Source organism: Nicotiana tabacum, chromosome 11 (genome assembly GCF_000715075.1).
Source record: "Nicotiana tabacum cultivar K326 chromosome 11, ASM71507v2, whole genome shotgun sequence".
Classification (NCBI taxonomy): Eukaryota; Viridiplantae; Streptophyta; class Magnoliopsida; order Solanales; family Solanaceae; genus Nicotiana; species Nicotiana tabacum.
The window spans coordinates 10,584,055-10,728,233 of record NC_134090.1 but is presented as its reverse complement, the minus strand read 5'-3'; the positions used below and the strand labels follow the sequence as shown (position 1 = coordinate 10,728,233).

General features: G+C 37.7%; 1 protein-coding gene across 1 annotated transcript in view; it reads right to left on the bottom strand.

The window, feature by feature from the left end:
• LOC107787036 (uncharacterized) overlaps nt 1-1,388 on the bottom strand; it is a 6,945-nt gene extending 5,557 nt beyond the window's left edge. The window contains exons 1-3 of the mRNA XM_016608555.2: nt 1,265-1,388; nt 1,032-1,145; nt 1-107 (exon numbers count right to left, since the gene is read on the bottom strand). The exon at nt 1-107 is cut by the window's left edge and continues 13 nt beyond it. Of these exons, the coding sequence (XP_016464041.1) occupies nt 1-107; nt 1,032-1,049 (125 nt within the window). The 5' untranslated portion in view covers nt 1,050-1,145; nt 1,265-1,388. The remainder of the gene's footprint in view (nt 108-1,031; nt 1,146-1,264) is intronic.
• Between the last annotated feature and the right edge of the window lie 142,791 nt (nt 1,389-144,179).

Sequence of the window (144,179 nt, the reverse complement as noted above, 5' to 3'; positions counted from 1 at the left end):
GCTACAAAGTCGCTCCCTAACAAGAGAATCAGACACAATACGGAAACTGTAGGAAAAAGGGCACAGAAACATGACCTCTTGATTTTTGAATCTTTGAGTAGTGACACCTGAAAATACCCAAAAGAGAATCTCATCAGTATATTGAACTGTACTTTGCAAACAACAAGCTACTATGTTACCTATAACAAAGAACAAGAGTTTATAGGACTAAAATTCAAAGTGTTGATTCAGGGTGGCAGCCAATACCAACTGATTTTAGGATTGAGGTGTGGTTGATTGATCGGGATTCGGGAATGTGTGGCAATTCCAAGGTGTCTATAGTGAATTCCTTAAAAAAAACACTATAAAAAGGGCATTCCAGTGCATGAAACTTACCGGCCTACCCTGACACAAAGAGCAGCAGAACCCGTGACCTATAGGTCATACAGAGACAACTTTACTGATGCTACAGTGCTTCACTTCTTCAGAAGACACTATTAATGGTACTAAAATCAATCTAAGGAAAAAGACTCCGCCAAATGATAGTTTAATTGAAAAAACACAAGAACTAGACTCTCCACAACTAATTGCCCATATAAATGTCTTGTATTGCTATAAGATCAAATCTTTTTCCCTTGTAAAAATAAAAGAAAAAAAAATCATATTTTTTTGTATGACTCTAAATCTCTCCAAAATCCTAAAAATAATCCCCTCTTTATAATAAAATCCTACTTATAGAAAATCAGAACATCATATACAACAATTGACACAATACCTACACATATAGAAGCCAAAGAACATAAAATGTAGATATATACGTGAAAAATGCTAAATTTTTGACAAACATTAAATTCTGATCATTTATTTGAAATGTACAACTATTCAGCGGTAGGAACTTTGTTGAATCCGTTAAATTTAAATCCTGATTAAACAAACATCATTGCATGAACTTAACCAATAATGAATGCAAAACATGCAGTAATATATACGTAGAAAAATATGTTACATACATATAGAAGCCAAAGAGAACATATAAAAGGAAAAAAACTTACAAAACCTGAGGGCTTCATGTTCCTTCAAAATGCAAACGATACTAATAAAATAAGAATAACAAATAATCAACTGCTTCCCCTGACACTCTCTCTCCCTGAAATAAAGGACATTTTCTGTTTATTTGAGAAGAAACCAAGGATTAGATTTCCCAGTTTTTACTTTCTTGTTTTTGGATAATATATATTGTATATAAAAAATTGCTGAAGAAAGAAGAATTGATAATATTAATTACTTTTGATTGTAGATACGTAGTGGGTGCCAGATGACAAAAAGAGAAAAACAGAGAGACAAGAAAAAGATGGAGATTGTTGTACGAGGGAGGAACTGAGTCAATGTCAATGACGCGAAAACTACGGCGACAAAAGGAAAATATATGGAAATTGTGGAAAACATTTCGCGGTTTCCAACTACCTATACCATGTCAAATAGTAAGGCGTCGTTTGGTACGGTGGCTAAAGATAATAATTCTGGGACAGAATTTTGGGGTTATATTTATTTAATATTTGGTTAGTGATACATGTGGCAAATGGGCTGCGATAGATGTCCATCTCATTGAAGAATTATTAGGCATGTGCCTAATAAGAGTTTTCTTTGGTTTGGTAGCCAACCTTGTTGACTTGGTTTGGTTGGTAGCCAACCTTGTTGAATTAGTTTGGTTTGGTAGCCAACCTTGTTGAATTTCTTTGGTTTGGTAGCCAACTTTGTTGAATTGTGAAAAGTGTGTGTAAATTGTCAAATATTGTAGGCTTTAGAGGGTGAAGCTTTGGCTATAAAAGGAGAGCTTCAACTCTCATTTCTTCACACCAACAAAGAGAGAAAGAAAGAGTGAGGTTTCACAGACAAGGTATAAGAAAATAGTCTGTGAGGAAAATAGAGAGTGAGCGATATTGTAGTGAGGTGAGAATATCAAAAGAGGGTTATTTCTTTTGAGTGTTGTAGTGGTCTTTGGAGTATTTATCTCCGACCTACAAAGTGTAAAATTCCTTACTATAGTGATATCAGTTGCTCCTCTCGGGGTTGTGGTTTTTTTCCCTTATTCAGAAGGGTTTTCCACGTAAAAATCTTGGTGTCATTGTTACTCTTTTATTCTTGTTAATTACCGTATCTCGGTGCTACATTATTATTCCGCTTTATTACCGTGAATATTATTTTGGTAAGGGGTTTATTCCCAACAACTGGTATCAGAGCACATGTTCTGCTCGTTCACTGAAATACTATTCACTGTCGGTAGTACTATACTTGGTGAAAAATAAAAATGTCCGGAGTAAAGTACGAGGTAGCAAAATTCAACGGAGATAACGGTTTCTCAACATGGCAAAGAAGGATGAGAGATCTGCTCATCCAACAAGGATTACACAAGGTTCTAGATGTTGATTCCAAAAAGCCTGATACCATGAAAGCTGAGGATTGGGCTGACTTGGATGAAAGAGCTGCTAGTGCAATTAGGTTGCACTTATCAGATGATGTGGTAAATAACATCATTAATGAAGACACTGCACGTGGAATTTGGACAAGGTTGGAAAGCCTATACATGTCCAAAACGCTGACAAATAAATTGTACCTGAAGAAGCAGCTATACGCCCTACACATGAGTGAAGGTACGAATTTTTTGTCACATTTAAATGTGTTTAACGGACTAATCACACAGCTTGCCAACCTCGAAGTGAAAATCGAGGAAGAAGATAAAGCCATCTTGCTATTGAACTCGTTGCCATCTTCGTACGATAATTTGGCAACAACCATCCTGCACGGTAAGACTACTATTGAGTTGAAAGATGTCACATCGGCTCTTCTACTCAATGAGAAGATGAGAAAGAAGCCTGAAAATCAAGGACATGCTCTCATCACAGAAGGTAGAGGCAGGAGTTATCAAAGGAGTTCGAACAACTATGGTAGATCCGGAGCTCGTGAGAAGTCAAAGAACCGATCCAAATCAAGAGTCAGAAATTGCTACAACTGTAATCAACCAGGTCACTTCAAAAGAGATTGCCCAAATCCAAGGAAGGGCAAAGGTGAAACCAGTGGCCAGAAGAATGACGACAACACAGCCGCCATGGTGCAAAATAATGATAATGTTGTCCTCTTTATAAATGAGGAAGAGGAATGCATGCACCTGTCAGGTCCAGAGTCGGAATGGGTGGTTGACACAGCGACATCTCACCATGCCACACCGGTAAGAGATCTTTTTTGCAGATATGTAGCAGGTGATTTCGGCACAGTAAAAATGGGTAACACAAGTTATTCAAAGATTGCGGAGATTGGTGACATTTGTATCAAGACAAATGTCGGATGCACATTGGTTCTAAAGGATGTGCGGCATGTACCTGATTTGCGGATGAACTTGATCTCGGGAATTGCTTTAGACCGAGATGAATACGAGAGTTATTTTGCAAATCAAAAGTGGAGACTCACTAAGGGATCATTGGTGATTGCAAAGGGAGTTGCTCGTGGCACGTTGTACAGGACAAATGCAGAAATATGCCAAGGTGAATTGAACGCAGCACAAGATGAGATTTCTGTAGATTTATGGCACAAAAGAATGGGTCATATGAGCGAGAAGGGATTGCAGATTCTTGCCAAGAAATCACTCATTTCTTATGCCAAAGGTACAACTGTAAAACCTTGTGACTACTGTTTATTTGGTAAGCAGCATAGAGTCTCATTTCAGACATCGTCTGAAAGAAAATTGAATATACTTGATTTAGTATATTCTGATGTTTGCGGCCCAATGGAAATTGAATCAATGGGCGGTAACAAATATTTTGTTACTTTTATTGATGATGCTTCACGAAAATTATGGGTTTATATTTTGAAAACCAAAGATCAGGTGTTTCAAGTTTTCCAGAAATTTCATGCTCTAGTAGAAAGGGAGACGGGTCGAAAGCTAAAGCGCCTCCGAAGTGACAATGGAGGTGAGTACACTTCAAGGGAATTTGAAGAGTATTGTTCAAGTCATGGGATCAGACATGAAAAGACAGTTCCTGGAACCCCACAGCACAATGGCGTAGCCGAGAGGATGAACCGCACCATTGTGGAGAAGGTGAGAAGCATGCTCAGAATGGCTAAATTGCCTAAGTCATTCTGGGGTGAAGCAGTTCAGACAGCCTGTTACCTGATCAATATGAGTCCATCAGTTCCGTCGGCGTTTGAAATCCCAGAGAGATTTTGGACCAACAAGGAGGTGTCCTACTCGCATCTGAAGGTGTTCAGTTGCAGAGCTTTTGCACATGTACCAAAAGAGCAGAGAACAAAGCTGGATGATAAATATGTTCCCTGCATATTTATCGGATATGGAGATGAAGAGTTCGGGTACAGACTGTGGGATCCTGTAAAGAAGAAGGTCATCAGAAGCAGAGATGTAGTCTTCCGAGAAAGTGAAGTTGGAACTGCTGCTGATATGTTAGAAAAGGAGAAGAATGGTATAATACCTAACTTTGTTAATATTCCTTCTACTTCTAACAATCCCACAAGTGCAGAAAGTACAACCGACGAGGTTGCCGAGCAGGTGGAGCAACCTGGTGAGGTTATTGAGCAGGGGGAGCAACTTGATGAAGGTGTCGAGGAAGTGGAGCACCCCACTCAGGGAGAAGAACAACCTCAACCTCTGAGGAGATCAGAGAGGCCAAGGGTAGAGTCATGCAGGTACCCTTCCACAGAGTATGTCCTCATCAGTGATGAGGGGGAGCCAGAAAGTCTTAAGGAGGTGTTGTCCCATCCAGAAAAGAACCAGTGGATGAAAGCTATGCAAGAAGAGATGGAATCTCTACAGAAAAATGGCACATACAAGCTGGTTGAACTTCTAAAGGGTAAAAAACCACTCAAATGCAAATGGGTCTTTAAACTCAAGAAAGATGGAAATGGCAAGCTAGTCAGATACAAAGCTCGATTGGTGGTTAAAGGCTTCGAACAAAAGAAAGGTATTGATTTTGACGAAATTTTCTCACATGTTGTCAAAATGACTTCTATTCGAACAATTTTGAGCTTAGCAGCTAGCCTAGATCTTGAAGTGGAGCAGTTGGATGTGAAAACTGCATTTCTTCATGGAGATTTGGAAGAGGAGATTTTTATGGAGCAGCCAGAAGGATTTGAAGTAGCTGGAAAGAAACACATGGTGTGCAAATTGAATAAGAGTCTTTATGGATTGAAGCAGGCACCAAGGCAGTGGTACATGAAGTTTGACTCATTCATGAAAAGTCAAACATACCTAAAGACCTATTCTGATCCATGTGTATACTTCAAAAGATTTTATGAGAATAACTTTATTATATTGTTGTTGTATGTGGATGACATGTTAATTGTAGGAAAAGACAAGGGGTTGATAGCAAAGTTGAAAGGAGATCTGTCCAAGTCATTTGATATGAAGGACTTGGGCCCACCACAACAAATTCTAGGGATGAAGATAGTTCGAGAGAGAACAAGTAGAAAGTTGTGGCTATCTCAGGAGAAGTACATTGAACGTGTACTAGAACGCTTCAACATGAAGAATGCTAAGCCAGTCAGCACACCTCTTGCTGGTCATCTAAAGTTGAGTAAGAAGATGTGTCCTACAACAGTGGAGGAGAAAGGGAACATGGCTAAAGTTCCTTATTCTTCAGCAGTCGGAAGCTTGATGTATGCAATGGTATGTACTAGACCTGATATTGCTCACGCAGTTGGTGTTGTCAGCAGGTTTCTTGAAAATCCTGGAAAGGAACATTGGGAAGCAGTCAAGTGGATACTCAAGTACCTGAGAGGTACCACGGGAGATTGTTTGTGCTTTGGGGGATCTGATCCAATCTTGAAGGGCTATACAGATGCTGATATGGCGGGTGACATTGACAACAGAAAATCCACTACTGGATATTTGTTTACATTTTCAGGGGGAGCTATATCATGGCAGTCTAAGTTGCAGAAGTGCGTTGCACTTTCAACAACTGAAGCAGAGTACATTGCCGCTACAGAAACTGGCAAGGAGATGATATGGCTCAAGCGATTCCTTCAAGAGCTTGGATTGCATCAGAAGGAGTATGTCGTCTATTGTGACAGTCAAAGTGCAATAGACCTTAGCAAGAACTCTATGCACCATGCAAGGACCAAACACATTGATTTGAGATATCATTGGATTCGAGAAATGGTAGATGATGAATCTCTAAAAGTCTTGAAGATTTCTACAAATGAGAATCCCGCAGATATGTTGACCAAGGTGGTACCAAGGAACAAGTTCGAGCTATGCAAAGAACTTGTCGGCATGCACTCAAACTAGAAGACAGTGCTACCTCCTCTGGATGAATGAGACTGGAGGGGAGATTGATGATGTCCATCTCATTGAAGAAGTATTAGGCATGTGCCTAATAAGAGTTTTCTTTGGTTTGGTAGCCAACCTAGTTGACTTGGTTTGGTTGGTAGCCAACCTTGTTGAATTAGTTTGATTTGGTAGCCAACCTTGTTGAATTTCTTTGGTTTGGTAGCCAACTTTGTTGAATTGTGAAAAGTGTGTGTAAATTGTCAAATATTGTAGGCTTTAGAGGATGAAGCTTTGGCTATAAAAGGAGAGCTTCAACTCTCATTTCTTCACACCAACAAAGAGAGAAAGAAAGAGTGAGGTTTCACAGACAAGGTATAAGAAAATAGTCTGTGAGGAAAATAGAGAGTGAGCGATATTGTAGTGAGGTGGGAATATCAAAAGAGGGTTATTTCTTTTGAGTGTTGTAGTGGTCTTTGGAGTATTTATCTCCGACCTACAAAGTGTAAAATTCCTTACTATAGTGATATTAGTTGCTCCTCTCGGGGTCGTGGTTTTTTCCCTTATTCAGAAGGGTTTTCCACGTAAAAATCTTGGTGTCATTGTTACTCTTTTATTCTTGTTAATTACCGTATCTCGGTGCTACATTATTATTCCGCTTTATTACCGTGAATATTATTTTGGTAAGGGGTTTATTCCCAACAGGCTGATCATAAGTGGGTCAAAAATAGATAATGCAAAAACGGATCAAATATCCGACCCTTCTCATATATAATATCATAGAAAATAGGTTAACCGGCAGATGATATGAATATCCATATTATGCATGACTTTTTGAATATGATCACTTTTAGGAGAACTCTTAATCTCTCAAACTAGAGAAACCCCAATTTGAGTTTCTGCAAATATAAAAGAACTCATTGATTATCTATTTTTTAATTGGATAATATGAATCTTATTCATATTTGACCTGTTTTTAAAAAGTTTATTTATCTAATTTGTTTTTAATTGATAGTATGGATAGCTAAGTATTTTTTTTTAAGTTCTATTTTGCCACCACTGGTTATAGGTATTAGCTAATACGGTGATAAATTTTACACTAAAATAATGAGATTAGTTATCTCATATAAAAGATCGGATAACTAATTCCATAGGATATTCCACCCTGGTTTATCCGACTATTGTACCAAACGACCACTAAGGATTTAAATTATAGTGTCACATTATTGTTTTCTTGATGACTTATGCCCGGGCCAATATGCACACACATTACCTGCTATTTTCAGCATAACTCTGCCATCACTAATATCGTATTTTAACTTATTAAATTGGGTAATTTATCTTATTATTCAAGTTACTTAGCTCACTTTTTAAGAATATGACATATAGATATCCTTAGACTTTAAGATACAAATAATGGAAAAATTACTGCACAATCAAATTACTATAAAGTAATTGCAAGTAAATCTTTATAGTAAACATTGATTAGTCACATTTTAGGAACAATTAGTTGGAACTATATTAAGAGTATATAAGTTCTATACAGCGACAAGTAAAAAAAAAAGGACAGTACGATGCACTAAGCTCCCGCTATGCGCAGGGTCCGAAAAAGGGCCGCCGGACCACAATGGTCTATTGTATGCAATCTTACCCTGCATTTATGGAAGAAACTATTTTCACATCTTGAACCCGTAACCTCTTGGTCACATGACAGTATAAATAAATAGTGACAATTAGGTCAATCAAACTACATCCATCATATAAAAAATCTTGATACTATCTATGTATAGAACTATCATAAACTGATATCTGACAATCAGAAGATAAACTCCTAAAATAAGTAGTAACGTTGCTTCTTGAATAACCAAAACATAAACAAAGACAATGAGAGTGGATTCATTACTATAAATGAAATACTAAAATATTTTTCTCCAACAAGCACGAGGTTTTGCGTTCCTTAGAAAATTGAACAAACACGTTCTATTCTTCTTGGTACTCGTGTCTTTGTCACCTTTGGTCTGGTTTTCACTCCCATCAACAAACCACACCCTTTGGAAAAACAAAGAAAAAGAAAATAGAACAAACCATAACTAACTACTCAACAATTTCCTTGAAAAAACTCATATTATAGGGAAAATAAATGTTGCCAAACCAGAAACCCAGATATTTTGATGACGACAAAACATTTTTGGAGGATGAGTATATTCCTATAATTCACAGAAAAAGACTGGAAAATTTTAAAAACGATAAAGAGAAAAAAAAAATGAAAGATTGAACGCTTTTGATTTTTTTCAATTATCTATTACTCCATTAGACAACTTCGTTTATGTTAGTTTGCTTACGTATCGGTCTCAAACTCAAATAAAGAAATAGGATTGTGTTATTGTTACAACCACAAGACTAGTTGATGTATATGACGAGTTCTCGCATAGAAAATGCGTTGATACGCGCTTATCTAGGCACATTATATCAATACTCGATTATAATAAAAATTGAAATGTAAATATATAAATTTTATTTTAAAAATAAAGACAGAAGCTTAATTCTCAAAATTCGAACCGCATCACATAAATGACGGAGGAAGCATTTTTTTTTTCTTGCCCCCGTTGTTTGTTTGTGGTACTTTATCGAACTACCCAAAATTAGAAGTGCCTACCAACTGATAGATGGATTAGCCAATCCAATAAACTATCGATCCTAGCAATTTTAATAGCAATCAAAATAAATAGAAAATTTAGAGTTAGAGGAGAAATTCTCTCAAACAATAACTGTTTTATTAATTTGTTTTCTTGGCATTTTTCTTCATTATTGGAGTTATGGTCAGGTAGCTGCTGCATGTCAGACTTGGACGGAATGACTTTACATGAACTCAATAACTTTTATTTTGTCCCTATATATCTCCAAACTTTACCCTATTTTTGGTTTTCAAAATGGAGATTACCCCATTTTGGGAACAACTTACTCCAATCATTCCCCCATTTTTTTTCCCAAACTTTTTTATATTCTTCTCTCTCTTCTATATTATATTATTATCATTCATTTCAATTTCATTTTTTAATTTCCATTAAACAAATTTCAACTTTTATACCATTCATTTTTTGAGATAATTATATATTTTTTGTACAATTATAACTTATACTAAAATTAACTTACAATTTTACATAAAAATAATAAATGCACGAAAATTAATTTATCAAAACTATACATCAAAGTTAAGATGTAAAATTAATATTATAAAGACATTACATAAACATAATTAGGTATATATAAAGAGATATATTAAAAAATTAAATAATAAAATAATAATAATAATAAAAAAGTGATGAATAGTAATGGAGGAGATGAATAGTGTAACCCCATATTTGAGGGAACACTATTCATCCCCCATTTTGGGGACAAAAATGAGGAAGGGTTGAAGCTAAATTACCCCAAAAATTGCCCCCATTATGAGGAATGGAGGTAAAGTTGGAGATGACCTGTATTAAGAAATCCTCTAGAGATATAAGAATATTTAGCTCGAAATCTAGTTTATTGGTCCGACTTTTTTATATATATATTAACTTATGATTGTTATAAGTACTCATAAATTTCAAACCTTAAATTTACCAGTGATGACAATATGCATAATTCTTTTAACTTTATATGCAATCGAATATGCTGAAGCTTCCTAAGTGTAAACGAAACTTCCATTTGAATCGGCAAAACATGTGTACATATTCATGCATTTATTGTACATATATTATTCCTACATTTGCACTCATCTTTAGCTAGACCCATTGACCTATGATTCTCGTGACTCATATTTGCCTTACAGTCTTGCGTACAACCCTAAGATTTTTCCATTTTTGGTAGACTCGTGAAGCATTAATTTATACCACGAGTTATGACCTAATTAAGTTCGACGGATCCAAAATTTTAAGTTTATGAGTTCCTGCAACGATCTCAAGTTAATATACAATAATAATAATTGGATTAACAGACTGGGTTCTAAGCTAAATATTCTTATACATTTAATGAGCTTTTTAGTATAAAAATAGGATCTAGGCAAAAGTTACTGGATTCATGTATACACGCAGAGGCGGAGCCATGATTTGAAATTTATGGGTTCAGTATTCTAATTAGTTTAAGTTACTGGATTCTAAATTAATAATTGGTACATAATTCAATAATTTTTTAAGGCAAATATAAGGTTTAGACAAAAATTACTGTGAATTGACGTAACGCAACGTTTTGAAATGCAATGAAGTTGTGTTTATGAGACTAATTATAATGAACGGAGTATATTATGGGTGAATAATACAGTATAATGAAGGGAGTATTATTTATATATTTACTTTGATAACATTTTTATCTTTAAAGATTTTTATTCACATATTGCTAGCTAATACATGTATTCGGATTTTAATAATATACAAATTCTCGCGTAACTTAATACAAGTACTACTTAATATTGTCAACCAAGTGTTGCATTAGTTAGAGGGAAATTATTATTATTATTATTATTATTATTATTTGCAAATTTGAGTCATTTTAAGTGTATGTGATGACGGTATATCCATTGCCATGCAGAAGAATTTACGTGAATTTTCTTTGGCATTAATGATTTCATATTTAGTTTTAACTCGTGATCATTTTCAGCATATAACCAAGTTGTATCCAATGTCATCATGGATGGTGTCATGTAAACTTAATGAATATTTGACTCAAAAAAGTCATTGAACTTTATCAATGAAAAACATAGTTTTAACACAAATGAACTCAGTCTTATATTCCATTTAAAAATATTTGACTCTTTTCTTATTCAGTTAATTGAACTTCGACTAATGCTTTAAGATGTAGTCTTGCACAATTTTTTTGGTGAGCAAAATTACAATTTATAGCACTTGTTATGCAATATTCAAATTTCAGATAAAAAGAATTAACTTACTCCTATATTTTATGCAAAAAGAATAGGTTTGTTATGAGATTACTCATCACGAGAAGGTACGAATATTTCGACCAAAAAAAAAAAAGAGAAGGTACGAATATATTCTTATTCAAACTCAGTTACCTTTTTGGCAAGCCATGAAACTTTCCCTAAATGTCAAAAGGTTTGATTCGAGAGTCAATTCAACATTCTAAATTAAGTAGTATTTCAACTTGTAACAATTTAACTTCTCCACACCTATATGTATGTCCTGTCTCATAAATAAAATTCTTGCATAAACAACTCAAAAAAGCATATATATCTCTCTCCAAACCTAACGTGGTACTTTCCTAATATACGACTTTCTAACGTAGATTATATTGAGTCTTTTACCAAAGCGCTAATTCATTCAGAACTCGATCAACTAATTGTTTTTATAGAAAAAGGCGTAGCGTCTTTGGCTCAGCATTAATATAGCATCCTATTTTTGTCCTCGAATCTCATATTTAATTGGAGCAAAAAAAAATGTCGATTTCCTTTGAAGCATTGGCCATGGCTGGAGCTGACTATCTTAAAGATGGAATGAGCATTGAAGAATTTGAACAACATGAAGCAGAAGTGCCTCTTTATTTATTATTTGATGAAGAAGAAGATGATGAAGTTTTCTTCTTAAGGAAGAAAAATTTGCCTACTAAAAATTCATATGAATATTCTTTTTGTTCTCAAGAGTTTCATATATGTGAAAATAATGAAGGGGATCAGAAGAAGCCGTTAATTAGAAACAATAATTTCTGGGAATTCTTGAAAAAGAAGGATGTAGCAAGTTTTTTGAGACTAGTAGGAATAATCATTGTATAAATTAAATAATTAGTGCCATTGTAATAAGTTGTTAGGATTTTATCATGATTTTCTTTCCATATTAGGATTTTACCTTTTTTTTTGAAGGACGGAAAAGAGTTTTTTTATAATTGATTTTACTTTTTCTAAAAGAAAAATATAGATCTCTTGCTTATTTGATAGGTCCCCTTTATTGGAGAAAAAAAAAAGTTATCACCTCTATAAATTGAGGATCTCTCCTTCACAGAAAAAAAAATATGACATCGACGAGACCACGATTTAGTCCTTAAAAAGGTTTTGTTTGGGGTTGGGGTCGAGGATTTTTCTTTCATAAGTTTTCTCTCTTTTATATTAGTAAATCATATATAGGTCACTTGATCAAACCATGCCAAAGTATTATGCTTCTTTAAGTTTATTTTCCTTGTTATTTGATTTATACAACTTTCTTTTACATTATTAATAAATTTTAATACTCTCTCCGTTTCAATTTAGATATATAAGTTAGTTTGACTTGATACAAAATTTAAGAAAGAAAAAAGACTTTTGAGATATGTGGTACTAAAAGCTAAGGGGTAAAAGTTTTGTGGGATCATAATATTTGTGTGGCTATAAAAATTTCTGATTAAGGATAACGTAGGTAAAATAAAAAGTTCAAAATTACGTTAAATAGTTTCTAAATAGTGTCCTTCTTTTTTGAACGCATTAATAAGAAAAGTGTATCATTTAAATTAAAATGGAGGGAGTATGTGATAGGAAGTTAGTTACCATCTTTACCTGATTACAAAGTGATGCTTGTCAAGATTAACTTACCTGTAACTACCTAATAAGTGATATAATATGTAAATAAATTTCATATTGTCAGTACATGACAAGCATGCTCACGCAAATTGATTTAGCTAGTATGATGTTCAAACCAATTCGTGAAAAGATGTTATGAATTCTACATAAATTTTAAATTTTGAATCTGACTCTGTCAAGTTTGAAATATGAGAAATAGATTGTTCTTTTTGCTTAAAATAATAGTCTAACACAACGTGCTTGAAGAGAAATTGAAACATCGGATTTGGACAAAGAGAAGCTTGCTCCTTAAATTGTGCTTATTTATTATAGATAATTGCGGCGGAAACAAGATTTTCACCAAAGAGATTCAAAAAATTTAAAAAATAAATATACCAAAAAGCTAAGTGGATTCAATATCTAATTAATATATATAAACATTAAAAAAAATTGACATTTTATAAATACACAATGTAATTTTTGGCATTGAACCCCCTTCCGCCCTGATAGACTGATTTTTGTTAACTTTCATTGGTCATTACTCATGCAGTCGAAACTCGAATATGTCGAAGCTTCCAATGAATGCCGAGAGTTGCATTTGAATCTGCAAAAACATGTGTTTGTTTAATTCACATCATTCCTATATATAGATTCATGTTTTGCTAGACCAATTGACTCTATGATTCTCGTGACTGATCATATATTGTCATATTTTTGGTAGGCGCGCGTACTCGTGCAAATGTCAAACTTTTAAATCTCGACCATTTGAGTTGACCTAAAGCAAAAGCCTTCAGTTATATATGCAAACTTTCTAATATATACTTCTTGCAATTTTAATGTGAGTCGTTGAGTGTAAGAGATGACGTTATATCCATTACGTATATGCGTTCGCACGCAGTAGAACGTGAATGCTCTTTAGCATTAATGCATTCATATTTTCTTTCACTCCGATCTTTAGTTTCAGAATATTTATGTAGCAGGGAGCTAGAATTTTGATTTCTGGGTTCTGAATTCTACAAAATGTAGCTTATTGGATTTTGATAAATTTTTAATACATATATATTAGTTGAATTTTTAACATAAATACAAGATCCGAGTCAAAGCTACTGATTGGATTCATATTCTGTCATCGTGCATGTAGCCTGTAGTCATGCAAAGTTAATGAATACGTGAAGGTACTTGTACTTAGAATATACTAAGACACTTCTTTAATGTTTTTCCAGATTCAACTGCGAATTACTTTAACGGAAATTTTGCCGTTAAAGTAATTCGCAGTATAGTACTGCATTTTACTTAATTTTTTATTTTTTTGTAATTCGCAGTACTATACTGCGTTTTACTAAGATGCTGGGCCCAACTATATTTTATTAAAGCTGCTCGCAGTATTATACTGCTTTTTACTTAAAACGCAGTATAATACTCCGAATAGCTTCAATAAAATATAGCCCCTTCTTCTTCCTTGGACCACTGAACCGAAGGAAACCAACACCTTCGATTCTGCTGGTCCCCCACCCCCGCGTCAAACTTCAAAAAAAAATATTTTGGGCCCCACCCGTCACCTAAAGAGCAAGGAGTGTGGGTCCCACATACAAGACAAGCTTTGGATTCCTTCTTTCGGGTGCAAAAATTCGATTTCAATCAAATTTAAAAAACTTAAATCAAGGTATTTCAATTTTGTTTATGTCAAAACTCGTATAATACATGCATATTTGTATTGTTTAATGTGTTTCCATGTTAATTTGTGTTATGTTTGTGTTTAAATTTGTATCTTATTTATACCCGGATTGATTTATTAACTTTGGTACAAAAAATTGTTAAAATTTGATAAATTATTTGTATTGTTAAAAAATTAATATTATTTATTTTGTTTGTTGTTCATATTTGTATTTTATGTTAGTTGTTTTTATATGTAATAGTGACCTTTTAGCGTAGTAAAATAGATAGCTTTTTAGCGTAGTAAAATATAGAGCCTTTTAGTGTAGTAAAATATAGAGTCTGTTAGTGTTGTAAAATATAGAGCCTTTTAGCGTAGTAAAATGTAGAGCCTTTTAGCGTAGAGTCTATGTAGTTTAAGTATGTAGTAACTGCAAACTCTATTCAATTACACTTTACAAAATTAATTATTTAATTACAACAATAAACTTACAAAAGTAACAAATTCCTATATCTTGTAAAATTAACTCAAATATCGAGTCTGGAACCCATACATAATTATTCAGTCCAATTTTAAACATAATTAATTATTTAATTTATTAAGCTAGCACACACAATTCTAAAAATGTTAAAATTGACACGCATAATAATTAAGGATAACTCGGTGCTACCGGACCTAAAAAATTGAGCCTGGAACCCATACATAATTATTCAGTCCAATTGTAAACATAATTAATTATTTAATTTATTAAGCTAGCACACACAATTGTAAAAATATTAAAATTGACACGAATAATAATTAAGGATAACTCGGTGCTACCGGGCCTCAAAAAATGAGCCTGGAACCCATACATAATTATTCAGTCCAATTGTAAACATAATTAATTATTTAATTTATTAAGCTAGCACACACAATTCTAAAAATATTAAAATTGACACGAATAATAATTAAGGATAACTCGGTGCTACCGGGCCTCAAAAAATGAGCCTGGAACCCATACATAATTATTCAGTCCAATTTTAAACATAATTAATTATTTAATTTATTAAGCTAACACACACAATTCTAAAAATGTTGAAATTAACACGCATAATAATTAAGGATAACTCGGTGCTACCGGGCCTGAAATATCGAGCCTGGAACCCGTACATAATTATTCAGTCCAATTTTAAATATAATTAATTATTTAATTTATTAAGCTAACACACACAATTAATTTTGTTTAAATTATAGTAGACGACATGGACTTTCCTCCGCCTGCGCATCCCGAACCTGCCGAGGATCAGCTACTAGTGTTGCAGGGCGACCATAGGTCCTCATTTGTATGGGAGGGACAACTATCGATGCAGCCTCTCCACCCTAGGAGACCTGACGATTTATGGGAGTTCATCGGGGAGCATCCTTTCCATGCCCGCGTAGTCGCGCGCCTACAGGCTAAGGGCTTCTATACGATTTTTGAGATTGGACGGATGCAGCTTGATTGGTCTCTCATCACGGCATTGGTAGAGAGGTGGCGACCGGAGACACACACTTTTCACTTGCCCATTGGAGAGGCCACCATCATGTTGGAGGATGTTCAGGTTTTGTACGGGCTGCGCGTAGATGGACGGGCTGTAGCACTGCCCCAGTACATTAGATCCATGACGCATGCACAATATTTGGATATGATGATGCATTTTACTGGTTATAGACCTTAGGGTGACGCTGGGGGCAGTCACGTTGCTTTGTCAGCCATCAGAGATCATATGGCATTTTTGCACCCAGACATTACCGGCGAGACGGAGGATCTCCATATTGAGAGGTACACGTGGTTGGCGCTGCTCCTGCTTTTCGGGTGTGTCTTGTTCCCGAACACTTCGGGGAGTAAAGTGAGTATGCGCTTTCTACATCATCTTCAGGAGTTGGATGGTTTACCCCAGTACAGTTGGGGTGCTGCTGTTCTCGCATACCTGTATAGAAGCATGTGCCGGGCGAGCATGGGCCCAACGGTGGACATATGTGGTTTTCTGCCCCTCCTACAGGTGACAACATTTTCGAATACTCTGTTCATTTCTCTGAATTCTATATGGTCGAAATGACTCATAAATATTACATCAACCTTTTATCTTAGGTTTGGGCCTGGCAGCGGATCATGCCGTTGCAGTCACCTCTACCAGCACTTGCGCCTGGTAAGGCTTATCCGTTTCTCCCTCTAGCTTCTAGGTGGATTCTCCGGCGTGGGAACTACCGAGGGACCGATGCTCATCATAATCTCCCCCTTATCAGGGATGTGCTAGATATGCTGGTGGACGGACAGGTAGATATGTACCTACACTTACTTGTTTAAATTGAGTTGTGTTGCGCATACTCACTTTTATGTTATTATTTGGCAGTTCATCTGGACGCCATACAACGACGAGTTGGTAGCTCAGCTGCCCTTTTATTGCTCAGTCGATCGAATGCTTTGGAGCACCTCTGTCCCGATGAACCATGTTATCAGGAATGCTACAGAGAACAACTGCAGTTTCTTCATAATATGTGTTTATGCCAACGGGAAACACAAAGAGAAGGCGATAGAATTATTGTAGAAATGAGGGCGAAACTGAATGAGGTGGGAGAAGAAAAATGGAAAGCACAATGGAATTGTGAAGCACAAAAGGAACGAAAAGAAAAATATAAATGGGAACTTGCGGAGGTGAAGGCGAAACTGAAAGAGGTGGAAGAAGAAAAAGAAGGAATGGAAGAACGATTTAAGTGGTTGGAGCGGAGAATAAATGGCAACCGGGACTAAACATTTGCTTGTATGTGTTTAGTGTATTTTTCATATTTCATATTTTTTTATTATGTTGGCCTGTTATGTTTGTGTTTGTGCTGTAGTAATGCTTTATTTTAATTGAAGTGCAAGTTAAGTTTAAGTTCTTGTGTTGTTATATGAAACTATCAAACCACGCTTTACATATTACATTTCCTACAATTAAACAACTTTTTCTTCACTCATTTCAAATTGTGGAACATAATTTTATTTGATATATATTGCAACATACACAAGTAAAAACATGTATTACAAAAAACAATACCAAAATAAAAGACTAGGGGTATCCTTGATAGTTGGGTACATTCGACGAACTTGCACCAGGAGCCGTATTACCACCGCTACGCATACCACCTGAAGGAAATTTACAACGGTCGTGTCCTGTTTGCGAGCATATTCCACATTTACGCGCATAAACAGTGTCACCAACATCCATTTGGTTCCGTATACGCGTTCTCTTTTGTACTTGCAGCTTGCGCAAATAGTCCTTGTTACATACCATCTTAAAAGGTTCCGGCGGCCAATAATGCTCAGCACCTAATGGCAGCAACTTCCCAATATACGTGTCTATGTATGCAGCAACACTGTATTGCCTATCAATATAGTTTGTTGCCCCATATTCAACTTGTTGAAAGCACTTCAACGCATGTGCGCACGGCATATGGTAGATGGTCCATTTCCCACATGAACATTGTCACACCTCCTTTTTCCGCGCCTGGGGGGCGCAGGGGGAGTTTTTTCCAATTAAAGGACAATCGAAACGGGATTGGTTTAATTATTTTAGAGTCGCCACTTGGGAGATTTAGGGTGTCCCAAGTCACCAATTTTAATCCCGAATCGAGGAAATGAATGACTCTATATTACAGTCTGCGTACCAGAAATCCAGATAAGGAATTCTATTAACCCGGGAGAAGGTGTTAGGCATTCCCGAGTTCCGTGGTTCTAGCACGGTCGCTCAACTGTTATATTCGGCTTATTTATCTGATTTTAAATACAATTATGAACTTATGTGCGAATTTTTATCTTTTAACCGCTTTTATAATTATTATATTTTTTTTTATAAAAGAATGTGAACATCATTTAAAACACGTCTTTGGACTACGTCACATGAAATGCACCCATAATCCGGAACACATTTTATTTGATGTTTTGGGATCGGGATTTGGGTCGCATGAAATGCACGCCCATGTTTAAGAAAGTAAATTATTAAACACGCGCCTAAAGAGACTATTGCGTTATTATTTTGGGAAGGCCACGAAATTCACTAAGCGGCCCTCCTGAATTCTAAGTAATTTAAAACAAGTATTTATTGAGGGCCCCACGATTTGTGTTGTTATTCGGCGAGGCTCATCTCATGCTTATTTTTTTAAAAAGGAATTTGCAACGTCATGGAAATGCATCTCATACCACGTCACAGTCAATGTACCCGTGATTAGAGGCACATTTCAATTTCGTTGAGATTTGGATTTGGGTCACATAAATGTGCACCCGAGTTCAGGGAGATAACGTTATTAAAGGCGCGCCTAAAGCAACTAGCGCATTATTATTTTTGGGTAGGGCCGTGAAATTTGCTAAACGACCCATCCCGGAATCTAAGTATTTAGTATATACATTTAGAGGTCCCCGCAGCTTGTGCATTTTTTGAGGATCGTCTCATTTTATTTATTAAAGGCAAGCCTAAAAGCAATTATGATTTTTTACCCACGACGTCATCCGAGGTTAAACGAAAACAACGATTCTAATAAATAATAATATCCATGGTAAAAATGAAAAAAAAACAATTCAACTAAGATGACTCGCAAACCGTTCATACATTCTCACATTTACTTTAAGCATGCGGTAATTACATAGAATAAACGTTTTTAACACAACAACAAAAATTGCATTGTTGACATTCATCCATATCAAATAATACTCTTATTCACCTTGAACGATAATATGCGAAATGAAACGGAATGAAACAAAGGATGAAGAATACTAACCTTCGAACCTCGACAAACCTAGAACACAAACAAGACTTCGACGGGACTCAAGCTGGACTTCACTAAACGAGGAACAACAACGAAAACTCGGAACGACCTCGACGTTCCGGACCTCGACGAACAACGACGACCTCAATGGAGACTGAAACCTCGGCCAAGACTGCCAACGCACGAAATGTTGGTTGCTGCTGTATTTCTATTTTTTCGACGCAACAGACTGATACGCGAATATGAAGCAAAGGGGTCGTTTGGATGCTGGACTGGGGACTGCGAGCTGGGCAGCAGCAGTGGGTCGTCGGGGCGATGGGGAAGGTGAGGGAGTTGGTGTCGCCGGTGGTTTTGGACGATGCTGGGTAGCAGGTGGTCGCGGACTGCTGTTTGACGGACGTGTTGAAAACGAACAGCAGCAACAATGGCTGCTGCTCGATCGACGCAGCGATGGGGTCGACGGGCAGTTGAAGCAAAGGACGATAATATCTTCCTCTTCAGGTGGTGTTGGGCGATGGGGAAGGTGACGAACCTGTTTTTACAGTGGGGTTGAGGGGGAGTCCGACGTGAGGGAGTGGTAGTCGTTTGGTGGTTATGGCGGAGAGGGAGTTGGGGAAGGTGACGATGCAGCAACAAAAGCTGTTGCTTGATGGGTGGTTTCTGGATGGTGGAGGCAGCTGCGGTGGTGGTGTTCAGGTGGTGGTTTGGGCTGGTTGCGAGACGACGGGGGAGATGGTGTCGGGATGGTCGCCGGACGTGAGGAGGGTGACAGACTGTTTGGTCGTTTGGTGGTGGTGTTTGGAGGAATCCGTTCGGACAGTAGGGTGGTTGCCGTTGATGGAGGTGGGTTTTTCCAGTAGGTTTTTCTCTTCTTCTTCTTTGTGAAGAAGAAGATGAACAGTACTATTTTCTTCAAAATCCAAAAGTCCGTTTTTTTCCCTTTTTTTTTTTGACCAAAAATCCAAAATTCCCCCCTTTGTCAAATGTGTAGTCCGTGTATTTGACATGGTTTGCTCAGAAAAAATGAGCCCACGCGTGGTGGGGTTCAAGGCATATGTTCCCCACGCGTGGTGGGGTTCCCCACGTGTCCTGGACACGGTTTATTGTGGGCTAGGTCCGAAAATTAGGCCTAAAACCGGGTAGTTTGAACCCGAATATTATTCTTTTGCCCGGACCCGAGAAATAGGAACACGTTGCTTAACTAGTCCTATGTAAGCAAAATAACTACCGAAAATAAGACTAGTATTTAACAAAACTATATCTTTTTTTAAATATTTTTAAGGTTTTAAAATAGCTACAAAATATTAATAAAACTATTTTTGTAATTTTCGTAAATATTAAGATAAAATATGAAGTACTATTTTTGTATTTTTTCAAAGTTAAAACGACTATAAAATATTAATAAAACCATTTTTGTAATTTTCGTAAATATTAAGATAAAATATGAAGTAATATTTTTTGTATTTTTCAAAGTTAAAATAACTATAAAAATATTAATAAAACTATTTTTTGTAATTTTCGTAAATATTAAGATAAAATATGAAGTAATATTTTTTGTATTTTTCAAAGTTAAAATAACTATAAAATATTAATAAAACTATTTTTTGTAATTTTCGTTTTTAATAAAGACAAAAATATGAAATAATATTTTTTGTATTAAAATGACTTCAAAACATTAATAGAATTATATATATATTTTTTGTTAATTTTCGAATTTATATAAAGTACCAAAATAAAGTGCAATTTTTGATTTTTTCAAGTTTATGAGGGATACATAAACTAAAATTTATATATATATATATATACTTTTTTTTTTGTAATTTTTCTTTTTGCAACGAAATAAAGTAAAAATAGTTAAAATAGCTATACTAGACCCAATTTCACATATTCACACTAAAAATGTGAAAATTCTCGGGGAGGGTCAAAAATCACGTGCTTACAGCTGCCCCTCTTTGATTGGAAACACGAAGAGTTTTCCGACAAAGAACGACTAGCCGTGTTTTTGACCCGACCATTACTTGGACGGACTACACTTCAGGAAAGGGAGGGAATGTGACCGAGCCCTGGTATCCGATCTGCCTACATATCCTTGGTTATACAGGAATCAGGCCACGTGTAGTTCGGAAATGAGAGAGATAGTGAAGTGTACCGAGGTGAAGAGCCGATCGAGGTGCCGTTCCGTTGAGGTTCCGGTCTGCGGTCCTGTCGTTACAACAAAAATGAAAACTGAAAAAGACTAACTAAGCCTATCAGCTACTAGTTACAAGGATTCCTATCTCTTAAGTCTTCTGAAACTTGGTCTTGAGTCTTGAATGGTGCTTCATACAGACTTTGGATTTGAACCTTGATACTTGCTAATTGTAGGCGCTAGTTCTTGAGCAGATCACATCCGTTCTCCACTTCCGTACTTCGGATTCATTCTTTTTCTTTTCTTTTTTCTTCTTTTTTTTTTCTTTTGTGACTAGCTTTTGTTGACCCGCTCAGACTGTTGACTCGCATTCTTGGGGCGAGCTTCTTGTTGCTTCTATCTTGGATTGAGTGCTGGGGATTTTTGTTGTAGTCCTTCTGCTTTTACCACAAACTCCGTTCTACAGGCGGGTCCCTGACAATCAAAACAAACAAAACAAAACAAATTTCCTAACCCGGTTTGCCCTGGGGAGGTTTGTGAGTCGTTAGCAAAATCGTAGCCCACTGATACTACTGATGCAGTGCTGAGAGTGAACTAAACACTAGATTAGGATGTATTCCCTTGTTATATAGGTGGGCGCCTAACTTCAATGCTTGAAATGTAAGGACTGAAATGTATTCCTCTGTTATTATGGGCGGGCTCCCAATTTCAATACTTGAAAAGTAAAGGCTGAAATGTATGCCTCTGTTATCTGGGCGGGCTCCCAACTTCAACACTTGAAAGTAAAGACTGAAATGTATGCCTCTGTTATCTGGGCGGGCTCCCAACTTCAACACTTGAAAGTAAAAACTGAATGTATGCCTCTGTTCTATGGGCGGGCTCCCAATTTCAACACCTGAAAGTAAAGACTGAAATGTATTCCTCTCGTTATACAGGTGGGCGCCTGGTTTCAACAACAATTTAGAAAATAAAATCCTATTCGAGGGCGGATGAACCCAAAATATCCTATTCGAGGGCGGATGAACCCAAAATATCCTGTTCGAGGGCGGATGAACCCAAAAAATCCTGTTCGAGGGCGGATGAACCCAAAAAATCCTGTTCGAGGGCGGATGAACCCAAAAAATCCTGTTCGAGGGCGGATGAACCCAAAAAATCCTGTTCGAGGGCGGATGAACCCAAAAAATCCTGTTCGAGGGCGGATGAACCCAAAAAATCCTGTTCGAGGGCGGATGAACCCAAAAAATCCTGTTCGAGGGCGGATGAACCCAAAAAATCCTGTTCGAGGGCGGATGAACCCAAAAAATCCTGTTCGAGGGCGGATGAACCCAAAAAATCCTGTTCGAGGGCGGATGAACCCAAAAAATCCTGTTCGAGGGCGGATGAACCCAAAAAATCCTGTTCGAGGGCGGATGAACCCAAAAAATCCTGTTCGAGGGCGGATGAACCCAAAAAATCCTGTTCGAGGGCGGATGAACCCAAAAAATCCTGTTCGAGGGCGGATGAACCCAAAAAATCCTGTTCGAGGGCGGATGAACCCAAAAAATCCTGTTCGAGGGCGGATGAACCCAAAAAATCCTGTTCGAGGGCGGATGAACCCAAAAAATCCTGTTCGAGGGCGGATGAACCCAAAAAATCCTGTTCGAGGGCGGATGAACCCAAAAAATCCTGTTCGAGGGCGGATGAACCCAAAAAATCCTTTTCGAGGGCGGATGAACCCAAAATATCCTATTCGAGGGCGGATGAACCCAAAATATCCTATTCGAGGGCGGATGAACCCAAAATATCCTATTCGAGGGCGGATGAACCCAAAATATCCTATTCGAGGGCGGATGAACCCAAAATATCCTATTCGAGGGCGGATGAACCCAAAATATCCTATTCGAGGGCGGATGAACCCAAAATATCCTATTCGAGGGCGGATGAACCCAAAATATCCTATTCGAGGGCGGATGAACCCAAAATATCCTATTCGAGGGCGGATGAACCCAAAATATCCTATTCGAGGGCGGATGAACCCAAAATATCCTATTCGAGGGCGGATGAACCCAAAATATCCTATTCGAGGGCGGATGAACCCAAAATATCCTATTCGAGGGCGGATGAACCCAAAATATCCTATTCGAGGGCGGATGAACCCAAAATATCCTATTCGAGGGCGGATGAACCCAAAATATCCTATTCGAGGGCGGATGAACCCAAAATATCCTATTCGAGGGCGGATGAACCCAAAATATCCTATTCGAGGGCGGATGAACCCAAAATATCCTATTCGAGGGCGGATGAACCCAAAAATATCCTATTCGAGGGCGGATGAACCCAAAATATCCTATTCGAGGGCGGATGAACCCAAAATATCCTATTCGAGGGCGGATGAACCCAAAATATCCTATTCGAGGGCGGATGAACCCAAAATATCCTATTCGAGGGCGGATGAACCCAAAATATCCTATTCGAGGGCGGATGAACCCAAAATATCCTATTCGAGGGCGGATGAACCCAAAAATATCCTATTCGAGGGCGGATGAACCCAAAATATCCTATTCGAGGGCGGATGAACCCAAAATATCCTATTCGAGGGCGGATGAACCCAAAATATCCTATTCGAGGGCGGATGAACCCAAAATATCCTATTCGAGGGCGGATGAACCCAAAAATATCCTATTCGAGGGCGGATGAACCCAAAAAATCCTATTCGAGGGCGGATGAACCCAAAATATCCTATTCGAGGGCGGATGAACCCAAAATATCCTATTCGAGGGCGGATGAACCCAAAATATCCTATTCGAGGGCGGATGAACCCAAAATATCCTATTCGAGGGCGGATGAACCCAAAATATCCTATTCGAGGGCGGATGAACCCAAAAATATCCTATTCGAGGGCGGATGAACCCAAAATATCCTATTCGAGGGCGGATGAACCCAAAATATCCTATTCGAGGGCGGATGAACCCAAAATATCCTATTCGAGGGCGGATGAACCCAAAATATCCTATTCGAGGGCGGATGAACCCAAAAATCCTATTCGAGGGCGGATGAACCCAAAATATCCTATTCGAGGGCGGATGAACCCAAAATATCCTATTCGAGGGCGGATGAACCCAAAATATCCTATTCGAGGGCGGATGAACCCAAAATATCCTATTCGAGGGCGGATGAACCCAAAATATCCTATTCGAGGGCGGATGAACCCATCTTCAAAAGCTTGGAATTGTCTTACCTCCGACTGTCTTTCTTAGAATCGTGTTGTCTTGCTATCTCTTAAAACTTGAATTGATTTCCTCGTTCCTTCGAGAAAATTTTCGACAAATGGCAAGAAATTTTCTGCCCCAGTTTTGGTGCTTTTCCTTGTGGCATGTTTTTTGCCATTAACAAGATTTCCTTTTCCTGCTTCAAATCAAAGAAAATTTGTTAGTTTTAACACATTGTGAGTGGTCGTGCCACTCCTGCTGGGGATGGTTTCTCCCTTTCTCTCTCCCCCGCTTTGTGCTTCATTACACTATCAAACTTGCTGGGGGTTATTTTGCTGGGAATGAGTTTTCCTTTTATTTTCTCAACTGTTGTTTTCCTGTTTTCCTCCAGCTACCCTTGGAAATTTGGTCCTCTTGGGATCTAGACCCATTCAACATTTGGTCTTGCGACCAACTTTTTTTCGCTTTATCGTCTTATCTTTGGCATGTCCTATTCGCATTTTGCTTTGCATCATTTTGGCAACTGGTAGTAAGCTCTGAAAATCCTTTTCAAAAATAAACTGTTGGGGAGGTAAAATCTTTAAACCAAGAAATGAAAAAGTGAAGAATTTCAAAAATAGAAAAAGAAGAAGTCTTTCTGAACAAATGCTGGGGAAAAGGAAAGAAAAAAAAACTTATCTGAATGATATAACCGATCCCAACGAACATGTCATGCATTCCGGATTAATCAACCCAGTCGATTTGTATCAATCAACCCTTCGGACGGCCTCATGTTGCTGAGGATAAACAGGCACTCAACTCTTTGCCAAATGCGGATCCTTCCCGCCAATCTTGTCTTGTCGCCTCATAGTGCCCTTCGAGGGGTTTTCACTAATAAGACTCTCTCGTTTCTCTCAACTCTCGTCGCCTTATGGTGCCTGTGAAGGTTTTCACCGATAAGACTCTCTCATTTTATTTTATTTTTCAACTGGGATCGGAGTGATGCCGATATGACTTTCTGTTGGGGATTCTTTCGGCTATCAATTCATTTCCAGCTTGTGATCTTCTTCTTGGCTGGGGATCAGAGTGTTATCCCCGACATCCATTTGCATTGACTTAACACTTCTCAGTTACTGATTGGGAGGTCTTTTTTGGACGTCAATATGGGTTTTCGTGTATGGTTAAAAGAAAAGGGGTAACAAGAGGTTCAAAACGATTTTGATGGGTAAAACATTACAACTCTCGGAATCAACTTCTGCCCCAGTTTTTCTTGCTTGGGGATTTTTGTTTTTTTTGTTACACTATGACCGAGCCGTGAGGCGCCTACGTATCCTTCTTTGAGGAATCAGGTCAAACGTAGTTCCCATTTCTTTGTTTGTTTTTTTTTGTTTTTTTTTGACTTTTCTTTTGTTCTTATCATCATTACTTTCTTTTCTTCTCTTTTCTTTCATTTTCATTACTGATTCCAAAAGAGGGGTATGAAAAAAAATAAATAAGGCTCAAAAGGGGTAGCAAAGGTTAAAGTGTTTGGATAGAAGAAAGAATTGCCTCCGTCATTTCATTCTCTGATAAATGCTAAATACCAACAAACAACAATCACAATCATACATAATATCTCTTAACTGTGTCAGAATTGATAACCATGTCGACGTATTTCCCTTCGATATTTGTTGATCACAAAGCGTCATTGGGCTTGCTGTCGGTTTTGGACTTTCTTAATTTTGCTTGACGGGGGGAAACGTCGGGTCAGTGGGCAATTTTTTGAACCACTAAATTGGTGCTTCAACCCGGCATGTCGTCGTATGACCATGCAGAATGTTTTGAATTCAGTAAGTGCTTTGATTAGTTCTTCCCTGATGTCATCCGCATCCCTAGATTGACGGCTTCCGTGTCAGTTGGGCCCTCTTTTTTCAAATTGGCTCAACTCTCTGTTAACTTCTTTGAAGGCTTCATCCTTATCGTATTTCGACTTATCATCACAATCTTGTACTATAAGTTCGAAATCAAATTGATTTTTTTAGACTAGGTTGAAGATCCGTCGTGCATGCCATGTCATTAGAACCAGTATAAAGAGAACTGTTCAGAAAATAAGAAGAAAAATTAAAACAAAATAAGGAATGAGGAAAAAAAAACTTTCACTTTATTAAAATACGGGATAGCAAGGTTTCACACTTTGGCGAGCACAAGAAAAAAAATCTGGATTACAACTCTGGAATAATCCAGACAACAAAAAAAGAAAATCAGAGCCCACTACCAAGACTCCCTTCGTATAAGAAGAGGAGTAGCCATTCAATTGTTGATCTTTGCTTTCAAAATAAGGAATCTTTGCTTTCAGCCTCTGGTGTCTGAACCTCAATCTTGTTGGTGTCAATAAGATTCTGTACTGCATGTTTCAACTTCCAACACTTCTCGGTATCATGTCCGGGAGCCCCCGAACAATACTCACAGCTTACCGAGTGGTCCATATTTTTGGGAAGGGGATTTGGCAATCTGGGCTCAACAGGACTCAACAAACCTAACTGCCTTAATTTGTGGAACACGATAGTATAGGTTTCCCCCAACTCAGTGAATGTTCTTTGGATTCTTTCATTTCTGAAAGCCTGATTTCCCCGAAAACCTGCCCCTGGGGGGTTCTTGTAGGCTCTTGGCGGTGGATAGGTGTTTTGCGGTGGTGTATGTGTGTTCTGGGGAGCCGACACGCGCCATTGCGGGCGAACCGGAGGCCGAGTATATGTTTGGGCTTGGTGCACGGGGAAGTGTGGTTCTTGAGGTGAATAGTGGTGTTGAGGTGGGCTGTATGGGTAGTTTGGTTTGTGGGGTCTGGGTTGGTTGTAGCATGGTTTACCAGACTTGGACCAACTGCTTGCCTCAATCGTGGCAATTTCTTCTTTCTTCCTCCTTCCCAGGGCACCTCCCGTGTCGTTCTGAATAGCCTGGGTCGTTGCCTTGAGCGCTGAGTAATTCAGGATTTTGTCAGACCTCAAACCCTCCTCTATCATGACCCCTATCTTTACCACTTCATTGAAGGATTTCCCAACCGTCGTCACCAAGTGACCAAAGTAAGTTGGATCCAGTGTCTGCAAGAAGTAGTCCACCATTTCTCCCTCTTTCATGGGAGGATCAACTCTGGCTGCTTGCTCTCTCCAGCGGAACCCGAACTCGCGAAAACTTTCCCCGGACTTCTTCCCGGTCCTCAACAATGTGAGACGGTCAGGGACTATCTCGAGATTGTACTGGAAATGACCTGCGAAAGCCTGCGCCAGATCATCCCAAGTATACCACCTACTGGAATCTTGCCTGGTGTACCATTCTAGTGCCGAACCACTCAAGCTTTGGCCGAAATAAGCTATCAGCAGCTTATCTTTGCCACCTGCCCCTCTCATTTTGCTACAGAATCCCCGCAAATGCGCCATGGGATCACCTTGCCCTTCATATAAATCAAATTTAGGCATCTTGAACCCAGCCGGGAGTTGGACGTCCGGGAAAGGGCATAGATCTTTGTATGCTACGCTGACCTGTTTGCCCAAACCGTGCAGGTTCCTGAAGGACTGCTCTAGGCTTTTGAACTTTCTCAACACCTCATCCTGTTCAGGGGCTTTAACCGGTTTTTCGATCTCTGCCGGTACCTCCAAGTGTGGATTGTAAGCATGTGGTTCGGGGGCATGGAATGTAGGCTCAGGGGGATAGTATTGCGTATCGTGAGCCTGAAACAATGGCTCACTGGTCGTTCTGTGCAAGGGGGCTGGTGTGGGTCCCACAAAAGTGGGAATATCGGGTGTGGGGAGAGGTTGATGGGGTGGTGGAGCCTGGGAATATTGAGGGCTTCTTTCTTGATGGTAACGGGGATTTGGGAGGCTTGTTGAAGGGCCGGAGTGAGGGTATTCCGGCACGTGCCCTAGTGGCTCAGGGCTCTTTTGTGCTTTGGCTAGAGCTAGCTGCATTGCATTCATCTCTAGTCCCATCCTTTCTATCTTTTCCATCGCTTCCTTTAACAACTGGCTCATCGGCCTTTCTTCCTCGGTGCTATTCTCTGAAGTAGTCATGCTTGTTGTTATCGGTCCTTTGGATCTAGTTTGGTAAGGGTGTGTTGCCAGAATTCTTTAACAACTAACTGTTTGAGATTCGGAAAACAACAAACTTGTTAGCGTTTAGAGTTTAACAGATTTGATAACAACACATTGAGGATGCAATGCCCCTAGGCAGTTAACCGTTTCTAACATGCCTTGCTTCAAACAACATGCGTCATCCCTGCTTCAAACAACATGCGTCATCCCGGCTTGCTTATTTGCCCCTTTGAAGTACTTTGGGAACCCCTGTATTTTATTATATTTTGTATTTTCTTTTTCTTTAGATTTTTTTCATTTCATTTTCTTTCTTTTCTCTTTTTTTTTTTCAAAATTTTTCTTATTTTTTATTTTTTGTTGTGGTCGAATCTTATGGAGATTGCCTACGTATCATGCCCCCGCATGAATCAGACCTTGCGTAGTTCGGACCAATAAAAGATAAACAATAATGAACATTTTTTTTCTTTTCACTTTTCATATTAAAACAAACTAGGTTTCAAAGGTTTAAAGATGACCTACCAACTTGAAAATCAAACAACCCGCCTATTTTAATCAAAAGGTTTACAAACTTCAAAACAAATGGCCAACTTCCTCCTTCCATTTGCTAATTTTAACCAAATGGTTGTTTTTGCAAAACGTGGCCCTTTCCAACTCTCACATGAATTTTGAGGCCGAGGAGGATTATTTTATGACGTTTTACAAACTTGTCCATTCTTTTACGAAAATAACCTTTCGACAACTGAAAGATACTCTAAGGCTATTTCGGCAAGAACGGTTTAAGACGCGGCTGAAGCTGACTCGGCTTATTATGACAAAATTTGAACGGTATTCACCTGACCGTGGACTCTTTTTTTCAAATTATAATATAAACTTGGTGTTGCAAAACACGGCCCTTCAGCGCCTCGGGGACGAAGATTTATAAGGCTGTGTGGGTCAACTTAGACCAAAAATTCTAAACATGACCCGAAGGTGGCTATTTATGCAAAGTCAGCCTTCCGGCGTCCCTTTCGGGAACATTCGGCTATTTATGACAAAACAGCATCACCTGACTTATTTATGACTCTTTTGTCGTTTTTCAAATTAGAAAACTCAATATTGCGAACACGGCCTTTCAACGTCTCGGGGACGAAGGTTTTTAGGCTGTGGGGGTCAACTGGACCAAGTCTTAAAAATGACCCAAAAGTGGCTGTTTATGCAAAGTCAGCCTTTCGGCGTCCCTTTCGGGAACATTCGGCTATGTCTTGATAAAACAGCGTCACCCGACTTCTTTATGACAAAAGCTAAAATTTGACATGTATTTTTGTTATTATTATTATTATTTGTTTTTTGGCTTTTTAGCAAAAGGTGGGTTGGACCCGATGAGGGTTGCCTACGTATCTCACACCCGGTGAGAATCAAACCCGCGTAGTTCGGGCAAATAAGCTATTTTTGAGAAGAGCCTTTTCCATTTATGTTTTTTTTTTGTTTTTATTATTTTTCCCACAACAATCAAATAGACTATTATTTTTCATTCATAACGAACAAACAAATTAACGAAAAACATAAAACATTCCTTCTTCTTCTTTTTTTTTTTTTTTGAGAAGGTGGGGTTGGACCCGATGAGGGTTGCCTACGTATCTCACATCCGGTGAGAATCAAACCCGCGTAGTTCGGTCAATCAAGGATAAGTAGATGAACTAACTTTTTTTGAATTTGAAAGAACTACTTTAAAAGAAGAAAGGAAGTATATTTTTTTATTTTTGATTGATTTTCTTTTTAAAAGAAACACTTCTAAGATATATTTTTGAATTTCATTTGCTTTTTTTTTATTCTAAAGAAGAAGAAGAAAATATTTTTTGGAATTTTACCTTTAATAAAAGAAATGCTTCTAAAATGTTTTTTTTTTCTGAATTTTCTAAAGAAGAATCAAAATATTTTCGGATTTTTATTTATCTATTTTATCTTTTTGAATTTTGAACTTTCTTTTGAATTTTTTTTTGGATTATATATATACTTATTTTTGGAACAAATAATAAAATCACATTCAACGCCGGACTCTTTTTATTTTTATTTCTGGCATTTTCATAGACAAACAAAATAAAATAAAACATTTTTTTTTTAAAAAAAAAACAAACTCTTTTTCATTTTCATTTAATGGCAAAACAAACTATTTTCTTTAATATTTTTTTTTAAAAAATAAAACAGACAGAACAATGATGATTTTTTTTTACTTTTCCTTTGCTTTTAATATAACAAACTAACAAGACATTTTTTCATTTTCAAAATTTTGGCAGAGTTTCGACTCTACTCGGACTTCTATGCTGTTATTTTCTCCTTTTTCACGATTTTCTTATATGTGGAAAATGATGACAACATACAAAATCTTTTTGAATTTTCATGCTTTGTTTTTATTTGTATTTTATTTTTTATATTTGTTATTTCTTTCAAAAATGTGGCATGGGAAGACATAACGATTTCCAAGACTTCTTGGATTCCGCAAATGCTCCCCATGCGCTTTTCCCAACATATGAAGCGTGGGGGACATATGGGAATTCCAAGACTTCTTGGATTCCACAAATGTTCCCCATGTGCTTTCCCAAAAAGCAAGCGTGGGGGACATAGGGAATTCCAAGACTTCTTGGATTCTACAAATGTTCCCCATGCTTTGGTTAAAATAACATCATGCTGAAAATGACCAAATGACCCATACGCCCTTGACTAAATACAACATGTAACACATAGGATGCCGAAAGATTGTCTATTATTTTCAGGTTGCTTGTCCTAGACGGACCCAACCCCTATGTTGAGTCCCCTAAGTCAAATGCACATGATGCAAATAAACGTTCCTACTAGGGATCCGGCATGTGGCTTTGTTATACTAGGTTCAAAAACCTGGGTCGGTGTTCTAGACAGTGTACCCGAGCGGACAACTCGAGCTGAGGAAGGAGCTCCTTTCCGGGAACCAAAAAGGCCAGCCGGCTTAGAAACTTTCCGAGCCTCTTTTATTTAGGGTATGACACTAACAGAATAGGGAGTCTCAACCAGTAAGCACATCCCCGGAGGTAAGAAGAGAAGGGTTTCGGCACAGTTTATATACAATTCAGATAATATCAAAGCGGTAAAAGACAACATTTAGTATGTTATGTCAAAGCATGCAATATATATCGGATAATAAAGCCAAATATAACAATTATTCTAAGCTTGAATCCTTGAGCCCTGAACCAGTGGTTCTGGGTTTAATTTCCAGCAACGCTTTTGTCATACTGGGTTTATAACCTGGGTATACGTTCTAGACTGTTTACTCGAGCGGACAGCTCGAGCCGAGGGGGGGGCAGCGTACCGGGAATACAAAAGCTTCACCGGCTTAGCAACTTGTCCGAACCTCGTTCTAAATTGGGATTTGACACTATACAGAAAAGAAGTCGTACGAAGTACACCCTTCTTCATGATTCAGAAGACTCAGAAAGGATATGGGTTTCGGCACAGTTTATATACAGTTCAAATAATATCAAAGCGGTAAAAGCAGCATTTAACACATTAGGTTCAAACATGTAAAAATCAGATAATAGATAAAGCCAAATAATAACAATTATTTTAAGCTCAAATTCTTAACCCTGAACCAGCGGTTCTGGGTCCAAATCCCCAGCAGAGTCGCCAGAGCTGTCACACCTCCTTTTTCCGCGCCCGGGGGGCGCAGGGGGAGTTTTTTCCAATTAAAGGACAATCGAAACGGGATTGGTTTAATTATTTTAGAGTCGCCACTTGGGAGATTTAGGGTGTCCCAAGTCACCAATTTTAATCCCGAATCGAGGAAATGAATGACTCTATATTACAGTCTGCGTACCAGAAATCCAGATAAGGAATTCTGTTAACCCCGGAGAAGGTGTTAGGCATTCCCGAGTTCCGTGGTTCTAGCACGGTCGCTCAACTGTTATATTCGGCTTATTTATCTGATTTTAAATACAATTATGAACTTATGTGCGAATTTTTATCTTTTAACCGCTTTTATAATTATTATATTTTTTTTTATAAAAGAATGTGAACATCATTTAAAACACGTCTTTGGACTACGTCACATGAAATGCACCCATAATCCGGAACACATTTTATTTGATGTTTTGGGATCGGGATTTGGGTCGCATGAAATGCACGCCCATGTTTAAGAAAGTAAATTATTAAACACGCGCCTAAAGAGACTATTGCGTTATTATTTTGGGAAGGCCACGAAATTCACTAAGCGGCCCTCCTGAATTCTAAGTAATTTAAAACAAGTATTTATTGAGGGCCCCACGATTTGTGTTGTTATTCGGCGAGGCTCATCTCATGCTTATTTTTTTAAAAAGGAATTTGCAACGTCATGGAAATGCATCTCATACCACGTCACAGTCAATGTACCCGTGATTAGAGGCACATTTCGATTTCGTTGAGATTTGGATTTGGGTCACATAAATGTACACCCGAGTTCAGGGAGATAACGTTATTAAAGGCGCGCCTAAAGCAACTAGCACATTATTATTTTTGGGTAGGGCCGTGAAATTTGCTAAACGACCCATCCCGGAATCTAAGTATTTAGTATATACATTTAGAGGTCCCCGCAGCTTGTGCATTTTTCGAGGATCGTCTCATTTTATTTATTAAAGGCAAGCCTAAAAGCAATTATGATTTTTTACCCACGACGTCATCCAAGGTTAAACGAAAACAACGATTCTAATAAATAATAATATCCATGGTAAAAATGAAAAAAAACAATTCAACTAAGATGACTCGCAAACCGTTCATACATTCTCACATTTACTTTAAGCATGCGGTAATTACATAGAATAAACGTTTTTAACACAACAACAAAAATTGCATTGTTGACATTCATCCATATCAAATAATACTCTTATTCACCTTGAACGATAATATGCGAAATGAAACAGAATGAAACAAAGGATGAAGAATACTAACCTTCGAACCTCGACAAACCTAGAACACAAACAAGACTTCGACGGGACTCAAGCTGGACTTCACTAAACGAGGAACAACAACGAAAACTCGGAACGACCTCGACGTTCCGGACCTCGACGAACAACGACGACCTCAATGGAGACTGAAACCTCGGCCAAGACTGCCAACGCACGAAATGTTGGTTGCTGCTGTATTTCTATTTTTTCGACGCAACAGACTGATACGCGAATATGAAGCAAAGGGGTCGTTTGGATGCTGGACTGGGGACTGCGAGCTGGGCAGCAGCAGTGGGTCGTCGGGGCGATGGGGAAGGTGAGGGAGTTGGTGTCGCCGGTGGTTTTGGACGATGCTGGGTAGCAGGTGGTCGCGGGCTGCTGTTTGACGGACGTGTTGAAAACGAACAGCAGCAACAATGGCTGCTGCTCGATCGACGCAGCGATGGGGTCGACGGGCAGTTGAAGCAAAGGACGATAGTATCTTCCTCTTCAGGTGGTGTTGGGCGATGGGGAAGGTGACGAACCTGTTTTTACAGTGGGGTTGAGGGGGAGTCCGACGTGAGGGAGTGGTAGTCGTTTGGTGGTTATGGCAGAGAGGGAGTTGGGGAAGGTGACGATGCAGCAACAAAAGCTGTTGCTTGATGGGTGGTTTCTGGATGGTGGAGGCAGCTGCGGTGGTGGTGTTCGGGTGGTGGTTTGGGCTGGTTGCGAGACGACGGGGGAGATGGTGTCGGGATGGTCGCCGAACGTGAGGAGGGTGACTGACTGTTTGGTCGTTTGGTGGTGGTGTTTGGAGGAATCCGTTCGGACAGTAGGGTGGTTGCCGTTGATGGAGGTGGGTTTTTCCAGTAGGTTTTTCTCTTCTTCTTCTTTGTGAAGAAGAAGATGAACAATACTATTTTCTTCAAAATCCAAAAGTCCGTTTTTTCCCTTTTTTTTTTGACCAAAAATTCAAAATTCCCCCCTTTGTCAAATGTGTAGTCCGTGTATTTGACATGGTTTGCCCAGAAAAAATGAGCCCACGCGTGGTGGGGTTCAAGGCATATGTTCCCCACGCGTGGTGGGGTTCCCCACGTGTCCTGGACACGGTTTATTGTGGGCTAGGTCCGAAAATTAGGCCTAAAACCGGGTAGTTTGAACCCGAATATTATTCTTTTGCCCGGACCCGAGAAATAGGAACACGTTGCTTAACTAGTCCTATGTAAGCAAAATAACTACCGAAAATAAGACTAGTATTTAACAAAACTATATCTTTTTTTAAATATTTTTAAGGTTTTAAAATAGCTACAAAATATTAATAAAACTATTTTTGTAATTTTCGTAAATATTAAGATAAAATATGAAGTACTATTTTTGTATTTTTTCAAAGTTAAAACGACTATAAAATATTAATAAAACTATTTTTGTAATTTTCGTAAATATTAAGATAAAATATGAAGTAATATTTTTTGTATTTTTCAAAGTTAAAATAACTATAAAAATATTAATAAAACTATTTTTTGTAATTTTCGTAAATATTAAGATAAAATATGAAGTAATATTTTTTGTATTTTTCAAAGTTAAAATAACTATAAAATATTAATAAAACTATTTTTTGTAATTTTCGTTTTTAATAAAGACAAAAATATGAAATAATATTTTTTAATTAAAATGACTTCAAAACATTAATAGAATTATATATATATTTTTTGTTAATTTTCGAATTTATATAAAGTACCAAAATAAAGTGCAATTTTTGATTTTTTCAAGTTTATGAGGGATACATAAACTAAAATTTATATATATACTTTTTTTTTTGTAATTTTTCTTTTTGCAACGAAATAAAGTAAAAATAGTTAAAATAGCTATACTAGACCCAATTTCACATATTCACACTAAAAATGTGAAAATTCTCGGGGAGGGTCAAAAATCACGTGCTTACAATACCAAAGACCTTCAAAATGTCGTCCTACTTTAGATTATTCCTACGGTGTCCGCGGATACCGGTCTTAACTTCAAAAACACCCCGTTCATGATCGTACTGAAGAAATGAATGCCATTGTGCTCGCCTCCTGGACCTTTCAAATCTTCTCATGGGTATTGGCATAAATTGAACACCCCTGTCCATCAATGCTGATGCAGCTGCATGCCTTTCGACAAACCTCTCCGCACTCAGTTTGAATGTCATACGGACCATGGCAGTGACAGGCATTCCACGGGCAGACTTCAACAAGCCGTTGAATGACTCCGACACGTTTGTAGTGAGGGCTCCCCATCGTCTGCCACCATCAACATGCAATGTCCACATGTGAAGCTCATGCCCCATCAACCAAGTATAGGCTCGTGGTTCTAACTGCCGGATCGCTTCCATGCGCCTCGTGAATTTGCACTGCTGGTGCTCAGTTGCAGCCAACCACATTAAGTCATACAATGCCTTGTCAGGATATTTCTTCTGGAAATTGGCCTTCAGGTGACGCACACAGTAACGGTAGTATGCATATGGTTCCTGCCATTCAGGCAAGTGACGTACATAACTTAAAATACCACCATGTCGATCAGATATTAGACAAATACCTGAACGCTGTTTGACAACGTGCTGCTTCAAGTGGTTCAAAAAAAGCGTCCATGTCTCTTCACTTTCGTTGGCACATATGGCAAAAACTAGTGGAAATATTTGACCGTTGGCATCTACTGCAACTGCAATCAAAACTTAATATCATACTTTCCATAGACATGAGTACCGTCTATGGAAATAACAGGACGACAATGCACAAAACCATCAATTGCTGGTTTAAATGACCAGAACACATAGTTGAAAATATATTCGGGTATGTCCGGACTCCGCTCACGCCTCCATTCAACAACAGTCCCGGGGTTAAAGTGTTGCAGTGCGGCCATGTACCTGGGCAGATTTAAAAAAGACTTATCCCAGTCGCCATAAATAAGTTCAAAGGCACGTTTGCGACCGAGATATGCCTTTCTTTTGGTTATAGTACAACCATACTCCTGGTGGACGGCTGTAATACACTCTTTAATCTTGAACCTAATGGACACTTCCAAATATGGAATCAAGACAAGAGAAATCAAGTCCACATCCAAGTTGAAGTGATTCTCATTGTATGTGTCCATTTCACATCTGTGCTCGCTAATAAATTTACCCACTTTCCACAAACCTGATTTCTTCTTGGTGGCACGCAACATCCAGTGACAACCCATAAAGTCTCTACGGCATACAACCTTGTATTTCTCCGTAGTTGACTCACTTACCGTCATCTCACGGCACTCTCTTATACTGTAGATTTTTACAGCCCTAATTAGGCGAGCTTTATCGGGGAAATACATGCCCTTTGTCAGAACAGCTGGTCTAGACTCATCCCACATCGCTGACCGAAATTCATCATCATCCCTTGTGAGGGCATCCACGTTCGGCATGCTTGGCAAATTATCAAGGTAGGGAATATTCCGCTCATGAAATGGCACGTGGGACTCGTACACTCTTGGTCTAGCTAGAGGTGGAGGAACATGCTCCCTCGTCAACTCAGGTTCAACATTCACTTCCTCCTCCTCATCACCCTCATCATGGAAGGGTGTGTCATCCCCAGACTCATCTGCATTGTTGTCATAATCACTATCATCTTCCTGACTCTGCGCATCTGCCAAATCACGAGTAAATACGTCGTCTATGGGCAACTGTGTGAGGTCAGGAGCTTCAAGAAGCTCGTTTTCACTGCACATAAAGAACAAAATGATAAGTTACCCAACTAGATAAATACTTTAGATATAGCTATATCACTTTACTTACAAGTCGTACTGTCTTGACGTTTCATGATGGATATTTTCTTGTTGGTGATGACTCCCAGATGGACCACCATGGTCCAATACTCCAGAACTACGCATATTCCAACTAGGGGCAGGGTCATAACTTGTAAAATTCATATCCGGACGGTACCCCCTATGAAAAATATGAGTGTTAATACAAATCCAATTAAAACATAAATTAAACATCGCTAAAGCGTAGTAAAATTGAAGTTTACCAGTCGTCTTGTTGATTATCTAAAGTCGAAAAATTATTTTGTGGCTGCTCATTCGCCGGTGGTGACAAGTTTAAATCAAGGCAAGCTCTTTCATCACCAATCTGTCCGGCAAAAACTGCTCCAGAATAACCACCCGATGACTGGGGGTTATCCCTACTATGCACGCCCTCATTATTGGGAACGTCTTCCACCTTGACGTACATTTCCAATAATTTTATTACAATAAATTCCCTATATTCATCCGGAATCAGCAAAAAATCTCTAAGAGTTTCATAATCCTCGATGTTAAACTCAGAATAATAAGCAAACCCCTGCGAAGTCACTGAATACGGAAATCTACCGGTTATTTTAAGGTTAACCGAATGCCACCTCTTATTCATTTTTTTACGTAACAACGATACCAATTTATTGTACTCCATAGTAAGAGGCAATTTAACATGACATTGTGGAGGTGAGCTATACCTCACAGAGTTATTCTCCAACACAACCTCACCCGCCCCAATATAGTATAGTGAAACCCTTATTTTTTGCCACTTCAGACATTGTAAAAAAATAATTGATAAGAAGAAGAGACAAGTATGAACGTAAGTTTGAAATAAAGTATTGAATGAATTTTTATAAAATTGAAACGCCTTTAAATAAGGCAAGTCCGACGTTGGGGTGTAGAATTTTTCTATGTAAAACGCAGTACAATACTACATTTTATGTATTGAATTATTGTTATGTCAGTTCATTATTGGTGGGGGCAAAAATCAGAGTACAACGCAATTATTTAATGTAAAACGCATTATTATACTGCGTTTTACAAATGTATCTTAGTAAAACGCAGTATAGTACTGCGAATTACAAAAAAATAATTTTTTAAGTAAAACGCAGTACTATACTGCGAATTACTTTAACGGCAAAATTTCCGTTAAAGTAATTCGCAGTATAATACTGCGTTTTACTCATTTATATAACTTTTTTTTAAGTAGTACAAAAGTGTTTTTTGTCCAAAAAATGATTAAAAAGGTTTCGGACTCAACTATTCGCTTAGTAGTACTCCAGTGTCATCATGCATGTAGTCATGCAAAGTTAATGAATACGTGAAAGTACTTGTACTTAGAATATACTAAGACACTTCTTTAATGTTTTTTCCAGATTCAATTAATTGAGCTTTGACTAGTTAATGCGATAATGTATTCTTTCCCAATTCTTTGTTGAAGAAAATTAGTACTACAACTTATCATATTTTTAGTGCAATATACTATTTAAATATTAGACAAAAAATAATTTATTCCAATTTAAATTCGACTATTGGTGCAATTGATAACTAATAAGTGAAAGTATGTAACAATTTTGAATTTTTTTAAAAAACATTAGAAAGATATTTTAGATGCCATATTGCAACAAGGACACCTTCGTTACGAGATTGATCATCACGTGAAATTTGAATTCTTGTTCAAACGTTTTTCTTCTCTTCACCATTACCTTTCTTGGCTTTGAAACTTTTTCTAGCTAGATGTCAAAAGGTTAATTCAAGAGTCAATTCAACATCCTAATTAAGTAGTATTTCAACTTTACCTTCTTCATCACCTATAAATATGTCCTTTCTAAATGAAATTGTTGCATAAAACAACTCAACAAAGTTTCATCTCTCTCCAAAACCTAGCGTGCTCGTTTTTCATCACAATTTCGATCTATAGATTAAGTCATTACCAAGAAGTTAATTCATTCAGAATTCAATTAACTGCTTTTATAGAGAAGGCAGAGTGTCCTTGGCTCAGTGTTATAGTATCCATTTTTTCCGCCCTCAAGTGTCATATCTCTTAAGTTGCACAAAGAGCAACAAAAGAAATGTCGATTTCAATTGAAGCATTGGCCATGATTGGAGCTGATTATATTAAAGATGGGATAAGCATTGAAGAATTTGAACAACATGAAGCAGAGGTTCCTTCTTATATGTTAGCTGACGAAGAAGAAAATGACGATGAAATTTTCTTCTCAAGGAAGATAAATATGCCTAAAAAAAGTTCATATGAATATTCTTTTTGTTCTCAAGAGTTTGATAGATGTGAAAATGATGAAGCACAGCAAAAGAAGCCTTTAGATAGAAACAATATTTTCTTGGAATTCTTGAAAAACAAGGATGTAGCAAGTTTTGTGAGACTAGGAAGAGTCATTGTATAGGATTTAAGTTTTGTAATTTGATAGTGTAATTTTTTTTTTTACACTATTAGTGCAATTTAATTTATTATAGTAAGCTTTCACTTAATTTTAATTTTCAGGTTGTCATATTATAGTTGATATAAAGAATCCTATTATTGCAAATAATATTACCTGATGGTGTAAAAAATAAATTCATCATAATTTAAAATTGTATAATAGTATTCTTTTTGTAACTATTCCTTTTAGAAATAGGATCATAGCTATATACAGGTCGATGAGCCACGTTTTATGTCATGGACGTCGGACTAGTTGAACTATTTTTTTGGCTAATGAAAAGAATACTTTATATTAAAAGCATAATAAGTTTAATTATTACGTAACATAGGGTAGATCATATAGTGATTGCCTATGATCTGGTTTTATTGAAAGCATGTAAAGCAAAGTTTGGAGGGCCGATTTCCCAAAATATTGTATTGTCTCCCTCCGATCCGTTGTTGATGGTTGCTTGGAACGTCCATACTTTGCTAGAGTACCAGCCACATAGTTGCCTTCCCGATGCATCACTTGAATATCTCGATCGGTTGTGTTGTTCGATAAAATACAATATTAAAAATAAATAAATTGTGAACCTTTGAATATGAAGCTGTATATATCTAAAAAACTAAGGCCGGTTAATTTCATGTGTCGATATTAAAAGGTATTTGGTACTCCAAGGCACACCTCTATATATCATTTATCGCATTTATTTTTCAGGTAATATAGGAAAAATGGAATTGTGATTTACCCATATATGACGAACTATATGGGTAAATTAAATAAGTTCGCACGTAGAAGTACTTCTGAATAAACTTCTCGTAATCGTTTTCTTGCCCATGTTGTTTGGTTTGTGTGTTGGGAAAAATAAAGTTGTGGGGAACGGAACATTGGCGGCTTTGATAGAGTAATTTCTATTCTTGAGGAATTTAAAGTTTCACTAATATTTTTTACAAGCGTTTGTGGCAGAATTTCTACAGAATTTTATAAAGCCAAACGGAATTCAAGGTCAGTAATAATTTGAATTTCTCACCAGAACATTATATATATATACATATATATAATACTTGAGAAGAAACAGAGAAGTATAATGTCGATGTTTTAGGGCTTGTTTTGGACACAAACACAGGTATTATAACACCTAAAATATTCTGAAAAGGCACTTCAAAGTTTCTGACACTCGGTGGCGGAGGCAAGATTTCTACTAAGGGAGCTCAAAAAAGAAAAAAGTTAGAAAAATAGGAAAGATTGTGCTAGTGGGAATTGAACTAGAGTCCTTATAAAGATTTTGAACCCCTTGAACACTACGCTATGGCTTTGGGCTATGTGAAGGAGATTCAAAATATAGCATATAGATAAAAAAAACAGATTTTACCTTATACATATAGTGTAATTTTCAGGCGTGAACCCCCTTCCGCCCCTAAATCCGACCCTGTTAACAGTCACCTTTTAATTTAAACTTGCTTTCGCTTCTATTTTAATCATTAACTATATACCAACATGTGGCAGTTTCCTCAATTATTTTGTTTCTCACTTGTTTCCGGAACCTGCTTTGGGTTCTGATTAGTTCGGAATCTCGCTATGTAAAGCCCACTACAGAAAAAGCACCCCCTATATTTTAAAGTATGAAACATGCTTAATCAAACTCCTTCCTATCCCATACACTTATTTTGCGAAAAAAATTCTCTCTTTATTTGGTGTTTTTTTTTCCCTTTAGAACTTCTTTTTGTTTATACTTGGATTGAGACTTCAAATAGCTGAACGGGATGGAAATGCTAAAAAAGACAGGTCGGGTCGTTATAGGAATCGCGTCGTGTAAAGCCCACTAAAGAAAAAGCACCCCCTATGTACTGTACTATATTATTCTGCTTTCCTGGCATTTTTCTTCATTATTGGAGCTACGGGTTGCCGCTGCACGTCAAATTACTTGCAACTCAAAAGTTATATGTGCTTGTGTATATGATGACGATATATGCAGATTTCTTTAACTTTCAGTAATTCCTATTAATTAATTCATGTTTAAATAGACCCATTGATCTCGTGATTATAACTTGTCTTACAATCTTGAGTATATACAACTCTATGATATTTCCTTTTTTTGTAGGACTTGTTCAAATATTAACTTTCTCTGCCACAAGTTGTGGCAAAACCTTGACCGTTTGAATTGACCTTAGGCAAGACCTTTGATGATCTTCTGAAATGCAATGGACTGATTATATCAATGGTAAAAACTAACATTTACACCAAATCGTATTAATTTATCATAGGTAAGTGAATAATTAAGATCAATTTCTACCTTCAATTTCTACATTCAATGCCGAAACCTATCAAATCAATTCCGATTGACCTCAAATTTTGCACACAAGTCATAAATGACATAACGAAGCTGTTCAAATTTTCAGAATCGTATTTCGATCCCGATATCAAAAAGTACTCTCCGGTCAAACTTCCAAACTTAAATTTTCTATTTTCGCAATTTCAAGCCTAATTTAACTATAGACTTCCAAAAAGAATTCCGGACACGCTTCTAAGGCCAAAATCATCATACGGAGCTATTGAAATCATTAAAAATCTATTTTGGGGTAATTTACATATATTTTACCATCCGGTCCTTTTATTCAACTTAAGCTTCCAAAACATGGTTTGTTCTTTCAATTAAATTTTGAATCATCTGAAAACAAAACTTGACCACTCTCGCAAGTCATAATACACAAAACAATGTTACTTAAGACTTCAAATTGCTGAACGGGATGGAAATGCTAAAAAAACGACAGGTCGGGTCGTTACAGGAATCGCGCCGTGTAAAGTCCACTAAAGAAAAAGCACCCCTATGTACTGTACTATATTATTCTGCTTTCCTGGCATTTTTCTTCATTATTGGAGCTACGGGTTGCCGCTGCACGTCAAATTACTTGCAACTCAAAAGTTATATGTGCTTGTGTATATGATGACGATATATGCAGATTTCTTTAACTTTCAGTAATTCCTATTAATTAATTCATGTTTAAATAGACCCATTGATCTCGTGATTATAACTCAAATACTCCAACTCAAATGCCACATATCTCAATGTTCGTAGCAATGCTTTTTAATTACAGTAGTTTCTCAAATTAACCCGATGCCGACAGTAAACCTCATATCAAAGAAGACCTCGTTCTAAAACCTTCGTACATCGCCGAAAATGAAAGAAACATACAGGAACTCATAACCACTCACTAGATCAACATGTCATGGAGCTTTCTCTCGCTTAACAAGTACCATAGCCAATTGTTTATGCTGAATTCTAAATTATTTTTTCCAATACGCTGTAATCAAACATTATAGTACCCATTCTAGGTCCATTGATCTTATATCACCAAACACAACTATTCCAGCTATTTCGGTGTAATCCTGCCTTTCCGGCACAGAAATTTATTTAAAACCAACAAATCAATTTCCGTGAGAAGACTATATGTGTGTGCATGCACATAATTTTCTCAAATTGCCCCGATCAAAAAATATCATAGCATGTAGAGGAAAGAAGCAATTAATCTGATAGACAATTAAGGAGATGTGATTTCCACACCAATATAACTCAAGTCTCAACTGTGCAATCCGTGCACCCAAAAATGGAAAATGTCTCAAAGAAGAGAATTGTTTCGCAAATTCAATAAGCATCACCACAACCGAAATGTTATGAGCTCATCATTCATAGTATAACCAAGACCTATGAATCTAATAATAGTAACCAACTCTCTCTTATAGCTCATATTAACAACAATCATACGAGCAACTCAGTTGCCAATAATATAATCCACATGTCATGGTCATAGGCCTCCCATCCAAGCATATCATATAGGAGCAATCCAAAAGTACGCACGTATATGCTAAATGAAATAGGATTCTCATGCTCCTAGACTGGCATAAATAACACGCTATATTGTAGGCATGAGCAAATTGTGCTATCACAGCTCAAATCGGCAAGTTAACGCAGAATTAGCAACAACCAAGTTTATTCTATAAATTAGCCTCTTTTTAACCTCAAGTATAGCCAAGATAGTTCTCAACAAAGGTACGAATGCGAGAAACATTATAACTTTAAGCTTAAGAGTCAACTCTAGGCATATCATAGCCTAAGCTTCTTCCTGAGCATGAATAATTGCCCCGATGCTCGCACATGGGTTCAAATCTCACGTATATGCGCACTCACAACGAGTAGCTATAACAATCAATTAGTGCAACTAGTGCTTCCACTAGGTTTAAATAAAATACTCACATCAAGCATGCCGCAATTCTCGAAATAGTATACTTCTGGGGACTCCTAGTATCCAAATTCATAGAACACATGAATCACCGTAATTGATCCCAAATCCAGTACTCAAATGACTAAATCATCCCTCATGCACGATCATCCCACTAAAAATACTTCTAAAATTATTCCGTTCCGCATAGAAATAATTTGAATATCCGTAGTCTATTATCCAAGTGAGTACTACAATACCAATGAAATATCTGTAAGTCAAAATACAATGTCCCTTCTAAAATGCACACCCATTCTCAGGAAATATCAAGCAGTAATAACATCGATCTAAATATCTAAAATTGGCCATGCTGTCCAAAATTTGTGTCTTTTTCTTCAAAACTGAACTACCACCTTATACATGCAATTCTCAATCCCACATGACACACCACCCCTATTAGACCATCATACGAAAAGTACGAGCATTTCATATCAACTCTGAGTCACCAGTAGAATACATACCCGATTAGTTAAAAATCTTCCATCTGTTCCCTTCCAGGAGGAAATCACAATACACCACGCGTTCCTCACACCGGTAGAAAATATCTGAATCAAACACTTTGAAATCTATTTGCACATAATCAAGATATCAAAAATGAATTCCTCTAACTCGACCAAGCCACATAGGTTACCAAACCCAAGAATATTGCCACCAAAACATCTGTAAAGCATCACCACATCATTATTATAGAAAAGACCTGATCATATTCATTATCGTGTTGATCCAACTTACTACCAAGCTATTATATTTCTTTGATTACTTTCCGAATTACCCTCAAGTCGACACTCTTACTTGACGTACACCATGAACATTACCCAAAGCTCACTACTAGAGTTCTCAGCATAAAACAACACGACCCTTAGGCCCATAAGCCACCGTATTCTTCTTAAGCACCCCCATAAGTATCGCAACTGAAACGCCCACTCTGAAAGTACCTTATGTGAATTTAAAATCGTTCCCTTACCTCCCTTTCACTGGAATGTAGAACCTGGAGTCATACAGAATTACCGCAAGTTTCAATACCATCCAATGCAAATAATTGATTCTAGCGGTATACAAATCCAAAAAAATTTCAATTGCTACCTATACATTTCTGAATTCATAAGAATTCTTTCAAGATTCATCTACTATGCTCAAATCTAAATTGCACCGCCTAAACAAGCCAAATGACACATGTCCCATTAGCACAACAACACTCAAGGGAGTAACCCTACCTTAACACCGCTGGTCGCATTCACATTCCACGAGCATTACATTCTTCAAAATTAATAACTTAATCATACCATGATTTTAATATACTCATAAAGCGCAATATGACCCGTATTCAGGAATTTCATTATTCTAGTCTTCCCCGATCTCAACCTCTGTAGATCATAACTAACCCACGAGTATGTTTCAAACCAAAACCTAAATTTAACATATAACCATCAAAATTGAATTGTCAATAGCAAGCTCCCCCACTTGGATCAAAGCCATAGATCAAATATTAAATAATTTTCTATACCCATATTCATTTACTGTTATAACACCGTAGTGAGACTTAACTAAATTCTTCACAAGCTCATGCAACACAACCTATATGATTTCTCAAATCGTTCACAAAGCTCACCTTCATTCTCGTGATAGTCAGGTCAACTTTCTTGACTAATTCAAATTCCAATACCACTATCCTACCGGTAGTAGAGAAAAAAAAATTCCCCACACAATATTGTAAGGATCACACATCTGTAGTTTACCTCGCTTGTGATAACCCACCTGTTTAGCTTCAAACTGACATCTCTCTATGATCTTTCACAGCCACAACTATTAGGCCATTAATTAATCTTTCTGAGTGGACTCATCAACAAAAGATGAAAATTTTAATTTGTCCCACAATTTCACAACATAAAAGATCCTTCAACACATTCATAACTCGAGACTCTACGTCAAAAGCGAGAAAGGAGTCATATACTCAAAATTCCTTTTTCTTCACTTTCAAACCATCTGAACACATCCCGCATTCATCTCGTACTCATCATATCATCATTCAACCACTCATCGAACCACATATTTCAACTCATAAGGATACTAACAGACATATAAGTTCAATACACATGTTGTTACAACTGAAACTACCGAGCGTAAGCTGCAGTCTACACCTGGCCTCAAGTCCTCCAGACTGGCGCATTACCGAAACATAAATTACACATCTCGAATCTCGTTCATGAAATTACAAGCCTTCAATGCACAACTGGTACTGAGCGCTCACATGAACACACACATGCTTGTAAGGAATTCAAAGAGTTATATTTCAAGGCTGAATCAATTCCGCACGATAAGGAAAGAAAGATGGGAAGTTTATCTTAAATGCCATGTAGCCTCTCGAAGATAGGTATGGACGTCATCATACCGATCCACAAGACTCTACTAGAAACTTGCTCATGACTTGTAAAACCTATGAACCTAGAGCTCTAATACCAATCTATCATGACCCGAAATCTAACTAGATGTGATGGTACCTAACTCATCCCGCTAGGTAAGCCAACTCATCAAGTCCAATACAATATAACTTGCTGAGGAGAAATAAATGATCTCTTATACACCTCCCCAAGGCTGGTAGTACAAATTATGAGTTTCTAAGAATAGAGTTTACAAAGCTGATATGAAAAAAAAAAATACATCATCTGTTTGACAAATACATAAACAAACTTTAAAATTCTAAGGCTACCATGAACAAGAGGCAGCTACAACAGTGACGCCGGTACATTTTTCAAGTCAACTCCCATCGAACACAGTAACGTCGACATCCAAAATCTACACGCACTGTGCAGAAAGTGTAGTATGAGTACAACCGACCCCATGTACTCAATAAGTGACAAACCTAAGCTTAGCTTGAAAGTAGTGGCGAGCTTATACCAAGGTCAGAGTCCACACCAATATCCAGTAACATCTCATAACAATATAATTAAAGCATCACAAGGAATAACTCAATAATAAAATGCTCAGCTCGTTCACAGTTCCAAAAAAATATTTTCTTTTCGAGCATAATAGTTAAACTCAATTCTTTTCACTGAAATCACCAAAATATAAGTAAGTCTAAAAACTATGATCTTTCCAATAAAACTTTCTTTCAAAATAGGAGATTTCATTTTTCAAATGACATGAGGAAAGTACATCTCTATGCCTTATATTTCAATGTGCATGCCAATGCAATGCAAGATAGTGACAAAACCATATGCATACTCTCAGAGTATCAATTCACTCAGTCCTCCCTGTCACTCAATCCTCCCAGTCACTCAGTCCTCCCGGTCACTCAATTCTCACAGTCACTCATGCCTCACAGTCACTTAATCCTCCCAAGTCACTCGGCACTCGCACTCGGCACTCGCACTCAGTAGGTACCTGTACTCACTGGGGGTGTGCAGACTCCAGAGGGGCTCCTTCATCCCAAGAGCTATAACAAGCCATCTCATGGCATAAATCAATCAGGCCCTCGGCCTCACTCAGTCATAAATCATTAACAACATGCTGCGGCGTGTAGCCCGATCCCATAATCATCCTCACAATTAAGCCCTCGGCCTCACTCAATCATCAATCACTCCAGTCTCTCGGGCTCAAAATGTCATGAAAATCAGCCCAAAATGATAATATAATGTATCAATAATAACAACTGAGACTGAGATATTATATGAATAAATGAATATGACTGAGTATGAAATATCAATGAAATTAGTGAGATGACAGCAATATACGACCACTATGGGTCCCAACAATATCGGTATAAAGCCTAAACATGATATCTAACATGATATACATCTCAATTTACTTATCACATGATGAAAACACAGATATCAACAAGGTAGGACCACTACACAGTATCCTGGAAACAATAGAGTCACCATTCACAGGGTGCACGCCCACACACCCGTCACTTAGCATGTGTGTCACCTCAACATCAATCACATAACACATAATTCGGGGTTTCATACCCTTAGTACTAAGTTTAAAAGAGTTACTTATCTCAAACCGTGAAGTTCCGCTATGCCCTTGCCTCGTAAATCGGCCTCCGAACGCCTTGAATCTAGCCGCAATTAATATGATTCAGTCAGTACAATTTATATAAATTAATTCCATGTAAAAATATTAATTTTTCACAAAAATCCAAAATTTAACTAAAAGTCGCCTGTGGGGCCCACATATCGGAATCCGCAAAACTCACAAAATTCGACAACGCAATCAACCGCAAGTCCAACCACACCAAAATTACTAAATTCCGATAACAACTCGGCCTCCAAATCTTCAAATATTATTTTCAAATCCCTAGGTCCAAATCCTCAATTTACACTTCAAAAACATGTAATCTAGTCGGATTATTCGATAATAATTTAATATTATGGAGTAGAAATGATCACAAGTGACTTACCTCAAGATTTCCCATGATTTCTTGCTCAAAAATCGCCCTAGGCCGTGTTCTTTCGCCCAAAAATGTCAAAATGGGCTAAAAAAAAACCAGAACAACATTAAAAACACGATTCTGGTCGCAAAAGGCCCAACTGCCGTCGCTAAAAGTGTCCAATCTGGTCGCTAAAGGTGCGCACCAGATCCTACTGCACAAGCAGTCTTTAATTTCACTAAAAATGCTCTAACTCCATCATACGAACTCGGAATTCGACGATTCCTATTCCTCTAAGTCACAAATAATAATACGGACCTAGTCCTTCAATCGAAACTCAATTTGGAGCTCATTTGCTTAGTGTGATACCCATTTTGCTCGTTAAACAATTAACTCATGTTTCACGTCAAAAACCCAATCGCGACTTGACGAAATTAGACCAAACTTTCCAGATCGCTCCTATAATTCATTATAAAAATTTTGGAAGTCTCAAAATCAAATTTTAATCTCTAGAACTTAAAATGGACCTTTGGATCATTACATGTTTATGCTCAAAATACCAATTTCTTCCAAAAACTCTTCCAAAACTCATCCGAGCCACATAGGACCCCAACCAAATGTACCAACAAGCCACATAATATGACACAAACTTAGTTGATATCTCAAATTATATTGAGCAATACTAAAACATGAATCATACCCCAATTCAAGCCTATTCAAAACTAACAAATTCCAATTTCTACATTCGATGCCGAAACCTATCAAATCAATTCCAATTGACCTCAAATTTTGCACATAAGTCATAAATGACATAACAGAGCTGTTCAAATTTTCAGAATCGTATTTCAATCCCGATATCAAAAAGTCAACCCCCCGGTCAAACTTCCAAACTCAAATTTCCTATTTTCGCCATTTCAAGCCTAATTTAACTATAGACTTCCAAAAAGAATTCCGGACACGCTCCTAAGTCCAAAATCACCATTCGAAGCTATTGAAATCATTAAAAATCCATTCTGGGGTAATTTACACATATTTTACCATCCGGCCCATTTATTCAACTTAAGCTTCCAAAACATGGATTGTTCTTTCAATTAAATTTTGAGTCATCTGAAAACAAAATTTGACCACTCTCCAAGTCATAATACACAAAACGACGCTACTTAAGACTTCAAATAGCTGAACGGGATGGAAATACTAAAAAACGACAGGTCGGGTCGTTACAGGAATCGCGCCGTGTAAAGCCCACTAAAGAAAAAGCACCCCCTATGTACTGTACTATATTATTCTGCTTTCCTGGCATTTTTCTTCATTATTGGAGCTACGGGTTGCCGCTGCACGTCAAATTACTTGCAACTCAAAAGTTCGATGTGCTTGTGTATATGATGGCGATATATGCAGATTTCTTTAACTTTCAGTAATTCCTATTAATTAATTCATGTTTAAATAGACCCATTGATCTCGTGATTATAACTTGCCTTACAATCTTGAGTATATACAACTCTATGATATTTCCTTTTTTTGTAGGACTTGTTCAAATATTAACTTTCTCTACCACAAGTTGTGACAAAAACCTTGACCGTTTGAATTGACCTTAATTAGGCAAGACCCAGTATTATATCAATGGTAAAAACTTACCTGGACCCAGTATTTACACCAAATCATATTAATTTATCATAGTTAAGTGAATAATTAAGATCAAAATACATATTAATAATGAACTATGATTTAGTAATAATCATGTTAATTAAGATTGCATACATAACAAATTTTATATACTTTTTTCTATTTTGAGTAGTTTTTACTTTGTTTGTATATTGTACATATGACTCTTCAGTGATACAACTCGTGGGCAATGTTGCTAGGCATACCTTGTGCTATTTTAATGTGAGTAATTGAGTGTATGTAATGACGTTAAAAATCCATTACGTATGCAGTTGAACGTGAATTCTCTTTAGAATTAATGCATTCATATTTTGTTTGAGATATATCGTCACGAGAATTTCGAATTCTTATTCAAATACAGTCGTTCTTACCTTTTGGCATCGAAACCATTAATCCTTCTCTAAATTCAAAAGGTTGAAGGCGTCAATTCAACAATATTATTACAAGTGGTGAAAGAAAAAATTCCACATTCCAAGTAGTGTATATTTGAAAGGGAGCCTTGGAGTAACGATCAAGTTGTCTCCGCATGATCTATAGATCATGGGTTTGAATGGTAGACTGTCTACATAACAACCCTATGAGTGCAACCCTTCCTCGGACCCTGCGTGAACGCGAGATGCTTTGTACACCTAGCTCTCCTTTATTCTTAGTAGTGTATATTTCAACTTTTACTTTCTCCATCACCTATATATATGTCCTACCTCAATAAAATTATTGCATAAACAACTCAAACACATACTATTTTTGTCCTCTCAACTCAAACAAATTGTTGCATAAAGAGCAAAAGAACAAAAAATGTCGATTTCACTTGAAGCATTGGCCATGATTGGAGCTGATTATATTAAAGATGGAATAAGCATTGAAGAATTTGAACAACATGAAGCAGAAGTTCCTCCTTTTACTTGTTAGTCGATGAAGAAGAAGTTGATGAAGTTTTATTCTCAAGGAAGATAAATTTGCCTACAAAAAATTCATATGAATTTCCTTTTTGTTCTCAAGAGTTTGATAGATCACCAAAAATAGTTGGTGTTAGATAACAGTTACAGTACGCTGACAGTCAGCATAAAACTAGTCAAATCATATGTATATATATAAATCTTCACAACAAAGGGTAGATACTGAAATTCATGTACTTGATATAGCTAGCTTGAGATTTAATACAGTCAAATCAAATGTACATATCCAATCTTGATTTGGAGTTTTTTTTCCCCATAAAATCTTGATTTGGAGATTTTTTTTTTTTTTTTTTTTTTTGGAGTTCAAATGCAATTTTTCCCTTTTAATATACAAGTATAGTCTTCTTAACCCGTTATATCTTATAGGACATTTTAAAAGATAAGAAGTTTTTCTCTACAACAAATAATATTGACACGTAGGCAAACGTTTTTGAGCTTATGATGAAGTGTGACGGAGTACCCGAGGCGCCTGTTGCCACCCCAATACTTCAGGAGACCAGCACACGAAAATTTGGAGATCGCCTTGAATTCCTATTTTTTTGTCATAAAACGCCAAAAAATAAGGAATGGTCAATGCCGAAGCGATGACTGATATCCATAGGTCGTTTTTATTTTCCCATAAAATTTTAGAAAATTCGAACCCGGTCGCCTAGATTCATGTAGATGACATGGATTATATCACAAAAAATTTGAAAATCGTCCTGAATTCCTTTCTTTTTTTGGCGCTAAAAGATCAAAAATTGAGGAACGGTCATGCCGAAGCTATGACTATTGTTCATTAGATCATTTTTAGGGGGCCCTCAAAATTTTAGCTGATCCGGAGCCGGTCGCCCGGATTCATGCAGACGGCATGAATTATAACACATGAAAATTTGGAAATCGTCCGAAATTCCTGTTTTATAGTCCTAAAACACCAAAAAATAAGGAATGGTCATGCCGAAACAATCACTATTGTTTATTAGGTCATTTTTATGGATTGCAAGAATTTTAGGCGATTTGGAGCCAGTCACCGGATTCATGCAAATGGTGTAGACTATAACACACGAAAATTTGGAAATCGTGCTCAAATTCTTTTTTTTGGCCCTAAAACACGAAAAAGCGAGGAACGGTTATGTCGAAGCGATGACTATTGTTCATTAAACCATTTTTTATGGGCCCACACAATTTTAGGTGATTCGAAGCCGGTCGACCAGATTCATGCAGATGACATGGACTATAGCACACGAAAATGTAATTTGAAAATCGTCCTGAATTCCTGTTTTTTGATCCTAAAATACCCAAAACGGGAAAAGATCATGGCACATCGATGACAATAGTTCATCAGATTGTTTTTTATGGACCAACAAAATTTTAGGCGATTCGGAGCCGGTCGTCCGGATTCATGTAGATGGCGTGGACTATATCATACGAAAATTTAAAAATTGTCCTGCATTTCTATTTTATCGCCCTAAAGTGCCAAAAATGAGGAACGATCATGCCAAAGCGATGACTATTTTTCATTAGCTCATTTTTATGGGCCCACAAAATTATAGGCTATTTGGAGTCGGTCGCCTAGATTCATGCAGATAGCGTGGACTACAGCACACGGGAAATTTGAAAATCATCCTGTATTCCTATTTTTTGGTCTGAAAATGCCAAAAAAATGAGGAACGGCCGTGCCAAATCGATGGCTATTATTCATTAGGTCGTTATTTATGGGCCGCAAAATTTTAGATGATACGGAGTCAGTCACCCGGATTCATGCAAATGGCGTGAACGATGTGAATTATTTTTTTGGGTCCTAAAACGCCAAAAATATTAGGAATGGTCATGCCGAAACTATGACTGAATATTCATAAATATCATTTTTTATGAGCCCACAAAATTTTAGGCGATTTGGAGCTTGTCGCCTAGATTCATGCCGATGCATAGACATGAATTCTTATTTCTTCGCCCTAAAACTCCAAAAAAAAAGGAATGATCATCCCGAAGTGATGGCTATTGTTCATTAGGTCGTTATTTATAGGCCCGCAAAATTTTAGGCAATTCGGAGCCAGTCGCTCGGATGCAAACATATGGCGTGGACTATATCACACGTATATTTGAAAATCGTCCTTACATCTTGTTTTATGACTCTAAAATTCTAAATAATCATGCATGTTCATGCCGAAGCGATAACTACTGTTCATTAGGTTGTGTTTAATGGGCCCGTAAAGTTTAGGCAATTCGAAGCCGGGCGCTGGACTATAACATACGAAATTTTGAAAATCGTCCTGAATTCCTGATTTTTAGCCCTAAAACGCCAAAAACGAGGAACGGGCGCGCCGAAACTATGACTATTATTCATTAGGTCGTTATTTATGCGCCCGCAAAATTTTAGGCGATCGAAGTCGGTCGCTCGGATTCATGCATATGGCGTGGACTATAGCACACGCGTATTTAGAAATCGTCCTTACATCATATTTTCTGGCTCTAGAACTCCAAATTAAAATAATGAACGGTCATGCCGAAGTGATGCCTATTATTCATTAGTTCGTTTTGATGGGCCATAAAATTTTAAGCGATTCGGAGCCGATCGCCCAGATTCATACAGATGGCGTGAGTCATAGCACACGAAATTTGAAAATCGTCCTCAATTCCAATTTTATGGCCCTAAAACACCAAAAATAGACAACTATCATGGGAAAAAAATGATTATTGTTTATTAGGTAATTTTTTATGGCACAAAATTTTAGGCGATTCAGAGCTGGTCGACTGGATTGATGTGGATGGCATGAACTATAACATACAAAAATAGGGAACCATCCTAAATTCCTAATTTATGGCCATAGAAGGCCAAAAAATAAGGAACGGTCATTGCCGGAGGGATGATTATTATTCATTAGATTATTTTTATGGCTTGTAAAATTTTAGGCGATTCGGAGACGGTCAACCAAATTCATGCAGATTGCGTGGACTATAGCACACGGAAATTTAGAAATCGTCTTGAATTCCTTTTTCCCCCTCTAAACGCCAAAAAACTGGGAATGGTCATGACAAAATGATGATTATTGTTTCTTAGGTCGTTTGTGATGGACACGCAAATTTTTAAGAGATTCAGAGTCGGTCGCCCAAATTCATGCAGATTGCGTGGACTATAGCACACAAAAATTTAGAAATCGTCTTGAATTTTTTTTTGCCCTAAAACGAGGAATGGGCATGCAGAAATGATGATTATTGTTTCTTAGGTCATTTGTGATGGACCCGCAAAATTTTAGGAGATTCAGAGCCAGTCGCCCGAATTCATGTAGATGGCGTGGCTTATATAGCACACAAAAATTTGGAAATCCTCGTGAATTCTTGTTTTATGCCTCTAAAATGCCAAAACGCGAGGAACAGTCATGCCGAAGCAATGACTATTATTCATTAGGTATTTCTAATGGGGCCCGTAAAATTTTAGGCGATACTGAACTGGTCGCCCGAATTCATGCATATGGCGTGGACGCACACGAAATTTCAAAAATTGTCCTAAATTGTTTTTTATGGCTTTAAAATGCCGAAAAACGAGGAACAAACATGTTGAAGTGATGATTATTGTTCATTTAGTCATTTTTTGTACGCCGACAAAATTTTAGGCGATCCGGAGCCGGTCGCCCGGATTTATGCAGATTGCATTGGCTATAGCACATATTTAAAAATTGTCCCGAATTCTTGTTTACCCTAAACACCAAATAACGAGGAACGGTCATGCCGAAGCAATGACTATTCTTTATTAGGTCAGTTTTTATGGTCCTGCAAAATTTTAGGCGATTCGGAGACAATAGCCGGATTCATGTAGATTGCGTGGACTGTTAAAAAGGGGCGCTTTTCACTAGACTAGAGACGGCTAAGTTAGATATTCTCTGCATTCATCAAAGGGAGTTTTAGACTGTGGAAATAAAGGATTTCATCCGTCTTGTGAGAATTCCTAGCGACCGGGATCTCATCCGTCGTGGTTTCTACAGAGGATTCACTTCCGCAAGGAGAGCGAACGGACGGCAAGTGACTTTGATCTCATGCTGGCCTTTACTTTGGCTACTAATAAGGGGGTTGGGGTTTGACAAATCAAGACTGGGGCTTCGTTTAGCCACCTATGTAGTAAGAAAAACTCTGAGTTTGACGTTGAATAGCCATAGTGAGTTCATCACCAGTGGCATAAGCAGAGGAGGTATATGCGGTAGGGAGAAAGGCAATTAATTACTTCACTTCTTCCTAAAATTTAAATACTTCCGAACAATGCATTATTTTATGCGTGGTTTTATGATCTTTCTCTTCGATCAAACGACTCCTACGATTATATATCTAGCAATTTTTTTCTTCTCTTCTTTGAGCTTTTTTATTTAATCCACATTTTCTTATATTATAAACTGTAAAGGGGCATAATGTATAAATAACACCATTGCAAACGTGGCTCGTGAGAATTATTATTTATTGACATGAAGTGATATATATGCCTGACGCACTTGTAGAACTGTTCCTTGTCCTTTGCACAATACAGATTTAGGCAATGTTTCAATTTTTTTTATTATTTATTTGAAGTCCATTTTTTTTTTTAGTTTTTCTTAGATACAAAATTATTAATGATTTTCTTATAATCAATAACTCCTAATAAGTATTTCTCAACTAACAATATAGCTAATCCATTTAACCTTTCTTGTGACATTGTTGTTCTTAGGTAAGATTTTATTAATTTTAATTTTGAAAACTTTTTTATGCTGAAGCAACGGTAAAATGAGTTATTAACATTATTCCATAAGAAGTTTAGGCAATTAAAAAAGAATTAAATCTTTTTATTTGATTAAATGTATAGAGAATCCTACGGTAGATTCTCCATTGAAAACTTAAAAGAGAAAAGAAATTAAAAGATAAAAATTCTGATTTTTCATTCAACATGCCTCTATAATTCTCTTCTTAAAGAATATAAAGCAAGCCTATCGTGGGTAATACTGAAAATAGGTTATTAACTAAGGCTAAACTGTAAAAGTAAAACTAAGGAGGGTCAAACTACAATTAATGAAACTTAGTCTATAGAGATCCATCCATTACAAAATGTATCCATTAAACTGTTATCTTCTAATTGTACTATTTTTGTTAATACTTTTAATTCAGAAAATAAATTAAAACCATCAATATCGAATTGATTATTATGCTTTAAGGAACATCCAATATTAAGGCAATATTTTTTTAAATTTTCAACATCTAGTGATCTTAGTTTTTACTGCTAAATAGAATATCAAAAATATTTTCATATGCTTTGAATTGTTCAAATCTATTTTGAAGTGAAAAAATAGCCTTGTCTATTATGTATAAAAGTAACCAACTCTAAATGACTCTTCGAAAGATTTTGAGATTTAATTTTCAACATTCGCATCAAATCGTTACTTCATATATATCACACGTTTCTTATAAAACTCGGGTTCGATATTCATTTTAAGTGCAATTTCCTTGGTAGAAATCATAGCAGTTGCAAATCTTTCTTCTCTATATTTGTTAAAGAAGAAATCAAACTTTTTCGCTTTACGGAACTTTTTTTAAAAACGTATATATAGTCTATTAGATGTAACAAAAAATGGGGCCTCCAAACGGTTGCTTTCCTTACTTTATGGAAGGGCCACCCGGTATATATATGCCTGATGCACTTATAGTACTGTTCCTTGTCCTTTGCACATACAAATTTAGGCAATTTTTTGACATATACTTTTTTGCAATTTGGGTCATTATGTAATGACGCTTCTTTGACAATTGAAAGTGGAAGTTTAAGTTTTAAAGCACGTTTTTCAGTCTCTTTTTCAATTCTTTCAACCGTTAAAATCAAATTTATGTGATAGTAGCTAGAACGTGAATGCTCTTTGAGTTTCAGCATACCAATTTGGTTGTAGTCGAATATCATCATGGATATCGTCATGCAAATTAATGAATATTTGACTAAAAATATATTCATTGAACTAATTATAACTAGAAAAAAAGGGAAAACAAATTCAATCGCAATAAAAATACTTCTTGTACGTACTGAAATATACTAAGATACTTCTTTGGTGTTTTGAGATTCAATTGAGCTTCGACTAATGCTTTAAGATTGTGTTCTTGTTGAAAATGGCAAACTCCCACATCGGTGGGAGACTTAATTTGGGAAGAATTTCTCCCTATAAAAGAAGGCATAATGTTTAGGATTTAAACACACCTCTCATTTGCCTTCTTATCTTCTTAAGGCATTTCTATCTTCTCTTTTTAGCATTATTTCACTTGTATTTTTGGAGTGGAATAAAATATTGGTTGTGTCCGAGGAAGTAGGCAAAATTGGCCGAACCTTGTAAATTCTGGTGTTCCTTTTATTGTTGCTTTATTGTCTTATTTATTATTTGGTGGCTGTCATAATTTTTGGTATATTAGTTGTGACTCTTTCACCCTATATACATTTGGCTTTCTCAACAATTGGTATCAGAGCCAAAGTACTGTCTAAGTATGCTCTGTGGTTGCAACATAGTCTGATCTTCCACATCAGAAAAGATTTATCTTGGTAACTGAGTCAAGGTTCTGTCTAAGTATGCTCTGTGGTTGCAGCTTAGTCTGATCTTCCATACCAGAAAGGAAATAATCTTGATTTGTGTCGTCAGCTATTAAATAATATTTTTGTCAAAGATGGGAGACAATAAACAAGAAGAATCTACATCAAGTGTCAATAATACATCATCATTGACATCTTCGCTTATGACAAGAATTGTGTCAAATGCAAAATTTGCGGTAAATTTTTTGACGAGTCAGGATATTTTGGGATGTGGCAAGGCGAGGTTCTAGACGTCCTTTTTCAACAAAGGCTAGATCTTGCCATTGAAGAAAAAGACCAGATGTTATTGGAGAAGAAGATTGGAGAATTATCAACCGTGTTGCTTGCGGTACCATTCGATCCTACCTTGCTAGAGAGCAGAAATATCCATACACAAAGGAAACTTCTGCAAGTAAATTATGGAAAGCACTAGAGGATAAATTTTTGAAGAAAAACAGTCAAAATAAATTGTATATGAAGAAGAGAATGTTTCGCTTCACCTATGTTCCCGGTACCACGATGAATGAACATATCACCAGTTCCAATAAGTTGGTCACAGATTTGGAAAATATGGATGCAACGTTTGATGATGGTGACTTGAGCTTGATGTTATTGGGGTCACTTCCTAATGAGTACGAGCACCTTGAAACTACTCTACTCCATGGAAATAACGAAATTTCTCTCAGAAAAGTTTGTTCGGCTTTGTACAGCTATAAACAAAGAAAGGGAGAAAAACAGAAGGGCGAAGAAGGAGAAACACTGGTTGTGAGGGGTCGTCCTCAAAATCAAACGAGGACAAAGAAAGGAAGATCCAAGTCAAGATTTAGACCCAGCAAATATGAATGTGCCTTTTGTCGAGAAAAGGGGTACTGGAAGAAAGACTGTCCGAAGTTGAAGAATAAGGCCAAACATAATAATGGAAAGGACATTATGGATTCAAATGTAGCTGATGGTGATGATTCAGACTTCTCATTAGTTACAACAGAGCCATCAACATTATCAGATATATGGTTGATGGACTCGGCTTGTAGCTATCATATGTGTCCCAACAGGGACTGGTTCGTGGATTTTCAAGAAGGAGAATATGGAGTCATCCACACAGGGGATAACAACCCTCTTACCTCATATGACATTTGTTCAATATGATTAAGGAACCATGATGGAATGATCAGAACATTAATAGATGTTCGATATATACCGGGTTTGAAGAAAAATCTCATCTCTGTGGGAGCCCTAGAATCAAAAGGGTTCAAAATCATTGCAGAAAATGGAGTAATGAGAGTATGCTTCGGTGCACTAGTGGTAATGAAGGCCAATCGGAAGAACAATAACATGTACCGTTATCGCGGTAGTACAGTTATTGGGACAACGACAGTAACATCCAGTGACTAAAAAGAGGCAGAAGAAACCAAGCTATGGCACATGCGCTTGGGACATGCTGGAGGAAAATCCTTGAAAACTTTATCAGATCAAGGAATTTTAAAAGGAGTAAAGGCTTGCAACTTGGAGTTTTGGAAACATTGTGTCAAAGGGAAACAGACAAGGGTTAAATTTGGTACAGTGATCCATAATACTAAAGGCATTTTGGATTATGTACACTCTGATGTTTAGGGTCCTTCCAAAACACCTTCATTGGGTGGGAAGCACTATTTTGTAACCTTTGTTGATGATTTTGCCTGAAGAGTGTGGGTGTATACAATGAAGAGCAAAGATGAAGTGTTGGGAATTTTTCTCAAATGGAAGACGATGGTGGAGAATCAAACAAGTAGGAGGATCAAGTGTATTCGCACAGACAATGGAGGTGAATACAAAAATGATCATTTCAGTAAGGTCTGTGAAAATGATGGTATCGTCCGACACTTCGCTGTCAGACATACACCACAACAAAATGGAGTGGCAGAACGTATGAACCGGACCTTGCTGGAGAAGGTATGGTGTATGTTGTCCAATGCTGGCTTGGGCAAAGAATTTTGGGCTGAGGCAGTTACATATGCATGCCACTTCATTAATCGTCTACCATCTGCTGCTATTGATGGCAAGACACCATTTGAAAAATGGTATGGAAAGCCTGCTGTAGATTATGACTCTTTGCACGTATTTGGCTCAACTGCATATTATCATGTGACAGAGTCAAAATTGGATCAAAGGGCAAAGAAGGCTATTTTTATGGGGATTACTTCTGGAGTCAAAGGATATCGCTTATGGTGTCCTATGACAAAGAAAGTAATATTCAGTAGGGATGTTACCTTTGATGAATCTGCTATGGTAAATAAGGTAACAGAAGATACCAAACAAAATAAGGGTCCTTCTAAGCAGGTGGAGTTTGAGGGAAAATTTATTTTTCCTACACAAGAAGCAGAGGAGGAAACAAATAAAGATTATTCTCTGGAAGTAGAGCTAGTAGAGAGGGAGATTCCAACTCAGAAACCTCAACAACAACTTGAATCAATTGCAACTAGCAGGCCAAAAAGGAAAATAACTAAACGTGTTCGTCTTATAGAGACGGTTGCTTGTGCCGCCTCAATTGTAGCTGATGATGTTCCTACCACTTATAAAGACGCAGTCCAAAATTAGAAGAAGATAAGTGGAGGATTGCCATGAATGATGAAATACAATCCCTTCATCAGCATCATACATGGAGATTCGCCAATCTCCCGAACGGAAAAAAAGCAATTGGGTGCAAATGAGTATTTGCAAAGAAAGAAGGATTTCCTAACCAAGAAGATGTTCGCTACAAAGCAAGATTGGTGGCCAAAGGATATGCTCAAAAGGAGGGAATTTATTACAATGAAGTGTTTTCTCCAGTTGTAAAACATTCCTCCATTAGAATTATGTTGGCTTTGGTAGCATAGTTGGATTTGGAACTAGTTTAGATGGGTGTAAAAACTGCGTTTTTACATGGAAACTTGGAGGAGGAAATCTACATGACTCAGCTAGAAGGATTCAAAGTTGCTGGAAAAAAAAATATGGTGTGCAAACTTGAAAAATCATTGTACGGATTGAAACAATCTTCTAGACAATGGTACAAGCGATTTGATGAGTTTATGTTGCGGCAAGGGTACAAGAGAAGCAAATACGATTATTGTGTGTATTTGCACAAGCTTAAAGATGGATCCTGTGTATATCTTCTCCTATATATTGATGATATGTTGATAGCTTCCGAGAATTCGGAAGAAATTGATAAGTTGAAGATTCAACTGAAGAAGGAGTTCGAGATGAAGGATCTAGGTGAGGCAAAGAAAATTCTTGGCATGGAGATAATAAGAGATAGACGTTCAAAGAAACTCTGTTTATCTCAGAAAGAATATTTAAAGAGAGTACTACAGCGTTTTGGCATAGATGAGAAGACTAAGCCGGTTAGTACTCCACTTGCTCCCCATTTTAAGCTAAGTACTACTATGTCACCGAAAGATGAAGCTGAACATGAGTATATGTCAAGGGTACCATATGCAAATGTTGTTGGTAGCTTGATGTATGCAATGGTCTGAACGAGACCTGACATTTCACAAGCTGTTGGAGTTATTAGCAGATATATGCATAATCCAGGAAAGGAGCATTGGCAAGCTGTGAAGTGGATTCTACGGTATATTCACAATACTGTAGATGTTGGGTTAGTTTTTGAGCAGGAAGGCAATCAGTCTGTAGTTGGATATTGTGACTCAGATTTTGCGGGTGATCTGGACAAACGAAGATCAACTACTGGTTATGTGTTTACTTTTGCAAAGGCACCAGTTAGTTGGAAGTCTACTTTGCAGTCAACAGTTGCTTTGTCTACAACAGAGGCAGAGTACATGGCTATTACAGAGGCTGTGAAAGAGGCAATTTGGCTTCAGGAGTTGCTAAAAGAGCTTGGTGTTGAACAAAAAAGTATCACAATTTTTTGTGATAGTCAAAATGCTATTCAATTAGCGAAGAACCAAGTTTATCATGCAAGGACGAAGCACATTGATGTTCGATATCATTTCGTACGAGAAATCATAGAAGAAGGTGGAGTCACGGTGAAGAAAATTCATACTACAGAGAATCCTGCTGATATGCTGACAAAAGCGGTGATTGCGGTCAAGTTTCAACATTGTTTGGATTTGATCAATATTGTTGAACACTGAAGATTGAAGATGAAGACACAACCAAAATTTGTTACCGAGAGAAAATTGAAGATGTGGAAATTTGCCAAGGTGGAGATTTGTTGAAAATGACAAACTCCCACATCGGTGGGAGACTTAATTTGGGAAGAATTTCTCCCTATAAAAGAAGGCCTAATGTTTAGGATTTAAACACACCTCTCATTTGCCTTCTCATCTTCTTAAGACATTTGTATCTTCTCTCTTTAGTATTATTTCATTTGTATTTTTGGAGTGGAATAAAATATTAGTTGTGTCCGAGGAAGTAGGCAAAATTGGCCGAACCTCGTAAATTCTGGTGTTCCTTTTATTGTTGCTTTATTGTCTTATTTATTATTTGGTGGCTGTCATAATTTTTGGTATAGTAGTTATGACTCATTTACACTATATACATTTGGCTTCTGCAACAGTTCTTTCAATTTTTTTGAAGAAAATTACAACTAGTATTTTTGGTGAAATATATAAATATTAGATTAAAAAAATAATTTCGTCCTAATTAATTCAACAATTTTTTGTTGAAGAAAAACTGTATATGCCGTTGCAACAAGGATATCTTTGTTATAATAATATTGATCATCACGAGAAGTTCGAACTCTTATTCAAATTTAAACGTTTTTCTTCCCTTTACCATTACTTTTTGACGTTGAAACTTTCTCTAAAAGGTTAATTTCAAGAGTCAAGTCAATAATATTCTAAGTAGTACTATTCAAATTTTCACCTATTTATATGTCATGTAATATCAAAATCTTGCATAAACAACTCAATAAAGCCTCGTCTCTCTCCAAACCTAACGTGATAGTATTAGTTTTCCATTATATCGATCGATCTGAGATTAAGCCATTCTATATATCAAGGAGCTAATTCGTTCACAACTCCATTATACATCTTATTCTTGTCCTTGATCTTATATCCACTGCATAAATAGCCAAAAGAGAATGTCCATTTCACTTGAAGCATTGGCCATGGCAGGAGCTGACCGTCTTAAAGATGGAACGAGCATTGAAGAATTTGAAAAGCATGAAGCTGAAGTGCCTCCTTATTTACTAGTTGATGAAGATAATGATGACGAAAATCTTTTCTTAACAACTACGTCTCAATTTCAAACCGAATGGGGTCTCGTCGGAAGATAAATATACATCATGAGAGCTATGAATATCATTTTTTTCTCAAGAGTTTGAGAGATGTGAAAATGATGAAAGAGAAGGAGAAGAAAGCTTTAGATAGAAACCAGACTAAGGGGAGTAATCATTGTATAAATCATAGAAACTTCAGAAACAGACTTCACTGACTTTAGCATTGAAATTTTTGCAGAATCATTGAGCTGCTCTTCATCAATGGATTTTTCTATGGTTTTCTCATCTGGGTCAGCAAGAAGAGGCTTTTCAGAGCCCGTAACAATCTTTTCTCGCTGACCACCACTCACAAGTGTTCCATTATCACTAACGCCGTTACTATTATAACTATTATTATTGTTATTAATTTTGTATCAGTGTTTGCAACGTTATTTTGCATTTGGGAATCGAGATTAGGGTTTGTTCTTGAACAAAGACGACGGAGTTTCGGGTTGAGCAACTTGAATTTTCTGTTAATATATTTCAATGTATCACGCTGTATTTTTATGTATTTCATTGTATTCATTATCTTTTTTATTGTATTTCAATGTATCTCGTTGTATTTCATTGTATTCGCTGTCTTTTTCCCCTATTATATTTAAATGTATCCTGCTGTATTCTACGTATTTCATAGTATTCACTGTCTCGCTATATGCTATGAATGTATTCATATGTTTTTTTTAATTAATATAATTTATGTATTCAGATGTACTATATAATTTCTCTGAAGATTGCTATATTTTTGGGGTGTTTTTTCGATTGAGAATCTTTTTTATAACTGAAAATACAAAATTTGTGTGTTATAATTGAGTTTGTTGAGTTATATTAGAAGTCTATTATGTTAATTGATTCACTTTCCGTTTAAAAACAGTATAATCCCCTGTTTCATGCCGTGAATGCAGTCGAATACAATAATCTGTCCAGCTGTAATCCCATGTTCACGCCATGAATACACTCGAATACAAAAATCTGTCTAGCTATAATCCCATGTTTCATGCCTGGAAATGCTACTGTATTCATGAATACAATTTAAATGTATCGAATACACTCTAAAAAACCTGAAAACATAGCTATAGGAAGTAATATAGTAAATGGTAGCTACAACTAACTAATAACCACTAAAACATAGTGATTTTTGAAAGTTTCTCTTGAACTTAAACCAATTAGCAGGATTGACAACAAAATTGGGCCAAAATTATACATTTGTGAAAGGCCCAATTCCAAGTTTCATTCCCTCCCTTTACCCTTCTTTGGAAAAATGACACTGTATAGCTGCTGTAAAATTAATAGTCAAAAGTATATATAAATTTGTGTGTGTGTGTATATATATATATATATACATTTTGTATGTTATACACAAATATTATATAAATTTTATACACTTTTTGAACTACCAAATATAAATAATTTTTGGTATGGGCTAAGAGTGATAATACCCTACTTTTTTTTTGGCCAAATCCCTTATTTGTCTACAAAGCCCATCTAGCTAAACACATTCATCAAAATGTTCGCATTAACCTTTCCTTAACTAACCTATTTTTCTTGCCTAACAAATTCTTATTAAGTAATAAGTATTATCCCCTCCGTTTCAGTTTATGTGAACCTATTTTCTTTTTGAATAACCCCTTTCTAAATTTGGAAATAATTTAGCTTAAACTTACAATTCTATCCTTAATGAGAATCTTTTATAACCACACAAATACTCTGAGTCCTTTTTTGACTTGTTTAGGACCACAAATTCCAAAAGTTCATTTTTTCTTAAATTCCATGCACAGTAAAACAGGTTCACGTAAACTGGAACGGAGGGAGTAGGTTTTTAAGGAAGCTAGCTCTTCACTTCCAATCAAAAAAGCATGTCAGACTTCGAAGGGACATTCAAAGTAGGTTCAAACAACACTATAAACATTGCGTGTGCAGGAGATAATGACAACATAAATCATCGACCAGAGTTATTTCTACAACAATCCACTTCCATCACATGTATGTGAAGTAACACTATCTTCACTCCACCAATAGCAATCTGAGCTATTTTGAATTGTCAATTATGGTGACTTGTAGTACTTTTTACGAAGTTTTCAAATATGTAAATTGTATTTTAAAAAACTTAAAAATTTATGTCTGAATTGATCATGTCAAAATTAAGAAGTTTGGCTCTCTAAATCCGCAGACAACTACATAAATTGGGACAGATTCATAAGTATACAATACTCATAAGTGTTCTTTTGTAGATAAGCGGAAATCAGATAATGGAACCTAAATTGAAGAAGGAGCCTGTCAAGAGGCATAAAAACAAAAGAATAAGCAGAGTTACACTACTATATCTGATCATTACAGCACTAATTAAGACATCGGCCATATAAATATGATTTACATAATAAATCACTTAATTAGCGCGAGATTATCATTGATAAACATCAACAATTGAGTTTGTTTTCACAATGATAAAGAGTACAATAATAATATAAGATTTGATGTAAACAAGGAAAAGTGAAACTTTAGCTAGACATAACTCTTAAGCAAAGATATCAAAATAAAAGTTTCTATTCTCAACAATTCCTAGAAGATTTGCCTCCCCGTGGAACAGCAAATGCGCGGCCTGAACTGCAACCTCTTCGGTTGGGAGACACGTTTCACCAATCGTTAACTTCGGCGTATATATGTCATAGGCACAGAGAGATTTCTTGTCCTGCCTCATAAAGAACAATATAGACTTGTCAACACAAGTAAAAAATGTGAATAACTCCTTGTTATCTGGTTTCAAGAATGTCAGCTTGATGGTACGCTCAACCCATTTCAAGTTTCCGTAGGAAAAGTTAGAGACTCTTTATGCTCCAAAAACTGGGAACAACAAGTTATCTCTGCTAAAGCAAATGATGACCTTTAAATACAAGGAAGGCAGTCATATTATTGATTACATAAATAATTTTCAGGGCGTCCTTGATCAGCTGTTTGGAATGGGAGTTAATTTTAATGATGAGATACAAGGACTTTGGCTTATTAATACTCTTCCAGACTCTAAGGAAACTCTTCGTGTTTCTTTGAAAAATTCAGCTCCTGGAGATAAGGTGACCATGTAATATGCCAAGAGTGGTGTGTTGAACGAGGAAGTAAGGAGAAAATCTCAGGGTTCGCCCTCTCAAGCAGATATCTTGGTTCCAGAAGACCGGGAGAGAGATAGAACAAGAGTCTCAAGGAATAGAGGTAAAAGTAGAAGTAAGTCAAGATCCAAATACAATAATATTACATGCAACCACTGTGGCAAGAAAGGACACATCTAAAGATTTTGTCGCAAGTTGAATCAAGACACTAGAGAAGGAAAGAAAGCTGAAAATAACGAGAACAATGTTGTGCTATTGTTCGAGATGTCTTTCTTTTTGCTTATGATGAAAACATCATCAATTTGGTATCCCATGAGACTAGCTGGATAGTAGATTCTGAAGCTACCTCACATGTCATGCCAAGAAAAGATTTTTTCTCATCTTATACTCCTGTTGATTTTGGAGTATTAAAGATGGGCAATGCCAGTGAAATTAAGGTATTTTAGATGCCATATTGCAACAAGAACACCTTCGTTATGAGATTGATCATCACGTGAAATTTGAATTCTTGTTCAAACGTTTTTCTTCTCTTCACGATTACCTTTCTTGGCTTTGAAACTTTTTCTAGCTAGATGTCAAAAGGTTAATTCAAGAGTCAATTCAACATCCTAATTAAGTAGTATTTCAACTTTACCTTCTTCATCACCTATAAATATGTCCTTTCTAAATGAAATTGTTGCATAAAACAACTCAACAAAGTCTCATCTCTCTCCAAAACCTAGCGTGCCCGTCTTTCATCACAATTTCGATCTATAAATTAAGTCATTACCAAAAAGTTAATTCATTCAGAATACAGTTAACTGCTTTTATAGAAGGTGGAGTGTCCCTGGCTCAGTGTTATAGCATCCGTTTTTTTCGTCTTCAAGTCTCATATCACTTAAGTTGCACAAAGAGCAACAAAAGAATTGTCGATTTCAATTGAAGCATTGGCTATGATTGGAGCTGATTTTATTAAAGATGGAATAAGCATTGAAGAATTTGAACAACATAAAGCAGGGGTTCCTTCTTATATGTTAGCTGACGAAGAAGATAATGATGATGAAATTTTAATTTCTTCTCATGGAAGATTAATATGCCTAAGAAAAGTTCATATAAATATTCTTTTTGTTCTCAAGAGTTTGATATTGAATGACAGTATGGGATCGGGCTACATGCCGCAGCGAGATATTGAACATGTCTTCGTTGGCTTGTTATAGCGCTTGGGCTAAGAGAATTCCCTCCGGAGTTTTTACACCCCCAGTGAGCGCAGTCGATGATATTGATGAATGGATCTTCCCTGGACATGGATCTTGTCTGAAGTATTGATACCTGGAGATGGATCTTCTCCATAGGGCTGAAATGGCCTTCCTCGGTAATGGATGACTAGGGTCAGTGATGTGTGTATATTCCGGGATGGATTTTCCCTGGGCTGGATGGCCACATATAGTACCGAGTGGTTGAGCACTTGTGAGTGGAGGTATACGGAACATTGATCATGCTATCTGTGCATTGGTACATACAGATGTTTTGAGCTTTATACTCCGTACTGTTCAGACCGTATTATTTTCTATTGAGCTTTACTTGAACTGCAAGCATGTCTACTTTTCTGTAAAGTTTAACTATATTACATGCTGAGGTTTGGTTCGTCACTACCTGTCAGTCCATAGCTTGTAGTTGTTACTTACTGAGTTAGTGTACTCATGTTACCCCCTGCACCTTGTGTGCAGATCCAGGTATCTCGGGCCACAGTAGTGGCTGCTGATCATATCAGTTGTGGACTTTTCCTTGGAGATAGTTGAGGTAGCTGCTTGGCTATCGCAGTTCCGCCTTCTCCTTCCTTATCTTCCTCTTAGTATATTTGTTGGATATTCTCTGACTATGTTAGTCTTGTTATTTCGAACAATTGTAGTATTTTGCTCATAACTTAGTGACACCCGAGGTCGGGCTTGTATTTTTCCCTTTTGTTAAGCTCAATTTTATATCTTTATCGGATTTCTGTTGAAAAATGGTTTTCTTAAGTTTTAAATGAAAATGCAGTTGGTTTTGAACTGAGTTAGCAGGCCTAATCTCACGATAGATGACATCACGATCGGGTCGGTTTTGGGGCCGTGACATATTTTCAATTTTCACTTTTCAATTTTAGCAACCTCTAATATTTTATATTCGCACCTTTCAATTTTAGCAATATTTAATATTTTATATTTGCACCATTCATTTTTGAGATGATTATATATTTTTTGTACAATTATAACTTACAATTTTACATAAAAATAATAAATGCACGAAAATTAGTTTATCAAAATTATACGCCAAAGTTAAGATATAAAATTAATATTATAATGATATTACATAAACATAATTAAGTATATATAAAGAGATAAATTAAAAGAGTTAAATAATAATATAATAATAAAATATGCATGAATAGTAATGAGGAGATGAATAGTGTACCCCATATTTGGGGAAACACTATTCATCCCCCATTTTGGTGGCAAAAATGGGCGAGGGTTGGAGCTTCATTAAGGGCATTTCCAACCTTTACCCCATTTTTGGTCCCCAAAATGGAGATTTTTCTATTTTAGGGACAAGATACTCCAACCATTCCCCCATTTTTTTTCCCAAACTTTTTTATATTCTTTTCTCTCTTCTATATTATATTATTATCTTTCATTTCAATTTTATTTTTTAATTTCTATTAAACAAATTCCATGTTTTATTTTTAGTAATTTGTAATTTCCATTAAAATAATTGTGGGCTATAATGAAGGATTTTGAGAAGATAAGCGATGGTGATTTTGGAAGGAAAAAACCAAGAAAGCAAGACAATTTTAATATATCATCGGAGCCTAAGAATCCTACCCCTGATTCACCCTATCTATCATCTCCTAACTCATCATCATTCTTACTAAATTTAAATGAGGATGTTGCAGGTGATTCCACAGCATCACAACGGCCTAGTGGGGTGAAGAAAGCAAAAATAAAGAGAAAAATTGACGAAGATTATATGAAGACAAACCAATCAGAAAATAATCGGATGGTTGAGGCGATGAATAATGCAACCCAAGCAAAAAAAGAAGTTTTGAATGTTCGAAAGGAAAAAGTAAGAGTAAAAGAAATGAAAGAAGAAAATAAAATTTTAATGATGGATGTGGATTCTATTGTCGATCCGAATCATCGTGAATTTATGCGACAAGAACAACAACGAATAATGTATAAAAGAAGTCAAAAATATCCACAGTCACAACCACAACAATCCTCAGCCCCATTCAGTCAATACTATAATGATTTTGGTGTATCTAGAAATGACATAGCTCCCTACTAAGTTATTATGCTATTTACCGTAGTTTCAATTTTTATCTATTTTAATTTAATGTATTTCCAATTTTAATGTATTTTCAATCTTCACTTTTCAATTTTAGTAACATCTAATATTTTATATTCACACCTTTCCATTTTAGCAACATCTAATATTTTATATTTGCACCATTCATTTTTTGAGATAATTATATAATTTTTGTACAATTATAACTGTAATAAAATTAACTTACAATTTTACATAAAAATAATAAATGCACGAAAATTAATTTATCAAAATTATAGACCAAAGTTAATATGTAAAATTAATATTATAAAGACATTACATAAACATAATTAGGTATATATAAACAGGGGCGTACGCAGGAAATTTTGTAAGCAGTGTCGAAATTTATAAAAGAACTGGAGTATAACTTTAATTATCATACTTTTAGACAAAAAATAACCTTAGTCTATTGATTTTGTTGAGTCTTAAGTTAGAAAAGGTGTTCAATTCTACTTCATCACAATTTTTACTACAAAAGCCCTCTCAAATATTTGGAAAAGAAAAATGTCCTAGTTGAGGTTTGAACCTTTGGCCTCTTAGAGAAGAAGCAAGCACATTACCAATACAACAAGACACAATTTATGTCAAGTGGTGTCATTTTTCCTACTTATCCGTTTTTGTACAGTATTAATATATATATTTAGTAAAATTTTTGGACAAAGCGGTGTCGCGTGACACCGCTTCGGCAAGAATAAATCCGCCCCTGTATATAAAGAGATAAATTAAAAGATTAAATAATAATAAAAAAGTGATGAATAGTAATGGATGAGATGAATAGTGTTCCCCATATTTGAGAGAACACTATTCATCCCCCATTTTGGGAAAAAATAGGGGAGGATTGGAGCTAAATTATCCCAAAAATTGCCCGAGATATGGAGAATGGGGGTAAGGTTGGAAATGGCCTTATAGCGAAAGTTGCCCCATTATGGAAAAATGGGGGAGGGTAGAAGATAGGCTAAGAGTATACAACAAGAATCACGTCCGAAACTACAAAAATAGCACAATAATAAAGAGAACGTTCAAATCCATTACATGAACCAAGATCAATTTACATGTGTAGCGTTGTGTTGTTTTTAAGTTTTCATTGCCCCTTTACATAACTAAACTTGCAAAAGGATTGCCCCTTGGAAAAATGTAAAGCTTGATAAAGTAAAATTCGGTTACAAATTAAGAGTATTCCTACTCCATATTATATAGTAATACATGACAAACATGGTCACGCAAATTGATTTAGATATTATGATGTTCAAACCAATTCGTGAAAAGATATTATGAATCCTATGTAAATTTCAAATTCTGAATTTGCTTCTGCCAGGTTTGAAATATGAGAAATAGATTGATCTTTTTGCTTAAAATAATAGTCTAACACAACATGCTTGGAGAGAAAATGAAACATCGGATTTGGGCAAGGAGAAACTTGCACCTTAAAACTTTTATTTGTGCTTGTTTATAAGATGACTATAGACAATTGTGGCGGGAACAAGATTTTCACCAAGTAGATTTAAAATTTTTTAAAAATAAACATACCAAGAAGCTAAGTGGATTCAATATCTAATATATATATAAACATTAAAAAAATTGATATTTTATATATACACAATATAATTTTTGTCGCTGACCCACCTTCCGCCCATCTAGCTCCGTCCCCATAGACTGATTTTTGTTAACTCATTACTCATGCAATCGAATATGTCGAAGCTTCCAATGAATTACAGAGAGTTGCATTTGAATCTACAAAAGCATGTGTTTGTTTAATTCACACACACACACACACACATAGAATAGGTAGTACACACAGGAATGAAGTGCGCGGACTTGGTCAGCCGATCCATAATCACCCAAATAGCATCGAACTTTTTCAAAGTCTATGGTGATCCACTCCCACTTTCACTCTAGAATATCCATCCGCTGAAGTAAGCCCCCCGGCCTCTGATGCTCATATTTCACCTTCTAACAATTGAGACACCGAGCTACAAATCCCATAATATCCTTCTTCATTCTCCTCCACCAAAAATGGTGTCTCAAATCCTGATACATCTTCGTAGCACCCGGATGAATGGAATACCGCGAGCTATGGTCCTCCTCTAGAATCGACTCCCGAAGCCCATCCACATTGGGCACACATATCCGGCCCTGCATTCTCAATACTCCGTCATCACCAGTAGTCACATCTCTGGCATCATCGTGCTGAACTCTGTCCTTCAGGACAAGCAAATGAGGATCATCATTATGTCACTCTCTGATGCGATCAAATAAGGAAGACCGAGAAATCACACAAGCCAATACCCGACTGGGCTCCGAAATATCCAACCTCACGAACCGATTGGCCAAGGCCTGAACATCAACATCAAGAGGTCTCTACCCCAACTGTGATGACCTAAAATATAATTTTTAAATTAAATAATCATCTCGATATTTTAAGACCTTGAAAAGCGGTATCAATAATTTATCGACTTGTGTGCGCTATTTGTATAATTTTCTTGAAGATTTTTATGTGAAAAATGGATTAAATTGTGAAGTAGAGCTTTAAAACTCAACTAAGTTGACTTCGGTCAACATTTTGAGCAAACGAACAAGATACAAGTTTTGACCATTCTGGTAGTTCCATATCGTGATTTGGGACTTGGTCATATGCCTGAAATTGAATTCGGAGGTCCCTAGATCAAATTATCATCATTTAACAGAATCTAGAAATCTAAGGCTAAAGATATCTTAAGTTTGATCGGAGATTTGACTTTTGAGCAAATGACCCCGGAATAGTATTTTGATGATTCCAATAGCTCCGTATGGTGATTTCAGACTTAGGCGCATGTTCGAATTTGGATTTGGAAGTCTGTAGGATAATTCGGCGCATTTTGGCAAAAATTGAAAAATAGAAGATTTTTGGAAAGTTTGTCCGATGGTGGACTTTTTGATATCGGGGTCGGAATCCAGTTCTGAAAATTTTATAGCTTTGTTATGTCATTTATGACTTGTGTGAAAAATTTGAAGTCAATCGGACTTGATTTGATAGGTTTTTGCTTCGAATATAAAAGTTGGACGCTCTTAGTTTCATTAGGCTTGAATTTGGGTGTGATTCGCGGTTTTAGCATTATTTGATATGATTTGAGATTTCGACTAAGTTCATATGATGTTTTAGGACTTGTTGGTGTATTTTGTTGAGGTCCCGAGGGCCTCAGGTGGATTTCAGAAGGTTAACGGATCAATTCGGACTTGAATTTAGCTGCTGAAATTTTCTGGGCAGCTTCTACATTTTTCGCATGTGTGAATATTTACCGCACCTGCGTGTACAGTAGCGTGAATAGTAGCGTGAACAATAACACGCATGGACAGTAAACACGAAAATTCTGGACAGTTTTAAGTCCAGTAGTCCGGTTTTGGGCGATTTTGAGCGAGAAATGGGAATTCTTGAGGTAAATCCCTTGTGATCATTGTTCGTCAATATTATTGAATTATCATTGAATATCTCGGCTAGATTACATGTTTTTGAGGTGTAAATCGGGAATTTGGGCCTAAGGATTTGAAAATAAGTTTGATGATTTGGAGGCCGAATTTTTGTCGGATTTTGGTAAAATTTGTATGGTTGGACTCGTGGTTGGATGGGGGTTCATATTCCATAATTTTTGTCGGGTTCCGAGACGTGGGCCCCACGGGCGAATTTTTAGTGCAATTTCGGATTTTTAGTGGAAAATATAAAATTTCATATGGAATTAATTTTTATAAATGGTATTGACTGAATCGAGTTAATTGTGAATAGATTCTGGACATTTGGAGGCCGATTTGAGCAGAAAATGCATTGCGAAGTAAGATTTTGCTCGGATTGAGGTAAGTAACGGTTATAAATCTGGTACTGAGGGTATGAAACTCCAGACATTGTGTCGTATGACTATTCTGGAGGTGACGCACATGCTAGGTGATAGGCGTGTGGACGTGTACCATAGGGATTGTGACTTGGTCCGTCCCGCAAGACTGTGGAATTAATTGGCCTACTGTTTAATACATGTTCCCTCTATTTTCATAGAAATTGGCTGTACTTCATGTTAGAAATCATGTTTAGGCCTTATGTGGTCATTGTTGAGACCTGCGAGGTCGTGTACTTACTGTATTAGTTGTTAATTGTTGTCTTGTACTCAGTCATAACTTTTCTTGCTTATTATGCATTTGTCTCTTGCTGTTCATTGTTGATACATGACATTACCTCTGTTTGGGCTGTTTATATGATTTTTGAGAGCCCGAGAGACTGGAGAGATTGATGACTGAGTGAGGTCGAGGGCCTGATCTGTAAGGATATTTATGGGATCAGGCTGTACGCCGCAACATGTTGTTACTGATTTATGACTGAGTGAGGCCGAGGGCCTGATCTGTGAGGATATTTATGGGATCGGGCTGCACGCCGCATCATATTGTTAGTGATTTATGATTGAGTGAGGCTGAGGGCCTGAGTGATTTATGCCACGAGGTGGCTTGCTATAGCGCTTGAGCTGAAAGAGACCCTACGGAGTCTGTACATACCCCAGTGAGCGCATGTACCTACTGAGTGCGAGTGCCGAATGCCGAGTGCTGAGTGACTGGGAGGAATGAGTGATTGTGAGGTTGGAGTGAATGGGAGGACATAATGACTGTTATTATAAGAAAATACATTTACTCCATTACTGTTGCATTGCAGATGTCATATCACTGTTTTGAAAATTACTGGAAGATATTATTTATTGCTCAGTCAAATTTGATATCTAGTTTATTGAGTACGTACTGATGTGACTTAAACTGTTAAATTGAAAGTAAGACTACTCTTATTTGAAATTTATTGAGATAACTGTATTTGCATAGTTCGTCACTACTTCTCAGTTCCTTATTTATTTCTATTACTTACTGAGTTGGTGTACTCACGTTATCCCTTGTACCTGGTGTACAGATCTAGACACTTCTGGTTCGATGGTTGCTGATTGAGGAGTCAGACTCAGGAGACTATTGAGGTAGGTGCATGTCGTTCGCTGACCTTGACTCTCCTTTCCTTTCATATTGTATTGTTCTATATTTTCAGACAGTGTTTTATCAGTCAGATGTTGTTATCGTTTAGATGCTCATGCACTCAGTGACACCGAGTTTTGGGGATGGATTGTTTAGTACTTTTGAAGTTATATTCTATTCTAAAAGGTTTTATTTAATATTAACTCCTTCCGCCTTTATTTAAAAGTTCTAAGTTGAGATCTTGAGTTGAGGCTTGCCTTGTACCACGATAGGCGTCATCACAACGGGTGAGATTTTGGGTCGTGACACCAACTAGAATGTATGTCAAACTCCCCATACTCACCGCCTTCTTACTCAAGGCATTGGCTACCACATTGGCCTTTCCCAGGTGGTACAAAATAGTGATATCATAGTCCTTTAGCAGCTCCAACCATCTCCGCCGCCTCAAACTGAGATCCTTGTGTTTGAACAAGTGCTGGAGGCTACGATGATCAGTAAACACCTCACAAGACACACCATACAAATAATGCCTCCAAATCTTCAATGCATGAACAATGACAACCAACTCCAAATCATGAACATGGTAGTTCTTCTCGTGGGGCTTCAACTAGCGAGAAACATAATCAATAACTCTACCCTCCTGCATCAACGCACACCCAATACCAACTCTCGATGCATCACAATACACGGTATATGAACCTGAAGCTGATGGCAACACTAACATTGGAGATGTGGTCAAGACAGTCTTCAGCTTCTGAAAGCTCACCTCACACTCATCTGACCACCTGAATAAAGCACCCTTCTAAGTTAACTTGGTCTAGGGCGATGCGATAGATGAAAATCTCTAAACAACCCAGCCGTAATAACCTGCCAACCCAAGGAAGCTGCAAATCTCTATGGCTGAGGACGGTCTGGGCCAACTCTGAACCGCCTCTATCTTCTTCGGATCAACCTGAATACCCTCACTGGACACCACATCCCCCAAGAATGCCACTAAACTGAGCCAAAACTCACATTTGGAGAACTTTGCATAAAATTTCTCCTCCCTCAATCTCTACAACACAACTCTCAAATGCACTGCATGCTCCTCCTGACTACGCAAATACACCAGAATATCATCAATGAAAACTATGACAAATGAATCGATATACGGCTGGAACACGATATTCATCAAATGCATGAACGCTGCCGGGGCATTGTTCATCCAAAAAGACATAACAAGGAACTTATAATGATCATATCTGGTCCTGAAGGCTGTCTTAGGAATATCCGAGTCCCTAATCTTCAACTGGTGATAATGTGAACAAAGATCAATGTTGGAGAACACTCTCGCTCTCTGAAGCTGGTCAAACAAATAATCAATGGGAGGCAAAGGATACTTCTTCTTGATTGTTACTTTGTTCAACTGTCTGTAATCAATGCACATCCTCATCGTGCCATCCTTCTTCTTCACAAATAGAACAGGCGCACCCCAAGGCGGCACACTAGGCCGAATAAACCCCTTATCAAGGAGTTCCTGAAGCTGCTCCTTTAACTCCTTCAACTCCGCTAGTGCCATACGATACGACAGATAAAAATGGGCTGAGTGCCCGGCACCAGATCAATACTAAAATGAAAATCCCTATCCGGTGGCATGCCCGATAGGTCTGCAGGAAACACATCGGGAAAATCCCTCACAACAGGAACAAAATCAATACTAGGAGTCTCTCACCGACATCCCTCAAAAAGGCTAAATGTGAAAGAGAACCTTTCCCAACCATCCACTGGGCCTTCGAAAACGAAATCACCCTACTGGAGACAAAGTCAGTAGAACCTCGCCACTTAATCCGTGGTACACCCGGCATAGCCAACGTCATGGTCTTAGCGTGACCGTCCAATATAGCACGACATGAAGATAGTCAATCCATGCACAATATAACATTGAAATCCACCATACATAACAACAAAAGATCCACTCGAGTCTCCAGACCCCCAATAGTCACCACACACGACCGGTACACACGGTCTACAACAATAGTATCACCCGCCGAAGTAGAAACATGAACAGATGAAACAAGAGACTCACGGGGCGTATCCAAATAACGAGCAAAGTATGATAATATATAAGAAAAGGTGGAACCGGCATCAAATAACACAAAGGCATCTCTATAGTAGACTGAGACAATACCTGTAATCACAGCATCTGAAGCAACATCATCTGGTCTACCTTGGAAGGCATAGAAACGAGCCTGACCACCACCTGATCGACCTCCCCCTCTGGGGCGACCCCTAGTTGACTGACCCCTACCCCTAGCTACTTGAGTGGGTGGTGAAGTGATTGGAGCTGAAGTCGAGGGTTGACTTTTCTGCTGAGACGGACCCTCAAGAAGACAAGGTCACTGCTTCCTCATATGCCCAAACTCTCCACACTCATAACAACTCCCCGGTGTTGGAGATGGGGACTGAAGGGAACCCCTGGCACCAGAATGACTAGTGGAAAGACCTGGCATGGAAGAACCCTGAACTGATGGAGCACGGGATGAATTCTGGGCTGGAAGGGAACTGAGTGATGAATGGCCCAGATGAGAACTGTGAGAACCATGACCCGATAATCCCTGAGACCTCTTGACCTCCCTCTCCTCTTGCTTCTGGCGACGAACCGACTCAATCTCGCGGGCGATGTCAACAACCTCCTCAAAAGTAGTACCTGGCACCCTCTCCCTAGTCATGAGAATCCGAAGTTGATATGTGAGGCTATCAACGAACCTTCTGATCCTCTCTTGACCTGTGAGAACCAACCAGACCACATGACGAGCTAACTTAGAAAATTGCATCTCATACTGTGTCACAGTCATATCTCCCCGACGCAACAGCTTGAACTGCCAGTGCAACTCCTCTCGGCAAGACTGTGGCACATACTTCTCTAGAAAGAGAACAGAGAACTGCTGCCAGGTAAGGGGCGTTGCACCAATAGGCCTACGCCTCTCACAAGCCTCCCACCAAGTAAAGGCAGCTCCAGAAAACATAAAGGTAGTAAATGCTACACCAATGGTATCTAGAATACCAGTTGTACGAAGAATCCTCTGACGCTTGTCCTAGAAACCCTAGGCATCCTCGCCCTCAGTACCGCTGAAAGTCGGAGGCTGAAGTCTAACAAACCTCTCCAATCGACGCTACTCATCATCAGGCATAACTGGTACCACATACTCCTGAGCTGGTGCAATCGGATGGGCTGGAGGTGCCCCCGGTGTCTGAAGTCCCTGCACAACCTGCTTAGGTGTGTGAGCAATGGGAGTCTGGGTGCCTCCCCCATCCTAAGAAGTAGTTGCGGCCGTAGTAACTGAGACCATCTGAGCCAAACTGGTGCACACTGATAGAATCTGAACTAAAGCTTCCTGAAGGCCTGGAATTACAATAGGCACGACCGGTGCCTGATCTGGTCCTATTGGAGTGTCTGCAATTGGGACCTGATCCTGAACTAGGGCGGTAGGTAGATCTGCAGGTGCTGCCCTAGTTGCTGTGCATGCTGCACCCCTGCCCCTATCATGGCCTCGACCGCGTCCTCATCCTCTAGTGGCCCCAACTAGTGGTATTGGTGGTCGTCTGTCCTGACCGGTAGCACGTGTCCTCACCATCTTTGAGAGAATAGAATAATAGAAGTTTAGTACTAGGATCAACAGATTCACACGATAGGAATTCAAGAATGAGAAGTTTTCCTAAAGGTTCTGCAGCCTCCCGAGGATAAATACAGACGTCTCTGTACCGATCCACGAGACTCTACTAAATCGGCTCATGACTCACGAGACCTATGTAACCTAGGCTCTGACACCAACTTATCACGACCCCAAATACCCGGTCGTGATGGCGCCTACCACAATACTAGGCAAGCCAACCCAATCAAGTATCCACAGTAAATCTCTTTTAATGAAAACATTTTTCTAACATGAATTAAGTCTCAATTTTTCATAAAAAAATATTTAAATTACCAAGATGTGTGGAAAACAGTAAAACATCAACCAACACAGCCCAACAATCTGGTGTCACGAGTCTAATGCCTCTAAATACAACTAATCCGACTGTTTATTAATAATAAGTCTAAAAATACGGGGAAACAAGGATAGGAAGGAGGAAAGCAGGGATACGGACGCCATGCAGCTACCTTGTAGTCTCCGGCAAACTCCGATAATGCTGAGGACCCTCACTCTGCTGCTCGGGTACCTGGATCTGCACATAAGGTGCAGGGAGTAGCGTGAGTACGCCAACTCATTAAGTAACTAAAGTAAATAAGGTCTGAGTGCAGTGACGGGCAGTTAAAAATCATATATAAGAGTACACAACAGAGTATCAACTCAAACTCAATAGTTTAAAAGTCAGTTACTTCGTAAAAACTTCAGTTTCAATTGAAATACTTTGAAGTCATTTACTTAGCAGCTTTCAACAGAGGCTCATTATAAGAGAAGAGTGAAATGAACAAAGATATCATAAATGGGCCCCTCGGGCAAAGTATCACTCATAAATATAGCCTCTCGGGCAAGCCTCTCAGTCACTCGTGACTCAGCTCTAGTCACTCATTACTCACACTCAGCACTCAGGCTCAATAATATCTCATAATAGTAATAATCATAATAACCGCTACGACGTGCAGCCTGATCCATAGTTTATAGTCGACTACGCTCACTAGGGGTGTACAGACTCCGGAAGGGCTCCTACAACCCAAGTGTCATATCGCTATGGTGCACAACCCGATCCATATATGTATCGTTGCGGCGTGCAACCCGATCCATATATGTATCGCTGCGGCGTGCAACCCGATCCATATATGTATCGCTGCGGCGTGCAACCCGATCCATAATATCTATAATCCTCACCATTACATCCTCAACCTCTCTTAGTAATTAACCTCACCGCCACTCGGGCATAACAGTGGAAATCAGGAAAACTCAGCCCAAACAGGTTTCACATTTTAAGAAATAGAGTGATAAAAACTAGGTTTAAATAGTAAACAGGTAAAACATGGCCGAGGATATGCTTTCAGACAAATAGAGTGAGGAAAACAGTAAAAATGTCCCTAAGGGTCTCAACAGGTCGGCACAAGGCCCCAAACATGGCATACGACCCATAATATATTATCAATCTCTAAAATAGTGATATGGTAAGATTTAAAATCAAATACGCGGCTTAATAGTAGCTACGGGATGGACCAAGACACAATCTCTACCGGTGCACGCCCACACACTCGTCACCTAGCAAGTGCGTCACCTCATTTATCAAAAACAATACGAAATACCGGGGTTTGTACCCTCAGTTCCAGATTTACAATGGTTACTTACCTTAAAACAGATGAAATACTACTCTACAACGCCTTTGCCTCTCGACTCGTCCTCAACTCGCGTCGAATCTACCCAAAATCAGAATCATAACATTGGAATATGCTAAGGGAACGAAGCCCATGCGAAAATAATCAAATTATACCAAAAAATCCTGAAATTGGCCAAACCCGACCCCGGGCCCTCATCTCGAAATTCGATAAAATTTACATCAATGAAATCCTTATCACACCACGAGTTCATTCATATCAAAAGTACCAAAATCTGGCAACAAACGGCCCCTCAAACCCTCACTCAAAGGTCTCCAACACCAAGCCTTAATTCCCAATGTTTAACCCTTAATTTCCCTTAATTTCAAGCCAAATAAGAGAGATAACACCATAGGAGCGAGTTTAGGGTCCGAAAACTTTACCTCTATGAAATCCTTTTCAAATAGCTCCCTCAAGCTCAAAGCCGCATGCAAATGGTGAAGAATAGCTTAAAAATCGAGAAGGATGGAATATATACCTTCTGACTCAAGGATTCCGCACCTGCGGTCCTATTTCCGCTTCTACAGTACCGCTTTTGCGGTCCAACCAACCGCATCTGCGGTTTTCACTTAAAGCCCCAGCTCCACATCTACGATCAAGAAGTCGCACCTGCGCCACCGCAGGTGCGATCAAGCAGTCGTTTCTGCAGTCCCAACCCCACATGGCCAATTCTGCATCTGCGACCATCGGAGCGCTTCTGCGTGCCCGCACCTGCGGTCCCCTAGCCGCAGGTGCGGTTATGAAAGTAATGGAAAATCTTCAGCTGCCAAAACCAAGCTCAATTCTTCCGCCAACCATCCTAAATCGCCCCGAGGCTCCCGAGACCTCAACCAAAAGCACCAACAAGTCATATACCACTATCCAAACTTATACCAAACTTCAAAACACCTCAAACAACATCGAATCAACCAAATCACATCGAATTCAAGTCTAAGGTTCCAAAATCTTCCAAATTTTGCTTTTGATCAAAAAGTCTATCAAACTATGTCCGAATGACCTGAAATTTTGCACACACATCCCAAATGACCCAACAGAGCTACTGCAACTCTTGTAATTCCATTCCGACCCTTATATCAAAATCTCACCTATCAACCAGAAAACGCCAAATTCTATTTTCGCCAATTCAAGCCTAAATCTACTACGGACCTCCAAAACACGTCCCGATCACACTCCTAAGTCCCAAATCATCTCCTGAAGTTATCCGATCCGTATTCACATAAGTCAACATCCGGTTGACTTTTCCAATTTAAGCTCAATCAAAAGAGATTAAGTGTCTCAAACCTCACCAAAACCTTTCCGAATCCGAGCCAACTAACCCGATAACACATAATACCGATAAATACAATAATAAGAAGCAGAAATGGGGAAACCGAGCGGTAACTCATGAGATAGCATGTACAGATATAATTGGATTGACTTTTCTAACACTCTTTAAAACAGACTATAAATTTACTTTCTCTACAACCTGCTTTTAAGATAGTGAAATGAGCTATAAGCGCATATTTTGCAACTAAATCATACAAACCGACTAATAGCATCAAACACAAATCACGTCCGAGACTAGAAAAAATGCACAATAGTAAAGAAAACGTACAAATCCATTATAAGAACCTAGATGCAAAGAGCATCCATTTTTAAATTAAGGTTTAGGCTCAATCGGCTATCCTCTTCGATTGGAGAACGACACGATAACAATCCATTCAGTCAAGCCTTTATAGGTCATCTTGAAAAAGGATAGATAAACTTTATCGAAAGAGGTTAGGAAAGCAGGTGCTCTTATTGGATGTCATGGGAGAAATCCCGATGGCTGAGAGGGTCAATACCCTTCCAAGATGTGGAGGTCTCCAATCTCGCTCGGCTTGGGGCGATAATTGAACAGTGTCACAGTCCGTATTTTTCACCATCGGGAGTCATGATGACACCTACTCGTGGAAGCTAGGCAAGCCACGAAGTTTAGAAATCTTTAACTCTTTCATTTTAATCATTTTTAACAACTTGTATTAATAGGTGATAAACATTAAAATAATAGCGGAAGGTGAAAATTTAAGCGGAAAATGATTATAACACCAAAATAAATACGAAAATGCCAACATGCATCTCTACCCAGAAACCGGTGTCACAATATTCACGGACTATCTATGAATACTACATACAGATATCTGAAGAAAAGAAATATAGTCTGTCTCGGGCACAAATGAAAACAGAACATATAAGTAAATAGAAGAGACACCGGGCCTGCGATTGCCTGCAGGACTATCTCAGGATCTCTGTGTACTGAAGGCTGGCTCCCCACATGCTACTGTCCCAATGCTGCTCCGGTATCTGCATAGAGTGCAGAGTGTAGCATCAGCACAACCGACCCCATGTGTTGGTAAGTGTCTGGCCTAACCCCGGCGAGGTAGTGACGAGGCTAGGACCAGACTCCAGATAAACCTGTGCAATAATATAATATAGGGCGGGAAATAAACTGGAATAAGCAGTTTAAATGGGAGGGGGTACATGCTTCGGGGAACTTATCAAATCCAACAGAAACTTAATAGAAATGTGAAAGGACAATTCAATATCTACAACAATACAATAATAATATTGTTGCGGCACGTAACCCGATCCATCTATATAACTGTTGCGGCGTGCAACCCGATCCATCTATATAACTGTTGCAGCGTGCAACCCAATCCATATTTACAACAGTTACGACGTGCAACCCGATTCATCTATATAACCGTTGCGGCGTGTAACCCGATCCAATTTTAATAATGTTGCGGCGTGCAACCCGATCCATATGAAATAAAAAAAATTGTGGCGTTCAACCCGTTCCAAATGCACAATCAACAATAATCATAATAACAGTCCCGGCAAGGGATCAATAATAAACTGTACTATCCCAACAAGGGAATTCAATAGTGCAAGTATATACGTCCCGGCAAGGGAGAATCAGCTATAACCAATCTTACTCAACTCCCACTCATCTCAGTTATCACCATTACTCAATCATAAGTAAATTCCACAAAATATGCTAAGTCTTTGCTCAATATCAAGAATTCACCCACTAAAGTATCCGTAGTATCATTTAAGAATACAACAAGTATCAATTTAAGACTCACGATCATGCTCGACACCAACGTATAGATACTCGTCACCATGCCTATACGTCGTACTCAACAAGAAGCAATTTGCAAATAGGACACAACTCCTAATCCCTCAAGCTAAGGTTAGACCGAACACTTACCTCAATGCCTCAAATACAATTCACGATTCAATTATAGCTTTACCCCTTGATTCCACCACCAATTCGCTCGAATCTAGCCACAAATTATTTAATTACGTCAATAAACGTAAATGAATCAACCACAATGCATGAAAATGAGTTTGCTAAAGTTTTACCCAAAAAGTCAAAAATTGCCCCTGGGCCCACATGGTCAAAACCCGAGGTTCGAACCAAAACCGATTACCCATTCCCCCACGAACCCAAATATATAATTTATTTTGAAATCGGACCTCAAATCGAGGTCCAAATCCCCATTTTTTGAAAAACCTAGGTTCTACCCAAAACACCCAATTTCCCCCATGAAAATCATTGATTTTGAGTTGAAATCATGTTAAAAGATATTAATGAGTAAAGAAAATGAGTTAGAAATCACTTACCAATATTTTGGAGAAGAAAGGTTGTTTGAAAAATTGCCTCTTATTTTTTTGGGGTTTGAAAATGAAAAATAACTGAAAATCCTGTCTAAATATACCCCTCTCAGACCCCCTGTGTGGACCGCACAAAATCGATTGCGGCCACACAACCCTTCTTGTGGACTGCAGTGACATGCTTTAGTATTTTGGCCATAACGTTCTCTACAAATGTCCAAATTGTGATTTCCTTACCTTTCTGGAAACTAGACACGAAGAGCTACAACTTTTGTTTCTGAATCATCTCAACATTCCTTGTAGATCAAAAGATATAGGCTTCCGAAGTCGGACTAGTGAAATATTCTTTACCGCGGACCACACAGAATCTAGTGCGGCCGCACATGCCCCTCCGCGGAAGCACTCCATTGTGCGGACCGCACTGGTTTGTTCAGATGCCTTCAACTTGCATGAGCCTGCAACAGCTATGTTTTACGCCCAAGACATCCCGAAACCTACCTGAAACTCACCCGAACCCTCGAAACTCCAAACCAAGTATGCATACTAACTCAAAAATATCATATGGATATACTTGTGCGATCACATCATCAAAATAACATGTAAAAAATCATGAATTAAACCTCAAAACTCAACATTTTCATCAAGAACTCTCAAAGTTCATAACTCTTCAACCGGAAGTCCAACTCACATCAAATAAACTCCGATTTTCACCAAATTTCACAGTTATCTTTCAAATACTATAACAAGTTTGTACCGGGCTCCGGAACCAAAATACGGGCCCAATAACAATGGTTTCAAACATTAATACTTTTCTTTATTTCTTAGATAATTCAGTAAAACAATTTCTTTCAAAAATTGATTTCTAAGGCTTGTGACCTCGGAATTCATTTCCGGGCATACGCCCAAGTCCCATATTTTTCTGCGAACCTCCCAGGATCGTCAGAACACGGATTCGGATCCGTTTGCTAAAAATGCTGACCAAAGTCAACCATAATTAAATTTTTAACTCTAGAAATTTCTATTTCTCATATTTTTACATAGAAGGCTTTCCGGATATAGGTATGGACCACAGACGTAAATCAAGGTCGGGTAAAAATGAGGTTATTAGACCTCGAAACACTGAATTCACTTACGACACAAGTGATGACCTTTTGGGTCATCACAAACAGGGCGGGATTGATCGATTTACACTAAAAATTCTGGCTTCCCTTCCCATGAGCGTATCTACATAATAAAGAGAGCACACACCACACTTCTACTATACCAGGTCCTTTAAATTTCACTGAGAAGAAAAGATTACTTCCATTCATAACAACTAGAACGGGTTAGCCTTTGTTTGCCCCATTGGCGAAGTCATAAGTTGTGGTGAATCCGTGTCGCTAAGAATTATTTACATGTGTAGCATTGTGTTGTTTTTTAGTTTTCATTGCCCCTATACATAATTAAACTTGCAAAATAAATGTAAAGCTTGATAAAGTATAATTCGGTTACATGACAAGCATGGTCACGCATATTGATTTAGATAGTATGATGTTCAAACCAATTCGTGAAAAGATGTTATAAATCCTATATAAATTTCAAATTCTGAATTTGCCTCTGTCATGTTTGAAATATATGAAGAACAGATTGATCTTTTTGTTAAAAATAATAGTCTAACATAATGTGCTTGGAGAGAAAATGAAACATCGGATTTGGGCAAGGAGAAACTTGCACCTTAAAACTTTTATTTGTGCTTGTTTATAAGATGATTATAGACAATTGTGGCGGAAATAAGATTTTCACCAAGGATATTCAAAAAATTTTAAAAATAAACATACCAAGAAGCTAAGTGGATTCAATAGCTAATATATATATATATATATATATATATATATATATATATATAAATTAAATTTTTTGACATTTTATATATACACAATATAATTTTTGGCGCTGACCCCCTTTCCGCCCACCTAGCTCCGCCCTAATAGACTGATTTTTGTTAACTCATTACTCATGCAATCGAATATGTCTGTCACGACCCGGTTTTCCCACCCTCGGGAGTCGTGATGACGCCTACTAATGTGAGCTAGGCAAGTCAAACCTTTAATCTAATTACTTCATTAACCAATTATTTCTTTTTAACAAATATAAGGGGATAACGTGATAACAGCAGAAATTCAAATTTAAGCGGAAGAAAACAATAAAATATATAAATATTTCATCTGTTACAAATACTTAGGCCTTAACCACCCAAAACCTGGTGTCATAGTGTCACAGACTGTCTAAGATTGCTACATACAAAGTCTGAAGAAATGACAGTACACTATTTCTGAATAAAAGGAAAAATAAAACAGGAAATAGGGATAAAGGGAGACGCCAGGGCCTACGGACGGCTGCAGGTCTATCTTGGATCTCCGCGTGGACTGAAGGTAGCCTCCACACTACGGTCCAAAAGCTGCTCCGGGATCTGCACATAGTGCAGAGTGTAGTATCAGCACAACCGACCCCATGTGCTGGTAAGTGCTTAGCCTAACCTCGGCGAAGTAGTGACGAGGCTAGGACCAGACTACCAAATAAACCTGTAAAGTTCAAATATATATACAGCGGAAAAGAAATACAAAAATAACTAGTCAAGTATGGGAGAGGGAGCATACTGTGAGGGAGATAACAATTCCGAATAGAAAGACATCAAGTAAACGAAAGTAAAAACATCTCCGATATCAACAAAGAATCAGAAATCAATAAATGCACGGCATTATCCTTCGTGCTTTTACTCTCGTCCTCACCAATGCATCATATAATAAAAATGTGCACGGCATCACCCTTAGTGCTTTTACTCTCTTTTCTCACCATATAATCAATAGTATTAGCACGGAATGGTACATCGTGAGGCACGGCATCACACTTCGTGCTTTACACTCTTTCCTCACAATTATACACGGCATCATCCTTCGTGCTTTACACTCTTTCCTCACAAAACAAACAATGCACGACATCACCCTTCGTGAATAGAGTACCGGGAACTATGGGCCTCCTCTAAAATCAACTCTCGAATCCCGTCCACATTGGGCACACAGACTCGACCCTGCAATCTCAAAACTCCATCATCACCTAAGGGAACCTGCTTGGCACCTCTGTGCTGCACCGTGTCTCTAAGGACGCACAAATGAGGATCATCATACTGCCGGTCTCTGATACGCTCTAATAATGAAGAGCGAGCGACTGTGCAAGCTAACACATGGCTGGTCTCAGAAACATCCAACCTCACGAACTGATTGGCCAAAGCCTGAACATCCAAAGCAAGCGATTTCTTACCGACCGGAATATAAGCAAGACTGCTCATACTGGTTGACTTCCTACTCAAAGCATGGGCCACCACATTGGCCTTTCCTGGGTGATATAAGATAGCGATATCATAATATTTCAACAACTCCAACCACCTCCTCGACCTCAAATTCAACTCCTTTTGCTTGAACAAATACTGAAGACTCTTGTGATCCGTGAACACCTCACATGCCACGCCATACAGATAATGCCTCCAAATCTTCAATGCGTGAACAATGGCTGCCAACTCCAAATCATGAACCAGATAGTTCTTCTCATGAATCTTCAACTGCTGCGAAGCATAGGCAATGACCTTGTCATCCTGCATCAACACTACACCAAGTCCAATACGAGATGCATCACAATAGACTGTATAAGGCCCTGAATTTGTGGGCAATACCAACACCAGTGCCGTAGTGAAAGTTGTCTTGATCTTCTGAAAGCTCGCCTCACCCTCATCCGACCATCTGAACTGGGCACCCTTCTGGGTCAACCTGTCCATCGGGGCTACGATAGATGAAAACCCTTTCACGAACCGACGATAGTAGCCTGCCAATCCCAAGAAACACCGAATCTCTGTAGCTGATGCTAGTCTAGGCCATTTCTTGACTACCTCAATCTTCTTTGGATCAACCTGAATACCCTCTGCTAATACAACATGACCCAGAAATGCAACTGAACTCAACCAGAACTCACACTTCGAGAACTTAGCATATAACTGACTATCCCTCAAGGTCTGAAGAACCACTCTAAGATGATACTCGTGCTCCTCCCGACTGTAGGAATAAATCAAAATATCATCAATGAAGACTATCACGAATGAATCCAAATAAGGCCTTAACACTCGGTTCATCAAATCCATAAAAGCTGCTAGGGTATTTGTCAACCTGAATGACATCACCAAGAACTCATAATGCCCGTACTGAGTGCGGGAAGCTGTATTAGGAATATCGGATGCCTTAATACTCAACTGATGGTAGCCAGATCACAAATCAATCTTCGAAAATACCTTGGCACCCTGAAGCTGATCAAACAAATCATCAATCCTCGACAATGGATACTTATTCTTGATTGTAACCTTGTTCAATTGCCGGTAATCAATACGTATTCTCATCGATCCATCCTTCTTCTTAACAAACAACACAGGCGCACCCCAAGGCGAAACACTAGGTCTAATGAAACCCTTCTCAAGCAAGTCCTGCAACTGCTCCTTTAACTCTTTCAACTCAGGCAGGGCCATATGATACAGTGGAATAGAAATGGGCTGAGTGCCCGGAGCCAAATCAATGCAAAAGTCAATATCCCTGTCGGATGGCATACCCGACAGGTCTGAAGGGAATACTTCAGGAAACTCATGAAAAATGGGCACAAAATCAATAGAAGGAACCTCAACACTAGAATCACGAACATATGCCAAATAGGCCAAACACCCCTTCTCGACCATACGCCGATCCTTCACATAAGAGATAACTCTACAGGTTGATTGTCCAAGAGTCCCTCTCCACTCTAAATGAGGCAAACCCGGTAAAGCTAAGGTTATAGTCTTGGTATGACAGTCCAAGATAGCATGGTAAGGTGATAACCAGTCCATCCCTAATATAACGTTGAAATCGACCATGTCCAGAAGTAACAAACCTACTCGAGTCTCAAGACCCCAATCACAACTACACAAGAGCGATGGACTCGATCTACCACAATAGAATCACCCACCGGTGTAGACACATAAATAGTAACACTCAATGAATCACTAGGCATGACCAGATACGGTGTAAAATAAGATGATACATACGAGTATGCAGACCCTGGATCAAATAACACTGAAGCATCTCTATCACAAACCAGAACCGTACCTGTAATAACTGCATCTGAAGCCTCAGCCTTGGGCCTGGCTAGAAGAGCATAACATTGGGGCTGGGCCCCACCACCCTAAACCACATCTCTAGGACGGCCTACAGCTGGCTGGCCTCCGCCTCTAGCGTCCTGAGCTCCACCTCTAATACCTCTACCTCCACCTTTAGCACCTCTACCCCCGCCTCTAGCTGGCTAGGCAGGCGGGCTGTGGAACACCTGGTGCCTGAACTATAGCACGAGAACCTTGATATTGAGAGCTATTCGGTGCTCGAGGGCAAAATCTAGCAATGTGACCCATATCGCCACAAGTGTAACAAGCCCTCAGCTGCGGAGACTGCTGACCCTATCAACCTGAATGACCACCTCGGAAACTCTGAAGCGGCGGTGCACTGATAGGAGTTGATGGTGCACTGTAGGACTGCTGATTAGAATAATGCATCTGAGAACCACGGCCACCTGAAGCATCGTGAGAAACCTGAAATGCTGACTGAAAAGGCCTAGGAGGATGGCCTCTACCATATGAATCCCTACCTCCAGACGAGGTACCACTGAATCAGCCTGAATGACAGGGCCTCTTGTCTGACCCATGACCACCTCCCTATGATAGAACCATCTCTACTCTCCTGGCCACATTGGCCGCCTCCTGAAAAGTAATCTCACTCCCCGCCTCCCTAGCCATCTGAAGATGAATCAGCTGAATAAGACCGTCAATAAACCTCCTCACCCTCTCTCTCTCTCTCGTGATAGGAAGTATGACAAGAGCATGACGGGCCAAGTCGATAAATCATGTTTCACACTGGGTAATTGTCATGGAACCCTGCTGGAGACGCTCAAACTGCCTCTGATAGGCCTCTCTCTGAGTAATAGGGAGAAACTTCTCCAGAAATAACTGTGTAAACTGCTCCCAAGTCAAGGCTGGCGATCTAGATGGTCTAGCTAAGCAATAATCCCTCCACCAAGTCTTGGCGGATCCAGACAAGCGAAATATAGCAAAATCGACCCCATTGGACTCAACAATCCCCATGTTCCTGAGAACCTCATAGCAGCTGTCTAGATAATCCTGGGGATCCTCAGTAGATGCACCGCTGAAAGTGGTAGTGGAGAGCTTGGTGAACCTATCCAGCCTCCACAAAGCATCGGCAGACATAGCTGCTCCATCACCGGTCTGAGCGACTACACCCAGCTGAACTGCTCCAACTAGCTGAACCACAGGAGTTTGAATCTAGGGAGCTACCTGCTCCGGAGTGTGAGTAGCAGTAGTTTGGGCTCCTCCTCCAGCGTGAGAGACAGCTGGTGCTACAGGAAGCAAGCCTGCCCGGATGACACTCTCCATGAGGCCCACTAGTCGGACCAGAGCATCCTGAAGAACTGGGGTAACAATAAACCCCTCTGGGACCTGAGCTGGGCCCACCGGAACTGCTGGGGCCGGAACCTCCTCATCAATATCAACCTGAGGCTCCGCCACTAGTGCTGCTGCTCGGGGCTGGGCTATACCCCTACCTCGGCCTCTAGTACGGCCTCAACCTCACTCTCTGCCCCTCGTGGGAGCTACTGCTGAGGGCTCGGGCTACTGAGCGGTGGATGAGGAAGCACGTGTTTTCTCCATCTGCGAAAGAACAGAGTAGAAATTCAATTAGTACTGAGAAACCAAACCGCACGACAGGAGAAAATAATTGTGAAGTTGTTCCTAACACTATAGCCTCTGGGGGATAAATACAGACGTCTCCGTACTGATCCCTCAGACTCTACTAAGCTTGTCTGTAAACTGTGAGACCCATGTAACCTAGAGCTTTGATACCAACTTGTCATAACTCGGATTTCCCACCCTCGGGAGTCGTGATGGCGCCTACTAATGTGAGCTAGGCAAGCCAAACCTTTAATCTAATTACTTCATTAACCAATTATTTCTTTTTAACAAATATAAGGGGATAACGTGATAACAGCAGAAATTCAAATTTAAGCGGAAGAAAACAATAAAATATATAAATATTTCATCTGTTACAAATACTTAGGCCTTAACCACCCAAAACCTGGTGTCATAGTGTCACAGACTGTCTAAGATTGCTACATACAAAGTCTGAAGAAATGACAGTACACTATTTCTGAAGCAAAAAGATGAAATAAGAAATAAAAGATAGAGGAGACGCCAAGGCCTGTGGACGCCTGCAGGTCTACCTTGGATCTCCGTGTGGAATGAAGGTAGCCTCCAAACTATGGTCCAAGAGCTGCTCCGGGATCTGCACATAGTGCAGAGTGTAGTATCAGCACAACCGACCCCATGTGGTGGTAAGTGTCTAGTCTAACCTCGGCGAAGTAGTGACGAGGCTAGGACCAGACTACCAAATAAACCTGTGCAGTTCAAATATATATACAGCGGAAAAGAAATACAAAAATAACCAGTCAAGTATGGGAGGGGGAGCATACTATAGAGGAGATAACAATTCCGAATATAAAGACATCAAGTAAACAAAAGTAACAACATAACCCGGATATCAACAAAGAATCGGAAATCAATAAATGCACGGCATCACCCTTCGTGTTTTTACTTTCGTCCTCACCAATGCATCATATAATAAAAATATGCACGACATCACCCTTAGTGCTTTTACTCTCTTTCCTCACCATATAATCAATAGTATCGGCACAGAATGGTACATCGTGAGGCACAGCATCACACTTCGTGTTTTACACTCTTTCCTCACAATCATACACGACATCACCCTTCGTGCTTTACACTCTTTCCTCACAAAACAAACAATGCACGACATCACCCTTCGTGTTTTAACTCTATTCCTCACCCAAACAAAAATCACAAACAATTGGGAAAGGAAACAAATGAAATTACAATAAAAATCTCGGCATAGGAACAACAATTCAACAATTTAATCCCGATAAGGGAACAACATCAATAACATTAAAATTCCGTCAAGGGAGATAACAAATAAATCAACAATAGCCCGGCAAGGGTAACAACATAATGATCTCTTCTCTTTCTCACTTTTGCTTCACTATTCACTTTACAACTCGAGCCAATGCTCTAGAGGTTCAATTATCACTTATACTTTTACAATTCGTTATACAACTTGAGCCAACGCTCCTCAAGGTTCATAGATCGCAATTACTTCCACAAACTTTATACACCAAACAGAAACCATCACTAAGGCATGAAAGATACAACGAAGTCATGATAATCAAAATACAAAGACTCGCGGACATGCTAGACACCAACGTATAGATACTCGTCACCATGCCTATACGTCGTACTCAACAATTACGACATAGCAAATAAGACTCAACTCCTATTCCCTCAAGCTAAGGTTAGACCAAACACTTACCTCGAACTTCCACGGCCAACTCAAGCCTCAAACACCGCTTTTCCTTTTGAATTTGGCTCCAAATTAATTGTATCTAGACATAATCGACTTAATAACATCAATAAACGCTAAACAATCCAATTCCAATGCTTAATTATAGCTTTCTAATCATTCTTCTCAAAAAGTCAAAGATCGACCCCGAGCCCGCTTGGTCAAAACACGAGGTTCGGACCAAAACCCGATCACCCATTCCCCCACGAGCCCGAATATATAATTTGTTTTGAAATCCGACCCCAAAACGAGGTCAAATAGTCAAAAAGCCCTAGCTCTACCCAAATCCCTAATTTTCTACCCTTAATCTCATGTTTTAGGCTTAGAAATCTAGTGGGTGTTGATAAAAAATGAAAGAAAACGAGCTTAGGATTGCATACATATGAAGTTACGGAGAAGTTTCTCTTCAAAAATCGCCCAAGAAGTGTGGAGAAGATGAAGTTTATGAAAAATGGTGAAATTCTCGTAATGTATTCTGTTTCTGAACTTAAAAATAACTGGGCGAATTTGGTCTATGCGATCGCGAAGAAAGGAATGCGATCGTATAGGGTAAAGGAGATTGGGTGCGATCGCATAGAAGAAATTGATTACCTTCCCAGGCTGGGGCTAACACATTGCGATCGCGGAGGAAACAGTGCAATCGCATAGAACAAAAATGGACCTCTCATATTTTACTCTACGCGATTGCGGAAGGAACTATGCGATCGCATAGCACACAATAGAACCCCTGAAATTTACACTATGCGATCGTGAGCTTCCATATGCGATCGCATAGCACAACACTTGGACACCAGCAGACAGCAGATTCTGCAACTTTCCTAAGTCCAAAAACACTCTGACACCTATCCGAAACTCACCCGAGCCCTCGGGGCTCCAAACCAAATATACACACAACCTCAAAAATATTCTACGGACCTATTCGTGTGATTAAATCGCCAAAATAACATCATGAACATCGAATTAAACCTCAAAATCAAAGAATTTTCTCAAACTTCTTAAAACATTAATTTTAGCAATTTAGGTCTGAATCACGTCAAATGACATCCGCTTTTCACCAAATTCTACAGAAATGTATTAAATCATATATAAGACCTGTACCGGGCGCCGGAACCAAAATATGGGCCCGATACCATCATGGTCTAATCAAATTTCATTTCAAAATCCTTTAAACAATTTCAGAAAATAATTTTCTTTAAATATTAATTTCTCGGGCTTGGGACCTCGGGATCCGATTCCGGGCATACGCCCAAGTCCCATATTTTCCTACGGACCCTCCGGGACCGTCAAATCACGGGTCCGGATCCAAAATTCACCGAAGTCAAATTTATTCATTTTACAGTCAAAACTTATCATTTTTCACATTTAGGCTTTCCGACTATGTGCCTGAACTGCACACGCAAATCGAGGTGACGCTAAATGAGGTTTTCAAGACCTCAAAAACACAAAATTCAATTTAAAAGCAAGTGATGACCTTTTGGGTCATCACAATGTCGAAGCTTCCAATGAATTACCGAGAGTTGCATTTGAATCTGCAAAAACGTGTGTTTGTTTAATTCTCACACAAAGACACACATATATATATATATATATATATTCATGTTTTGCTAGACCAATTGATTCTATGATTCTCGTGACTGATCATATATTGTCATATTTACTGTACAATCTTGCGTAGAATCCTAAGATATTTTCTTTTTTTGGTAGGCGCGCGTACTCGTGCAAATGTCAAACTATTAAATCTCGACCATTTGAATTGAAAGCAAAAGCCTTCAGTTTTATAACCTTTATATACGCAAACTTTCTATATATTTTTCTTGCAATTTTAATCTGAGTCGTTGAGTGTAAGAGATGACGTTACATCCATTACGTATATGCGTTCGCATTCATATTTTGTTTCAGTTCGCATTCATAATCTGAACGTGAATGCTCTTTAGCATTAATGCATTCATATTTTGTTTCAGTTCGATTGTGAGTTTCATAACAATTATGTAGAAGGTGGAGCTAGAATTTTGATTATATGGGTTTTGAATTTTACAAAATATAGTTTATTGGATTTTGATAAATTTTTAATACATATATATTAATTGAATTTTTAACATAAATACAAGATTTGAGTCAAAGCTATTGATTCTGTCATCATGCATGTAGATTGTAGTCATGCAAAGTTAATGAATACGTGAAGGTACTTGTACTTAGAATATACTAAGACACTTCTTTAATGTTTTTCCAGATTCAATTAATTGAGCTTTGGCTAGTTAATGTTTGTTGAAGAAATTAGTACTACAACTAATATTTTTGGTGCAATATACTATATATTTAAATATTAGACAAAAAATAATTTATTCCAATTTAAATTCGACTATTGGTGCAATTGATAACTAATAAGTGAAAGTATGTAACAATTTTGAATTTTTTTAAAAAACATTAGAAAGATATTTTAGATGCCATATTGCAACAAGGACACCTTCGTTACGAGATTGATCATCACGTGAAATTTGAATTCTTGTTCAAACGTTTTTCTTCTCTTCACCATTACCTTTCTTGGCTTTGAAACTTTTTCTAGCTAGATGTCAAAAGGTTAATTCAAGAGTCAATTCAACATCCTAATTAAGTAGTATTTCAACTTTACCTTCTTCATCACCTATAAATATGTCCTTTCTAAATGAAATTGTTGCATAAAACAACTCAACAAAGTCTCATCTCTCTCTAAAACCTAGCGTGCCCGTTTTTCATCGCAATTTCGATCTATAGATTAAGTCATTACCAAGAAGTTAATTCATTCAGAATTCAATTAACTGCTTTTATAGAGAAGGCGGAGTGTCCTTGGCTTAGTGTTATAGCATCCATTTTTTTCGTCCTCAAGTGTCATATCACTTAAGTTGCACAAAGAGCAACAAAAGAAATGTCGATTTCAATTGAAGCATTGGCCATGATTGGAGCTGATTATATTAAAGATGGGATAAGCATGGAAGAATTTGAACAACATGAAGCAGAGGTTCCTTCTTATATGTTAGCTGACGAAGAAGAAAATGATGATGAAATTTTCTTCTCAAGGAAGATAAATATGCCTAAAAAAAGTTCATATGAATATTCTTTTTGTTCTCAAGAGTTTGATAGATGTGAAAAATGATGAAGCACAGCAAAAGAAGCCTTTAGATAGAAACAATATTTTCTTGGAATTCTTGAAAAACAAGGATGTAGCAAGTTTTTTGAGACTAGAAAGAGTCATTGTATAGGATTTAATTTTTGTAATTTGATAGTGTAATTTTTTACACTATTAGTGTAATTTAATTTATTATAGTAAGCTTTCATTTAATTTTCCAGGTTGTCATATCCTAGTTGATATGAAGAGTTACCTATTATTGCAAATAATATTTTTGTAACTATTCCTTTTAGAAATAGGATCATAGCTATATTCAAGTCGATGAGCCACGTTTTATATCATGGACGTCGGACTAATTGAACTATTTTTTGCTAAGAAGAGAATACTTTATATTAAAAGCATAATAAGTTTAGTTTTTACATAACATAGGTAGATCGCATAGTGATTGTCCCAATCTGTCTTTATTGAAAGCATATAAAGCAAAGTCCGGAGGGGTTTCCCAAAATATTGTATTGTGTCCCTCTGTTGTTGATGGTTGCTCGGAACGTCCACACTTTGCTAGAGTGTCAGCCAGTGGCAGAGAGCGGGAAAAATACACTGTATAGGTAGGTAAAAAATAAATTATAGTATGTGTATATACTATGTATTGACTCCCCTTAATTTCCTGATATGTTTATTTTTATATATTTTGATATCCCTTAACGAAAATTCTGACTCCGCCATTGGTGGCCGCCACATAGTTGCCTTCCCATGCGTCACTGGAATATCTCGGTTGTGTTGTTCCGTAAAATACAATATTAAAATAAATAAATTGTGAACCTTTGTATATGAAGCTGTATATATCTAAAATATTAAGGCCGGTTAATTTCATGTGTCGATATTAAAAGGTATTTGGTAGTCCAAGGCACTCCTCTATATATCATTTATCACATTTAGGGCTTGTTTTGAAGACAACCAGAGGTATTATAACACCTAAAATATTCTGAAAAGGCACTTTCAAGTTCCTAATCGTCAGTGGCGGAGGCATGATTTTTACTAAGCGGGTTCAGAAAACAAAAAAATTAGAAAAATAAGAAAGATTTTACATTCCCTTGACCACTAGGCTATGCTTTTGGGCTGTGTGAAGGAGAATCAAAATATAGCATATATAGGTAAAAAAAAAGAAAATTACCTTATATGCAGTGTAATTTAAACTTGCTTTCGCTTCTATTTTAATCATTAATTATATACCAACATGTGGCAGTTTCCTCAATTATTTTGTTTCTCACTCGATTTTCGGAACCTGCTTTGGGTTTTGATTAATCCGGAATTGTCACGACCCGAAATCTAACTAGTCATGATGGCACCTAATCCATCCCGCTAGGTAAGCCAACTCATTAAGTCCAATACAATATAACTTACTGAGGAAAAATAAATGATCTCTTATACACCTCCCCATGACTGGTAGTACAAATCATGAGCTTCTAAGAATAGAGTTTACAAAGCTGATATGAAAAAAAATACATCATATGTTTGACAAATACATAAACAGAGTTTAAAATTCTAAGGCTACCATGAATAAGAGGCAGCTACAACAGTGACGCCGGTACATTTTCTAAGTCAGCTCCCATCGAACACAGCAACGTCGACATCCGAAATCTGCACGCACTGTGCAGAAAGTGTAGTATGAGTACAACCGACCCCATGTACTCAATAGTAACAAACCTAAACTTAGGTTGAAAGTAGTGACGAGCTTGTACGAAGGTCAGAGTCCACACCAATATCCAGTAACATCTCATAACAATATAAATAAAGCATCACAAGGAATAACTCAATAATAAAATGTTCAGCTCATTAACAGTTCCAAAAAAATATTTTCTTTTCGAGTATAAAAGTAAAACTCAATTATTTTCACTAAAATTTTTCAAATGACATGAGGAAAATATATCTCTATGCCTATATTTCAATGTGCATGCCAATGCAATGCAAAATAGTGACAAAACCATATGCATACTCTCAGAGTATCAATTCACACAGTCCTCCCTGTCACTCAATCCTCTCAGTCACTCAGTCCTCCCAGTCACTCATGCCTCACAGTCACTCAATCCTCCTAAGTCACTCGACACTCGCACTCAGTAGGTACCTGCGCTCACTGTGGGTGTGCAAACTCCGGAGGAGCTCCTTCAGCCCAAGCGCTATAACAAGTCATCTCGTGGCATAAATCAATCAGGTCCTCGGCCTCACTCAGTCATAAATCATTAACAACATGTTGCGGCGTGCAACCTGATCCCATAATCATCCTCACAGTTAAGCTCGGCCTCACTCAGTCATCAATCTCTCCAGTCTCTCGGGCTTAAAATGTCATGAAAATCGGCCCAAAAATGATAATATAATGTATCAATAATAACAACTGAGACTGAGATATTATATGAATAAATGAATATGACTGAGTATGAAATATCAATGAAATCAGTGAGATGACAGCAATAAACGACCACTATGGGTCCCAACAATATCGGCATAAAGCCTAAACATGATATCTAACATGATATACTACTCAATTTACTTATCACATGATGAAAACACAGATATCAACAAGGTAGGACCACTACACAGTGTCCTGGAAACAACAGAGTTGCCATTCACAGGGTGCACGCCCACACGCCCGTTACCTAGCATGTGCGTCACCTCAATATCAATCACATAACACATAATTCGGGGTTTCATATCCTCAGCACTAAGTTTAAAAGAGTTACTTATCTCAAACCGTGAAGTTCTTTACTCCGCTATGCCCTTGCCTAGTAAATCGGCCGCCGAAAGCCTTGAATCTCGCCACAATTAATGTGATTCAGTCAATACAATTTATATAAATTAATTCCATGTAAAAATATTAATTTTTCACAAAAAACTGAAATTTAACTAAAAATCGCCAGTGGGGCCCACATTTCGGAATCCGGCGAAACTCACAACATCCGACAACCATTCAACCGCGAGTCCAACCATACCAAAATTACTAAATTCTGATAACAACTCGGCCTCCAAATCTTCAAGTCTTATTTTCAAATCCCAAGGTCCAAACCCTTAATTTACACCTCAAAAACATGTAATCTGGTCGGATTATTCGATGATAATTCAATATTATGGAGTAGAAATGATCACAAGTGACTTACCTCAAGATTTCCCATGATTTCTTGCTCAAAAATCGCCCTAGGCCGTGTTCTTTCGCCCAAAAATGTAAAAATAGGCTAAAAAAACCAGAACAACATTAAAAACACGATTCTGGTCGCAAAAGGCCCAACTACCGTCGCTAAAAGTGTCCAATCTGGTCGCTAAAGGTGCGCACCAGATCCTTTTGCACCAGCAGTCTTTAATTTCACTAAGAATGCTCTAACTCCATCATACAAACTCGGAATTCGACGATTCCTATTCCTATGAGTCACAAATAATAATACGGACCTAGTCCTTCAATCGAACTCAATTTGGAGCTCATTCGCTTAGTGCGATACTCATTTCGCTCATTAAACAATTAACTCATGTTTCACGTCAAAAACCCAATCGTGACTTGACGAAATTAGACCAAACTTTCCAGATCGCTCCTATAATTCATTATTAAAATTTTGGAAGTCTTGAAATCAAATTTTGATCTCTAGAACTAAAAATGGACCTTTGGATCATTACATGTTTATGTTCAAAATACCAATTTCTTCCAAAAACTCTTCCAAAACTCATCTGAACCACATAGGACCCCAACCAAATGTACTAAAAAGTCACATAATATGACTCAAACTTAGTCGATATCTCAAATTACATTGAACAATACTAGAACATGAATCACACCCCAATTCAAGCCTATTCAAAACTAACAAATTCCAATTTCTACATTCGATGCCGAAACCTATCAAATCATTCCGATTGACCTCAAATTTTGCACACAAGTCATAAATGACATAACGGAGTTGTTCAAGTTTTCAGAATCGCATTTCGATCCCGATATAAAAAAGTCAACTCCCCGGTCAAACTTCCAAACTCAAATTTCCTATTTTCGCCATTTCAAGCCTAATTTAACTATAGACTTCCAAAAAGAATTTCGGACATGCTCCTAAGTCTAAATCACCATACGGAGCTATTGGAATCATTAAAAATCCATTCTGGGGTAATTTACACATATTCTACCATCCGGACCATTTATTCAACTTAAGCTTCCAAAACATGGACTGTTCTTTCAATTAAATTTTGAATCATCTGAAAACAAAACTTGACCACTCTCGCAAGTCATAATACACAAAACGATGCTACTTGAGACTTCAAATAGCTGAACGGGATGGAAATGCCAAAAAAAAACAGATCGGGTCGTTATAGGAATCGCGCCGTGTAAAGCCCACTAAAGAAAAAGCACCCCCTATGTACTGTACTATATTATTCTGCTTTCCTGGCATTTTTCTTCATTATTGGAGCTACGGGTTGCCGCTGCACGTCAAATTACTTGCAACTCAAAAGTTATATGTGCTTGTGTATATGATGACGATATATGCAGATTTCTTTAACTTTCAGTAATTCCTATTAATTAATTCATGTTTAAATAGACCCATTGATCTCGTGATTATAACTTGCCTTACAATGTTGAGTATATACAACTCTATGATATTTCCTTTTTTTGTACGACTTGTTCAAATATTAACTTTCTCTACCACATGTTTAAATGGACTGATTATATCAATGGTAAAAACTTACCTGGACCCGGTATTTAATAATGAACTATGATTTAGTAATAATCATGTTAATTAAGATTGCATATATAACAAATTTTATATACTTTTTTCTATTTTGAGTAGCTTTTACTTAGTTTGTATATTGTACATATGACTCTTCAGTGATACAACTCGTGGGCAATGTTGCTAGGCATACCTTGTGCAATTTTAATGTGAGTAATTGAGTGTATGTAATGACGTTAAAAATCCATTACGTATGCAGTTGAACGTGAATTCTCTTTAGAATTAATGCATTCATATTTTGTTTGAGATATATCGTCACGAGAATTTCGAATTCTTATTCAAATACAGTTGTTCTTACCTTTTGGCATCGAAACCAACAATATTATTACAAGTGGTGAAAGAAAAAATTCCACATTCCAAGTAGTGTATATTTGAAAGGGAGCCTTGGAGTAACAGTCAAGTTGTCTCCATATGATATATAGATCATGGGTTTGAGTCGTAGAATCAGCTACTAATACTTGCATCAGGGTAGACTGCATACATAACAACCCTATGAGTGCAACCCTTCCTCGGACCCTGCGTGAACGCGAGATGCTTTGTACACCTAGCTCTCCTTTATTCTTAGTAGTGTATATTTCAACTTTTACTTTCTCCATCACCTATATATATGTCCTACCTCAATAAAATTATTGCATAAACAACTCAAACACATACTATTTTTGTCCTCTCAACTCAAACAAATTGTTGCATAAAGAGCAAAAGAACAAAAAATGTCGATTTCACTTGAAGCATTGGCCATGATTGGAGCTGATTATATTAAAGATGGAATAAGCATTGGAGAATTTGAACAACATGAAGCAGAAGTTCCTCCTTACTTGTTAGTTGATGAAGAAGAAGTTGATGAAGTTTTATTCTCAAGGAAGATAAATTTGCCTACAAAAAATTCATATGAATTTCCTTTTTGTTCTCAAGAGTTTGATAGATCACCAAAAATAGTTGGTGTTAGATAACAGTTGCAGTACGTTGACAGTCAGCATAAAACTAATCAAATTATATGTATATATATAAATCTTCACAACAAAGGGTACGAGTAGATACTGAAATTTCATGTACTTGATATAGCTAGCTTGAGATTTAATATAGTCAAATCAAATGCACATATCCAATCTTGATTTGGAGTTTTTTTCCTTCATAAAATCTTGATATGGAGATTATTTTTTTTTTTTTTTTTTTTTTTGGAGTTCAAATGCAATTTTTCCCTTTTAATATACAAGTATAGTCTGCTTAACCCGTTATATCTTATAGGACATTTTAAAAGATAAGAAGTTTTTCTCTACAACAAATTATATTGACACGCAGGCAAACGTTTTTGAGCTTATGATGAAGTGTAACGGAGTACACCAACCTAAGCCATGAATATATTGGTAACCCATTGACCTTGTCCTCGTAATGCAACGCCAAGGGGTCGTTTGGATCATGTATTAGTAATTAAGTTGCTTTTTATGTGCCCGCAAAATTTTAGGCGGTTCGGAACTGGTCGCCTGAATTCGTGCAGAAGGCGTGGACTGGTGCAGCCAGAGCTCCTGCCTGAGTTGCGACAGAGGAGCCACCAATAGCTCCAGTCAGGGGACAAGCACCTGAGGCGCCTGTTGCCACCCCAATACTTCAGGAGACCAGCACACGAAAATTTGGAGATCGCCTTGAATTCCTATTTTTTTGTCATAAAATGCGAAAAACAAGGAATGGTCAATGCCAAAGCGATGACTAATATCCATAGGTCGTTTTTTGTTTGCCCATAAAATTTTAGGAAATTCGAAGCCGGTCGCCTAGATTCATGCAGATGACATGGATTATAACACAGAAAATTTGAAAATCGTCCTGAATTCCTATTTTTTGGTGCTAAAAGATCAAAAATTGAGGAACGGTCATGCTGAAGCTATGACTATTATTTATTATATCATTTTTTATGGGGCCCGCAAAATTTTAGGCGATCCGGAGCAGGTCGCCCGGATTCATGCAGACGACATGAACTATAACACATGAAAATTTGGAAATCGTCCGGAATTCCTGTTTTTAGTCCTAAAACACCAAAAAATGAGGAACGATCATGCCGAAACAATCACTATTATTTATTAGGTCATTTTTATGGATTGCAAGAATTTTAGGCGATTTGGAGCCAGTCATCGGATTCATGCAGATGGTGTAGACGATAACACACGAAAATTTGGAAATCGTGCTCAAATTCCTTTTTTTGGCCCTAAAACACGAAAAAACGAGGAACGGTTATGTCGAAGCGATGACTATTGTTCATTAAATCATTATTTATGGGCCCACACAATTTTAGAACGATTCGAAGTCGGTCGACTAGATTCATGCAGATGACCTGGACTATAGCACACGAAAATTTAATTTGAAAATCGTCCTGAATTCCTGTTTTTTGATCTAAAATACCCAAAACGAGAAAAGATCATGGCACAGCGATGACAATAGTTCATCAGATCGTTTTTTATGGACCCGCAAAATTTTAGGCGATTCGGAGCCGGTCGTCCGGATTCATGTAGATGGCGTGAACTATATCATACGAAAATTTAAAACTGTCCCGCATTCCTGTTTTATCGCCCTAAAGTGCCAAAAATGAGGAACGATCATGCCAAATCGATGACTATTTTTATTAGCTCATTTTTATGGGCCCACAAAATTATAGGCGATTTGGAGTCGGTCGCCCGAATTCATGCAGATGGCGTGGACTACAGCACACGAGAAATTTGAAAATCATCCTGAATTCCTTTTTTTTTTTGTCTGAAAACGCCAAAAAATGAGGAATGGCCGTGCCAAATCGATGGCTATTATTCATTAGGTCGTTATTTATGGGCCGCAAAATTTTAGATGATACAGAGTCAGTCACCCGGATTCATGCAAATGGCGTGGACTATGAGAATTATTTTTTTTGGTCCTAAAACGCCAAAATTATTAGGAATGGTCATGCCGAAACTATGACTGAATATTCATAAATATCAATTTTGATGAGCCCACAAAATTTGAGGCAGTTTGGAGCTTGTCGCCCTGATTCATGTCGACGGCGTAGACCTGAATTCTTATTTCTTCGCCCTAAAACTCCAAAAAAATGAGGAATGATCGTCCCGAAGTGATGGCTATTGTTCATTAGGTCGTTATTTATAGGCCAGAAAAATTTTAGGCGATTCGGAGCCAGTCGCTCGGATGCAAGCATATGGTGTAGACTATATCACACGTATATTTGAAAATCGTCCTTACATCTTGTTTTATGACTCTAAAATTCTAAAAAATGATGCACGTTCATGCCAAAGAGATAACTACTGTTCATTAGGTTGTGTTTACTGGGCCCGTAAAGTTTAGGCAATTCGAAGCCGGTTGTTGGACTACAACACACGAAATTTTGAAAATCGTCCTGAATTCCTGATTTTTGGCCCTAAAACGCCAAAAACGAGGAACGGGCGCGCTGAAACTATGACTATTGTTCATTAGGTCGTTATCTATGCGCTCGCAAAATTTTAGGCGATCGAAGTTGGTCTCTCGGATTCATGCATATGGCGTGGACGATAGCACACGAGTATTTAGAAATTGTCCTTACATTATATTTTCTGGCCCTAGAACTCCAAATTAAAATAATGAACGGTCATGCCGAAATGATGCCTATTATTCATTAGTTCATTTTTATGGGACCATAAAATTTTAAGCGATTCGGAGCCGATCGCCCAGATTCATACAGATGTTGTGGGTTATAGCACACGAAATTTGAAAATCGTCCTGAATTCCGATTTTATGGCCCTAAAACACCAAAAAATAAACAACTATCATGGGAAAACAATGATTATTGTTTATTAGGTCATTTTTTATGGTACAAAATTTTAGGCGATTCGGAGCTGGTCGACTGGATTGATGTGGATGGCATGAACTATAACATACAAAAATAGGGAATCATCCTAAATTCCTAATTTATGGCCATAGAAGGCCAAAAAATAAGGAACGGTCATTGCCGGAGGGATGACTATTATTCATTAGATTATTTTTTATGGCTTGTAAAATTTTAGGTGATTCAGAGTCGGTCAACCAAATTCATGCAGATTGCATGGACTATAGCACACAGAAATTTAGAAATCGTCTTGAATTCCTTTTTTCCCCTCTAAACGCCAAAAAACTGGGAATGGTCATGCCAAAATGATGATTATTATTTCTTAGGTCGTTTGTGATGGACACACAAATTTTTAGGAGATTCAGAGTCGGTCGCCCAAATTCATGCAGATTGCGTGGACTATAACACACAAATTTTTTGAAATCGTCTTGATTTTTTTTGCCCTAAAACGGGGAATGGTCATTCTGAAATGATGATTATTTTTTCTTAGGTCGTTTGTGATGGACCAGCAAAATTTTAGGAGATTCTGAGCCGGTCGCCCGAATTCATGTAGATGGTGTGGCTTATACAGCACACAAAAATTTGGAAATCGTCGTGAATTCTTGTTTTATGGCTCTAAAATGCCAAAAAGCGAGGAACAATCATGCCGAAACAATGACTGTTATTCATTAGGTCTTTCTAATGGGGCCCGTAAAATTTTAGGCGATACTGAACTGGTCGCTCGGATTCATGCATATGGCGTGGACGCACACGAAATTTCAAAAATTGTCCTAAATTCCTTTTTATGGCTCTAAAATACCGAAAAACGAGGAACAAACATGTTGAAGTGATGATTATTGTTCATTTAGTCGTTTTTTCTACCGACAAAATTTTAGGCGATCCGGAGCTGGTCGCCCGGATTTATGCAGATTGCATTGGCTATAGCACATACTTAAAAATTGTCCTGAATTCTTGTTTACCCTAAACTCCAAATAACGAGGAACGGTCATGCCGAAGCAATGACTATTCTTTATTAGGTCAGTTTTTATGGTCCTACAAAATTTTAGGCGATTCGGAGACAGTAGCCGGATTCATGTAGATTGCGTGGATTGTTAAAAAGGGGCGCTTTTCGCTAGACTAGAGACGGCTAAGTTAGATATTCTCTGCATTCATCAAAGGGATTTTTAGACTGTGGAAATAAAAAATTTCATCCGTCTTGTGAGAATTCCTAGCGACCGAGATCTCATCCGTCGTGGTTTCTATAGACGATTCACTTCCGCAAGGAGAGCGAACGAACGGCAAGTGACTTTGATCTCATGCTGGCCTTTACTTCGGCTACTAATAAGGGGGTTGGGGTTTGACAAATCAAGCCTGGTGCTTCGTTTAGCCACCTATGTAGTAAGAAAAACTCTGAGTTTGACGTTGAATAGCCATAGTGAGTTCATCACCAGTGGCATAAGCAGAGGAGACATAAATGGTCAAACCCAACCAACTTTTAAGCTATAAAAAATAAGTTTCCCTAACTTATTGCTTTTACCTTGTTTGGGCTTAAAACCACTTGGCTTAAAGTTGTTTTTAATGTTACCAAACACTCTAACCAGCTACAAAGAGCTTTTAAGCTGGTTTGACCAGCTTTTAAGCCAATCCAAACACCCAGGGGCGGATCTAGCATGTCATCTATGGGTTCCCGTGAACCCAGTAGCTTTTGTTCAAACAGTGTAAATGTGTTCTAAAAATTCATTAAATATATACAAATATTTAAATGTGAACCCAGTTACTATTGAAAATTTACTCGAAGTCATTGCAGGAACCCATAAACATTAAATCCTGGATCCGCCTATGCAAACACCCTCATATACAGTAGGGAGAAAGGGAATTTACCTCACTGTCTTCCTAAATAGTATTTACAGAGTTAAATACTTCCGAACAATGTATTATTTTATGCGTGGTTTTATGATCTTTCCTTCCGATCAGACGACTCCTACGATTATATATCTAGCAATTTTTTTCTTCTCTTCTTTGAGCCTTTTTATTTAATCCACATTTTCTTAAATTATAAATTGTAAAGGGGCATAATGTATAAATAGCACCATTGCAAACATGGCTCGTGAGAATTATTATTTATTGACATGAAGTGATATATATGCAGGGGTGGCCCGATGAATTTCGTGGCCTAAAGCCAAACTTTATGAGAGACCTTAACTTTTTAATTTTTTTTATTATTTATTTGAAGTCTATTTTTTTTAGTTTTTCTTAGATACAAAGTTATTAATGATTTTCTTATAATCAATAACTCATAATAAGTATTTCTCAACTAACAATATAGCTAATCCATTTAACCTTTCTTGTGACATTGTTGTTCTTAGGTAAGATTTTATTAATTTTAATTTTGAAAACTTTTTTACGCTGAAGCAACGGTAACATGAGTTATTAACATTATTCCATAAGAAGTTTAGGTATTTAAAAAAGAATTAAATCTTTTTATTTAATTAAATGTATAGCGAATCCTACAGTAGATTCTCCATTGAAAACCTAAAAGAGAAAAGAAATTACAAGATAAAAATTCTGATTTTAAAGAATATAAAAATGAAAATAGGTTAAAGAATATAAAGCAAACCAATGCCTCTATAATTCTCTGCTTAAAGAATATAAAGCAAACCTATCGTGGGTAATAATGAAAATAGGTTATTAACTAAGGCTAAACTGTAAAAGTAAAACTAAGGAGGGTCAAACTACAATTAATGAAACTTAGTCTATAGAGATCCAGCCATTACAAAATGTATCCAATAAACTGTTATCTTCTAATTGTACTATTTTCATTAATACTTTTAATTCAAAAAATAAATTAAAACCATCAATATCGAATTGATTATTATGCTTTAAAGAACATCCAATATTAAGTCAATATTTTTTTAAATTTTCAACATCTAGTGATCTTAGTTTTTACTGCTATATAGAAAATCAAAAATATTTTCATATGCTTTGAATTGTTCAAATCTATTTTGAAGTGAAAAAATAGCTTTGTCTATTATGTATAAAAGTAACCAACTCTAAATGACTCTTCGAAAGATTTTGAGATTTAATTTTTAACATTCGCATCAAATTGTTACTTTATATATATCACACGTTTCTTATAAAATTCGGGTTCGATATTCATTTTAAGTGCAATTTCTTTGGTAGAAATCATAGCAGTTGCAAATCCTTCTTCTCTATATTTGTTAAAGAAAGAAATCAAACTTTTTCGCTTTACGGAACTTTTTTTAAAAACGTATACATAGTCTATTAGATGTAACAAAAAATGGGGCTTCCAAACGGTTGCTTTATGGAAGGGTCACCCGGTATATATGCCTGATGCACTTATAGTACTGTTCCTTGTCCTTTGCACATACAAATTTAGGCAATTTTTTGACATATACTTTTTTGCAATTTGGGTCATTAAGTATGTAATGACGCTTCTTTTGACAATTGAAAGTGGAAGTTTAAGTTTTAAAGCACGTTTTTCAGTATCTTTTTCAATTCTTTCAACCGTTAAAATCAAATTTATGTGATAGTAGCTAGAACGTGAATGCTCTTTAGCATTAATGCATTTTCATATTTAGTTTTACCTCGTGAGTTTCAGCATACCAATTTGGTTGTAGTCGAATATCATCATGGATATCGTCATGCAAATTAATGAATATTTGACTAAAAATATATTCATTGAACTAATTATAACTAGAAAAAAAGGGAAAATAAATTCAGTCGCAATAAAAATACTTCTTGTACGTACTGAAATATACTAAGATACTTCTTTGGTGTTTTGAGATTCAATTGAGCTTCGACTAATGCTTTAAGATTGTGTTCTTTCAATACAATTCTTTTGAAGAAAATTACAACTAGTATTTTTGGTGAAATATATAAATATTTAAATATTAGATTAAAAAAATAATTTAGTCCTAATTAATTCAACAATTTTTTGTTGAAGAAAAACTGTATATGCCGTTGCAACAAGGATATCTTTTTTATAATAATATTGATCATCACGAGAAGTTCGAACTCTTATTCAAATTTAAACGTTTTTCTTCCCTTTACCATTACTTTTTGACGTTGAAACTTTCTCTAAAAGGTTAATTTCAAGAGTCAAGTCAATAATATTCTAAGTAGTACTATTCAAATTTTCACCTATTTATATGTCATGTAATATCAAAATCTTGCATAAACAACTCAATAAAGCCTCGTCTCTCTCCAAACCTAACGTGATAGTATTAGTTTTCCATTATATCGATCGATCTGAGATTAAGCCATTCTATATATCAAGGAGCTAATTCGTTCACAACTCCATTATACATCTTATTCTTGTCCTTGATCTTATATCCACTGCATAAATAGCCAAAAGAGAATGTCCATTTCACTTGAAGCATTGGCCATGGCAGGAGCTGACCGTCTTAAAGATGGAACGAGCATTGAAGAATTTGAAAAGCATGAAGCTGAAGTGCCTCCTTATTTACTAGTTGATGAAGATAATGATGACGAAAATCTTTTCTTAACAACTACGTCTCGATTTCAAACCGAATGGGGTCTCGTCGGAAGATAAATATACATCATGAGAGCTATGAATATCATTTTTTTCTCAAGAGTTTGAGAGATGTGAAAATGATGAAAGAGAAGGAGAAGAAAGCTTTAGATAGAAACCAGATTTTCTTGGAATTCTTGAAAAACAAAGATGTAGCAAGTTTTTTGAGACTAAGGGGAGTAATCATTGTATAATATAATGTCAAGTTGGAGCCCCGGAATGGAAAAAATTCAGGTAGCATTTCACCCTTTACTGGGCCTGACATAGCATATACCCAAATTAATCGAGGCTCCAAAGCAGATACTAGATATTGACTAAATTTTTTTTTTATTAATGTACAATGTTGTTGTCACTATTCTTTTTTGGAAATAATAATCAAAGAGCACAATCACAACTCAAAGGATCCTAACTATATATATCTAGAGGTCGATGAGCTTTACTTTAAGGCCTAGGCACGGGACTAATTGAACTTCTGTTTGACGTGTCATACAAATAGTTGGGTTAATCTCTCGAATTCAAATCTCGAATTAAAATCTCGAACATGACTACATGAGAAACAGATTGACCTTTTTGCATAAGATAAAAGTCAAATACAACGTGCTTCGAAAGAAGCAAATATGCTTCATATTTTGTCGCTCGTACAAAAATATTTACAGCGCCTAACAAATATACATATATTATATACTAATTCTGCATATATTATATATTTGCGGACTACTTTATGCGGCTATTTAAGTTGATTTCTCTCTTATGGTGTTATGTGCAAAGCATTATTACACCATTAGTGCAATTTAAACTTAGGATTAGTTACCTCCTATAACAAAGGTTGATACTTTATTTATTTTAAATAAATACCATTTAAAAAATTATATTTCATAACTACTTTTTGAGTTTTATAACCAAATATCTATTTATAGTCACCTCGTACCTTTAAGCCACAAAATACACTGCTCTCTCTCATAAAATACGCTACCTCTCTTTCTACCATTCCCTTCTCAGAACCAAACAGAAAATCCGTGCTTCCGGCCAGCGACACAATAGAACCACCAACTCCGCCAGAATCCTCACTCAACGTAACCCCTTCACCCTTTTCTCCCCCCAAAACCCCAACTTTTTCGACACCATAAATCATAGAAACCTCAGAAACAGACTTCACTGACTTCAGCATTGAAATGTTTGCAAAATCATTGGGCTGCTCTTCATCAATGGATTTTTCTACGGTTTTCTCATCTGGGTCAGCAAGAAGAGGCTTTTCAGAGCCCGTAACAATCTTTTCTCGCTGACCACCACTCACAAGTGTTCCATTATCACTAACGCCATTACTATTATAACTATTATTATTGTTATTAATTTCGTATCAGTGTTTGCAACGTTATTTTGCATTTGGGAATCGAGATTAGGGTTTGTTCTTGAACAAAGACGACGGAGTTTAGGGCTGAGCAACTTGAATTTTCGTTTAATATATTTCAATGTATCATGCTGTATTTTCATGTATTTCATTGTATTCATTGTCTTTTTTGTCATTGTATTTCAATGTATTTCATGTATTTCATTGTATTTGGTGTCTTTTTTCCCATTATATTTCAATGTATCATGTTGTATTTTATGTATTTCATTGTATTCACTGTCTCGCTATATGCTATGAATGTATTCATATATATTTTTTAATTAATATAATTTATGTATTCAGATGTATTATATAATTTCTCTGAAGATTGCTATGTTTTTGGGGTATTTTTTCGATTGAGAATCTTTTTTATAACTAAAAATACAAAATTTGTGTGTTATAATTGAGTTTGTTGAGTTATATTAGAAGTCTATTATGTTAATTGATTCACTTTCCGTTTAAAACAGTGTTATCCGCTGTTTCATGCCGTGAATACAATCGAATACAATAATCTGTCCAGCTGTAATCCCATGTTTCACGCCATGAATACACTCGAATACAAAAATCTGTCTAGCTATAATCCCCTGTTTCACGCCTGGAAATGCTACTGTATTCATGAATACAATTTAAATACACCGAATACACTCTAAAAAAACAGAAAATATAGCTATAGGAAGTAATATAGTAAATGATAGCTACAACTAGCTAATAACTACTAAAACATAGTGGTTTCTGAAAGTTTCTCTTAAAACTTAAACCAATTAGCAGGATTGACAACAAAATTGGGCCAAAATTATACATTTGTGAAAGGCCCAATTCCAAGTTTCATTACCAAAGTTCGGTGGCGAAGACTTAGATTGACTATCTCCTCCTCAGGAGATGCGACAGAAGGTTGTGCGAGGACTGCAAGGTTATCCCAGGTGAGACCCTCTCAACGCAACATAGGTTTTTGGTGATGGACATTTGTATTAGGATAAGGAGGAAGAAGAGGTCAGTACAAGGACTCCCCAGGATTAGGTGGGGCGCCTTAACTAAGGATAAAGATAAGGAGTTGGAAGGAAGGTTATCGGCAATGGGAGCTTGGAGAAGTAGTGGGGACGCAAACACAATGTGGTCGACGACGGCGGACTGTATAAGAAAGGCGACGAGAGAGGTGTTAGGGATATCTACGGGCCACAATGGTGGCCACAAAGGAGATTGGTGGTGGAATATAGTTGTCCAAGGTAAAGTGGAAGCAAAGAAGGCGGCTTACCTGCGGTTAGTAGGGAGCACTGACGAGAAGGATAAGAGAGAGAACAGTCAAAGGTATAAGGTAGTTAGGAAGGAGGCGAAGATGGCAGTGACGGAGGCTAAGACGACAGCTTTTGCTCGTCTGTATGAGGAACTAAGGAACAAAGGTGGGGAGAAGAAGTTATTCCGACTCGCTAAGGCGAGAGAGAGGACAACTCGGGATCTGGACCAAGTGAGGTGCATAAAAGATGATGACGGCAAAGTTTTGATGGGAGATGACTAGATTAAGAGGAGGTGGCAGACCTATATTCATAAACTTCTAAGTGAAGAAGGGGATCAGGGTATTATACTTGGGGAATTGAGGAATGCCGACAGTCACCATGAATTAAGTAATTGTAGGGACATTGAGATCGATGAAGTCATGGAGGCAATGCGTAAGATGAGAAGGGGCAGAGCTACCGGGCCAGACGAAATTCCGGTTGAACTGTGGAGGTGTGTGGGTAGAGCAGGCTTGGAATGGCTTACTGCATTGTTTAGTGTTATATTCAAGACTAATAGGATGCCTGAAGAGTGGAGGTGGAGTACAATGGTCCCGTTGTATAAGAACAAAGGTGATGTCCAGAGCTATAACAACTATAGGGGAATCAAATTACTAAGTCATACCATGAAAGTTTGAGAGAGAGTGGTAGAAATGAGAGTGCGAAGGACGATGTCTATTTCAGACAACCAGTTCGGGTTCATGCCGGGGTGATCTACCACAGAAGCTATCCACCTTATTAGGAGGATGGTGGAACAGTACAGGGATAGGAAGAAGGATCTCCACATGGTGTTTATTGATCTGGAGAAAGCGTACGATAGGGTTCCTAGGGAGGTCTTATGGAGCTGCTTAGATGATAAAAGGGTCCCGATTGACTATATTATGGTGATTAAAGACATGTATGCTGGAGCTAAGGCTCAGGTTAGGACAGTAGGAGGCGACTCTGAACACTTTCTAGTTGTTATGGGGTTGCACCAAGGGTCTGCGCTCAGCCCATTCCTATTTGCCCTGGTGATGGATGCACTGACTCATCATATTAAAGGGGAGGTGACATGGTGCATGCTATTTGCTGATGACATTATTCTAATTGACGAGACACGAGGCGGCGTCAACGAGAGGCTAGAGATTTGGAGACATGCTCTTGAGTCTAAAGGTTTCAAATTGAGCAGGACGAAGACGGAATACCTCGAGTGCAAATTTGGAGTTGAGCCGACAGAAGCGGGAGTTGAAGTGAGGCTTGACTCTCAAGTCATTCCCAAGAGGGGTAGTTTCAAGTACCTTAGATCGGTTATTCAGGGGATCGGGGAGATTGACGAGGATGTCACACACCGTATAGAGGTGGGGTGGATGAAATGGAGGTTAGCGTCGGGAGTCTTGTGTGACAAAAAAGTGCCACCGTTACTAAAAGGTAAGTTTTATAGAGCAGTGGTTAGGCCTGCCATGTTATATGGAACTGAATGTTGGCTGGTAAAGAACTCACACATCCAGAAGATGAAAGTAGCAAAGATGAGGATGTTGAGGTGGATGTGCGGGCATACAAGGATGGATAAGATTAGGAATGAAGATATTCGAGAGAAGGTGGGCGTGGCCCCCATGGAGGACAAGATGCGGGAAGTAAGACTCAGATGGTTCGGGCACATTCAGAGGAGGAGCACTGATGCACCGGTGAGGAGGTGTGAGCGACTGGCTGTAGTGGGCACGCGGAGAGGTAGAGGGCGACCTAAGAAGTATTGGGGAGAGGTGATCAGATAGGACATGGCGCGACTTAGGATTACTGAGGACATAGCCCTTGACAGGGAATTATGGAGGTCGAGCATTAAGGTGGTAGGTTAGGGGAAACTTGTGAATATTTCTACACAATAGAGTGAGACTAGCCAGTTAGGAGTTAGACTAAGAATGTCATTGGTTGTCTATTGATGCAGGGCTTTACCTGTTAGTTTTACTATACCAGCCATCTATTTCGTATTTCGTATTCTGTATTTCATATCTCTTATATTGTTGTTATTTTATTATGCATTTTTATGGTACTAATATATCGGTTCCTGTTGCTTTTTTTGATCCGAGGGTCTCCTAGAAACAGCCTCTCTACCCTTCGGGGTAGGGGTAAGGTCTGCGTACATATTACCCTCCCCATACCCCACTCGTGGGATTATACTGGGTTGTTGTTGTTGTTGTTGTATTCCCTCCCTTTACCCTTCTTTAAAAAAATGACACTGTATAGGTGCTGTAAAATTAATAGCCAAAAGTATATATAAAATTTATATATATATATATATACATTCTGTATGTTATACACAAATATTATATAAATTTTGTACACTTTTTGGACTACCAGATATAAATAGTTTCTGGCACGGGCTAAGAGTGATAATACCCTACTTTTTTTTTTGGCCAAATCCCTTATTTGTCTACAAAGCCCATTTAGCTAAACACATTCATCAAAACGTTCGCATTAACCTTTCCTTAACTAACCTATTTTGCTTGCCTAACAAATTCTTATTAAGTAATAAGTATTACCCCCTCCGTTCCAGTTTATGTGAACTTATTTTCTTTTTTAATAATCCCTTTCTAAATTTGGAAACAATTTAGCTTAAACTTACAATTCTATCCTTAATGAGAATCTTTTATAACCACACAAATACTCTGAGCCCCTTTTTGACTTGTTTAGGACCACAAATTCCAAAAGTTCATTTTTTCTTAAATTCCATGCACAGCAAAACAGGTTCACATAAATTGGAACGGAGGGAGTAGGTTTTTAAGGAAGCTAGCTCTTCGCTTCCAATCAAAAGAGCATGTCAGACTTCGAAGGGACATTCAAAGTAGGTTCAAGCAACACTATAAACATTGCGTGTGCAGGAGATAACGACAACATAAATCATCGACCAGAGTTATTTCTACAACAATCCACTTCCATCACATGTATCTGAAGTAACACTGTCTTCACTCCACCAATAGCAATCTGAGCTATTTTGAATTGTCAATTATGGTGACTTGTAGTACTTTTTACAAAGTTTTCAAATATGTAAATTGTATTTCGAAAAACTTAAAAATTTATGTCTGAATTGATCATGTCAAAATTAAGAAGTTTGGATGTCTAAATCCGCAGACAACTACATAAATTGGGACAGATTCATAAGTATACAATACTCATAAGTGTTCTTTTGTAGATAAGCGGAAATCAGATAATGGAACCTAAATTGAAGGAGGAGCCTGTCAAGAGGCATTAAAACAAAAGAATAAGCAGAGTTACACCACTATACTTGATCATTACAGCACTAATTAAGACATCGGCCATATAAATATGATTTACATAATAAATCACTTAGTTAGCGCGAGATTATCATTGATAAACACCAACAATTGAGTTTGTTTTCACAATGATAAAGAGTACAATAATAATATAAGATTTGATGTAAACAAGGAAAAGTGAAACTTTAGCTAGACATAAATCTTAAGCAAAGATATCAAAATAAAAGTTTCCTAGACGATTTGCCTCCCCGTGGAACAGCAAATGCGCGGCCTGAACTGCAACCTCTTCGGTTGGGAGACACGTTTCACCAATCGTTAACTTCGGCGTATATATGTCATAGGCACAGAGCGATTTCTTGTCCTGCCTCATAAATAACAATATAGACTTGTCAACACAAGTAAAAAATGTGAATAACTCCTTGTTATCTGGTTTCAAGAATGTCAGCTTGATGATACGCTCAGCCCATTTCAAGTTTCTGTGGGAAAAGCTAGAGGTTTTTTATGCTTTAAAAACTGGGAACAACAAGTTATTTCTGTTAAAGCAATTGATGACCTTTAAATACAAGGAAGGCAACCATATCATTGATCACATAAATAATTTTCAGGGCGTCCTTGATCAGCTGTTTGGAATGGGAATTAATTTTGATGATGAGATACAAAGATTTTGGCTTCTTAATACACTTCCAGACTCTTGGGAAACTCTTCGTGTTTCTTTGAAAAATTCAGCTCCTGGAGGTAAGGTGACCATGTAATATGCCAAGAGTGGTGTGTTGAACGAGGAAGTAAGGAGAAAATCTCAAGGTTCGCCCTCTCAAGCAGATATCTTGGTTCCAGAAGACCGGAGGAGAGATAGAACAAGAGGCTCAAGTAATAGAGGTAAAAGTAGAAGTAAGTCAAGATCCAAATACAATAATATTACATGCAACCATTGTGGCAAGAAAGAACACATCAAAAGGTTTTGCCGCAAGTTGAATCAAGACACTAGAGAAGGAAAGAAAGTTGAAAATAACGAGAACAATGTTGCTGTTATTGTTCGAGATGCCTTTCTTTTTGCTTATGATGAAAACATCATCAATTTGGTATCCCATGAGACTAGCTGGATAGTAGATTCTGGAGCTACCTCACATGTCACACCAAGAAAAAAAAAATCTCATCTTATACTCCTGTTGATTCTGGAGTGTTAAAGATGGGCAATGCCAGTGAAATTAAGGTATTTTAGATGCCATATTGCAACAAGGACACCTTCGTTACGAGATTGATCATCACGTGAAATTTGAATTCTTGTTCAAACGTTTTTCTTCTCTTCACGATTACCTTTCTTGGATTTGAAACTTTTTCTAGCTAGATGTCAAAAGGTTAATTCAATAGTCAATTTAACATCCTAATTAAGTAGTATTTCAACTTTACCTTCTTCATCACCTATAAATATGTCCTTTCTAAATGAAATCGTTGCATAAAACAACTCAACAAAGTCTCATCTTTCTCCAAAACCTAGCGTGCCCGTTTTTCATCACAATTTCGATCTATAGATTAAATCATTACCAAGAAGTTAATTCATTCAGAATACAATTAATTGCTTTTATAGAAGGCGGAGTATTCTTGGCTCAGTGTTATAGCATCCATTTTTTCGTCTTCTAGTCTCATATCACTTAAGTTGCACAAAGAGCAACAAAAGAAATGTCGATTTCAATTGAAGCATTGGCTATGATTGGAGCTGATTATATTAAAGATGGAATAAGCATTGAAGAATTTGAACAACATGAAGCAGGGGTTCCTTCTTATATGTCAGCTGACGAAGAAGATAATGATGATGAAATTTATTTTCTTCTCAAGGAAGATTAATATGCCTAAGAAAAGTTCATATAAATATTCTTTTTGTTCTCAAGAGTTTGATATTGAATGACAGTATGGGATCGGGCTGCATGCCGTAGCGAGATATTGAACATGCCTTCGTTGGCTTGTTATAGCGCTTGGGCTAAGAGAATTCCCTCTTGAGTCTTTACACCCCCCAGTGAGTGCAGTTGATGATATTGATGGATGGATCTTCCCTGGACATGGATCTTGTCCGAAATATTGATACCTGGAGATAGATCTTCTCCATAGGGCTGGAATGACCTTCCTCGATACTGGATGACTAGGGTCAGTGATGTGTGTATATTCCGGGATGGATTTTCCCTGGGCCGGATGGCCATATATAGTACCGAGTGGTTGAGCACTTGTGAGTGGAGGTGTACGGAACATTGATCATGCTATCTGTGGATTGGTACATAGAGATGTTTTGAGCTTTATACTCCGTACTATTCAGACCGTATTATTTACTTACTTGAACTGCAAGTATGTCTACTTTTCTGTACAGTTTAACTGTATTACTTGCTGAGGTTTGGTTCGTCACTAGCGGGCCACAGTAGCGGCTGTTGATCATATCAGTTGTGGACTTTTCCTTGGAGATAGCGAGGTAGCTGCTTGGCGATCGCAGTTCCGCCTTCTCCTTCCTTATCTTCTTCTTAGTATATTTGTTGGATATTCTCTTACTGTGTTAGTCTTGTTATTTCGAACAATTGTAGTATTTTGCTATTGACTTAGTGACACCCGAGGTCGGGCTTGTATTTTTCCCCTTTGTTAAGCTCAATTTTATATCTTTATCGAATTTCTGTTGAAAAATGGTTTTCTTAAGTTTAAAATGAAAATGCGGTTGGTTTTGGAACTGAGTTGGCTGTCGAATCTCACGATAGGCGCCATCACGATCGGGTCGGTTTTGGGGTCGTGACATATTTTCAATTTTCACTTTTCAATTTTAGCAACATCTAATATTTTATATTCACACCTTTCAATTTTAGCAATATTTAATATTTTATATCTGCACCATTCATTTTTTGAGATGATTATATATTTTTTGTACAATTATAACTTACAATTTTACATAAAAGTAATAAATGCACGAAAATTAGTTTATCAAAATTATACGCCAAAGTTAAGATGTAAAATTAATATTATAAAGATATTACATAAACATAATTAAGTATATATAAAGAGATAAATTAAAAGAGTTAAATAAGAATATAATAATAAAATATGCATGAATAGTAATGGGGAGATGAATAGTGTACCCCATATTTGGGGAAACACTATTCATCCCCCATTTTGGTGGCAAAAATGGGGGAGGGATGGAGATTCATTAAGGGCATCTCCCATCTTTACCCCATTTTTTATCCCCAAAATGGGGATTTTTCTATTTTGGGGACAACTTACTCCAACCATTCCCCCATTTTTTTTCTCAAACTTTTTTATATTCTTCTCTCTCTTCTATATTATATTATTATCTTTCATTTCAATTTTATTTTTTGGATACAGTCTCTCTACCCTAGGGTAGGGGTAAGATCTGCGTACACACTACCCTCCCCAGACCCCACTAAGTGGGATTATACTGGGTTGTTGTTGTTGTTGTTCAGTTTTATTTTTTAATTTTTATTAAACAAATTCCATCTTTTATTTTTAGTAATTTGTAATTTCCATTAAAATAATTGTGGGCTATAATGAAGGATTTTGAGAAGTTTAGCGATGGTGATTTTGGAAGGAAAAAACAAAGAAAGCAAGACAATTTTAATATATCATCGGAGCCTAAGAATCCTACCCCTGATTCACCCTATCTATCATCTCCTAAGTTATCATCATTCTCACTAAATTTAAATGAGGATGTTGCGGGTGATTTCACAGCATCACAACGGCCTAGTGGGGTGAAGAAAGCAAAAATGAAGAGAAAAATTGACGAAGATTATATGAAGACAATCCAATCAGAAAATAATCGGATGGTTGAGGCGATGAATAATGCAACCCAGGCAAAAAAAAAGTTTTGACTGTTCGAAAGGAAAAAGTAGGAGTAAAAGAAATGAAAGAAAAAAAATAAAATTTTAATGATGGATGTGGATTCTATTGTCGATCCGACTCATCGTGAATTTATGCGACAAGAACAACAACGAATAACGTCTAAAAGAAGTCAAGAATATCCACAGTCACAACGACAATAATCCTCAGCCTCATTCAGTCAATACTATAATATTTTGGTGTATCTAGAAACGACATAGCTCCCTACTAAGTTATTATGCTATTTACGTAGTTTCAATTTTTATGTATTTTAATTTAATGTATTTTCAATTGTTATGTATTTCCAATTTTAATGTATTTTCAATCTTCACTTTTCAATTTTAGTAACATCTAATATTTTATATTCGCACCTTTCCATTTTAGCAACATCTAATATTTTATATTTGCACCATTCATTTTTTGAGATAATTATATATTTTTTGTACAATTATAACTATAATAAAATTAACTTACAATTTTACATAAAAATAATAAATGCACGAAAATTAATTTATCAAAATTATACACCAAAGTTAATATGTAAAATTAATATTATAAAGACATTACATAAACATAATTAGGTATATATAAAGAGATAAATTAAAAGATTAAATAATAAAATAATAAAACAAAATGATGAATAGTAATGAAGGAGATGAATAGTGTTCCCCATATTTGAGAGAACACTATTCATCCCCCATTTTGGCAAAAAAAATAGGGGAGGGTTGGAGCTAAATTACCCCAACAAGAATCACGTCCTAGCACAATAATAAAGAGAACGTACAAATCCATTACATGAACCAAGATCAATTTACATGTGTAGCGTTGTGTTGTTTTCAAGTTTTCATTGCCCCTTTACATAACTAAACTTGCAAAAGGATTGCCCCTTAGAAAAATGTAAAGCTTGATCAAGTAAAATTCGGTTACAAATTAAGAGTATTCTTACTCCATATTATATAGTAATACATGACAAACATGGTCACGCAAATTGATTTAGATAGTATGATGTTCAAACCAATTCGTGAAAAGATATTATGAATCCTACGTAAATTTCAAATTCTGAATTTGCCTCTGCCAGGTTTGAAATATGAGAAATAGATTGATCTTTTTGCTTAAAATAATAGTCTAACACAACGTGTTTGGAGAGAAAACGAAACATCGGATTTGGGCAAGGAGAAACTTGCACCTTAAAACTTTTATTTGTGCTTGTTTATAAGATGACTATAGACAATTGTGGCGGAAACAAGATTTTCACCAAGGAGATTCAAATTTTTTTAAAAATAAACATACCGAGAAGCTAAGTGGATTCAATATATATATATATATATATATATATATATATATATATATATATATATATATATATATATATATAAACATTAAAAAAATTGATAACTTATATATACACAATATAATTTTTGTCGCTGACCCCCCTTCCGCCCACCTAGCTCCGTCCTGATAGACTGATTTTTGTTAACTCATTACTCATGAAATCAAATATGTCGAAGCTTCCAATGAATTACAGAGAGTTGCATTTGAATCTACAAAAACATGTGTTTGTCTAATTCACACACACACAGAGAGAATAGGTAGTACACACAGGAATGAAGTGTGCGAACTTGGTCAGCCGATCCACAATCACCCAAATAGCATCGAACTTCTTCAAAGTCTGTGGTGATCCGCTCCCACTTTCACTCGGGAATATCCATCCGCTGAAGTAATCCCCCCAGCCTCTGATGCTCATATTTCACTTGCTAACAATTGAGACACCGAGCTACAAATCCCACAATATCCTTCTTCATTCTCCTCCACCAAAAATGGTGTCTCAGATCCTGATACATCTTCGCGGCACCCGGATGAATGGAATACTGCGAGCTATGGGCCTCCTCTATAATCGACTCCCGAAGCGCATCCACATTGGGCACACATATCCGGCCCTGCATTCTCAATACTCCGTCATCACCAGTAGTCACATCTCTGGCATCATCGTGCTGAACTCTGTCCTTCAGGACAAGCAAATGAGGATCATCATTCTGGCACTCTCTAATGTGAACAGTGACCGCACATGCGTGTACAGTAGAATGCACAGTAGCGTGAACAATAGCGTAAATAGTAGCATGAACAGTAACACGCGTGAACAGTAACACACAAAAATTCTGGACAGTTTTAAGTCCAGTAGTCCGGTTTTGGGCGATTTTGAGCGAGAAATGGGAATTCTTGAGGTAAGTCCCTTGTGATCTTTGTTAGTCAATATTATTGAATTATCATTGAATATCTCGGCTAGATTACATGTTTTTGAGGTGTAAATCGGGAATTTGGGCCTAAGGATTTGAAAATAAGTTTGATGATTTGGAGGCCGAATTTTTGTCGGATTTTGGTAAAATTTGTATGGTTGGACTCGTGGTTGGATGGGGGTTCATATTCCGTGATTTTTGTCGGGTTCCGAGACGTGGGCCCCACGGCGAATTTTTAGTGCAATTTCAGATTTTTAGTGGAAAATGTAGAATTTCATATGGAATTAATTTCTATAAATGGTATTGACTGAATCGAGTTAATTGTGACTAGATTCGGGACATTTGGAGGCTGATTTGATTGGAAAATGCATTGCGGAGTAAGATTTTGCTCGAATTGAGGTAAGTAACGGTTATAAATCTGGTCCTGAGGGTATGAAACCCCGGACATTGTGTCATATGACTATTTTGGAGGTGACGCACATGCTAGGTGATAGGCGTGTGGGCATTCACCGTAGGGATTGTAACTTGGTCTGTCCCGCAAGACTGTGAAATTAATTGGCCTACTGTTTAATACATGTTCCCTCTGTTTTCATAGAAATTGACTGTACTTTATGTTTGAAATCATGTTTAGGCCTTATGTGATTACTGTTGAGACCTGCGAGGTTGTGTACTTACCGAATTAGCTTATTGTTATTTTGTACTCAGTCATAGCTTTTCTTGCTTATTATGCCTTTGTCTCTTGTTGTTCATTGTTGATACATGACATTACCTCTATTTGGGATATTTATATGATTTTTGAGAGCCCGAGAGACTTGAGAGATTGATGACTGAGTAAGGCCGAGGGCCTGATCTGTGAGGATATTTATGGGATCATGCTGCACACTGTAACGACCCGAACCGTCGTTTCCTGTATTTTTCATCACGTATTCCCCGTTAAATGCTTATTCATGTTTCAATATGTGTACTTGGTGAATTTGAGTCAATTCGGATCGAGTTTGGTATGAAATGGGACAATTAGTCTCTTTAAGGAAGAATTAGTTTGGAAAAGTCAACCTGACGTTGACTTGTGAGTTAGAGGGCTCGGAATTGAATTCCGATGATTTTGTTAGTTTTGGGGGATGATTTAAGGCCTAGGAGCGCAATCAGAATTAATTTTGGAGGTCCGGTGAAGAAATTAGCTCATTTTGGCGAAGTTAGTATTTTGGCGATTTCCGGTTGATAAGTGAAATTTTGATCCGACGGTCGGAATGGAATTCCGAGAATTTCTGTAGCTTCGTTATGCCATTTTGGATATGTGTGCAAAATTTCAAGTCATTCGGACATATTTTGGTCGAGTTTTTGATCGAATGCTCGTTTTGGAAGTTTTAAAGGAACTTAGACTTGAATTCGATGTAATTCGATAATTTTGGTGTTAGTCGAGGTGTTTTGATAATTGGAACAAGTTTGAATAATATTATAAGATGTATTGGTATTTTTGGTTGAGGTCCCAAGGACCTCGGGATGATTTCGGATGGCTAACGGGAACTTTTGAAGTTGGAAATTTCATAATAGACGAAAGTTGTAAATGAGTGCGCACAAGGCCTCACTTTGAACGATAATATCTCTCGTTATATAAGGAGTTGTGTGAGCTATAACCTATCGAATTAAAGCCCTTTGAGTCTAGTTTCCAACTCAATAAACCGTTCGTCATTTGGAAGTGTATACAGGAAGTTATGACCATTGCACTGGTCAGGTGTCAGAGCGCGCGAAGTATCACGCGAAGTCGCGCATTTCGCGCGTCTGAGGCAGAATGCTCAGCAAAACGCGCGAACAACGCGACTGGAGGGTTTTTAAGTACTCTAAAGACCGGAGATGAGAGGAATTGAGTCATTCTCAAGCCCAGGGCTTCCCCAACACCCCCAATTCGACCAAGGCACCCAATTGCACTCCTAAGGTAAGATTTTTGGAGTATTTTGAGTTGATTACTACTCCTAAACACTTATATTAACATGGATTGATCTTAAAAATCCTTAGATTTTCAAGAAATTCCTTCAAGAACTCAAAGAAGGGTTTTGCAAGATTTCTTCCAAAAGGTAAATCCTACACCTTAGACTCACATATATGAATATATTATGGAAATATGAGTATGAATCAAGTATTACAACTTATTGTATGGTGGTTGGAAGCCATAAATTCCCAATTTAAATACATGAACATGGTAGGGATTTAAAGGTGTTTATTTGATGGAATTTTTGTTGGTTTGGGTGCGAATGGTTGATCACACATGGGATGTTAGGAGTATAAATTGTTAAAGAATAATAGTGGGATGAATTGTTAGTTAATGGTGATAGTTGGAGGAACCAATGCTATAGTTAAGAGGTGTAAATATTTATACAAGATGTTTGATAATATGCCTAAATGGCATAATTTATGGAATCTAGTACTAATATTGGCCATATTGAGTGTTGTATTGTAGATTGAAGTTATAACTGTATGGGATCATTATAGTATCATTAAGGGGCGAATTTCAGATATGTATGGTTAAAACCCCGTCTTTTAGAAATCGAACTTCATCGAGGTTTGTGTGATTTTTGGCAGATTCGTCACACGAGGAGGCCAATTAGAGAGGCAAGGGCATAGCGAGCTAGAGGTGAGTAATGATTTTAAATGATGCACTGAGGGTTTGAAACCCCGGATTGCACAACATACTGCTATGTTGAGATGAGACACGCATTGTATAACGAGCGCGGGGTCATTTACTATTGGGGATTGTAACTTGGTCCATCCCAGTTGATATTTTTACCGCATAATTGATAAAGATTTATTATTTTTCACTATGATTGGGGCTTATTGCCATATTTGGGCTTCGTGCCAATTATCTGAAATCTTTTGTGAATTTACATCACTATTTTCCTCACGAATTAAAATATTATTTGAACTCAGTCCAATGGAATTATATTATTTTGTGAACTCAGCTACATTTATACTCAACTCGAGATTTAATGATATTTATAATGTTGTTGAGCTGAGCACTATTGTTTTACTGATGCCCAAGAGGCTTATGATTATTTTCTGGACTGATTGAGGCCGAGGGCCATACGTGAGGATATGTTGAGTGATGTGAGGAGGCTTTCAGGCCTCGAGTGTTATATGAGGAGGCTTTCAGGCCTCGAGTGTTATATGAGGAGCCTTTCAGGTCTCGAGTGTTATATGAGGAGGCTTTCAGGCCTCGAGTGTTATATGAGGAGGCTTTCAGGCCTCGAGTGTTATATGAGGAGGCTTTCAGGCCTCGAGTGTTATATGAGGAGGCTTTCAGGCCTCGTGTGTGATGTGTGAAGGCTTTCAGGCCTATTGATATTGCACTCAGACTCAGCACTTAGACTCAATAATATCTCATAATAGTAATAATCATAATAACCACTGCGACATGCGGCCCGATTCATAGTTTATAGTCGACTACGCTCACTGGGGGTGTACAAACTCCGGCAGGCTCCTACAGCCCAAGTGTCATATCGATGCGGCGCGCAGTCCGATCCAATATATATTCCTGCGACGTGCAGCCCGATCCATATAAGTATCACTGCGGCGTGCAACCCAATCCATAATATTTATAATCCTCGCCATTACATCCTCAACCACTCTCAGTAATTAACCTCACCGCCACTCAGGCATAACAGTGGAAATCAGGGAAACTCAGCCCAAACAGGTTTCACATTTTAAGAAATAGAGTGATAAAAACCAAGTTTAAACAGTAAATAGGTAAAACATGACCGAGGATATGATTTCAGACAAATAGAGTGAGGAAAACAGTAAAAATGTCCCTAAGGGTCTCAACAGGTTGGCACAAGGCCCCAAACATGGCATACGGTCCATAATATAGTATCAATCTCTAAAATAGTGATATCGTAAAATTTAAAATCAAATACGCGGCTTAATAATCGCTACGGGATGGGCCAAGTCACAATCCCTACCGGTGCACGCCCACACGCTCGTCACCTAGTATGTGTGTCACCTCATTTATCAAAAACAATACGAAATACCGGGGTTTATACCCTCAGTTCCAGATTTACAATGGTTACTTACCTAAAACCGGATGAAATACTATGCTGCGACGCCTTTGCCTCTCGACTCGACCTCAACTCGCGTCGAATCTACCCAAAATCAGAATTATAACATTATAATATGCTAAAGGAACGAAGCCCATGCAAAAATAATCAAATTATACCAAAAAATCCCGAAATTGGCCAAACCCGACCCCGGGCCCATGTCTCGAAATTCGATAAAATTTACATAAATAAAATCCTAATCACACCACGAGTTCATTCATATCAAAAGTTCCAAAATTCGGCAACAAACGGCCCCTCAAACCCTCACTCAAAGGTCTCCAACACCAAGCCCTATCTCCCAATGTTTAACCCTTAATTTCCATTAATTTCAAGCCAAATTAGAGCGATAACACCATAGTAACGAGTTTAGGGTCCGAAAACCTTACCTCTATGAAATCCCTTTTCAAATAGCACCCTCAAGCTCAAACCCGCATGCAAATGGTGAAGAATAGCTCAAAAATCGAGAAGGATGGAATATATACCTTCTGACCCAAGGATTCCGCACATGCGGTCCTATTTCCGCTTCTGCGGTACCGCTTTTGCGGTCCAACCAACCGCATCTGCGGTTTTCATTTAAAGCCCCAGCTCCACATCTACGATCAAGAAGCTGCACCTGCGCCACCGCAGGTGCGATCAAGCAGCCGTTTCTGCAGTCCCAGCCCCACATGGCCAATTCCGCATCTGCAACCATCGGGGCGCTTCTGTGTGCCCGCACCTGCGGTCCCCTAGCCGCATGTGCGGTTATGGCAGCAATGGAAAATCTTCAACTGCCAAAACCAAGCTCAATTCTTCCGCCAACCATCCGAAATAGCCCCGAGGCTCCTGGGACCTCAACCAAAAACACCAACAAGTCATATACCACTATCCAAACTTATACCAAATTTCAAAACACCTCAAATAACATCGAATCAACCAAATCACATCGAATTCAAGTCTAAGGTTCCAAAATCTTTCGAATTTCGCTTTAGATCAAAAGTCTATCAAACTACGTCCGAATGACCTGAAATTTTGCACACACATCCCAAATGACCCAACAGAGCTACTGCAACTCCCGTAATTCCATTCCGACCCCTATATCAAAATCTCACCTATCAACCGGAAAACGCCAAAATTCTATTTTCGCCAATTCAAGCCTAAATCTACTACGAACCTCCAAAATACGTCCCGATCACACTACTAAGTCCCAAATCATCTCCCGAAGCTATCCGATCCCTATTCACATAAGTCAATATCCGGTTGACTTTTCCAACTTAAGCTCAATCAAAAGAGATTAAGTGTCTCAAACCTCACCAAACCCTTTTCGAATCTGAACCAACTAACCCGATAACACATAATACCGATAAATACAACAATAAGAAGCATAAATGGGGGAAACCAAGCGGTAACTCATGAGATGACCGACCGGGTCATCACATTTTTAGTAGTATTATGCATGATATAATTGTATAAATAATTTTTACATTGTCATACATTGAACTCAAACTCTTTTTTTTCTTTGATCGAAATAACTAGACCACTTTGTATCTTATTTGTTTATTTATTTATTCTTTTCTGTGATCCATGAAAGATATCATGTACAGATATAATAAAATTGACTTTTCTAACACTTTTTAAAACAGACTATAAATTTACTTTCTCTACAATCTGCTTTTTAAGATAGTGAAATGAGCTATAAGCGCATATTTTGCAACTAAATCATACAAACCGACTAAGAGCATCAAACACAAATCACGTCCGAGACTAGAAAATAGCACAATGGTAAAGAAAACGTACAAATCCATTATAAGAACCTAGGTGCAAAGAGCATCCATCTTTAAATTAAGGTTCAGGCTCAATCGGCTGTCCTCTTCGATTGGCGAACGACACGATAAAAATCCATTCAATCCATTCAGTCAAGCCTTTCCAGGTCATCTTGAAAAAGGATAGATAAACTTTATCGAAAGAGGTTAGGAAAGCAAATGCTCTTATTGGACGTCACGGGAGAAATCCCGATGGCTGAGAGGGTCAATACCCTTCCGAGATGTGGAGGTCTCCAATCTCGCTCGGCTTGGGGCGATCGTTAAACAGTGTCACGACCCGGATTTCCCACCCTCGGGAGTCGTGACGGCGCCTACTCGTAGAAGCTAGGCAAGCCACAAAGTTTAGAAATCTTTAACTCTTTCATTTTAATCATTTTTAACAACTTGTATTAATAGGTGATAAACATTAAAATAATAGCGAAAGGTGAAAATTTAAGCGGAAGACGATTATAATACCAAAATAAATACGAAAATGCCAACATGCGTCTCAACCAAAAGCTGGTGTCACAATATTCACGAACTGTCTATGAATACTACATACAGATGTCTGAAGAAAAGAAATACAGTCTGTCTCGGGCACAAATGAAAACAAAGCATATAAGTAGATAGAAGAGACGTCGGGCCTGCGAACGCCTGCAGGACTACCTCAGGATCTCTGTGTACTGAAGGCTGGCTCCCCACGTGCTACTGTCCCAATGCTGCTCCGGTATCTGTACAGAGTGTAGCATCAGCACAACCGACTCCATGTGATGGTAAATGTCTGGCCTAACCCCCACGAGGTAGTGACGAGGCTAGGACCAGACTCCAAATAAACCTGTGCAATAATATAATATAGGGCGGGAAATAAATAGGAATAATTAGTTTAAATGGGAGGGGGTACATGCTTCGAGGAACATATCAAATCCAATAGAAACTTAATAGAAATGTAAAAGGACAATTCAATATCTACAACAATACAATAATAATACTGTTGCGGCGTGCAACCCGATCTATCTATATAACTGTTGCGGCGTGCAACCCGATCCATCTATATAACTGTTGCAGCGTGCAACCCGATCCATCTATATAACCGTTGCGGCATGTAACCCGATCCATCTATATAACTGTTGCGGCGTGCAACTTGATCCAATTATAATAATGTTGCGGCGTGCAACCCGATCCATAATAAATAAAAAAATTTGCGGCGCGCAACCCGTTCCAAATGTACAATCAACAATAATCATAATAACAGTCCCGGCAAGGGATCAACAATAAACTGCACTATCCCGGCAAGGAAATTCAACAGTACAAGTATATACGTCCCGGCAAGGGAGAATCAACTAAAATCAATCTTACTCAACTCCCACTCATCTCAGTTATCACTATTACTCAATCATAAGTAAATTCCACGAAAATATGCTAAGTCTTTGCTCAATATCAAGAATTCACCCACTAAAGTATCCGTAGTATCATTTAAGAATACAACAAGTATCAATTTAAGACTCAAGATCATGCTCGACACCAACATATAGATACTCGTCACCATGCCTATACGTCGTACTCAACAAGAAGCAATTTGCAAAAAGGACACAACTCCTAATCCCTCAAGCTAAGGTTAGACCGAACACTTACTTCGATGCCTCGAACACAATTCACGATTCAATTATAGCTTTACCCCTTGATTCCACCACCAATTCGCTCGAATCTAGCCACAAATTATTTAATTACATCAATAAACGCTAAATGAATCAACCCCAATGCATGAAAAGGAGTTTGCTAAAGTTTTACCCAAAAAGTCAAAAATCGTCCCCAGGCACACATGGTCAAAACCCGAGGTTCAAACCAAATCCCGATTACCCATTCCCCCACGAACCCAAATATATAATTTGTTTTGAAATCGGACCTCAAATCGAGGTCCAAATCCCCATTTTTTGAAAAACCTAGGTTCTACCCAAAACACCCAATTTCCCCCATGAAAATCATTGATTTTGAGTTGAAATCCTGTTAAAAGATGTTAAGGAGTGAAGAAAATGAGTTAGAAATCACTTACCAATATTTTGGAGAAGAAAGGTTGTTTGAAAAATCGCCTCTTATGTTTTTGGGGTTTGGAAAGATGAAAAAGAACTGAATATCCCGTCTAAATATACCCCTCTTAGACCCCCTGTGTGGACCGCACAAAATCGACTGCGGCCGCACAGCTCTTCCTGTGAACTGCAGTGACATGCTTTAATATTGCGGCCATAACTATCTCTACAGATGTCTAAATTGTGATTTCTTTACCTTTCTGGAAACTAGACACGAAGGGATACAACTTTTGTTTTTGAATCATCTCAACATTCCTTGTAGATCAAAAGATATAGGCTTCCGAATCGGACCAGTGAAATGTTATTCACCGCGGACCGCATAGAATCTAGTGCGGCCGCACATGCCCCTCCGCCCGCGGAAGCACTCCATTTTGTGCGGACCGCACTGGTTTGTTCAGATGCCTTCCACTTCCATGAGCCTGCAACAGCTATGTTTTAGGCACAAGACATCCCGGAACCTACCCGAAACTCACCCGAACCCTCGGAACGCCAAACCAAGTGTGCATACTAACTTAAAAACATCATATGGATCTACTCGTGCGATCACATCATCAAAATAACATGTAAAAATCATGAATTAAACCTCAAAACTCAACATTTTCATCAAGAACTGTCAAAGTTTATAACTCTTCAACCGGAAGTCCAACTCACGTCAAACAAACTCCGTTTTTCACCAAATTTCATAGTTATCTTTCAAATACTATAACAAGTTTGTACCGGGCTCCGGAACCAAAATACGGGCCCGATAACAATGGTTTCAAACATTAATACTTTTCTTCATTTCTTAGATAATTCAGTAAAACAATTTCTTTCAAAAATTTATTTCTAAGGCTTGAGACCTCGGAATTCATTTCCGGGCATACGCCTAAGTCCCATATTTTTCTGCGGACCTCCCGGGATCGTCACAACATGTATCCGGGTTCGTTTGCTCAAAATGTTGACCAAAGTCAACCATAATTAAATTTTTAACTCTAGAAATTTCTATTTCTCATATTTTCACATAGAAGGCTTTCCGGATATAGGTCCGAACCACGCACGTAAATCAAGGTGGGGTAAAAAGGAGGTTATTAGACCTCGAAACAGTGAATTCACTTGCGACACAAGTGATGACCTTTTGGGTCATCACAAATAGGGCGGGATTGATCGATTTACACTAAAAATTCTAGCTTCCCTTCCCAGGAGCGCATCTACAGAATAAAAAGAGCACGCACGACACTCCTACTATACCAGGTCATTTAGATTTCACTGAAAAGAAGAGATTACTTCCATTCATAACAACTAGAACGGGTTAGCCTTCGTTTGCCCCTTTGGCGAAGTCATAAGTTGTGGTGAATCCGTGTCGCTAAGATCTATTTACATATGTAGCGTTGTGTTGTTTTTTAGTTTTCATTGCCCCTATACATAATAAATAAAAAATTTTGCGGCGCGCAACTCGTTCCAAATGTACAATCAACAATAATCGTAATAACAGTCCCGACAAGGGATCAACAATAAACTGCACTATCCCGACAAAGGAATTTAACAGTACAAGTATATACGTCTTGGCAAGGGAGAATCAGCTATAACCAATCTTACTCAACTCCCACTCATCTCAGTTATCACCATTACTCAATCATAAGTAAATTCCACGAAAATATGCTAAGTCTTTGCTTAATATCAAGAATTCACCCACTAAAGTATCTGTAGTATCATTTAAGAATACAACAAGTACCAATTTAAGACTCACGATCATGCTCGACACCAACGTATAGATACTCGTCACCATGCCTATACGTCGTACTCAACAAGAAGTAATTTGCAAAAAGGACACAACTCCTAATCCCTCAAGCTAAGGTTAGACCGAACACTTACCTCGATGCCTCGAACACAATTCACGATTCAATTATAGCTTTACCCCTTGATTCCCCCACCAATTCGCTCGAATGTAGCCACAAGTTATTTAATTACATCAATAAACACTAAATGAATCAACCTCAATGCATGAAAAGGAGTTTGCTAAAGTTTTACCCAAAAAGTCAAAAATTGCCCCCGAGCCCACATGGTCAAAACCTGAGGTTCGAACCAAAACCCGATTATCCATTCCCCCACGAACCCAAATATATAATTTGTTTTGAAATCGGACGCAAATAGAAGTCCAAATTCCCATTTTTTGAAAAACCTAGGCTCTACCCAAAACACCCAATTTCCCCCATGAAAATCATTGATTTTGAGTTGAAATCATGTTAAAATATGTTAAGGAGTGAAGAAAATGAGTTAGAAATCAGTTACCAACATTTTAGAGAAGAAAGGTTGTTTGAAAAATCGCCTTTTATATTTTTGGAGTTTTGAAAAATGAAAAATAACTGAAAATCTCGTCTAAATATACCCCTCTCAAACCCCCTGTGTGGACCGCACAAAATCGACTACGGCCGCACAGCCCTTCCTGTGGACTGCAGTGACATGCTTTAGTATTTTGGCCATAACCGTCTCTACAGATGTCCAAATTGTGATTTCTTTACCTTTATAGAAACTAAACACGAAGGGCTACAACTTTTGTTTTTGAATCATCTCAACATTCCTTGTAGATCAAAAGATATAGGCTGCCGAAATCGGACCAGTTAAATGTTCTTCACCGTGGACCGCACAGGCCCCTCCGCGGAAGCACTCCATTTTGTGCAGACCACACTGGTTTGTTCAGATGCCTTCCACTTCCATGAGTCTGCAACATCCATGTTTTAGGCCCAAGACATCCCTGAACCTACCCGAAACTCACCTGAACCCTCGAAACTCCAAACCAAGTGTACATACTAACTTAAAAACATCATATGGATCTACTCGTGCAATCACATCATCAAAATAACATGTAAAAATCATGAATTAAACCTCAAAACTCAACATTTTCATCAAGAACTCTCAAAAATTCATAACTCTTCAACCGGAAGTCCAACTCACGTCAAATAAACTTCGTTTTTTCACCAAATTTCACAGTTATCTTTCAAATACTATAACAAGTTTGTACCGGGTTCCGGAACCAAAATACGTGCCCGATAATAATGGTTTCAAACATTAATACTTTTCTTCATTTCTTAGATAATTCAGTAAAATAATTTCTTTCAAAAATTGATTTCTAAGGCTTGGGACCTCGGAATTCATTTCCGGGCATACGCCCAAGTCCCATATTTTTTTGCGGACCTCCCGGGATCGTCGGAACACGGATCCGAGTCCGTTTGCTCAAAATGTTAACCAAAGTCAACCATAATCAGATTTTTAACTCTAGAAATTTCTATTTCTCATATTTTCACATAGAAGGCTTTCCGGATATAGGTCCGGACCATGCACGTAAATCAAGGTGGGCTAAAAAGGAGGTTATTAGACCTCGGAACAGACAAATAGGGCGGGATTGATCGATTTACACTAAAAATTCTGGCTTCCCTTCCCAGGAGCGCATCTACAGAATAAAAAGAGCACGCACAACACTCCTACTATACCAGGTCCTTTAGATTTCACTAAGAAGAAGAGATTACTTCCATTCATAACAACTAGAACGGGTTAGCCTTCGTTTGCCCCTTTGGCGAAGTCATAAGTTGTGGTGAATCCGTGTCGCTAAGATCTATTTACATATGTAGCGTTGTGTTGTTTTTTAGTTTTCATTTCCCCTATACATAATTAAACTTGCAAAAGGATAAATGTAAAGCTTGATAAAGTAAAATTCGGTTACAAATTAAGAGTATTCCTACTCCATATTATATAGTAATACATGACAAGCAGGGTTACGCATATTGATTTAGATAGTATGATATTCAAACCAATTCGTGAAAAGATGTTATGAATCCTATATAAATTTCAAATTCTGAATCTGCCTCTGTCATGTTTGAATATATGAAAAATAGATTGATCTTTTTGCTAAATATAATAGTCTAACACAATGTGCTTGGAGAGAAAATGAAACATCGGATTTGGGCAAGGAGAAACTTGCACCTTAAAACTTTTATTTGTGGTTGTTTATAAGATGACTATAGACAATTGTGGCGGAAACAAGATTTTCACCAAGAGATTCAATTTTTTTTTAAAATAAACATACCAAGAAGCTAAGTGGATTCAATATCTAATTAATATATAGATTTATAAAAATTAATTTTTTTGACATTTTATATATACACAATATAATTTTTGGCGCTGACCCCCCTTCCGCCCATCTAGCTCCGCACTAATAGACTGATTTTATTTAACTCATTACTCATGCAATCGAATATGTCTGTCACGACCCGAATTTTCCGCTCCCGGGAGTCGTGATGGCACCTACTAATGTGAGCTAGGCAAGTCAAACCCTTAATCTAATTACTTCATTAACCAATTATTTCTTTTTAACAAATATAAGGCGATAACGTGATAACAACAGAAATTCAAATTTAAGCGAAAGACAACAATAAAATATATGAAAATTTCATCTATTACAAATACTTAGGCCTTAACCACCCAAAACCTGGTTTCATAGTGTCACAGACTGTCTAAGATTGCTACATACAAAGTCTGAAGAAATAACAGCACACCGTTTCTGAATAAAAGGAAAAATGAAACATGAAATAGGGATAGAGGGAGATGCCAGGGCCTGCGGACGGCTGTAGGTCTACCTTGGATCTCCGCGTGGACTGAAGGTAGCCTCCACACTACGGTCCAAAAGCTGCTCCGGGATCTGCACATAGTGCAGAGTGTAGTATCAACACAACCGACCCCATGTGTTGGTAAGTGTTTAGCCTAACCTCGGCGAAGTAGTGACGAGTCTAGGACCAAACTACCAAATAAACATGTGCAGTTCAAATATATATACAATGGAAAAGAAAAACAAAATAACCAGTCAAGTATGGGAGGGGGAGCATACTGTGGGGGAGATAACAATTCCGAATAGAAAGACATCAAGTAAACGAAAGTAACAACATAACTCAGATATCAACAAAGAATCGAAAATCAATAAATGCACGGCATCACCCTTCGTGCTTTTACTCTCGTCCTCACCAATGCATCATATAATAAAAATGTGCACGGCATCACCCTTCGTGCTTTTACTCTCTTTCCTCACCATATAATCAATAGTATTCACACAGAATGGTACATCGTGCGGCACGACATCACCCTTCGTGCTTTACACTCTTTCCCCACAAAATAAACAATGCATGACATCACCCTTCGTGCTTTAACTCTCTTCCTCACCCAAACAACAATCACAAATAATAGGGCAAGGCAACAAATGAAATTGCAATAAAAATCCTGGCAAGGGAACAATAATTCAACAATTTAATCCCGGCAAGGGAACAACGTCAATAACATCAACATCCCGACAAGGGAGATAACAAATAAATCAATAATAGCCCGGCAAGGGTGACAACATTATGATCTCTTCTCTTTCTCACTTTTGCTTCACTATTCACTTCACAACTCGAGCCAATGCTCTAGAGGTTCAATTATAACTTATACTTTCACAATTCGTTATACAACTTGAGCCAATGCTCCTCAAGGTTCATAGATCGCAATTCCTTCCACAAACTTTATACAACAAATAGAAACCACCACTAAGGCATGAAAGATACAACGAAGTCATGATAATCAAAATATAAAGATCACGGGCATGCTAGACACCAACGTATAGATACTCGTCACCATGCCTATACGTCGTACTCAACAATTACCACATAGCAATAAGACTCAACTCCTATTCCCTCAAGCTAAGGTTAGACCAAACACTTACCTCGAACTTCCACGGCCAACTCAAGCCTCAAACACCGCTTTACCTTTTGAATTTGGCCCCAATCAACTGTATCTAGACATAATCGACTTAATAACATCAATAAACGTTAAACAATCCAATTCCAATGCTTAATTATAGCTTTCTAATCATTCTTCCCAAAAAGTCAAAGATCGACCCCGGGTATGCTTGGTCAAAATACGAGGTTCGGACCAAAACCCGATCACTCATTCCCCCAAGAGCCCGAATATATAATTTGTTTTGAAATCCAACCCCAAAACGAGGTCAAATTTTCAAAAAGCCCTAACTCTACCCAAATTCCGAATTTTCTACCCTTAATCTCATGTTTTAGGCTTAGAAATCTAGTGGATGTTGATAAAAATGGAAGAAAACGAGCTTAGGATTACATACCTATGAAGCTATGGTGAAGTTTCTCTTTAAAAATCGTCCAAGAGGTGTGGAGAAGATGAAGTTTATGAAAAATGGTGAAATTCCCGTAATGTATTCTGTTTTTGAACTTAAAAATAACTGGGCGAATTTGGTCTATGTGATCGCGAAGAAAGGAATACGATCATATAGGGTAAAGGAGAGTAGTCACTGCGATCGCAGACAATGCTATGCGATCGCATAGAAGAAATTGATTACCTTCTCAGGCTGGGGCTAACTCATTGCGATCGCAGAGGACACAGTGCAATCGCATAGAACAAAAATGGACCTCTCATATTTTACTCTACGCGATCGCAGAAGGAACTATGCGATCACATAGCACAAAATAGAACTCCTGAAATTTACACTATGCGATAGCGAGCTTCCCTATGCGATCACATAGCACAAACACCTGGATACCAGCAGACAGCAGTTTCTGCAACTTTCCTAAGTCCAAAAACACTCCGACACCTATTCGAAACTCACCCGAGCCCTCGGGGCTCCAAACCAAATATACACATAACCTAAAAAATATCCTACGGACTTGTTTGTGTGATTAAATCGCCAAAATAACTTCATGAACATCGAATTAAACCTCAAAATCAAAGAATTTTCTCAAACTTCTTAAAACATCAATTTTAGCAATTTAGGTCCGAATCACGTCAAATGACATCTGTTTTTCACCAAATTCTACAGAAATGTATTAAATCATATATAAGACTTGTACCGGGCACCGGAACCAAAATACGGGCCCGATACCATGATGGTCTAATCAAATTTCATTTCAAAATCCTTTAAACAATTTTAGAAAATAATTATTTTTAAAAATTCATTTGTTGGGCTTGGGACCTCGGAATCTGATTCCGGGCATACGCTCAAGTCCCATATTTTTCTACGGACCCTCCGGGACCGTCAAATCATGGGTCCCGGTCCGTTTACCCAAAACGTTGACCGAAGTCAAATTTATTCATTTTACAGTCAAAACTTATTATTTTTCACAGATTTTCACATTTAGGCTTTCCGACTACGCGCCCAGACTGCGCACACAAATCGAGGTGATACTAAATGAGGTTTTCAAGGCCTCGAAAACACAAAATTCAATTTAAAGCAAGTGATGACCTTTTGGGCCATCACAATGTCGAAGCTTCCAATGAATTACCGAGAGTTGCATTTGAATCTGCAAAAACATGTGTTTGTTTAATTCTCACACAAAGACACACACATATGTATATATATTCATGTTTTGCTAGACCAATTGACTCTATGATTCTCGTGACTGATCATATATTGTCATATTTACTGTACAATCTCTTGCGTAGAACCCTAAGATATTTTCTATTTTTGGTAGGCGCGCGAACTCGTGCAAATGTCAAACTATTAAATCTCGACCATTTGAATTGAAAGCAAAAGCCTTCAGTTATATAACCTTTATATATGCAAACTTTCTATATATTTTTCTTGCAATTTTAATCTAAGTCGTTGAGTGTAAGAGATGACGTTATATCCATTACGTATATCCGTTCGCACGCAGTAGAACGTGAATGCTCTTTAGCATTAATGCATTCATATTTTCTTTCACTCCGATCTTTAGTTTCAGAATATTTATGTAGCAGGGAGCTAGAATTTTGATTTCTGGGTTCTGAATTCTACAAAATGTAGCTTATTGGATTTTGATAAATTTTTAATACATATATATTAGTTGAATTTTTAACATAAATACAAGATCCGAGTCAAAGCTACTGATTGGATTCATATTCTGTCATCGTGCATGTAGCCTGTAGTCATGCAAAGTTAATGAATACGTGAAGGTACTTGTACTTAGAATATACTAAGACACTTCTTTAATGTTTTTCCAGATTCAACTAATTGAACTTTGGCTAGTTAATGTTTGTTGAAGAAATTAGTACTACAACTAATATTTTTGGTGCAATATACTATATATTTAAATATTAGACAAAAAATAATTTATTCCAATTTAAATTCAACTATTGGTGCAAATTGATAACTAATAAGTGAAAGTATGTAACAATTTTGAATTTTTTTTTAAAAAATTAGAAAGATATTTTAGATGCCATATTGCAACAAGGACACCTTCGTTACGAGATTGATCATCACGTGAAATTTGAATTCTTGTTCAAACATTTTTCTTCTCTTCACGATTACCTTTCTTGGCTTTGAAACTTTTTCTAGCTAGATGTCAAAAGGTTAATTCAAGAGTCAATTCAACATCCTAATTAAGTAGTATTTCAACTTTACCTTCTTCGTCACCTATAAATGTCCTTTCTAAATGAAATTGTTGCATAAAACAACTCAACAAAGTCTCATCTCTCTCCAAAACCTAGCGTGCTCGTTTTTCATCGCAATTCGATCTATAGATTTAGTCATTACCAAGAAGTTAATTCATTCAGAATTCAATTAATTGCTTTTATAGAGAAGGCGGAGTGTCCTTGGCTCAGTGTTATAGTATCCATTTTTTCCGTCCTCAAGTGTCATATCACTTAAGTTGCACAAAGAGCAACAAAAGAAATGTCGATTTCAATTGAAGCATTGGCCATGATTGGAGCTGATTATATTAAAGATGGGATAAGCATGGAAGAATTTGAACAACATGAAGCAGAGCTTCCTTCTTATATGTTAGCTGACGATGAAATTTTCTTCTCAAGGAAGATAAATATGCCTAAAAAAGGTTCATATGAATATTCTTTTTGTTCTCAAGAGTTTGATAGATGTGAAAATGATGAAGCACAGCAAAAGAAGCCTTTAGATAGAAACAATATTTTCTTGGAATTCTTGAAAAACAAGGATGTAGCAAGTTTTGTGAGACTAGGAAGAGTCATTGTATAGGATTTAATTTTTGTAATTTGATAGTGTAATTTTGTTTTTACACTATTAGTGTAATTTAATTTATTATAGTAAGCTTTCATTTAATTTTCCAGGTTGTCATATCCTAGTTGATATGAAGAGTTACCTATTATTGCAAATAATATTATCTGATGGCGTAAAAAATAAATTCATGAATTTAAAATTGTATAACTAATGTTCTTTTTGTAACTATTCCTTTTAGAAATAGGATCATAGCTATATTCAAGTCGATGAACCACGTTTTATATCATGGACGTCGGACTAATTGAACTATTTTTTTGCTAAGAATAGAATACTTTATATTAAAAGCATAATGAGTTTAGTTATTACATAACATAAGTAGATCGCATAGTGATTGCCCCCAATCTGTTTTTATTGAAAGCATATAAAGCAAAGTCCGGAGCGGTTTCCCAAAATATTGTATTGTCTCCCTCTGTTGTTGATGGTTGCTCGGAACGTCCACACTTTGCTAGAGTGTCAGCCAGTGGCAGAGAGCGGGAAAAATACACTGTATAGGTAGGTAAAAAATAAATTATAGTATATGTATATACTATGTATTGACTCCCCTTAATTTCCTGATATGTTTACTTTTATATATTTTGATATCTCTTAACGAAAATTCTGGCTCCGCCACTGGTGACGCAGCTACAACAGTGACACCGGTACATTTTCTAAGTCAGCTCCCATCGAACACAACAACGTCGACATCTAAAATCTGCACGCACTGTGCAGAAAGTGTAGTATGAGTACAATTGACCCCATGTAATCAATAAGTAACAAACCTAAACTTAGGTTGAAAGTAGTGACGAGCTTGTACCAAGGTCAGAGTCCACACCAATATCCAGTAACATCTCATAACAATATAATTAAAGCATCACAAGGAATAACTCAATAATAAAATGCTCAGCTCATTCACAGTTCCAAAAAAATATTTTCTTTTCGAGTATAAAAGTAAAACTCAATTCTTTTCACTGAAATTTTTCAAATGACATGAGGAAAGTACATCTCTATGCCTATGTTTCAATGTGCATGCCAATACAATGCAAAATAGTGACAAAACCATATGCATACTCTCAGAGTATTAATTCACTCAGTCCTCCCTGTCACTCAATCCTCTCAGTCACTCAGTCCTCCCAGTCACTCATGCCTCCCAGTCACTCAATCCTCCCAAGTCACTCGGCACTCGCACTCAGTAGGTACCTGCACTCACTAGGGGTGTGCAGACTCCGGAGGGGCTCCTTCAGCCCAAGCGCTATAACAAGCCATCTCGTGGCATAAATCAATCAGGCCCCCGGCCTCACTCAGTCATAAATGATTAACAACATACTGCGGCGTGCAGCCCGATCCCATAATCATCCTCACAATTAGGCCCTCAGCCTCACTCAGTCATCAATCTCTCCAGTCTCTCGAGCTTAAAATGTCATGAAAATTGGCCCAAAAATGATAATATAATGTATCAATAATAACAACTGAGACAGAGATATTATATGAAAAAATGAATATGACTGAGTATGAAATATCAATGAAATCAGTGAGATGACAGCAATAAACGACCACTATGGGTCCCAACAATATCGGCATAAAGACTAAACATGATATCTAACATGATATACAACTCAATTTACTTATCACATGATGAAAACACAGATATCAACAAGGTAGGACCACTAAACAGTGTCTTGGAAACAACAGAGTCACCATTCACAGGGTGCACGTCCACACACCCATCACCTAGCATATGCGTCACCTCAACATCAATCACATAACATATAATTCGGGGTTTCATATCCTCAACACTAAGTTTAAAAGAGTTACTTATCTCAAGCCGTGAAGTTCTTTACTCCGCTATGCCCTTGCCTAGTAAATCGGCCTCCGAACGCCTTGAATCTAGCCACAATTAATGTGATTCAGTCAATACAATTTATATAAATTAATTCCGTGTAAAAATATTAATTTTTCACAAAAATCCGAAATGTAACTAAAAATCACCTATAGGGCCCACATCTCGGAATCCGACGAAACTCACAACATCCGACAACCCATTCAACCGCGAGTCTAACCATACCAAAATTACTAAATTCCGATAACAACTCGGCCTCCAAATCTTCAAATCTTATTTTCAAATCCCAAGGTCCAATCCCTCAATTTACACCTCAAAAACATGTAATCTGGTCGGATTATTCGATGATAATTCAATATTATGGAGTAGAAATGATCACAAGTGACTTACCTTAAGATTTCCCATGATTTCTTGCTCAAAAATCGCCCCAGGCCGTGTTCTTTCGCCCAAATATGTAAAAATGGGCTAAAAAAATCAGAACAACATTAAAAACACGATTCTGGTCGCAAAAGGCCCAACTACCGTCGCTAAAAGTGTCCAATCTGGTCGCTAAAGGTGCGCACCAGATCCTATTGCACCAGCCGTCTTTAATTTCACTAAGAATGCTCTAACTCCATCATACGAACTCGGAATTCGACGATTCCTATTCCTATGAGTCACAAATAATAATACGGACCTAGTCCTTCAATCGAACTCAATTTGGATCTCATTTGCTTAGTGCGATACCCATTTCACTTATTAAACAATTAACCCATGTTTCACGTCAAAAACCCAATCGCGACTTGACGAAATTAGACCAAACTTTTCAGATCGCTCCTATAATTCATTATAAAAATTTTGGAAGTCTTGAAATCAAATTTTGATCTCTAGAAGTAAAAATGGACCTTTGGATCATTACATGTTTGTGTTCAAAATACCAATTTCTTCCAAAAACTCTTCCAAAATTCATCTGAACCACATAGGACCCCAACCAAATGTACTAAAAAGTCACATAATATGACTCAAACTTAGTCGATATCTCAAATTACATTGAACAATACTAAAACATGAATCACACCTTAATTCACGCCTATTCAAAACTAACAAATTCCAATTTCTACATTCGATGCCGAAACCTATCAAATCATTCCGATTGACCTCAAATTTTGCACACAAGTCATAAATGACATAACGGAGCTGTTCAAATTTTCAGAATCGCATTTCGATCCGGATATAAAAAAGTCAACTCCCCGGTCAAACTTCCAAACTCAAATTTCCTATTTTCGCCATTTCAAGCCTAATTTAACTATAGACTTCCAAAAAGAATTTCGGACATGCTCCTAAGTCTAAAATCACCATACGGAGCTATTGGAATCATTAAAAATCCATTCTGGGGTAATTTACACATATTCTACCATCCGGACCATTTATTCAACTTAAGCTTCCAAAACATGGACTGTTCTTTCAATTAAATTTTGAATCATCTGAAAACAAAACTTGACCACTCTCGCAAGTCATAATACACAAAACGATGCTACTTGAGACTTCAAATAGCTGAACGGGATGGAAATGCCAAAAAAAAAACAGGTCGGGTCATTATAGGAATCGCGCCGTGTAAAGCCCACTAAAGAAAAAGCACCCCCTATATACTGTACTATATTATTCTGCTTTCCTGGCATTTTTCTTCATTATTGGAGCTACGGGTTGCCGCTGCACGTCAAATTACTTGCAACTCAAAAGTTATATGTGCTTGTGTATATGATGACGATATAAGCAGATTTCTTTAACTTTCAGTAATTCCTATTAATTAATTCATGTTTAAATAGACCCATTGATCTCGTGATTATAACTTGCCTTACAATGTTGAGTATATACAACTCTATGATATTTCCTTTTTTTGTACGACTTGTTCAAATATTAACTTTCTCTACCACATGTTTAAATGGACTGATTATATCAATGGTAAAAACTTACCTGGACCCGGTATTTAATAATGAACTATGATTTAGTAATAATCATGTTAATTAAGATTGCATATATAACAAATTTTATATACTTTTTTCTATTTTGAGTAGCTTTTACTTAGTTTGTATATTGTACATATGACTCTTCAGTGATACGACTCGTGGGCAATGTTGCTAGGCATACCTTGTGCAATTTTAATGTGAGTAATTGAGTGTATGTAATGACGTTAAAAATCCATTACGTATGCAGTTGAACGTGAATTCTCTTTAGAATTAATGCATTCATATTTTGTTTGAGATATATCGTCACTAGAATTTCGAATTCTTATTCAAATAGTCGTTCTTACCTTTTGGCATCGAAACCATTAATCCTTCTCTAAATTCAAAAGGTTGAAGGCGTCAATTCAACAATATTATTACAAGTGGTGAAAGAAAAAATTCCACATTCCAAGTAGTGTATATTTGAAAGGGAGCCTTGGCGTAACGGTCAAATTGTCTCCGTATGATCTATAGATCATGGGTTTGAGTCGTAGAATCAGCTACTAATACTTGCATCAGGGTAGACTACCTACATAACAACCCTATGAGTGCAACCCTTCCTCGGACCCTGCGTGAACGCGAGATGTTTTGATAAGGTAATTTATGGGCACATAAACTCATGTATTAGTTATTTTAATGTAGTGATCACAACACTGAATAAAAGTGTAAGGAATTTATATATGAATCTTCAAATACATCTAATCTTCGTATGGTTGATACATGTATTAGTAATTAAGTTGCTTTTTATGTGTCCGCAAAATTTTAGGCGGTTCGGAACTGGTCGCCTGGATTCGTGCAGATAGCGTGGACTGGTGCAACCAGAACTCCTGCCTGAGTTGCGACAGAGGAGCCACCAATAGCTCCAGTCAGGGGACAAGCACCCGAGGCGCCTGTTGCCACCCCAATACTTCAGGAGACCATCACACGAAAATTTGGAAATCGTCTTGAATTCCTATTTTTTTGTCATAAAATGCCAAAAAACAAGGAATGGTCAATGCTGAAGCGGTGACTAATATCCATAGGTCGTATTTTGTTTGCCCATAAAATTTTAGGAATTTCGAAGCCGGTCGCCTAGATTCATGCAGATGACATGGATTATAGCACAGAAAATTTGAAAATCGTCTTGAATTCCTATTTTTTGGCGCTAAAAAACCAAAAATTGAGGAACGGTCATGCCGAAGCTATGACTATTATTTATTAGATCATTTTTTATGGGGCCCGCAAAATTTTAGGCAATCTGGAGCCGGTCGCCCGGATTCATGCAGACGACATGAACTATAACACATGAAAATTTGGAAATCGTCCGGAATTCCTGTTTTATAGTCCTAAAACACCAAAAAATGAGGAATGGTTATGCCGAAACAATCACTATTGTTTATTAGGTCGTTTTTATGGATTGCAAGAATTTTAGGCGATTTGGAGCCAGTCACCGGATTCATGCAGATGGTGTAGACTATAACACACGAAAATTTGGAAATCGTGCTCAAATTCCTTTTTTGGTCCTAAAACACGAAAAAGCGAGGAACGGTTATGTCGAAGCGATGACTATTGTTCATTAAACCATTTTTTATGGGCCCACACAATTTTAGGCAATTCGAAGCCGGTCGACTAGATTCATGCAGATGCCCTGGACTATAGCACACGAAAATTTAATTTGAAAATCGTCCTGAATCCCTGTTTTTTGATCCTAAAATACCGAAAACGAGAAAAGATCATGGCACAGCGATGACAATAGTTCATCAGATCGTTTTTTATGGACCCGCAAAATTTTAGGCGATTCGGAGCCGGTCGTCTGGATTCATGTAGATGGCGTGGACTATATCATACGAAAATTTAAAATTGTCCTGAATTCCTGTTTTATCGCCCTAAAGTGCCAAAAATGAGGAACGATCATGCCAAAGCGATGACTATTTTTTATTAGCTCATTTTTATGGGCCCACAAAATTATAGGCGATTTGGAGTCGGTCGCCCAGATTCATGCAGATGGCGCGGACTACAGCACACGGAAAATTTGAAAATCATCCTGAATTCCTATTTTTTGGTCTGAAAACGCCAAAAAATGAGGAATGGCCGTGCCAAATTGATAGTTATTATTCATTAGGTCGTTATTTATGGGCCGCAAAATTTTAGGTGATACGGAGTCAATCACCCGGATTCATGCAAATGGCGTGGACTATGTGAATTATTTTTTTTTGGTCCTAAAACACCAAAAAATTAGGAATGGTCATGCCGAAACTATGACTGAATATTCATAAATATCATTTTTTATGAGCCCACAAAATTTTATGCGATTTGGAGCTTGTCGCCCAGATTCATGTCGATGGCGTAGACCTGAATTCTTATTTCTTCGCCCTAAAACTCCAAAAAATGAGGAATGATCGTCCCGAAGTGATGGCTATTGTTCATTAAGTCGTTATTTATAGGCCCGCAAAATTTTAGGCGATTCAGAGCCAGTCGCTCGGATGCAAGCATATGGTGTGAGCTATATCACACATATATTTGAAAATCGTCCTTACATATTGTTTTATGACTCTAAAATTCTAAAAAATGATGCACATTCATGCCGAAGCGATAAATATTGTTCATTAGGTTATGTTTAATGGGCCTGTAAAGTTTAGGCAATTCGAAGACGGTCGTTGGATAACACACGAAATTGTGAAAATCGTCTTGAATTCCTAATTTTTGGCCCTAAAACGCCAAAAACGAGGAACGGGCGCGCTGAAACTATGGCTATTGTTCATTAGGTCGTTATCTATGCGCTCGGAAAATTTTAGGCGATCGAAGTCGGTCGCTCGAATTCATGCATATGGCGTGGACTATAGCACACGAGTATTTAGAAATCGTCCTTACATTATATTTCCTGGCCCTAGAACTCCAAATTAAAATAATGAACGATCATGCCGAAGTGATGCTTATTATTCATTAGTTCGTTTTTATGGGCCCATAACATTTTAAGCGATTCGGAGCCAATCGCCTAGATTCATACAGATGACGTGGATTATAGCACACGAAATTTGAAAATCGTCCTCAATTCCGATTTTATGGCCCTAAAACACCAAAAAATAAACAACTATCATGGGAAAATAATGATTATTGTTTATTAGGTCATTTTTTTATGGCACAAAATTTTAGGGGATTCGGAGCTGGTCGACTGGATTGATGTGGATGACATGAACTATAACATACAAAAATAGGGAATCATCCTAAATTCCTAATTTATGGCCATAGAAGGCCAAAAAATAAGGAACGGTCATTGCCGGAGAGATGACTATTATTCATTAGATTATTTTTTATGGCTTGTAAAATTTTAGGTGATTCAGAGTCGGTCAACCAAATTCATGCAGATTGCGTGGACTATAGCACACAGAAATTTAGAAATCGTCTTGAATTCCTTTTTTTCCCCTCTAAACGCCAAAAAACTGGGAATGGTCATGCCAAAATGATGATTATTATTTCTTAGGTCGTTTGTGATGGACACGCAAATTTTTAGGAGATTCAGAGTCGGTCGCCCAAATTCATGCAGATTGCGTGGACTATAGCACACAAAAATTTAGAAATCATCTTGATTTTTTTTTGCCCT